We start from the raw sequence: 144179 nt of genomic DNA on the forward strand, positions 1-144179 counted from the left end.
ACCCAATTCTAAGGCCCATTGGGCCCAAATTCAAGAAAACAAACGGACAGAGTCCGGCCATAAAATGGACTTTCCAACGGGGAGTTTTCGACTCACCCGACCTGTAAACACAATAAACAATCCATTGGGGAGCTCAGCTCACCCTCCACATACTCATCAACATAATAATAAATGGGAGCTCAGCTCCCTCATCCAATCCATCAAAACAGACTTAAAATATTAAGTTTACAGGTCCAACATGAATATAATATTACAGACCAAATTCAAATAATTACTGCTAACACATGCGGAAATTCTAGAAGTAATTAAAATTACACAAATATTGATAAACAACCTGCGAAGGAGAAAAGCAGGTTAACCAAAATAAAATCCTCCTGTAACCTGAAAAAATATTGAACAGGAGTGAGCGTTCGACTCAGAGAGTAAAATATCAATTTTAACCATAATCTCTATAACTATCTAAAACTAATGCACCCTGTAGAGTGAAATGCAACATCAGCAATAAATTCATATCATAGCATCAGAAAGGTAATTTGGAGCACTCACACACCCTGTAGCATCAATCATAACATATGGGAGCTGATCCCCTATCTGACTCTCTTAAATCCAACTGGTGCCGTGAAGAACTCAAGCCGGACTTTCGCTTAATAAACCAAATCGAGGGTCCCAGCGAAGAACTCAAGCCGTGACTACCCCTCGAAGGATCGGGTCCCAGCGAAAAACTCAAGCCGTGACTACCCGTCCTATCCATAGTCCACACCACATCACACGCACGCCAACGCACGCACACTGCTCTAAATTACCACAATAACATCATGGCACTTTAACAGTTATCAATGCATCATAAATCGTGCCTAGAGTTTAACTACATAAATATATGCATATAAGTGATGCATGGGCATGCTGAACATATAATAATACCGAAATTACAATTAAAATTAATATTTTACTCACAGACTTGACGACAATCACCGTATGGCGGAGGAAGAAGGCTGTCCCGGCTCACCTGACAATTAGATTACAATTATTTAATACAATCTGACTCAATACAAACAAGGAAAAAGACCAAATACGTCCTAAGTCGTGCCGAAAATCCGGCAGAGTCTCCCCTATACCTAGGACCTACCCAACCTGCAAAAGGGCTAAAAACGCACTTCTATATTCACAATCCATATATCAACAGTTCAATCATATCACACAGCCCCTCCTGGGCCCATCAAATCAATCACCCATCACAATACGCAAAATTTCAATTTAGTCCTTATTATTGATCATTTTTGCAAAAACTGCCCAAACAAGCTCTAAAAATTATAAAACTTTGCCCCGCGGTCCTTAGCAATATTACTAAGCTATTGCAAAAAGAATCGTAATTTTCTAAGCTACCACGAATATTTTATGGATTTTTAATCCTATTTAAGCACTAGAAAATTACGAAAAAGCAAGGTTCGGGTTTACCTTTGCCGATTCCGACTTCGGGAACGCGCTCGGGACGTCTGACAATGGTGGGCTAGCCAAAACCTCGGTCCAATTCGGAGACTTTTCCGGTAACGGGTCTGTCTGGCCGGAATTTCGCAGACCCGATCAACTGTCGAATTTCCGCGAATCGAGGATACCTACACGAAGCCCAATAATAATATATAAAAAAATCAGGGGTGTTACATTCTTCCCCCCTTACAGAAAATTCGTCCTCGAATTTTACACAAGGCAGAATAAAGTACATGATTACACATTGAACAGATAAGGGTACTTGCTACGCATGTCCCGTTCTGACTCCCAGGTGCACTCTTCCACTGACTGACTCCTCCACAAAACCTTAACCATAGGGATCTGTTTTGATCTTAGCTGTCTCACTTGGTAGTCCACTATGGCTACAGGTTGCTCCTCAAAGGTCAAGTTCTCTTTTAGCTCTATTACATCCTGCCGTAGTACATGGGGAGGATCTAGGATGTACTTCCTGAGCAGGGAGATGTGAAATACGGGGTGAACGTGAGAAAGGTTGGGTGGTAGTTCCAACCGGTAGGCAACTGCTCCAACTCTATCAGTAACCTCAAAAGGTCCAATATACCAAGGTGCCAACTTGCCCTTCTTTCCAAATATCATGACTCCCTTCATTGGAGAAACCTTCAGGAATACATAGTCGCCCACTGCAAACTCCACATCCCTCCGTCTGGGGTCTGCATAACTCTTTTGCCTACTGAAAGCTGTTTTTAATCGTTCCCTGATTAAAGGAACTATCTCTGAAGTGTACTACACTAGGTCTACATCATGCACCCTCATTTCTCCCATTTCTGTCCAACACAGAGGAGACCTACACTTTCTTCCATATAGTGCCTCATAGGGTGCTACTCCTATACTGGAATGGTAACTGTTGTTGTAGGCAAACTCCACCAAAGCTAGTTGATCATCCCATCGACCTCCAAAATCCAAAACACTCATGCGAAGCATGTCTTCCAGTGTTTGGATTGTCCTTTCGCATCGTCCGTGCATGCGAGGGTGGAAAGCCGTCTTGAAGTTCAAGCGTGTGCCAAGTGCCTCCTGCAACTTTCTCCAAAACCGAGAAGTGAACTGGGGGCCCTCTGTCAGATATTATGAAAGCTGGAACTCCATGCAATCTGACGATTTCTCAAATGTAGAGTCGGGCGTACTGTGCAACAGAATATGTAGTATTCACAGGCAAGAAGTGAGCTGATTTGGTTAAGCGGTCTACAATTACCCATATCGAATCATACCCTCGCGTGGTACGAGGCAACCCAGTCACAAAATCCATAGTGATCATTTCCCACTTCCATTCTGGGATAGGGAGCTCTTGCAGCTTCCCTGACGGTCTCTGATGTTCAAACTTCACCTTCTGACAAGTCAAGCACTTGGACACAAAGTCTGCTATGTCTCTCTTCATGCCATTCCACCAGTAGCTATCTTTCACATCATGGTACATCTTGGTGGAACCTGGGTGGACATTGTACAGTGTATAGTGTGCCTCTCGCATGATTTCATCTCTGAGATTGTCCACATCGGGCACACATATCCTAGAACCTTGCACTAGGGCACCATCATTGGCAAATCCAAACTCACCACCTTCATCTTGCTGTACTCTTTCTATGATCTTCATTAATTGTTTGTCTCTGTGTTGGGAAACTCTAACTCTATCTCGCAAGTCTGGCCTCACTGAAAAATGAGCCAACAAGACCCCCTCATCTGAAAGATCTAGGATTAAACCTTGATCCATCAACTCATGTACTTCCTGAATCAACAGTCTCTTCTCTGCTGAAATGTGCGCCAAACTGCCAGAAGATTTTCTGCTTAAAGCATCTGCTACTACATTGGCCTTCCCAGGGTGGTACTGGATGGTGCAATCATAGTCTTCCAGAAGCTCCATCCATCTCCTCTGTCTCAAGTTTAAATCCCTCTGTTGGAAGATGTACTTCAAACTCTTATGGTCGGTGTATATCTCGCACACTTCACCATACAGGTAGTGTCTCCTGTTTTTAGTGCAAAGACTACAGTAGCCATTTCCAAATCAAGGCTCGGATAGTTATGCTCAAGCCTCTTCAGCTGCAATGAAGCAAAAGCCACAACTATTCCATTCAGCATCAAAACACACCTAGGCCAACTCTGAGGCGTCACATTACGGTGTATCCTTCACCGCTCATAGGTAGTGTTAACACAGGGGCAGTGGTTAGACACTCCTTATCCTCATCATTATAACTGACTCTATCGAGCTCTCTTCCTGTCCTTTGCATCTTATCCACTTCCCTTTTCCTATTTTTGGTATTGTTGGTATCTTTTCAACCTGCTGTACTTATTCCTTAATTTTAGTCCTATCTCATCCTTACACCTTTTCCTTCAAAGATGTCTATCCCATCATCAACTTTAACTTTCTTTTTATTTCTTAGTCTTATCTTGAATACTAGTTTCATTACTTCAAGAATTCTAACCCTATGATTTACTCCTACTAGCACATTCTTCACCTTATGTAACACTTATAATTACCCATAGAAAAAAAAAAAATTTTTCTTGTATCCCCTTTTTTCCAACTTAACTATCAGAACATTATCATTCCCTATCAGCCTTAGTAGGAAATTGCTTATCCTGGATGAATATGAGCCCCATAAACTATAAGTTACATCTGAACTAACACGGCTGTAGGAAATATGTGTCATGCCTTAATTCCAAACAAGATACTTCACGTGTTCATTCTCCTTAATATAATCATATATACTGCCCATAGCTTTCTAAACTTCAACCTCAAATTACCCATCAGCAACAATTTCATCTATTGAATCTCATCCATAAATAGTACTTCCTCCAGCTCATAGTTTAAAACAGTTGCACTCTGTTCGTCCTTTCATACTTAATACTAGGTATGCACTTACTGTCATTCTCATATCAGGAAATTATGTATGAATTTGTGCCTACTAAACTCTCAATAACTAGGTCTCCTTGACTCAGTTTACTTCCTTATATAAGCTTCTAGAACCAAAAGCACAAGCTAAACTTGAAAAGAAAGAAAATATCCTCTTATATTCAACTACACCCGATTGTCATATTATAACGTTTCACCTAAGTTTCTTGGTCTTTCTCTCCAAATTTCATCATCTCCTAGCACAATTATGCTCTACCTATAAGGTATCATCTGCATGAACCCTTTACCGTACCATTTTCCTTCTTGACATAATATTTTATAATTTATTAACTTTACTTATACTCGACCTATGATTCATATCTATCATCGTTTTTATTGTGCCCTTAACTTTTGTTGATTCCTGAAAGATTTCTCTCACTAATAAATTCTTCCAACACTAATTCCACCCTTATCTAGGGTCATTAATTTGATCCTTGAACTTTCTAGTGATTTATAACCGTCCAGACTTGTCACTTTTCGTTCTACCCCTACTATTGTCTTGTCGTTATTGCTTCACTACAAAGTGATTCTGTTGATCACACTAAAAATGTTTGCCTGACATTCATAACGAACCTCTAACTACCTTCTCACTATCTCAAAAGTCTAACCTAAAACCTATGTGTCATTATCTATCATTCTTTTCCTCTCATCATACCTATTTGATCCCTTAGACTGACTTTTATTCAACTTACTGCTTACTAACTTCTCTTTCTCTACCTATTTAGGTAGTCCGCAATACCATCGCACACCTTCTAACATTTACTCATTATTATTGTATTCCATACCTCCATCACTTTTCTCACTAATGTGGTCCCATTTTGGGTTTTCCATCCTTGTCATTCTCCTTGCCAAAAATAACACTTAGCCTATCCTATATCTTAACTTTGTTCCTTTTATTATGCGCTCTTTAGGTTGTCCTTTCATTTATTTCCTTTGTCTTACCCAAAATAGAACTTGACTATTCTATCCCTGGTTCCATTCTTCTTCCTAACATAATAGCTGTACTTGCTAACTACATCTTTCAGAGTCTCTATCGCGTTATCATATGTCTGTGCTACTCAGATTTGGTCCTTTGACCACTCTAGCTAGTACTTCCACTAGCATTTAGATTATATTGCATCTGCAATCAATTGCCCAAACTTTCATTCTGCACTTTCTTTATCCATTGGCCTTCTGTGATTTATCTTCGTTAATTTATTACTCTTAACACTATTATAATTAGATTATACTATTGTTTTGAATAATTTGAAATTAGAAAGGAACTCAGCAAATTACAGTCATACTTTTATTGTATGATCTCTATTCTTATCATTTAGCTTACATAATACCCTTACTACCTCGAGAACTGATTCTGCAGTAATTTTATTTATTTATTTATTTTATTATTATTATTATTATTATTATTATTATTATTATTATTATTATTATTATTATTATTATTATTATTATTATTTTCCATGTTTACTCAATTCCAAAACTTAAGATTTCGGGCACCCAAACCCGTCATCCAATTCAAAGGATTTACATCCATCGTGATCTGATTATATATGATTCCTATAATGGAACTTGTATCATCTCCAGGATACCCGAGCCAACTACTCTCTACCACACTCTACAGTCCCATCTGGGACACTATTCCATAAGTCATCATTATCAGTAATAACCTTCGATCCATTACAAAAGATAGGACTATATCCTAACTTGTCGCAACAAAGGTACTACATCTACCACCTTGCGTAACCATGTCAAGTTAATGACTCTTTTATCATATCATAGCTCTATAAATCATCAATTCATAGTTTCGACCTTCTCTAGGTAGTAGAGTTGTACTTTATTCCATACTGATACACACAAGGTATACTATTCTCACTCTATAAGTGTCACCTTTACTTTGCAACTAGTCCAAACCTGCAGTCCGATGGCAACTCTTGATGTAACTCTAGCTCATACTGGGGTAACTGAGTCACTGACTCTAGTTATCACCCAACTGTGACCTTTCAATATTCTAACTCTAGACTCTTAGCCAGGAGTTCTCAACTCCTCTACAAATATAGAACTCTGTTCTGGCATAACTGTACCAAAACAGAAGCCATCTCAAACACCCTCATCATGGAGCACCACGGGGATGCACGTAGCTCTACACAATAATCTCATGTCGGTACTGTAATCTGCAGCTTACAGAGCAGACATCGAGAACATTGTATAGTTACTACGATACGTCCCATGCACTAGGTCTCTAATTTCTTATCTCTCCGAATCTTCTATTATCACAAACTTATTACATTGGTCATCTACTGATGACTGCTAGTAGTGGTATCCTCATCCTTATCTAGGGCAACTGTACTTTTAAGACTCACTTTTATGTACTCGTGCCTTACACGAAATGGGCACACCATTTAAACCCATACTTATACATAATTATATGAAGCAGAAACTAGAAGCAAAGATGACAATGCAAGACGAATGTGGACCCTATTTTTCCGCATGTGACTCCTAGTGGACTCTTCCCAACACTTAGACAATTTTTTTTTTCCCTAAGAATCTGATGCCTACGCTCTGATACCACATTTGTCACGACCCAACCTATGGGCCGGACCAAGACTAGGACACAGGCACCTAAAGCCCCCGAGGCCCGTAGTAAGCCTAACTGTTCATTTACCCAATTCTAAGGCCCATTGGGCCCAAATTCAAGAAAACAAACGGACAGAGTCCGGCCATAAAATGGACTTTCCAACGGGGAGTTTTCGACTCACCCGACCTGTAAACACAATAAACAATCCATTGGGGAGCTCAGCTCACCCTCCACATACTCATCAACATAATAATAAATGGGAGCTCAGCTCCCTCATCCAATCCATCAAAACAGACTTAAAATATTAAGTTTACAGGTCCAACATGAATATAATATTACAGACCAAATTCAAATAATTACTGCTAACACATGCGAAAATTCTAGGAGTAATTAAAATTACACAAATATTGATAAACAACCTGCGAAGGAGAAAAGCAGGTTAACCAAAATAAAATCCTCCTGTAACCTGAAAAAATATTGAACATGAGTGAGCGTTCGACTCAGAGAGTAAAATATCAATTTTAACCATAATCTCTATAACTATCTAAAACTAATGCACCCTGTAGAGTGAAATGCAACATCAGCAATAAATTCATATCATAGCATCAGAAAGGTAATTTGGAGCACTCACACACCCTGTAGCATCAATCATAACATATGGGAGCTGATCCCCTATACAGCTCTCTTAAATCCAACCTGGTGCCAGCGAAGAACTCAAGCCGGACTTTCGCTTAATAAACCAAATCGAGGGTCCTAGCGAAGAACTCAAGCCGTGACTACCCCTCGAAGGATCGGGTCCCAGCGAAGAACTCAAGCCGTGACTACCCGTCCTATCCATAGTCCACACCACATCACACGCACGCCAACGCACACCGCTCCAAATTACCACAACAACATCATGGCACTTTATGATTATCAATGCATCATAAATCGTGCCTAGAGTTTAACTACATAAATATATGCATATAAGTGATGCATGGGCATGCTGAACATATAATAATACCGAAATTACAATTAAAATTAATATTTTACTCACAGACTTGACGACAATCACTGTGGCGGCTGGGCGGAGGAAGAAGGCTGTCCCGGCTCACCTGACAATTAGATTACAATTATTTAATACAATCTGACTCAATACAAACAAGGAAAAAGACCAAATACGTCCTAAGTCGTGCCGAAAATCCAGCAGAGTCTCCCCTATACCTAGGACCTACCCAACCTGCAAAAGGGCTAAAAACGCACTTCTATATTCACAATCCATATATCAACAGTTCAATCATATCACACAGCCCCTCCTGGGCCCATCAAATCAATCACCCATCACAATACGCAAAATTTCAATTTAGTCCTTATTGTTGATCATTTTTGCAAAAACTGCCCAAACAAGCTCTAAAAATTATAAAACTTTGCCCCGTGGTCCTTAGCAATATTATTAAGCTATTGCAAAAAGAATCGTAATTTTCTAAGCTACCACGAATATTTTATGGATTTTTAATCCTATTTAAGCACTAGAAAATTACGAAAAAGCAAGGTTCGGGTTTACCTTTGCCGATTCCGACTTCGGGAACGAGCTCGGGACGTCTGACAATGGTGGGCTAGCCAAAACCTCGGTCCAATTCGGAGACTTTTCGTGCAGATGCATTCGGCGAATTTCGCACCGATCAATCGCTCGAATTTTCGCGAATCGAGGATACCTACACGAAGCCCAATAATAATATATAAAAAAATCAGGGGTGTTACAGGGAGTAAGTATTATCTGCTTTTCATTGATGATTATAGCAGAATGTGCTGGATATATTTCTCAGGTTCAAATCAGAAGTGGCTGGTGTGTTCTGGAAATTCAAGAACTGGATTGAAACACAAAGTGGCTGCAAAATTCAGACGTTGAGGTCTGATAATGGGAAGGAGTACATGTCTGAAACTTTCAATGAGTTCTGTGAAGAGGCTGGAATTGAACACCAACTCACTGCTCCATATACTCCTCAACAAAATGGAGTCAGTGAACGTAAAAATCGTACAGTGATGGAGATGGCCAGGTGTTTGCTTCATGAGAAAGAGTTGCCAAAAGAATCTTTGGCGGAGTCGCTAACATACGTGTTTCTGCTAAACAGACTTCCTACAAAGGCAGTTGATGGGAAGACACCTTTTGAGGCTTGGTATGGTTACAAACCTTCTTTAAAAAATTTAAAAGTGTTTGGCTGCTTGTGTTTCACTTATGTGCCTCAGATCAAAAGAGACAAGCTCGACAGAAAACCTGAAGCTGGAATCTTTGTCGGATACAGCTCAGTTTCGAAGGCTTATAGAGTTTTTCAACCTAATACGAGAAAAATTCTGATAAGCAGATATGTGCATTTTATGGAAGATGCTAAGTGGAATTGGAAAGGAGATCAGGCTGGTACAATTCCAAGTCAAGATTCAAAATTGCTAGAGCTGTCCAAATCCGATTTGGTTGATGATGAACCTATCAGAGGTACAAGATCACTTTCGGAAATCTATCAAAAGTGCAACGTTGCAGTTCTGGAACCAGAAAATTTTCAGGAGGCAAAAAGAGATCCAAAATGGGTAGCTGCAATGAAGGAGGAGTTAAGCATGATTGAAAAAAATAAAACGTGGCAGCTGGTAAAAAGACCTGATGATAGAAAGGTGATTGGAGTAAAGTGGGTATTTAGAACAAAGCTCAATGGAGATGGCTCTATAAACAAGCATAAAGCAAGGCTTGTTGTGAATGGTTATGCCCAAATCCCTGGTTTTGATTTTTCTGACACATTTGCTCCTGTTGCCAGAATTGAAACAATCAGATTGCTGTTGGCCATTACAGCTCAAAAGGGTTGGAAAGGGTACCAGTTAGATGTAAAGTCGGCGTTTCTAAATGGTCTTCTTGAGGAGGAGATTTACGTTGAACAACCTAAGGGGTTTGTTGTGAAAGAGCAAGAAAAAGATGTGTATTTGCTCAAAAAAGCAAACAGGCACCAAGGGCCTGGTATAGCAGAATTGATGAGCATTTGATGCAGTTGGGATTCAAAAAAAGTCTCAATGAAGCTACCCTCTACATTAAAGGTGATGAGATCAATTTTATTGTTGTTTTCCTGTATGTGGATGACTTACTTGTTACAGGAAGCAACTTGGAACTTGTAAACAAATTCAAGAAAGATATGCAAAAGACATTTGAGATGACTGACTTGGGAGAAATGGCATATTTTCTTGGAATGGAGGTTCAACAAAAGGAGAAAGAGGTGTTCATTTGCCAAACCAAATATGCCAAAGAAATTCTGAAGAAATTCAGAATGGATGAGTGCAAGATTGCTACAACTCCTATGGGTAAAAATGTAAAGCTCAGCAAGGAAGATGTAGCGGAAAAGGTTGATGAAACTCTTTACAGAAGTCTAGTGGGTTGTTTGATGTACCTAACAGCCACAAGACCTGACATCTTACACTCTGTGAGTCTGCTATCTAGATTTACGAATTGTGCTATTGAAACTCATTTTTCTGCTGCTAAGAGAGTTCTAAGATATGTGAAAGGAACATTGAAACATGGAATCAAGTTTTGTGCTAGTCAGATTCATGTTCTGCAAGGCTATTCTGATAGTGATCATGGTGGTTCTGATGATATGAAGAGTACTTCAGGCTATTGTTTGAATCTGGGGTCAGGAATGTTCTCTTGGTTTTGTAAAAAACAAGAAGTTGTTGCACAATAGATCGCAAGCGAGTTTATTCTTTACAATGCCGCAAATCAAGCTTTATGGCTCAGAAAGCTGCTATTTGATCTGAACCTGAAGCAAAATAAAGGCACAGATGTGTTTGTGGATAATCAAGCAGTGATAGCAATCTCAAACAATCCCGTTTTTCATGGAAAAACGAAGCACTTTAATATCTAATTGTTTTTCCTTAGAGATGTGCAGAAAGAAGGTTCTGTTGTTCTGAAATATTGCAAAACTGATGACAATGTTGCAGACATCTTTACCAAACCTTTGGAAAGAAGCAAATTTGAATTTCTAAGGGAAAAACTTGGAGTTTGCAGCATCAAAGCCAAGGAGGAGTGTTAAGAAGTTGACTTAGCTGCTGCACTTCCTATTTAACTGCTGTAGTTTTCTTTTTTCTATTATGTTTTTTATTAATTGACTTGTTCTACTGCATTTTAGTCATTATTTCCATTTTTCTAGCTAAGTTGTTAAACATGGAGGCATGTTCCATGGTTGAGCAGAAATATATGAATTTCTGTTATATTTTGAGCTGTATTTAAACTCATTTACAGTTAATAAAAAAAATATAATACACTGAAATATTTTTCTCTTTCTCTGTTAATTCTTAGTTTGCTCCAACAGAAGCTCGTTTAAGAACATGAGCTCAATAAAATAGGTTCCTTCGTCTTCTTTAAATTTGGGAAGAAGAACAGCCTCCTCAGCGTTAAAAGTTGAAACCGTGTTAGAATTATTCTTATAAAATCTACATTTTCCATGACACTAACTACTCATCCACAAAATTTGTAATGACTAATTCTTTCTTGAAAAAATTCCGTCATTATATTTAATGCCAGCTCAATATTAGGGATTATCAAGAGTTAACAATACAAAGCAAAAAATCCATTGACAAGGTCACCTATAATTTTATTAAGTCTTAAGATTTTATTGCATTCAATAGAGGCCATTTATCATTTGCACGAGGATCCAATTTTCCACTTGGATTGGACACGGTGACCAATAACTTGGGAAAGCCACCTCCAAAGTTGTTTGCTGTCCCAACAAGTTGTATGTGTACAATAAGTAAAAGGCACAAGGATGCAATTTTCCACTTGGACTGGTCACAATAAATAAGCTGCTGCGATGAGCACATCACTATGCAACCTTCATTTTTACTTACATCTTCAAGCTGTTAGCAATCAAACTATCACAAACATATCTATCAGGTGACATCTCTGTCCTCTGTCAGTTTAACCAAAGCTGGAAAAAAACCGGAGTTGACACAACCAATTGTAAACAAAACACCTAGGCACTATATCACCACCTCATTTCTCATACATCTATTACAATCAGTACCAGAAAGCAAAAACCAAGCATGCTTCATGCTCACACTTCGAGCCAAAAAATATAAATATTTACTCCGTTACCAGATGATTTGCTATGCAGTCACTGTAGGTCTGCTCGGTATTTTCCCTTCCATGGCGTCTTTCTTTTTTCGACAGTTAGGGCAGAGGAAGGGTCCTTCCCATGGCTTTGATCCAGGTGAGAAAAAAGACCGTGAGTTTACTGATAAACTGTCAGTGGGGGTTTGATCGATTTGGCATACGGCACATCTGTATAGCCCAGATTTTGTGTTTGAAGGAAAATCTTTACCCAACCTGCATTTGCATTATAAAAGTAATATTAAGGTCCTCATTTAGGAAAGAGCTAGCCTTCATTTTCTTTTGCGCACACACTTCTCAAATAAGCTATTTACTTTAAAACAAAATGAAGGGCATCTGATATACATCAGATGAACTTGGAAATTAACAAACCTTTCAGCAAGCATAGCAGAACCCTCTTCAAACAACTCCTCCACCACTCCAACAGCAGAAAGCTTATTTGTTGCTTTGTTAACAGAATTTAGAGATTTCTTTCCAAACAGAAGTGAACTAAGCATGTTTTGCTTCTTCCTTGGTATAGAAGGTAAGACAGGAACGTCAGATGGGATAATATCAACAACAAGGCATGTTGTATCATCCTTCAGCCCCCTTGACCTTAAAGCCTCCTATAGAGAAGGACAAACTATAATTAAGACAACTAGTGGCAAACAAAATACAACAGTGAGCCTGTAATAATATATCACCTTAACCACCAACTTGGCAGCAAGCTCAGCAGGTAAACCCCGACAACAATTTGCAGCCACATCAGACGATAATGCATCCCAGATACCATCAGAAGCAATGATGAGCCTTCCCCCAGCACTTGATAGCTGGATAACAAGAAAAAAAACTTTTATAAATTTAACAAATAATGAAAAAAAAAATGACAAATCCATCACCAACAAGAGAAAATGATCCCACCTTCACTTGCTTGACATGCGGTATTGGAACAATAAACTCTCCAGCATCTGTATCTACAATTGACCTAGAAAGACATAATCCACCTGGCCAGCAGCGCAAGGGACCAACCTACACCATTGAGATATTGAACCACTGAAACGAAGGAAATTGAGGAGAAACCAAGAAAGTGGAAGGAGAAACCAAGAAATTGAGTATTACGTTTAAATACTTTTTCAAATCAACGAATATGATTTTTTTCCCCTTATTCTTAATATAAACAACATTCATATTGTTGTATGTGCATGCCATTCTAAGTTAAACTTCGATTTGATTTTTCTCAAAATTAATTTATTTCAGCTAATTTTTATTTTTATTTTTTAAATTATCATCTACATTGGTATTTTAATTGTAATTAATTATTGTTAATTATAACTAAACTTTGAGCAACATTAGAATTTATAATATTATAAATAATATAAAGAATTAAGGGTATTTATGTTAGTTAATATTAATACTTTTATACATATTATAAAGATATAATTATTGATATAAATATTAATTAGTGTATTAAAATTAATTTAAAATTAAAAATTTAGCATTTTTTTAATCATAATAATTATAAAATAACAAAATAATTTTTTTTTAAATTACTTTTTCTTTTTTATTTTCAGAAGATCAAACTAATTTTCAATCACATTTAAAATATTTTTTTTCTAAAAAAATGCTTGTTTACAAGAATATTAATGTCAAATAGGGCTTTAATATTAATAAATATATGATATTAGAAACAGCCAAACAGAAGGGAAAGCAAGAATATACATGAGGGCCGAAATTTAAAGTAATATATATAACTATTATAATTAATAAAAATTTATAAATTGTATTTTTATTAAATAATAATCAATATTTATTTTTTCTTATAAATTTTGTATTTTATTAATTTTATATAATCGAGAAAAATAATATATATATATATATATATATATATATATATATATATATATATATATATATATATATATATTCATCTTAGTATTTTTTTTTCTTTTAAGCTGTAGGTTAAGAAATTAATTTCTAGAGAATTTGAATGAGGTGTAGAGTCAAAATATCATAGAAAAATAAATTTAAAATTTAAGAGTTAAGTGTGTAGATATATTTGTGAATTAATAAATGTTTTAAAATAATAATTTGCAATTATTTTAATAAATAGTAGCTTAAAAATTTTGACACTTAAGCGATAAAAATAAATAGAAATGAATTTTTTTGTAAAAAAAAAAATTTGACTTCAATAATTAATTTATTTTCAAAATTGCTGTAAAACTACTTTTAAATATTAAATTTGATAAAAGAGAATTTTTAGTACAAATTAATAAAATTAGTATCTAAAATTAAGATTTCCAATAATTTAAATAAATGTAAAAATATTAAAGTTTTATGTTTAATTAAAAAAAAAGTCAAAGGCCAACTTAGTATATTTAATTCTTTTAAAAAAATAAAAGAAAAACTTATATTTATATAAATAAAATAAAGTTAGTCTCAAAATAAATTTCACTAAAAAGTGATAAGTGACATTTCATTAGATTTTTTTCATATTTAGCTATTTTGCCCTTACTTTCCTAACAATTTTACAACATCAATTAATGATAGACCTTTAAAATATTTAATAATAATAAAAATTTATGATAATAGCTATAATTTAATTAATATCAGGAAAACTAATAGTTATAGTTATAAATTATATAAAACAAACTTATCTTTTTATTGTCTATCATAATTATAAAATTATGTGCTTAATTTTTTGTAATAAAAAAATTATAACAATAGTTTTAATTTAATTAATACTAAAAAAATTAGGAATCATAATTATAAACTATATAAATAATATCACACATTAAAAATCAAATTAGTTACCTTCTTAGAAAATGCAATATCCAATCAAAATTTTCTCTCAAACTTGTCAAATGATATTTTAATTAGCAAGACATTAGAAAGATGAAAATAATATATAAAAATATCATTAATTATTAACATTTATTTATATACATTTTATTAGCATCTTATTATTTATTCTTTATATTTATTTTTAATTTATTTATATATATATATACATTCACAATTTTTTTACAAGCTATTCTAAGTATAAATATATTGAAAAAGCTATACATTCATATTTTTATTCAATTAAATAATATATCAAAAATTATTAAACCCACGCAAACGTGTGAATAAAAGCGCATATATATATATATAATTTGAAATAAATTAATTAAATAATTATTTTTATTACTTTTTAATTTATATTAATTTAATCGTGGCAATATTTTAAGAAACCAAATCACTTATTTTTATAAAGCATTTTTAGCTTATATTAGATTTCTTTTGAAAAGAAATTGACCCCTCTTTATGAGCTGTGTCGGCCCCTGCCGCCAAAGCCAATGCTCAAGTCTGATTAATGGAGCTGGTTGGTGGTAGATAATTTCATCAACCAATTTAAGTGATGAAAATTAGGTTTGTTTTGCATTACCCATTTATTATCAAAATATTTATAGATTCCCTTCAAAGTTTAAGAATTTTCTCTCTCTAAAGTTTTTTTTTTAAAGGTTTTTAAGTCATCAGAGCAATTACAGGTCTTTGTCAGCTTATTATTCTATTATTTTATTATTAATATTTGTACAATCATTGTATTAAAAGTTTAATTTTGTTAATCAACAATGTTCAGCTAAAACTGTGAAACCTTAAGCTTGAGTGCAGTATTAGTATTAATTGTATAAAAAAAGAAAGAAACTTAATTGCGTTAAATTAAAAATGCTTCGTTCCTTACCTTAAAGAAAACCAAAAGATAATCTCCATTCCATCTTTAGATCTTTTGCCGGTTTGTCCTTGCTTCTTTTGATCAAGCCAAAATCTATTTTATCATTTAATACAGAAGTGGGAGTCCTTCAGCTTTTTAAATAAGGAAAGTGGGATTCATCAACTTTCCATTCCTAGTCTTCCAATCCTTGCCTGTTCAACACCTATTGGCCAAAGAATTCATGGATAAGACGCAACTGAGATCTTGGAGGAATTTCTTTTGTTCTTGTCCTGATTACCAACTTCTACAGGATAATGGGGAAACTTTTCATTCCCAGTTTCTGTCAAAATTGAGCAACAAGTTTCAGTGTTTTTCATGTTTTTAGAATTTTCATCAACAATTTCAAAGTTTTGTCTCTTGATCTATTATTATGATAAAAAGAAAAGGGTTATTTCTAATTGTGTAACCTATAATATTCACTTTCTATTTGAGTTCCAAGTAAAAGAAAGGAAAAAAAATTATTAAATCAATGTGATGGATGAATGATTCTTGACCAAAACAATGAAAATGTGATCCAATTTTATATTCATTGTTTGATACAATTGATTGGTAGACACTGTCAATTTGGCTAATCAGCTTCTTGGTTCATGCAGAGTCGGCATTTTAATTCATTCAGAGTCGCATGCTGCTTAATCAATGATCAACTCCATATCCTATATTACCCTTTACAATTAGCAAAGGCAGTACAAGGTACCTCACACACTGACGTGTCTGATGAGAGTTGGGTGATATATAGTGCACTGAGAAAAACCACACTCAGGAACTTCATTATTCGAAGCATATTATATTAGCAGCGGTTAAATTGGTGATTGGTTCATGCCCCATGTAACTTGGGGGTGAATCTTGTATAAATAGGGCATCTTGCTCTTAGCCTTCTTGCTCCATAGTCTTTCCTTTCCTCTTCTGCCTTTTTAACACCAGATTTAAAATGTTTTTGATATATTTTTTGATGGGTTTAGTAACCCAAGTGTCAGCCCTTGATGCTTGCCCTAAATGTGGTAGCATGGAAGTCCCACATCCACTAAGCACCAGTGATAATTGTGGAGATCCTAGGTACAGAATCTACTGCAACAATGGTGTCCTAGAATTCTTATCATCTGTAGGGTTTTACTACAAGATCCTGAGCATTAACCCTAGTGCTTATAAGCTTGTTATAGGCCCTTCCATGATACAGAAAAACACATGTTACTCTTCTGATCTTGCTTTTGGAGGGTTAAAGCTTGTTGAGAACTTGCCTTTTAATATTTCTACTCATAACACTGCCATGTTATTTAACTGCTCTGAAAATATTCTCTTATCACCATTGAACTGCTCATCAACCACTTTTTGTGGGCAGTTTGAGGAGGCAGAACAAGAGGGAAGTGGCTGCAAATGTACCCTCTGTTGCCATTTCTTGAAAGATGCATCAATGACTCAATATAGGATTCGGGTCAGGGTTGGAGGGTGCACTGCTTATACTTCTGTTGTGGATATGAAGCCTGGAGATCCCATTGGTGCATGGAACAATGGCATTGAGCTCCAATGGGTGCCTCCAAATTGACCGTTTTAGCGTCTTTGTGTTTTGATAACGTGTCTTCATAGTACTTGTTGTGTGCTTTATGTTCATCTTATTTGCAACCTTATAGTTACTTTTATGGGTCTCTTTCTGTTTAATTAGAGAATAAACATCTGGTCCTATCAGTTTCTTACATGGAGTGCATTGATCCAACTCTGCTTTTTATCCTTTCAAAATAGCACCTTCAAGCCTGTCAACTGTCATGTGTCAAGTGAGAAAGGGACCCAAGACTGCCCAAATAAGTAATCTAATCATCATTACATCAATATTTTTATTCAAAATAATAAAATTCCAAATGAACTAAGAAAATACAACTTTGTAACTCATCTACTGCCAAGTTTCTAGTGTGAAAAATCCTAGGTGGTTGCTTTTAGCCTCTTCTTCCTCTACCTCTATTAGCTTCCCTTCCCATGCAAATTTGAAACAGTCGGACACCATTTGTCTTCAACAAACCTGATGGTATAGAAGACGCTTTTTAAAATATTTGATGTCATACTTTGCCGCATCCGCCACTCAATGCCAAAGCCCGAAAAGGAAAAAAAAATTGTGTTTATTACACATGTAAAGGGAGGGAAAGTCGACAGAGTTGAACCTGAATCTCTTAAACTCAATATATTTACCGTGATCAATGAGTTATTTCCACTGCCACACAAAAGAAAAAATTAAGCTAATGAGAATCTTTAAACGCCATACTGTTTCATGTTTGCCTAGGCAATGCCTGGTTCAAGTCACCTGGCCAGAATCTTGATTGCTAATTAGGCCATTTGGCCATGCCAAACCTTGCTGGAATGCCTACAGATACAGTTGCATCAGTTGGAAGCTCGTTTAAGAACATGAGCTCAATAAAATAGGTTCCTTCGTCTTTTTTAGATTTGGGAAGAAGAACAGCCTCCTCGGCGTTAAAAGTTGAAACTGTGTTAGAATTATTCTTATAAAATCTACGTTTTCCATGACACTAACTACTCATCCACTAAATTTGCAATTCTTTCTTGTAAATATTCCGTCATTATATTTAATGCCACCTCAATATTAGGGATTATCAAGAGTTAACAATACAAAGCAAAAAATCCATTGACAAGGTCACCTATAATTTTAACAAGTCTTAAGATCTTATTGCATTCAATAGAGGCCATTTATCATTTGCACGAGGATCCAATTTTCCACTTGGATTGGACACAGTGACCAATAACTTGAGAAAGCCACCTCCAAAGTTGTTTGCTGTCCCAACAAGTTGTATGTGTACAATAAGTAAAAGGCACAAGGATGCAATTTTCCACTTGGACTGGTCACAATAAATTAGCTGCTGCGATGAGCACATCACTATGCAACCTTCATTTTTACTTACATCATCAAGCTGTTAGCAATCAAACTATCACAAACATATCTATCAGGTGACATCTCTGTCCTCTGTCAGGTTAACCAAAGCTGGAAAAAAACCAGAGTTGACACAACCAATTGTAAAACAAAACACCTAGGCACTATATCACCACCTCATTTCTCATACATCTATTACAATCAGTACCAGAAAGCAAAAACCAAGCATGCTTCATGCTCACACTTCCAGCCAAAAAATATAAATATTTACTCTGTTACCAGATGATTTGCTATGCAGTCACTATAGGTCTGCTCGGTATTTTCCCTTCCATGGCGTCTTTCTTTTTTCGACAGTTAGGGCAGAGGAAGGGTCCTTCCCATGGCTTTGATCCAGGTGAGAAAAAAGACCCTGAGTTTACTGATAAACTGTCAGTGGGGGTTTGATCGATTTGGCATACGGCACATCTATATAGCCCAGAGTTTGTGATTGAAGGAAAATCTTTACCCAACCTGCATTTGCATTATCAAAGTAATATTAAGGTCCTCATTTAGGAAAGAGCCAGCCTTCATTTTCTTTTGCGCACACACTTCTCAAATAAGCTATTTACTAAAAAACAAAATGAAAGGCATCTGATATACATCAGATGAACTTGGAAATTAACAAACCTTTCAGCAAGCATAGCAGAACCCTCTTCAAACAACTCCTCTACCACTCCAACAGCAGAAAGCTTATTTGTTGCTTTGTTAACAGAATTTAGAGATTTCTTTCCAAACAGAAGTGAATTAAGCATGTTTTGCTTCTTCCTTGGTATAGAAGGTAAGACAGGAACGTCAGATGGGATAATATCAACAACAAGGCATGTTGTATCATCCTTCAGCCCCCTTGACCTTAAAGCTTCCTATAGAGAAGGACAAACTATAATTAAGACAACCAGTGGCAAACAAAACACAACAGTGAACCTGTAATAATATATCACCTTAACCACCAACTTGGCAGCAAGCTCAGCAGGTAAACCCCGACAACACTTTGCAGCCACATCAGATGATAATGCATCCCAGATACCATCAGAAGCAATAATAAGCCTTCCCCCAGCACTTGATAGCTGGATAACAAGAAAAAAAACTTTTATAAATTTAACAAATAATGAAAAAAAAGTGACAAATCCATCACCAACAAGAGAAAATGATCCCACCTTCACTTGCTTGACATGCGGTATTGGAACAATAAACTCTCCAACATCTGTATCTCCAATTGACCTAGAAAGACATAATCCACCTGGCCAGCAGCGCAAGGGACCAACCTACAGCATTGAGATATTGAACCAATGAAACAAAGGAAATTGAGGAGAAACCAAGAAAGTGGAAGGAGAAGGGATACGATAAAAGTTCCCCACTGCAACAATTTGCAGATGACAGTTAATCATTGTATGTTACCTCATTGCCCCCAAAAACATTTAGCCTTCCTACTTCACCCCCACTTGCAGTTACACGCTCCCTCTCTTCTGCATTCTCTTCTAACCTGTGATCAACTGTCAAGAGGGAAACTACACCCCCCTGGGTATCCAAGATGCATCGTGAATCCCCCACAGAAGCAACAGTTACAGTCCACCCATCTATCACAACAAACGTCACAGTTGTCCCAGAAGTTTCCCCTGCCATTATATCAAATTTTAAATGCAAGTACAGTAACAAAATACCAAAAAGAAGATTGAAGTATTATAGATAAGAATATGGATACATACTTCTCTGCTGAAATTCTATGTCAGTTTTCACAAAACTTGCTACTAGAGCTCTAGGAAGGGCTTGAAGCCACTCTTCCCGACTGATTTCCTGGGGAATTGCACTCAAAACATTATCCAATAAGTTCTCCTTAGCAAAGATGGCAGCTGATATACCGTTATGTCCATCAAAAATCTGTCAAGAATACCAACATAATGAATTCCTATAGAATATGCATCAAACCCATGTAAGAATTGTTATGGGCCTAAGATTACTATAATTTTTAAATAATTCTCCAACTGATTGCTGAGAAAAAGTAGGAAAACAAAATATAAAGTACAAAAAAAAGAGAGTACCGCAAAGACAGAAAAAGACGTTGATGAATCCCCAGGAATCCTCTGGCAGTCAGGTTTTATCAGAAAGTAATCCTCTCCCTTCTTTGCCAAAGCAGCTTGTCCATACTTCACAAAAGGTTTCTCAACCTTCTCGTTCCTAAGCTCACGACCAATCAAGGTCCCAAGTGGAACGAGAGGGGATTTCATCCTTGGTACTTCAGCCTGGCTCATGGCAGTTTAGGTGTCAACATTTCCGCAACCCCAGTACCAAAACCCTATTCATTCTCATTAAGCAAATGAATAATTTTCATCTTCTTGTCTTAAAAACATGTTCCGTTTACATTTCAATCCAGTGCAATTAAAATACATCAACGGATTAATCACCAATGCAAAAATGCAAAGGAATTTTTTTTATATATACAATTAACCTGGAGAAGACTCCAGTATCACCTAGCTTTCGCTAAAGCTCATTGGTTGGAAAGGAAACATTTTTAAATAAGGGAAAAACAAATTTCAGACAATATTTCAAGGAATTTCTCACCACTAGAAGAATTGATGAAAACCTTAATATATGAAGTCATCTATTTACCACACAAAGGAGGAAAACGTGCCAAATGCTGGGTTTGATATTCAAAGCTAGAGCAGAGGTAATTTTACTCATGATCGCTGAACTTAATCACTGAATTCCGATATTGGCACTGAATTTTAATTATTTTCAACAAAATCACTGAACTAAATTTATTTATTTCAATAAGGTCACTTTCTTTTCTTTTTTTTTTTTTTTTTTTTGACATTTAGCCAATTGCTTATGTGATGACCAATTAAGAACGCCCGATAGCCCATAGAACGTTAATAGAAAATTTTTATTTGCTTTGTAATGACCAATTCGTTTGAACAATTTGCTATTACAAATTAAAGTTTAGTGATCATACTGAAATAAATGAAGTCTGTCTATAGATTATAGAAAACCTTAATGCCAATCCAACAAAGCTCCACCCCACAATTACCTATGTCAATTAGACAATCACCAGAAATCCCCCGGCATTTTAATACATAACAAACAAATTTCACGAAAATGCATTTTGAAGAGGGAAAAAAAAAGGAAGAAGAAATCAAAGACTTTAATCCAAAATGTGCAAGGCAGTAACTCAGTTTGAGAAAAAAAAAAAAAAAAGAAAAAAAAAGCCAAATCCATCAGAACAGACCCAGTAAAGTTCCTTCACAGAATTACAGAAATCTCAACAAATGAACTTCAATTTTAGTTTATACTCATTGAAATTGGGTAGGAAAAAATACAAGACGAAGAGACTAAAATAAGCTAAAAAAGGCATTGAAAAATAAAACAAAAATGTATGAAAATGAAAGCAAAGAGAAACACTGAAACTCACAGTTGAAACATGAAGAGGCCTCAACAGATCCAGCATTGACGAAAAGTGATCTAAAACCACTCCATTTGTGGTAATACCACAGGATTTAAGTTGAGAAAGTGAGACAAGAAGAAAAGCCCTAAAGAGAAGAGGAAAGAGAGTGGAGGAAACTCGGGGGGCTAGAGAGAGGAAGTGACTCACAGGTGTACCAGTGATTTGATTGGAGGAGAAATCTAGAGATATGCGGACGCGGGTTTTTCTTTGTTGGTGTTTTTGGAGCTGATTTTCGGACAAACACCTTTTTGATTATGACCTCTATGTCCTAATACAATCCCCCTTCGATGTTATAGAGGTGTACGCTCTTGTTTTGTATTTTCCTTTACTTCAATTTACCCTTATGCCCCCTTTGCGATCATTTAAATTTTGGGCCTTTCAAAATTTACTCTCTAAAATATGAGAAATAAATTCTTCTCTCGAATATATCTCTTAATAAAAAAATCATTCTATTAAAATTCATCTCTAATTAATCATAATTGAAGTAATTAACTCATATTTAAAAAATTAAATTTTTATAAATATTAAAATTATAGAAATTATATAAAATATTTATGTAGTTTATATATAAAATTTATGTTCACAAATAAAACGAGTGAAAAGTTTCAATGTGATGAAAAAAAAAAAATAAGATACAATCACTTATAATTTTAAAATTCTGACTTTAATGTATTTTTGGAATATTTTATAAATCTATTGGTCTAATTATAATTCAAGTTCATAAAAGATACATTTAAAATTCATACTCTATAAAATAAAATTTATATTTTAGAAAATTTAAAGACGACAATACTAATATAATTTAAATTTATATTTTTATACTAAAAAACAAATATTTAAAAATTAAATTATTATCCAATGGCAGTTAAATTATGGTTTTTGACTTGTGTTGTCAAGTTAATATAATTTAATTGGTAATGTCTAAAAAGGTAATTTAAAGGAAGTTGACTTTGGATAAATGTGTAAATGGATGCTAATCCACATAGAATACTTGTGCTCCCTCACAAATATGAAATGAGAGGAAGAGAAATGGTGTGTGTTGGTTGGCAAAAAGTTGGTGGGGTTATGATAATGCTTATTGCAGAAATTAAGCTAAGTTGATTAAGATAAGCAATTGCCTAATCAAAATTATACTACTTAGTAAAGCCAGCTATATTCTTTTGTATTTGAGTGCCTCTAGATGACTGTGACACACAAGCCATTCCATTTATTTTATAAGGTAGGGGAAAGGGTATAATTGTAAATAAAAGAGAAGAAGGGGGGCACATGAGGAAGATGAAAGGAAAACTTGTAGGAATAAAATTTCCAAATCTTCAAATCATGTATAAGTTTTCCACCTTCATATTGCCGTATGAACGAATGCAATCCAACATCAAAAAGAGCAGGCAATTGCTGACGTGGCCATGTGTTAGTGGGGCCCATATTTTACCGGGTTTTAGCTACTCATTTGGATGGGTTCCGGAGCCCAGCTGGAAAGGTTGACATGTATTCCCCACGCAAGTGCATGTATTGTCAGTTGCCCGATGACACTGCCCACTGAATACGCTCTCTCTCTCTCTACTCTTATCCTTGAATTCATGGGTAAATGGATATTATTATTATTTTCTTTTATTAAAAAAATTAATGAAAAAATGTGAATGCAGGAAGTTATAATGTTAATATCTGTATATGTCCAGTAAGAAAAATTCTGGATAATGAGGGACGTAACAGTCTGAATATGGGTTATTCCATTTCTACCTTCGGCATGGATTGTATATAATTGGCTTTGTGTTTTGTCAGCAAATTTGGGTTCCATGATGAGTGAAAAATGGAGAATTTGTGTTGTTTATGATTTTTGTATCTTGTCTTTGGGAGTTTTTCCCAATTGGCTAGTATACTCAAGAGAATCAGTGGTGCCGTTTTGATATGTAGGTCACTGATCCTTGAATTACATGAGAATGAGATGCCTAAACTCTGCCATACTGTTCCCAATTCTCCAACCATGGTTCCTTGCTTTCCTTTGATAGTAACTAGCTCCCCTAACTCGCCCACGTCCAGGGGTTGATGTTATCTTCGTTCGAGAAGTTTAGATTGGCATGGGGTTGAATATTTTAATCTTGTTGGTCCTCTAATTTCCTTGGCTTTGTGCTTTTATAATGTTTGTGGTCTTCCTCTGGCCGTTGGCGATGCTCCGTGCTGGTAGTGGTGGGTTTATTCATATTATGTGCTCTGTTTTCCGACGACAATGGTGAGTGCAGCTTTATTCCCTGGGTCACGTCGGATATGGTACAATTAAAATTGTAATATAATTATAATTATATTATATATTTAATTTTTATATTTGATAACATTCAAAAAAAATTTAACAGAATGAAATGACAATTACATAATTTAATTAATTATATTTAAAATAATTAACGTAATAATCATTATATAATTATGATTACTTATTTTAATTTTTTTTATTTATTATCAATAATATTATCACTATTATTATCTAGCCATCGCTGCTACCACTACTATCACTGTTCTTATTCTATCATCACCACCACTACCATCACTACTACATTATCCTATTGCTATCATCGCTGTTATCACCGCTATTATTATCCTATTACTACAATCGCTGTTATCACTGCTGCTACTATAATCACTTGATCATCATTATCACTATTTAATCACTATCACCTCTGTACCATCTAGCCACTATCATTATTACTACCTCACTTTGCCGCCTCTACCACTACCATCACTATTATCTAACTATCGTTATCGTCAGTACTATCACTTAATTATTAATCATTATAATTATTTTCATTTATTATTAATATTATTAATAAATTAAATATTAAAATAAAAATTATCATTATATTATATTATTTTTATTTTTAATTAAATATAAAAATAAAATAATAATTATATTATATTACATTATAATTTTAATAATATTATATTACATAATTGATTACATTGCGTGTAACCTTATAGGTATATGGGATTTGGCTGCATGTCAAACACCATGTTAAGTCCAGGGATGTCTTTCCTTTAACTGTCTTTGGGCCTTCTTGTTTTGGGTTTTAATATAAGCATTCAGATAAGCTTATTATTGTCGTTAAGCTTGAATCGTGTACATCAGATTTCATCCATAAATCTTATTTATGTTAAAAAAAAAAGTATATAATTGAAAAAATCTCACTATTTATTTTTCTTAATTTTGATTAGTGAACATGTAAATTAAATTAGCTTAAACAAATGTAAATTAAATTGAAAAATAAAATTCTCTGGTAGGACCTGAAAACACTGCTTCTTCAGAAACCATAGGCATCAATCCACATTTAGTAAACGGAAATTAAAGCCTGCCAGGTGTTGGAGCAAAGACCAACATATGTACAGCAACAGAAACTAAAATAAAGATTTGATGATCCATTTTCTTCATCTTTCCTTTTCATTTTGCATTTCTGTTTATAATAAACTGCAAATGAAAATGTAAAAAAGAGAAAGTTCACAAGATGAACACCACCAGTGTGAACAATTCGAAAACAGCGAGGTGAGACTCCATGCATCCTCACCTCAGAAAACCTAGGCAACTGAAGTTATTGCCATTTGAAAATGTGAAAATCTCTCTCTCTCTCTCTCTCTTTCTCTAAAACTAAGTGGTAATGGTAAACACACAAAAAGGGTATTAAAAAAAAGAAAAAAACATAAAGCCACCTCCTTCAGAAACTCATAGTAGAATTCTCACTTTCCATAGCCAGTTTTCCTCTTCACATCAGCAGTAACTGGATGTCTTCCAAGCTTGCTTGTTGCGACTGGACTGACCCCATTTGGTTTCTTTGACGGAGAGGGAATTAGTGTTGGAATTAAACTCCTGCTTCAAAAAACCAAAGATAAAGAAAAAGGTCAGTAATAACAAAGAAAATTCTGTTACAGAAGTTGCCAATGAGAGAAGACAGCAGCATTCTCTGTACTCCACTTCCACGTTAAAATGCTAAGGAAAAGTAATTCCATTACACAATGCTGCTAGAGAAAAAGCAACTTACTTGATTTCTGGTCTCTTTAATGCCTTACTATTAGTCTTCTTTGGCTTAGATCCCAACCCATTGGGAAGGCTGCTCACTCTAGGAAGATTAGATTGCCATAGCAAGTCTGGCTCAGAACAATCACTTGTTCCGGCCTCAAGCTCATCAGAATCAGTGGACATAACATCAAACCGACGACTCCGTGCATCAAATTCTTGGTTGTCCTTGTTATTTGCAGTAGGAGATCTATTATTATGAGGTTGTTCCGGGTAAATTTTCAAAGGGTCTCGAACATAGCCCTGATAAAATGGCTCAGGCAATTGTCTGCTGTCTAGTTCCCATTGTCCCAGAAGGTTTTCCTCTTCACCTATATTGTCATGCCTATTCACCATGACCTTATCTACCCAGTCACCACAGGCAGATTCTTTATCATCCTCCTTTCCATTCTGTGCAGGACTGCCAAAAGGTGGGCAAGAAGGTGACTTCATTTGCAAATCATTGAGATCCAAACTTCGTCTTTCAGAGGTGGATGAAGAATTGCTCCTCACCTGAAGGCCAATACGAGCAAAAATTTCATGCTTGGTCACTATTACTTAACGTACAAAATTTTCAGATAATTAAATTTTTCCAACGTTGCAGATAATTTACCTCTATATTTCTGGCAGCATTATCCAGTGATTGCCTACGACTGTCATCTCCAGCTCCTTGCCAAGTATGATGAGAGCCAGAATGTCCACCTGGCTTCATTCTAAATCTTTCTGGAGTGCTTGATCGAGAGTTTTGTGAGTACTCTGAATCTCCCTCTTTCCTAGCTAAGGCTGCCTTAAGGTTTGCAATCTGAGAACATATTAAAAAAAATGGTCATTGTATTTCTGAATGCAATAATCAAAGCATAATAGATAATAAGCAGGGCTATGATGGTAGCTTAGACGCACATCAGTTTCTTATACAGTGAATAAACACACAGTTGAGTTCAAATAGGAACTTTATCATGCAAAATGAACGGCATGAGGAGTAAGAACCTGCTCTTTTAGCTCCTTCACCTCAACACTATCTTTATTAACTCGGGCAGCACCAAGCTCAACTGTGGCAACCCGTTCAGCAAATTTAAGTGTACTAATTGTTTCTCCAAGAGCTTCATGTTCAGGACTTATGTGGACAAACATGAGAGTCTTAGCCTGCCCTCCTGATGGTTATGGAGACCAGAAACAATCTTAGAAGGATATTACATTTGGAAAGGAAAATTGAATGTATTTGGCTTATCTTACCAAGTGAATCTTGGAGTAGTTGAGTGAGTTTGCTGTTCCTGTAGGGAACATGCGCACTTTTTTGAGCAAGGGAGGATATCACATCTCCTAAAGCAGAAAGAGATTTGTTGATATGTTGTGCTTCCTTCAATCTGTCTCCGGTCACCTCAGATTTGTCAACCCGTTCGCTTCCTGCTAGGTCAACCAGATGCATAGAACCATGAATCACAGTTCCAGATGTGAGGTTTTTTCCTTGAACATGAACTGTCAGGCAGCTGCAAATATTTGTCGACTATAAATTAATATTTATTAAGCATAACATCTGAATATGACCAGTAGAAATATTAGCTGCGCCTATGATTTCAACATAATTAAGCATAACTGACGCATAAATCTTTTACTAGAATATTAGTTGCACCTATGGGAACGACTGCTTCGGTCGTTCATTGCTGTAGCACTCACTGCACGATTCATATGCCCAATGTTCATCAAATTTATGACATCAGCTGTTGATGATACAGGAAGTTGGGTTGCATCAGGTACATTAATTCCATTGTGAGAACTGTTGCGGATATCTAATGTATGTAGGAGTTAAGAACAAAAGTAGGGATACAATGTGGCATTGATCAATACACAATTTTTAACAAACAAAATTAGAGTAATCAAGGATATCTTTTATTTATACCATCACTAGCAAGGAGATCCCTCACTTGCTCATTGTAAATCTCTAGCATCTGGACAGAGATTTCATAGCAAATAATTTCTTTTCTTTGATCTGACAGAAGAAATAGATCACTCAATGCCCTGTAGTTTACACCTTGGCTCTCCTCTGTAAGTTCATTGGGACCACTCTGGATTATTAAATGAGATAAGTAAACAAAAGTTATTTGATCAATCAAAAGGCTGTCAAGGAAAAAAAGGATTTATAATAAATTGTCTTATAGCAATATGATTTCAATTGTGATATGATGTATCCTCTCACCATAGTATAAGTTTTCCCAGATCCTGTTTGCCCATAAGCAAATATACAAACATTGTAACCATCAAGAACTGACCGAATCAAAGGCTGAGTGTCCCTAAATACTTCCTCTGCAGTGAATGGAAAAGCAGAAAAAAAATTAAAAATCAATGCTGATAAGTAGGATACATAGTGAAAAAGGAGAAAAATGAGGCCTGACAAACCTTGAGTTGCCATAGGACCAAAAACTTTATTGAAATTAAATGATTTCCGTCCCTCTTTGCCATATTTTGAGGGAGTGATTACTGTAATGCTTCCTTCCTCCATGTGATCCACAGCACTGAAACGGTTTGGTTGTCCCGGCAAGAAGGGTCTCACTCGGCAGTATACCCTAATATTTCCTAATCAACCGTATTTAATTACTATTAAACCAAGCTGAGAAACTTAGCACATGCATAGTGACAAAACCATTAAATCAAACTTCACACCAATAACAAATGATACCTTTTAGGTCCTGAACTTGATTGTATAACTTGCGGTTTTCTTCAAGGACTCTCTGGTATCCTGAAGCAGCATGAGCTAGGCCATGCAAGTGCTTGCCTGTTACAGAAATGGTAATAATATAATCATTCCTTGTCTAATAATCTTCAAAAAAAATGCATGAAGTAATAATTTTACCCAGATTGCTGAACTCCTCCTGATACTTAATCTGCAAAAACTGCATCCCTGCTTTCGTTGAGTGAAGAGTGCGTTTGAGTTCCTACGGGCACCAAAATATTCACTAGTTAAATCATCCTGGGAAGGTTCAAAGATTTTAGAGTGGTAGACATTACCTGAATATGTATCTGTTGCTGTTCAACCATCATTTGCTGCTTCAAAAGCTGAATTTTCGATTCCTCATCATGATCATCCTTTTGATTGCAGCATTCTTCTGTTGTGATTTCTGTGGAATATTCTTCTGCTTTGATTGGTGTAGAAATTTCTTCCAACTTGATTGGTATAGGAGTTTCTTCTTCCATCTTAACCATTGCATTAATTAAAAGTTAAAAAAAAATCACCCATTGAAGACAGAACTTGCATTCTATATTATATTTCAAATTATGCAAATTCATTGCTCAATTAGAGATCAAAGTCATGCAAGGAAAATCCATACCTTCATATCACCAGAAGTTGTTTTAATAGACATGCCAGGGCTAGAAGCTACCATATCTTTTGCAGTTGTTTTCATCTGTCAGATTAATGAATAGTTCTACATCAAAGACTAGTAGACTTCACATTAATCACAATAAGAGGTGGAAACTGAAGAGAGAGAGAGAGGAAAGGAAGGCAATTTCACATTTTTGAAATAAAGATCCTCACCTGCTCTTGTTGGCTTACTAGCCGACGCTCAAACTCCTCCATGACTTTATTCAACATAGATTCTACAATCTGTTATCCACAAATGATTCCTCGGTTAAAAGAAAAAGAAAAATGGAAAAAAAAAAGAACAAAATAAATATATAGGAAAGGTGGCTCAGATTATATTGGAAAGAGAATTTTCTGTTTGATTCCTTGGGTATATATTGTTCAATACCCATCTAAAAGAATAACCAGTCTAACAGGAACAAGAAGAATTCTTACATTAGGTATTTCTTCTTGCTTCTTATTGGAAAGAACTGCACGAAGTAGCATATGCAAGGAGCTAGAGGCACTCTGCAAATTAGAGTGCAAGTAAATAAGCTTTTAGTTGTATTGTATACCCAAAAAAAAACCATTGAGAAACAGGTAAGCTCACTGACTGCTTCATTGAGGTCATAGCCAAGATCATCACATAAAGAGTGATCACCACTGGGCAAAGATGTGGTCCGCGAAAAAGAATTCATGAAAGGTTCTGTAACTTTTCGCATGAAGGGTTTCCCAGCCCCACTGTGTTGGGGTTTTAAACTTCCACCATATTTCCATGTACCAATTCCACCGCTTTGTTTCCACTCACTATATGATTTAAGTGCTAAAACGCAGTTCACGACCCGAGCAGATTTTCCTCCCTGAAAATTCAAGATATGTACAAATATTATAAGAGAAAGACAACTTTCACAATGTGATAGGAAATTGGCATGGCATTTTCAAGATTTTTCCCTTCCTTTTCACTTCATCTCTCACCTGTCCCAGATCAGAGGCTTCAAAGTTTGGAAGCCCCATTTCCTCCACAGCAACAAGGAAGTTTCTAACATTTTCGAAGTACTGAAATGCAGATAGAGCTGCACCATCAGGAACCGTAACGGAATCACTAGGGCCTTCCACGACCTGCCAAAATTCCAGGCAAAAATTCCACCAAAACTCATCAAAATCACGTAATTAGGCAATTAAAATGAAATCAGGTAAAAACCAGGTTGAATCATACCTTTGGCACTGCTCCAGGTTGAACCTTGTTAATGACATTGCACAAGATTATCCCACTTCGCAATCCAAGCAGGAATTCTTCTTCTGAGGGCTCTGCAGGCAACTCTTTTCCCCCAACAACTCCAATCATTTTTCGAAGCCACCCAGCTGCTTCATACCTTCTAAGGGCTGCAAAACATGGCAGCAACATGAATTTCTATACGTTTTGCTTCTTCTTCTTCTTCTTCTTATAGCAACTAAATATTAATGATTACTTGTAACCAAAAAATTGAAATTCCTCCAAAAGCCTAAACACAAGGAAGCACCATTCGAAAAAGGATCATCTATGGAAAATGCAATTCAGAAACTCAGATTTCAAGGCTAAAGTTGGAATCCTCTCAATATTATAAGATTTAATACTAAATTCCACATGCCATCATATTCGTATAAATCAACCACCTAATTAAACAAATTCAACAGCTTAATTCCAAGATTGGATATTGAAAGAAACCGGCAAAGAATATGGCCATAAATTTTCCTAATTTCCAAACATCCAGGAACAATAGAAAAAGCTCAAAATCAATCAAAATGTGGAATAAGCAAGGAAAAAAAAAAGAAACAAAACGAAAGGTGACAAGTGAAGAGAAAGATTATATCTTGATCATACAAGCTTCATCAGCTTTTCTTGAAGCCACATCAATTTCTCTTGATCTAGTCCAAGTCCCATGTTGTTGAAGAATTTCCTCCACAACAGAAACAACAGAGAAAGGCAATGCTTGCTCTGTTGCCATTTTCTCCAACAAACAAAAACTCACCCTCTAAAATTTGAAAATTCCTCTTTCAGAAATCCCTGTTCACATATATCCCCTTGAACCCTCAAAAACCCAAAGCTCCAAAATTCACAAACCATGAAGATGCGTATGTATATATGTGATGTGTGTGTAGCTATATCTATCTATATATGTACTCTAAGAGACGGAGAAAAGGATATATGGCCTTGTTGAGATCTATCTGAAGGTATAGATGGAAGGTTTGCGTTATAGAGAGAGAAAGAAAGAAAGATAATGGAGCTTTTGGTAAGATTTTCTCTCACTTTCTCTCAGTTTCTCTCATCCCTGTGTCTAATTTTGAAGGGGAAAAGCTCTCTTACCCAACCAGGTTCCGAACCTCCCGGTTTTGTCAGCGAGACGGTTTATGTTTTTGCGGGTAAAGTAACCGAAGCGCTAATTTTACCCTCCTTTTTTCTTTTGCTATCGTTATTTATTTTAAAACTAATAATATTAATTTGAGTGAGATATTAAAATTATTTTTTCAAGAAAAAAAATAATTTTTTAATTATATGTTCGAATTATTATTTAATTAGTTTATTTTGGAGACTAAAATAAACTAATTTAGCTCAAGTGGCTTATATATATAATTACATATTAATTATACACACATTTATATTAATCATAGATACATTATATAAAATTAATAAATTTCATGAACCAATAAATTTTATATTATACTGGGCAAAGTATAATGTATTATGATATAATTAATTATGTAATATAATTAAAATTATAAATAATTATTATAAAAATTTTCTATTTAATTATAAAATAAAAATATTATTGAAATGTAATGATAATTTTTATTTTAATATTTAATTTATTTATAATATTAATAAAATAGTAGTAATCATTGTGAGTGGTAATAAAATGGCAATAATCATAATTACATTAATTTTTATATATAATAATTTTTATATTATTTAAATATAATTAATTACGTTATGTAATTATTATTTTATTATGTCAAATTTTTTTTTAATATCAAAACAATATAATAAAAAAAGCAATGTAATTATGATCATAATATAATTTTAATTATGCTATATTAAATATGATCTTAGTTCAATGATATTAAAATTGTATTTAAAATTATAAATTTTTAAATTTAAATATCATTAAGAACCAATAAAAAAATAAATAAATTTCATGAAAATTTCCAAACATTTGCCGAATATGATAAAAATAGAGAAATGTAGAAGTGGAATTTCGTTTTCTTGAAGAAGTATGATTTCACTGTCATCTCAAAGAGTAGATCAAGGGAATCCATCAGAAGCAAAGGATCTTTAATCACTGGAATTTTATCTGAAAATATAAATAGATGTTCCCTTTCACATCTCACCTTATTGTATATCTAATGATATTGGTGAGATGGACTCCGCATGATTGCCACGTGGCAAAGGATTCTCCTCATAGGTTTGTCGTTTACTGCATATAATTAGTACATGTAATTTCCTAATCATAGTTTTTTTTTTATATTTTTTTCGACATTACCAAAATATTACTTTTTTAAAAAATAATCAAAACGTTACATTTATATCATTATAATAATTCCATTTATTATTTTTTAATAAATTATTATTTAGTTTCATATTTTAATAAAATTAATTATTTAATTTTTATATTTTAAAAAAATATTATTTAATTTTTATATTTTATTTTTATTAAATGAATTAGTTTTTTTATTAATTTTTTTTCATAATACTAGTTAAATTAGTATTTTATCTCTCTATTTTAATAAAAATAATTAATTAATTCTATATTTAAAAAATATATATATATTGATTAGTTTATATAATTTGACTTCATTAACTGTTTAGTCTAATAAGTATTTTTTATACATAAATCACCCTAATTTTTTATTCTTTATTTCTCCCATATCCTCCCTTATTTTTCTCTTTCCATCATCATGTTTTTTCTCTTCTACACTCACACCCTTCTCTCACTCATTCTCTTTTTATTTTTATTTGTTGATGAAAATTATATAAACTGTCTATACAAAAAAGTTAATTAATTTTCTTAAATTTTTAAGTAATAAAAAAAATTATTTTTTAGTAGAGAAAACATAAAAATGATATATAAAAAATTAATTTTTTTAATGTAATTTTAGATTTAGTATCACATAGCAAAAATTATATTTTTATTCAAGAGTATATATTTTTTAAAGTACTATATTTTTCAAAATATATAAATCAATTAATTAGTTTCAATAAAATAGAGATATTAAATAATATTATTTTTTAAAATATATAGATTGATTAATTAGTTTTCTTAAAAAAATAGACTAAATAATATTTTAAAGGACATAAATAATAAAAAATTTGATAAAATGAACTAAATAGTTTAACGAAAGTAAAATATAATGACTAAATAGTGTATTTTTTAAAATAATTAATTAATTAATTTCTTTAAAATACATTAATTAAATAGTATTTTTTTTATATTCATTCATGCAATTTGTTGACTAAATAATTTTATAATTAATAAATATACAAATTAAAAAGTCTAAGATATGAAGATAAATATTTATAGCACCATTAAATTTTTTAATAAAAATGTTTTTTTTTTCTATTGATGAATGATGTAGTTGCCTCTTGCTCATGCATAGGGTAGGCATGTAATCATAATTAGAGATATTGTTATTATATAAGTAATAAATAAAATTAACACTTGGAAAGGACATATGATGATGATTATTGCGCACCTTTGTTTGTATTTTCTTTAACACTTGCACCTTTAATTATATATGCTAATCAACAAAAATGAAATTAACCTTGACAATTTTATTTGAAAATATTGGTTTTCTATAATTAAGATAAATTAATTTTAATGACCTTCTATAATTAGTTAGTGTATTTGTTTAACCCAAATTATTTTAAGCTCCATTTGGTTTATTAGCATCCTTTTTTGCTATTTGGAAAACAAAAGGCAATAACAAAAACTACTCTTAAAAATTAAATTATTACTATTTATTTATTAATTTTTTTCCATATAAAGTGAAATTTTTATATTGTGGAAAAAATATTATGTAGTCTATATATTTTAACGAAATTAATTAATTAATCCTTATATTTTAAAAAATATACTATTTAATTCATGTATTTTACTTTCATTAAACTATTTAGTTCATCCGTCAAAATTTTTTTTTTTTCAAACTACTATTTATTCTCTCTATTTTAAGAAAACTAATTAGTTAATCCATATATTTTGAAAGACACTACTAGTTAACCCCTTTATTTTAGTGAAATTAATTAGTTAATACATTTATTTTGAAAAAATATAATATTTTGAAAAGTATATTATTAGATAAAAATATAAATTTTACTATATGAAGATTATATCTGAATTTATATTTTTTTAAAAATTTTCTAATTTTTTATACATTATTTTTGTGTTTCTCTTGATTACTTAGAAATTTAAAGAAACTGATTAACTTTTTTTGTGCAAACAGCTCGTACCATTTTTATCAATAAATGAAAATAAAAAAGAGGATGAGGGGAAGAAGAGTGCGGACATAGAAGAGAAAAAAAAAATTGAAAAAGAGAAATAAGGGAAGATAAGAGATAAATAAGGGGGAGAAGATTAGGGTAACTTAGGTATAAAAAATAATTATGAGATTAAATAGTTAACAGAGTTAAATTATAGAGACTAACTAATATGTTTTTCTAAAATATAGCGATTAACTAATTAGTTTCACTAAAATAAAGGGATTAAATAGTAATTTGATAATTATTGACTAAAAGAAAAATTAATGAGGAACTAAATAACTTAATAAAAGTAAAATATAAAAACTAAATGATATATTTTTAAAAATATAGAGATTAAATAATTAATTTTATTAAAATATAAAAATTAAATAATAATTTACCCGAATAGGCAGTTGGTCATTTTCACTATTTTAACATAGTTGTTGACGAAAAGATTGATTAGCGCCTTTAATTCAATAGGTGTTATTGATTAATATATAAAGTTTCATTTATTTCAATTTTTTTTTATTTTTTAATGTTTAGATATCTAAAAAAATAAATTTATAAAAAACATTTTTATAATTAAAGAAAAATCAAATTATTTTCTAAATTTTAATAATTTTATTAAAATATGAAAATATTTACATATGAATGAATGATGTAAACACATATTATTAATTCAATTACATTTTATATTGTGTTATATAGGACTTCTTTTGAATTAAATCATTTATATAAAAAAATTAATTAAGTTCTCACACAATAATATTTAATTTTTATTTTTTTAAATATAATTTTTTATTAAAAATTAAATTCTTTCATTTTAAATATAAAAAATAATTAAAAAAATAATTAAATTAAATTCTTATAAAATTTTAATTTTTATATGAGAGATTAAATGAAATTATTTTTTACATGCTACTTTTGGAGTTTTCAATTCCTGATTTACCTTCCGATACATCCTCCACCCGCACAAGGCCAGTTGTAAATATGCCAATAGACCAAGGGCTTCATTGTCAATTCAAGCTCTCCCTTTCCCTCCAACATGCAAAAGTATTTAAACGTGTGGCTCGGATCCGAACCTGATCAATGTTAGATTCGGATGATTAAATTTTAAAAGATGATTAAATAAGCATAATCAAAAGCTATTAAGAAAAGAGAGAGTGGGCCCTTAAAACAGTGGTCCAAAAGTGGGGGCCCAGAGAACCATGCCGGCATGTATTTGTTAAGGGCTGCCGGCCCAATTTCAACCTTTGGTAAAACGCTACAGACCCACCATTACATGTTGATGAAACAAAATCATCATCAAATCACAAGGCTCCCATCATTTTATTTTTCTTTTACAAAAAGTACAACTTGAATATCAATAATTTCGGATAGGGCAGATTATTAGGTTTTCTAATAATTAAAATTTCCAATTTATATTTTAAATTTAAATTTATAATTCTAAATATTTTATTATTAAATTATTTATTCAATGCCAATAAAGGGTAGCTTAATCGATTTTCGTTCACCATTAAAATATATAGATTAAGGAAGTTTCAAGTTTAAATCTCTCAATCTATATATTCTAAGATTATTTATCTTTATATTGAGAAAAGAAGATTAAGTATCATCTGTGTTCACGTGAGTAATTTTATAATCACTCCGCCTAAGTAGTTTGCGCTTAGCCGATCCCAAGCCCAGATAAAGGATGAGGGTTGCGGTAGGTGACAACCAGCGTAAAAATTTGATCACACCTTATGATATGGATTCAAATGATATAAACGTTGGGGCGTCCTCTACTAAAGACGCGCTACATCGGAGCCCGGGTGTAGTGAGAAATATGCAAGGGTGTAGGGCGTTCACCGAAAGCGACGCGCCATGCTAGCGCCCGAGTGTGGTGCTAAGTGAGCAAGGGTTCCCACATCATGGATGGGTGTGGGTAAAGAAGTTAGTCCATAGGACAGATGGTAGAACAGATAGTGAAACAGAACACAAGATAGACATAGAAAACAATAGAAGATATCATAGAAAGAGACCAATTAGGAAGGAGCAGGTTAGGAGGAGGATCAGGGTTGGTACTTGGAATGTTGGATCACTTATAGGAAAATTAATGGAGCTTGTCGATACCTTGGAAAGGAGAAGGGTGAATATTGCTTGCATTCAGGAGACTAAATGGGTAGGAGAGAAAAGTAAGGAAGTGGGTAATTCAGGGTACAAACTGTGATTTATCGGAAAGGAGAGAAATAAGAACGGAGTGGGCATAATCATAGACAAGACATTGAAAGACGCAGTAATAGCTGTGAAAAGAGTAGAAGATAGAATTATACTAGTAAAGCAAGTACTAGAAGGAGAAACAATAAATATAGTTAGTGCTTATGCCCCACAAATTGGACTAGACAGTGAGAGTAAACAAAGGTTTTGGGAAGATATTGATGATTTAATACAAAGCATACTGAATGAAGAGAATGTTTTCATTGGTGGAGATTTGAATGGACATGTAGGAAGTGATAGACAAGGTTATGAGAATGTTCATGGAGGTTTTGGTTTTGGAAGTCGAAATAAGGGGGGAAAAAGCATCCTGGATTTTGCTATGGCATACGACCTAATGCCAGCAAATACCTACTTTATAAAAAGAGAGTCACATTTAGTGACTTTCAAAAGTGGGCAACATAGAAGCCAAATCGACTTCCTCTTAACCAGAAAGACAAATAGAGCTTTATGTAAGGATTGCAAGGTCATTCCAGGGGAGGCTTTAACAAGTCAACATCGGTTGGTGGTCTTGGATGTCAAGTTTAGGGACAATTCAAGTAAGGTCAGAAGAAATAGTATAGCCCGAACAAAGTGGTGGGAGTTCAAAGGAGTAAAGCAAGTGAAGTTCAAAAATGAGCTTCTCGAGTCCGAAGTATGGAAGCTGGATATGGAGATCAATGATATGTGGATACAGATGGCATCAAAGATTAGAGAAGTAGCTAGAAAAGTACTTGAAGAGTCTAAAGGACATCGACCACCCTCAAAAGAGAGATGGTGGTGGAATGAGGAAGTACAAAAGGCAGTAAAGAGAAAAAGGGAATGGTATAAGAAATTACCTAAATGTGATAATAATGAGGCATATGAATAGTACAAGATAGCAAAGAAAGAGGCAAAAAAGGCAGTTAGTCAAGCAAGAGCACAGGCCTTTGAAAAGTTATATGAGAAACTTGGAACTAAAGAAGAGGAGAAAGATATTTATAGATTAGCAAGGAGGAGAGAAAGGAAATGTCAAGATCTCAATCAAGTTAGGTGCATTAAGGATAAAGAAGGAAAAGTGTTGGTGAAAGATGAGGACATTAAAGAAAGATGGAGAAATTATTTTAATGATCTCTTTAATAATAGTCAAAATGGTAATAGCGTGAATATAGATTATAGAATAATAGAAAAGAATGTGAATTATACTAGAAGGATTAGATCTTTAGAAGTAAAGGAAGCACTTAAGAGAATGAAAGTGGGTAAATCCTGTGGACCCGATGAAATACCAATTGAAGTGTGGAAGTGTTTGGGAGATATGGGAGTGGCATGGTTGACTAAATTATTTAATAAAATTATAAACTCAAAGAAAATGCCTGATGAATGGAAGAGGAGTATCTTAGTACCTATTTTTAAAAATAAGGGAGACATGCAGAGTTGCTCAAACTATAGAGGAATTAAACTCATAAGCCATACTATGAAGTTGTGGGAGAGAGTTGTGGAGCATCGACTACGTCATGATACTTCTATCTCTCTCAATCAATTTGGTTTCATGCCCGGTTGTTCAACTATAGAAGCGATTTTTCTCATTAGAAGCTTGATGGAGAAATATAGAGATGTGAAGAAAGATCTGCACATGGTTTTTATTGATTTGGAGAAGGCTTATGATAGTGCTCCAAGAGATATCTTATGGAATATGTTAGAACAAAAGAGGGTATCTATTAGGTACATACAAGTGTTGAAAGATATGTATGAAGGAGCAACTACTATTGTGCGCACGGTGGGAGGAGACACAAGAGATTTTCCGATCTCAATTGGATTACACCAAAGATCAGCCATAAGCCCTTACCTTTTTACATTAGTTTTAGATGAATTGACGAAACATATACAAGAGAGTATTCCTTGGTTCATGATGTTTGCGGATGATATTATTCTGATAGATGAGACACAAGAAGGAGTCAATAGAAAGCTAGAGTTTTGGAGAAGTGCTCTAGAGTCAAAGGGTTTTAAGTTAAGTAGAACGAAGACAGAATACATGCATTGCAAGTTTAGTGAAGGCCAAACTGGTGATAGGGAAGGAGTTAGTTTGAATGGAGTAGTACTGTCCCAAAGTAATCACTTTAAATATCTAGGCTCAGTCCTTCAAGTTGATGGGAGATGTGAGGAAGATGTTAGTCATAGGATTAAAGCCGGATGGTTAAAGTGGAGACGTGCCACTGGAGTTTTATGTGATCGTAAGATTCCCAATAAGTTGAAAGGAAAATTTTACCGTACAGCCATACGACCGGCTATGTTATATGGTAGTGAGTGTTAGGCACTGAAAGAGTCGTGTGCGTCTAAGATAAGAGTTGCAGATATGAGAATGTTAAGGTGGATGAGTGGCCATACTAGACTAGATAAAGTCTGTAATGAGAGTATTAGAGAAAAGGTAGGAGTGGTGCCAATTGAAGATAAGTTGAGAGAAGGGAGATTGAGGTGGTTTGGTCATGTGAAGCGTAGAAATACGGAGGCTCTAGTTAGAAAAGTAGAGCACATTAGGTTAGAGGATAGAAAGAAAAAAAGGGGTAGACCTAAATTGACTTGGATGAGAGTAGTACAACATTACCTAGAAGCATTACACATTTCTAAGGATTTAACCCAAAATCGTTTAGAGTGGAGAAAGCGAATCCATATAGCCGACCCCAAATTTTTGGGATAAAGGCTTAGTTGAGTTGAGTTGAGTTTTATCTTATAATTATATGTATTTTATCTTATAATCATTGCTTCTTTCAAGTATGGGTTTCGTTATGCTTGTAATAGTGGTGCAAGTGCAGAACATATAATTCAATCGAATTTCACAATTTAATATTAATTATTATTCTAGTACTCAATGAAAGCGAACACCTCAAAAGGATCGAATTCTAATTCAATATTGAATCAAACACCATTCCATTCCAACCCTAATAGGAAAGGCTCCATGCGCGAACCTATGACCGGAAAAGAGCAAACTGCAGGCCGTCCGACCAAGAAGAACATGCCTGTAATAGTGGTGCAAGTGCAGAACATGACTGCAGATGTGATTCATATGTGAAAATTAGTTCCACATAAATCATTTATTTATCAAGCTTATTGGTTTATGATTTTGTGACCTACATTGCTTCTTTCAAGTATGGGTTTCGTTATGCACTTTACCAAGTTTTCATTTATTTGCTGCAGTACTCAAATATTCACCTCCACGATCTGATCAAAGAGCTTTAATACTCTTTCCTATTTGATTTTCTACTTCAGATTTAAATTCTTTGAACTTTTCAAAGGATTCATGTTTGTATTTCATCAAATACAAATATCCAAACCTTAATTTATCATCAGTAAAGGTAATAAAATAATGAAAGCCCCCTCTAGCCATTACTTTAAATGGACCACATACATCACTATGTATTAGCTCCAAAATATTTTCAGCTCTTAGCCCTTGTCCAACAAAGGGTGATCTAGTCATTTTGCCCTGAAGGCAAGATTCACAAGTTGAAGTAGGCTCAGAGCCCAATGAGGATAGAATCCCTATTTTCTCCAATTTTGTAATCCTATCTTCTGCAACATGACATAACCTTAAGTGCAAAATATATTTTGAATTTGAGTTGATTTTCACTATGGCATTGCATTCATTTAGATCACTTGCATTCATTTTGTGTTTGTCATTATTATCCAAATAATAAAGACCATCATTCATATAACCCGAACTAACATATCTATTTTCAAAATAAATATTGCAAACATCATCTGTGAACTGAAATTCATAGCCATTTCTAGTCAAACTAGATATAGAAATGATTTTCTTAAAAGCATCAGGTACATATAAAATATTATCCAAACACAAAATATGTCCAAACATGTAAAAAGATTTAGATCCTTTGGCTAAAGCTTCAACAGTTGAGCCATTGCCAATCTGGACTCTAATATCTTGAGAACGCAAGCTGCTACTATTTGCTAGTTCCTGCATATCATTAGAAATGTGAGAACTGGCACCAGTATCTAAAACCCAAGCTGTAGATGAACTATGAGTATCATCAGAATCTAAATAACAAGATATGGACATACATTCCAAAGGTGTATCCTTCTTGTCCTTCAGAGAAGCAAGATACTCTGGGCAGTTCTTTTTCCAGTGCCCATCCTTCTGGCAGTGGAAACACTTTCCTTTGCCTCCATCAGCTTTAGTCTTCCCTTTCTGTTTAGCTATTTTCTTAGAAGGACCAGGAATCTGAGGTTTTTTTTCTTATTGCCCTTCTTCTTGTTGGAATTTCCAATAGAAGAAGATGCAATCAAAGCTACCTCTTTTTCTTTATTACCCGGCATATTCTTTTGGGCAATAACCAGCATGTTGAGTAAACCAGCTAAGGTGCATTCCTATTTAGTCATATGAAAATTTGTCACAAAATTCCCAAAAGACTCAGGAAGGGACTGAAGGATCAAATCCGTCTGTAGTTGAAAATCCATATTGAAGTCAAGATGTTCCAGCTGCTCAATCAGCCGAATCATCTTGTGGACATGATCCCCAACATTCTGTCCCTCAGACATCCTCATGCGAAACAGCTGCCTAGATATCTCATACCTAGCGTTCCTGCTGTGCTCACCATATAACTCTTGTAGGTGAAGGAGGATCTCACTCGCACTCTGCATGTTCTCATGCTATTTCTGTAACTCATTACTCATGAAAGCAAGCATGTAACACTTAGCTCTCATATCATGCTCCTTTCACTTGTCCAAAGTTTCATGTTCCTCTTGTGTGGCCTCTGGACGTAAGGGACCAGGAACATTTGAATCTAGAACATATCCTATATGTTCAAGGTTCAGGACAAGTTTCAAATTTCTTAGCTAATCAGAGAGATTAGGTCCTGTCAACCTATTGCAATCAAGTATTCTTGCAAGGATATTGGATAGTGGTGGTTGTTCTGTGCTCATTATTATCAGAAAATTAACTGCAGAAAATAACCAAATTAATTAGTAAATGTATCATGTAATTAACCAAAATGATTATGGTCTTTTAATTAAATTGGTCCTCTCACTAACTTAGAGAATCCTACACTTTCAAAGTAGAAAACGGAAATCCTAGTTGGATGGATTTCTAGTGGGTGATTGAATTCTTATAATTCTATTGATCATCCTCAGGTACATCCGTTATTGGAATTACAATAAACTATAAGAGAGCAACTCCTTGCCCATCACATCTCATGTGAGGTTAATCCTTTACCTAGCCCCTAATGCTCAAAATCTCAGGTACATCCATTATTGACTTATCTTGCATTAGTTAAATTGATCCCATTGAGCCAGTAATTATGCAAATAATTTTAATGTCCTCAGGTACATCCAATATTGGGCACCAAACCATTTACATATTTACAACATCTCATGCTTAACAATTATTCTTAAGAAAATCTCTTAAATTAATTGCATCTTATGCAACTATTTAAAATTTCTTAAAATAATTGCCCCAATGGAGGGCCTATGTTATAATTACTTTAATTATAGCATTTCCAACTTAATCTTTTGTTTGGAAGATTTTATGGTCATCCTAATTACTAGTTAGGTCTCACTTTACACATTATCCATTTAGCATGCATATATCATATAATTGCATACATTCCTATACATCTCATGCAATCATGGATAAGCAGTAAATATGGTATGATCATGGACTTTTTAAGGGATTCAATTCTGAGCCACCAAGAATTGAATCAGGGCATTCCTAGGTGCATTTCATTCATTCAATTTACAAGAGTTGCTGAAGGAGTACATAATCAACACTTGATTTTGAATTCCTCCCACTGGTCCCACCAATGCTCTTGACCTCCTTGAACTTCTTGCAATCCAATTACATAGTAATCCTTGGCATACCAAGGCGAATTTACAATAACTTAAATAAATGAAATCACAACCCAAAAATTATTACAAACTTAATAATACATGCCCAAAATAAATTAAAATAAATTAATTAATTTACAATCCCAAAGAAACATAAAAGAAATAAATCCAATTATATTGGTCTTTTATAGTCTATGATCATCCATCATGCATATCACTATTTAACAATTAAATAAAACATACATACTTAAATTAAATTGAATATCTCATATTCAACTTAAAAATCCAGATTTGAATATGATTCAAATAAATTTAAAAATTCAGATTTAAATCTCATTCAAACAAATTTAAAAATTCAGATTTGAATCACATTCAAACAACCTTAAAAATTCAGATTTGAATCACATTCAAACATTTTTTAAAAAATCATATTTGAATCACATTCAAACATTTTTTAAAAAATCAGATCTGAATATTATTCAATCAACTTTAAAAATTTAGATTTGAATATGATTCAAACAACTTTAAAAATTCAGATTTGAATCACATTCAAACAACTTTTAAAATTCATATTTGAATCACATCCAAATAATTTTTAAAATTATGATTTGAATCATAATTTAATTATGTGATTAAAACTACAAATTAAACACTTTAATTAGTCAAAGAATAGGCCTTAGATCATACAACAATTGCATAATTAAAAGCCAAACCTTGAACCACCCATGGAAGCCAAACCATGCACACCATTGATGGTGTTTTTCAAGCATGCCGCCACACCTCCATTGCAACCAGCAATGGATAAATCATCTCATGATCAAAAAACACAATTAAATCATATAATCAACAATCTAAATGGCAAATATAGTGGCTCTGATACCAATTGAAGGAACGAAAGCGTGAAAAAAACAAGTTTATACCATTGAATTCAAAAATTTTTACCTAGGGTCATATGCATCATGCAAGATTTATTTTTATCTATTTAATTTCAATGATAAAAAACATATTAAAACTCTTTTAATATGTTTTTTGGATCTATATTTGCTATTTAAGATTTTAAAATTAATCAGATTAATTTTAGAACCCTAGATAAAATCAAGAACAAACATACTAACCTCTTGATGCACTGTAGTGTATTTGCGCCTTTGAGATTCGTCTTCAGGACACCAAATGTTGTCCCTCTAGTTTGTCCACACCAAGAACACCTATGGTAGCCCTTGAACAGCTTTTAAAGCTTTTTCTATTAATTAGAAAATTAAGTTCTGCCTTTTAAAAGTATAGAGAAGTAAACAGGACATTAGAAACAATTTCTGGTGTTCTTAATTCAAGAGATTGTTTTTCTAATCTCTTGGATTGATGAGAGAAGAAGAGAAGAGGAGAGAATGGCACTCCAAAGTGGCGGCACAAAGAGAGAGGCTGCTGCTTGTGTTTTATTTTTTCTCATAACAACACTTATATAGCTAGGTTAACATATTAAACCCTTGCCGCATGTCACAATTTGATTAGTTCTAGGTTTAAGTGACCCAATCACATTGTGCCAGGTGTCAAACCTATATTTAATCTTGATTTTAATCATCTTACATGATTAAAAGACATTTGGCAAGCTTATGTGTAATGCCACGTGTCACCATCTCATGGTGCCACGTGTCACACTGTGAAATAACCAAAATGCCCATTTGTCTTAATTTTGAGTTCTTAACCCAAAATAATTATTTCTCTTCTTCTAATTAATTTATATCAAATATAAATTAATTAATTAATCTCTATTAATTAATTTCTCATTAATTAAATTCATATTTAAACACTTTAAATATAAATTTAACTTATACTATACATCCAATAATCTAGATTTGATTTCAAGTCATGCTAGGGACTTTACAATCTAATTGCAAACCAAACCTATTTAATTAATCAATTAAACTCTTTAATTAATTAATTAAATCATATTTAATTAGGTGATAACTTGTGTATGTGTGTGACTTACTAGGCTTATTACTAATTGACAATGAGATATGATATCAACTCTTAATATCATCAGAACTCTTTCTTACCATAAATGATTTCTCTAAATCATTTTATGCACCTCATAGACCATGGTTAACACCTAGCATAGCATGCCATGGCCACCCAATTAGTAATAAGGTTTACCTTAAATGAACATATAATCATATGTTACCATGCACTAGAATCTCTCTGTTACAAAATCTCAACTCAAGTTAGAGTCATGGTTTATGTCAAACTCAATTTGCTATGAATATTATGTTCTCTTTTAATTCCAGTTCTTGATTAAAAAGATTTTTCTTATCAGAAACTCTTTTCTGATTAAATCTATCTATCTTGGCCAGGAACTTGAAACATCAAGAACAATTAAATGAACATAGGATTTTATCTCTATTTACTTAGAGGAACAGATTCCATCTTGATTAACACCTACCTCCATATATAACTAGTAGGAGCCAACACATGCCCATATACCCATACACAGTACAAGTATGAAAGCAGTATCAAACTCAAACTACCTATATACAAGATAACTGTGCTATCTCAGGTCTAAAGATTATATGCACTGATATAATTTATGACAAAATATTGACAAGAGTAAACTCCATGTGCTTGTCATAAGTGTCACTGGTTCGGCCTACTTATCATGTATAAGTGCCTATCATGTTTGTCATATGGCATGAGACTCACCATTTTATCTTATTTATATCTCATATAAATAACTTGGGAACAAACATGAATACAATCTTTCTGGATAAGTCATGTCCTTATTATGAAGTATCCTTCATTGTGAACCTATTTATGATATTTTGTACTAGAAATACTGTCACTCATATTCTTAACAACTTAAGAATAGAATTTCTAACAAAATATCAATGGACCTTTTCTATTACACATAAATATCTTATGTAAACGAAAAAGTGGAAATGCCTTTTATTAATAAAAACATGTACAAGATACATACTAAATGATATGCTCTAGGGCATATTACTAACACCTTCTTCATCCAAGCCCATCAAAAACTAATGAACTCTATCTTTTTCACGCTTTCTTTCCAATTCAATGGTAAGATTGCATCTGCAGCCTACACAGATACACACTGGTATCTGATCATAGTTGTTTATTTCATCCCATAACGTTTTCAATCTTCCGAAATAGGACACGATCGGTTGACCTTCCTGCCTACAACTCACCAGATCCAATCTCAGTTGCTATATTCGTGGACCATTCCCAATCGAGAACCTCTCTTTAATATCCTTCCATAGATCCTTTACGTTCTCCATGTGAGAGATGGTCGAGCGAAGCGTCAGTTCAATGGTGTTAAACACCCAAGAAACTAGCATAGAGTTAACCGTCCACCAATCTTCGAGTTCCAGTGAGTCATCTGCTGATTGCTTAACAGATCCATTAATAAAATCATATTTCTTTTTGGCCCACAATGCAGTCCGCATAGCTCGCGCCCATTCTTCGTAATTCTCGCCCTTCAACTGAACTTGGGTAATCAAGTTACCTGAGTTGTCATTCGAATTCAGTGTGCAAGAACTAGAAGTTTTCTTCCCTGATCCAGAACTCTCATTTTTCTTTTCATCAGCCATGGCTCTGATACCATGTAAAAGAACTAAGAAATTTTGAATAAGAATTCTGATCTTTATTGCCCCAGAAATCAAAGATATATATATAAAATTACAGCTAACAAATAGGTTCCTAATCAAGCTAAACTACCAAAATTATATCAGAATCATACAATAAAAATGTAAGAACAGATATACACACAAAAATTTCTAAACAAATGCCCTAAATAAATGCAAAATAAGTGGCAGCTAACAGCTGCCTTTGCAATACTATGGAGCAAAAGAAGCACTTGGCAAGGAAGATAGGTGCTGCCACCATTGTCTAGTTCATAAGCCTCTAATTTGGCTAGTGATTTGTTGAATCACATTTCCATCTTCAAGCTTAGATTGGATGACCAAGCAGAGACTAAAAATGGCAATGGCAAGACATAATGGGCCAAAATTAATGGATTCACAACAAACGAAACTACCATAAACATAAGCATAAACACCAATACTAACAAATCACCAATACAAACGCTCATTGGTAAAGAAAGTTGTTGTAGTCTAAGTCTTCAAATGGGCTAGTGAGAACAATTAACCTAAAACTTGAAAAGAGAATATAAAGAAAGAAACCCACAAGCACGAAATCGAAAAAAAAAAAAAAAATTAAATAATGGGGTGGGGAAAGCATTGGTGAACTATGTGTTAGGAATCCTATATTTAAAGAATATAAAATGAAAAGAAACTATATAAATAATTGAGTTATAACATTAAATTGGTTAGTTATTTTAATGTATAAAATAATTCAATCGCTTATATATATCAGTATAAAAATAAATTAGTATGTAATTTGTTCAGCACTTTCTCTAAATTTATTTTGATATTAAAGTTTAAATTATCTTGAGTTTTAACTGTCCATAAAGATGTATAATTGGATCCATATTGAGTTAAGTACTAATTAATTATGAAATGACAATTATGTGATTACATTTAAAAGAAGAATATTGAGAATTTTATATTGAAAGAATATAAATTAAAATAACAATATATAAGTGGTTGAATTATAATATTAAATTAGCTAATAATTTTAATGTATAAAATAACTTAATTATTTATATAATTTTATATTAAAATGAATTAATATATAATTTATTGAGTAGTGGATGAAATTTATTTGACTAAAATAACATAAATAAAGAAAAAAAAATGAAATAATTAGATTCACTGAGCAATTCCAAGTTTCAACATGGACTCAAAATGGTCACATTTTAAAAAGAAAGAAGTAATCATAGACTATAAATTAATTATAATTTGACATTGAATGATGAAGAATCTTAGTTCAATGGATGGGAATAATTCAAGGCTTTATTTGAAGTTAACGCATTATTGATGATTTAGACTTGGGATAAGATGGGCGTCTCTATTGCACCAATTGGCGTTCTACCAAGATCTAACCCAGTCAATTTTATTGCCTAAATACTAAAATCAATAGTTCCAACTTTGACCCATTTTGTTGTAATTAAATTACAGTTAAATTCAAGAACAACCTATTAAAAATGAATGAAGAGAACCCTTAGGTTCAAGGGTAGGCAGAGAAAAGAGGAGTTGAAGTCAAATAGAATGGGTCCAATTTGAACCTTTTTCTTTAGGTCTAATTGGTCCCAATATCAAATGCATTATTATGGTCCATAAAGTTTATTTTCAGTCCTTATTATAGTGATGGATAGGGAGAGTTAGATGATCATTGATGTAACTCATTCCCAAGAAGAAATCATGACACCTTACCTTTCCAATTTCTTTTAGCCACACCCTATATTCTAGGGAAATTTGTGATTTGGTTTTTGATTTTTTTATAAATATTATAATTTGATTCTTGTATTTTAAAAATTAAATTATTTAATCTCTCATTTATATTTTTATTAAAATCATAAGTCATTCCATTTAATATTATAATTAATTTAAGTGAAAAGATAAATATACATTTTATTCAATTAAGAAAAATTTACTATTTGATCCCTAAAATTTAACTGATATCACAATTTAGTCTCCATATTTTTAAAATTAAATGATTTTATCTCTCACTTATGTTTTCCTTCAATTAAAATTAATTGTTATCAAATAAATTAATTCTTTATATTCCATAAAAAGAATTAAGGAAAAAAGTTTAATAATAACAAAGTTAATAAGAAAAATAATAAATTCTAATAATTTCAGTAATTATAAAATTTAAGGACTAAATTATTTAATTTTTAAAAAATAGGGACCAAGTTATAGTGCCAGTCAAAACTCAGACACTAAATAGTAAATTTTTCTTAATTGAATAAACAATATATTTGTCTTTTCACTTCAACTAACAATAATATTGAATGAAATTACTTTTAATTTTGACAAAAACATTATTAAGGAGCTAAATCATTCAATTTTGAAAATATAAAAATCAAATTATAATATCAATCAAAACCCAAAAATTAAATAATAAATTACCCTATATTCTATTAGACCAATTTATATAGGAATCATGAAGAAGGTTAAAGCCTCAAGAAGCCTAAAGAAAGGGTATAATTAATAGCTATTGGCTTCTATCACCTTTGAACTTCTCTTTTGAAACAAAGGGTAACCCATTCACTTAAACAATCCTCACAGTCTCATGGCACTTTTTTCTCCTTGGTCTAACAATTTTTCAAGATTTTTCCCCCAACCATACACAAAGCATATAGACATGTATATAAAAATAAGGTGATGAAATTGAATAATAATGCAATGGATAGTCCATTGTTTATCTCAAACTTTGAACAAAATCATGTTCAATCACAATTTCTTTTATGGTTGCAATTCTTTCTATATCCTTTTTTCAATACAAGCCATGTGTACAAGTCTCTTCCTTTTCAATTAGAACCCAAAGCATATGAGTTACCCAAGATTTGTATGGCATGTGATAAATTAATAGTCAAATTTTCTAACAATATTTTTCTTTTTTGGGGCTAAGATTCTATTATATGAAGTGATAAACTCTTTATCCCTATTCTAAGTTTTGATTTTTAGTTCCCATCCATTATTATAGGATGGGATGGTCCCAGATTTGGATATGATTGAAGAAACTTTGAAATGCTACATGCATATGTTTGTCATTGAATTGGACAACTCTACTCTCCTGAGTCCCTGGGTGGGGAGAGGATAAAGGAAGAAAATCCATAAGTTGCTTCTAGATATGGGGTGAAAGGAGGGAAAAGGAAGATTATTTTTATTACTTTCTTTGTCTACAAATAATAGTCACATTTAATTTTTTATTTTTTCTAAAATTATTTGTCACATTTAAAAATCAAAATGACTTAATTATTTTTTGTTTTAATTTTACCTTTTATCTCTATAAAATATAATAAATATTTATACAATTTTCTAGAACTAATATTATCACTTCATTCTTAATTAAACTAGCTGTTTGTCATGTTGATATTCGTTTTTTCAAATTTCCAAGAAAGGATAATAAAGTAAATTATTAGTATTTTTTTTATGAAAATGAGGTCATTTAATTATTTTCTTAATTACCGTGAAAAATTTTAAATATGACTATTATTTATGGACGATAGAGTTATATAAATTAATTCATTAATAAATTTTAAATTATTTTTTAATTACAATTAGGTGAGTTGGTAAACAATGTTAGGTTTTTGTGCTTGGAAATTATAATATGTTATTACTTATTATTAAGCATTTTATATATAAAAAATAATACTTCTTGTAAAATAATGAACTTTATTAAAAAAAATCTAATTTCGAGCACAAAATTATGTTTATACCATTAGGAGATTTAATAGACTAAAATTTACAATTAAAAAAAATTTAAAAATGATGACCAATTTGAAATCAAATCTCAAAAATCAATAAATTAAAAGAGGTGGAATAAAATTAAAGAAATTTTCAATTTCTCTGAGCTTCAGAATTATAGTATGTGTACATATAGATGAATTTTTAATGGAGAAAAGGCTTTCTCATAATCATGGACTAACCTACACCTAGAAGTTGGATTCAAAGAGCTTTTAGTGTATTATTAATATTAACTATGAAGAATGTAGGTCCTAGCTACCAAATTCACCATTTAGTTCTCTTTTTTAATTTTTGCCTAAAAATTGCTGTTGAATCTTCTGTTTTTGAGCTGGTTTTAGGGCTTGTTCCATTTTATCAGAATCAGAAGGCTACTGAAAGATGGAAGCATTTGACAGGAATAGGAATGTGTTTTAGCCAGAGGTAGGACTGGACAGGAAATGCTCAGTTGTATAAAACAATACAACCCATGTGAACCCAAAGGAAGCAATTGGGTCTAAAAACAGAATCCAGGCCTAAAAGCATCTTAATCTGACAATTTGGCCCATTTCACAACCCACTAATTATTATTACCCACAAGCCCATAGTTCAAATTATTTAAATTATTACCCTTGTATTGCATTAATTTAATTAATCAGATTCTAGCTGTGATCCAGTTTTAATTTCGATTCACTTTAATTTAATTTGATTAAAATTAGATGTAGAAAAAAAAATATAAATTTTATAATTTTACATAAAATTTACTTCCGTAATAAATATTCTAAATTCGTCGCATTTCTTGAATTTGAATATTTGTCTATAATAATTGTATTTCACTTTAAATTCATTTTAGTAATTAAATTTAATAAAATACACGTTGAATATATTAAAGTACTTTAAATTCTCTTGAAAATCTTTGAAGTTTTGATTTTCTTTGTTTAGCCGAGGTTGCTCTTGGGGGCATCCTCTGTCCTTTGGGACAGGGGATGGCATCTCCTCCAACTATGCTAGGTTCCATCCCCTTCTTAGTTAGGATTGTAAAGTTTTGGTTTTATTTTTGATTGTACAGATCTTGGTATGTAGTTGGAGAGGGTGATTTGGTTCAGATTTGCTTGAGGAAGCTCTATTTTATGAAGTATGCGGTAGTCCCGCTTTTCCCCTCTTTCCATGGGGTCGGTGTTGCCTTTAGTTCTTTATAAGGAATAATTGTTCTGCTTGAATGGCTGTTAAATGTTAGGCTATCTTATTCATTTGAGAAAGAAGGATATTCCTAGTTTCTGGTGGGATTCACTTGTATGTTTATTCTCCTGGTATTGACGGCGTTGGAGAAGAAGACTCTCAATTGTGGCTTAGTTTGCTTGAACTAGTGCTTGTTTACTTTAGGGGCTGAACTTGATGTGTTTGGGATTATCTACTGATAAGGGACAAGATTAGGAGAATGAGACTTAGACCTTAATTGTGTAACGAATATATGTAGTTGCTTTCTCAATGGCCATGTAATGCATTTTAATTTGCCCTTCAAAAAAAAAAAAAAAAAGAAAACTAACCGGTCTGATTTCTGCGTGAACCCAATTTCAAAGAGGAACATGGTATTGGACCGCTGATTTGTGGTAGGGCCCGCTGCCCAATGATTCGATAAGGAGAGAACATAGTATTGGACCAATCCATAAAAAGAAAATAAGTTTTTTTTAAAAACAAAAATTAAAAATTATATCACGTAATATTCTGTTAAATATAAATCATTTATTCAACTTCATGGCTATAATGGAAAAGGGTTGACACTTGGGCGTTTTTGAGTGGTGAAATGATTCACTTCCAAACTTGCGTCTCTTTCCAACGATTGTGATTTGTGAATTATTAAACATAAGACTTTCACAATTTGACCCCTATAATATTGAAAAATGACATTAAAAAATTTAAATTTCAATTGATATTATCTTTTTTCTTTTTATAGTAAATAAATATTATTTTTTGCTTTTTAGGTGAATAATATTGAGATTTGATTTTGCAAGATATTAAAATATAACTATAATAGTTTAATATTTTTTATTTTTTGATACAAAATTTTCTTATTTCTTTAAAAGCCATTTCATTTAAATTATTCTTTTTTAAGAAATATCTAGAGCATATTTTCATTTTATTCTAAAAATTGAATCAATCTAATTTAATTTTTTATTTATCCATTTAGTTTTGAATTCAATTTAAAATTTTTTTTATTTGATTTCATTGCTCTTAGTGATATTTAAAAATGATAACGGTTCGATTTTTCAGATATTTGATTCTACTAAATATGAATAAAATGAGTTCTAATCGGTTTAAGTTTTATAGGTTGAATATCTATAATTCGAACTTATTTATATAAATATTTAATTAAATATAAAATATATTTTTATAATAATATTTATAAATATATATATATAATTTATTTATATAAAATAAAATTTAAATATTTAAAAAATTATTAAAATTTTAAAATATAAATTATTAATTAAAATAATTTTATGTAAATTATTAATTAAATAATATAAAATTGATAAATTTAAATTTTTTAATAATATCAAGTAGATTTGAGGTGAATTTAAATAATTAAAAATAAATTTCAACTTCTTTTTTTTGAAATTAATTATATATATATATTTTTTAAATTGTTTAAATCTAATCGGTCAAAATTACGGTTAAAATAAAAAAAAAAGGGAATTACAAAGGACATTTTGAACATTTCACAACGAATCCACGGATGAGGTCGCGCGCGCCATAAGTATCAACCTTCACAATATCATAATCTGATGAATTTTTATTTAATTTGAGAAAAAGAAAAAATTATTAATTATATAAAATTAAAATAAAAAGTAAAAACGACAACGGCATCAAGAAACGCAACCACCGAAACGAAAAGCATAAAGTAGTTTCTAAATCTCGCTAAATGTTTTCTCTGTTTTCAACTCGTTTCGTCCTCCTTTCAGGTACCAAACCCCACCCCTCCCATTCCCTCCCTTTCCTCTCCATAGATTTTCTTTCTCTAGCTCGGTGTATACGTATTTGTATATTTTTTTAGCTTTGTATCGAAACAATTGATTTTGGGATTTCTTCAATTTTCTTTTTTTTTTTTGAATTTCTTTTGGGCGTCGGAGAATTTAAATGATTAATTCTGTCGTCATAGTATATTTATATATATATATTTCTGCTCGTCTTCCTCGAAGCAAATTAAACATAGCTCCTCCTATTAGTGGGTTTATGTTTTTAAAATTTTTTTCTTTGTTAATTTAAAGCATTTATTTTTTTAAAAAGCATTTATAACATGGACAACTTTGAGTATCTTGAATTTTGTGATCTGGGTCTTGCTTGTTTTTTATTTTTTTGGTCCGTTGTTCTTGGTTTTGTGCGTTATTATAGATCGGTTACGAGAAAGAATTGGTAAATAGGGACAATTCTTTATGGGATTACTGTGAATTAATTTTATAACCTCATTTGAGTACAACGTAAGCAAGAAACAAAGTAAAACGAATTCAAGAATAAGGGGATTTGCTTCGATGTGATTTGATTTCGGTATAGCTGTGTGAATTAAGAATTTTTAGAACGTTATTTATTGGGTTAAAACTGGTGGTTTAATATTTGGGTTCCTGGTCTTCTCTTTTTGTATGCGCAAAATAGATGGGAAGAGGAGGGAAGGTAAATTGTAAGAGAAATTTTAAGAATAGGGTTAGGTCTAAAGATAAGGGGTCTGATGATTCAGATGAGGATTATGTGGTTGAAGTTGAGAAAAATGCATCTGATGGTGATTCAGAGGATTTGGGGAATTCTTTAGATGATTATGCTTCAGAAGAGAGTTTTGGTAGGTATATAGAAGAGGAGGAAGAGGAAGAGGAAGAAGAGTTTAGGAATGTTGTTAGATCCAAAAATAACAAGGGTTTTCAACCAAATGGGAAAATTGGGGCTAGAACCTCACAGAAAAGAAAGAGAGTATCTTATGAGGAGGAAGATGAGGATTATGTTCATGATGACGATGGTGATGATGATGATGAGGAATTCACTCCAGATGAAGAAGATGATTTTCTGGATGAGGATGAAGAATTGACAGCAAAAAAGAAGATTAATAACATGAAAGTGGGTAAGAGGAGGATTGAGAAAAGGGGCTCCAGGCGTGGTCCAAAAAAGCAGAGGAAATCCAGGGTTTCAAAGAAGCCTTCAGGAAAGAAAGGAAGAAACAATCGTAGGTTGAGGAAGAAAGAAAGGTGTGAATACGATGATGAATATGATGTTGATTTTATAGATGATAGTGCAATTGTAAGAGAAAAGAGCAGGGAAAATTCAGATGTGAGGAGGAGGAGAGACACTGTATATTCAGATTCAGATTTTATGCCTTCTGGATCATCTGATTATGAGTTTACAATCTCGGAGGAAGAGAGAGAGCAGGTAAGGGAAGCCAGCTACTTGTATGGTGAACTAAAGACGAGTTTGAGGTGCTCTTCGTCTATAAAGAAAATTCAGGAGATTGGGGTTTTATGTGAACAAGGAAAACCCATTGCAAGAAAAGGCAAGGAGAAGGTAAAGGAAGTAAGAACAGATGTTGGAAAGCAGGTGTGCGGAATTTGCCTCTCAGAAGAGGATAAAAGGAAATTGCGGGGGACGCTGGACTGCTGTGGTCACTATTTCTGCTTCACTTGCATCATGGAGTGGTCAAAAATAGAGTCACGTTGCCCTTTGTGCAAGCGGAGGTTTAAGACAATAACTAAGAATGGAAGAACAGCTGTGGGAGTTGATCTGAGAAATGTGGTAATAGAAGTGCCCGAACGTGATCAGGTCTCTCTTATTTCTTTATTCCTATTGCTTAACGGTTATTATGTTCATTTTCTTTATTTGTTTCTTATTTCCTGTTTTGGATTATGTTATTTTGTTATATAGGTCTATCAACCATCAGAGGAAGAAATAAGGAACTTTATTGATCCATATGAGAATGTGATTTGTACAGAATGCCGTGAAGGTGGGGACGATGGCCTCATGTTACTTTGTGATCTCTGTGATTCACCTGCACATACCTATTGTGTTGGTCTTGGGCGGCAAGTACCTGAAGGCAATTGGTATTGTGATGGCTGTCGACCTGTTGCTGTTGGATCCTCAAGCTCCCAAGCTCAGGAATCTTTGCCTGGTCAAAGGACAACAAGCAACATGTTTAATAGGCCATCTCCTGTTGCAAATAATGGAGAAGGTTTAGACCCCACTTTAGAGCCTTCACCTCGTTTTGCATTCTCTCAAGGAGTTGGAAATTTGTCATCTCCCAGATTTTCCTCTGGGGATGTTCAGGCGGCTTCTCCAGTATCTGGAGCAGGGGCGCCAACTCTGTCAGTGAGACGTCAGATACACCGCCATATACAAAATCTCCTTTCTATTAGCAGAATGAATAATATGGCTGTCAGAGCTGATGGCATTTCAGCTGCCAACTTGCATAGTGACCCTTCAAATCCTCAAATTGATCAATGTAGGGAAACCACTATTCAAAATTCAAGGACACAAGAATTAGGGTCGTGGCAAAGTACATTCCTGGATGTGAGATTACAAGACCATCCCTCTTCTTCATTGCAAAATGGAGATCTTTTTTCTATTAGATCAAGCCAATTGAGAACGCAAGCGGTTCAGGATCCTTCTGTTACAACTACTGAGAGGTCTGTCAGTTTAACATTATGGCCTGAACTCACTGGGATCAACTCTATATCTGGCTATGAGCAATTCCATCAGTGCAACAGCAGACTGGGCATTGCATCTGAAATTAATTTGGCACCTCACAAAGCTAGAGAAGAGAGTCAATTCTATGTGGTAAAGGAACAATTGCAATCAATGGTTAAAAGCCACTTGAAAAGCTTGTCTCAGGACATTGAATTAGGTATCTTATCTGAAACTTGAATCTTTTTGTTAACCATGTGATTTCTATTTCCTCTTCATTATACTTGTAGTTCTCTTGATGTGTTAAGCTATGAGAATTCATATCATCAAGATTTGGATTGGTCTTTGCAGACAATCTTGATAAGTTTCATGAATTCTTAGTAGTGAGTGGCCTTCTGTTTGGATGCATTGTGGGTGTGTTTGCCGTTTACCATGTACCAGAAATGCTCAAATTGTGTTATTTCTTCTGCTGCAGGCCCTGATACTTTCAAGGAAATTGCAAGGAGTTCTACGCATACCATCTTAGCTGGTTGTGGTCTTGAGCACAAGAGGAGTGAAGTCCAATTTATGCCCCCACCATCAATTTGCACCCATGGTGAGAGGATGGCTGCTGGACAGACAAGTATGATGAAAGGTTTTTGCTCATCTTGTTTTGATTCTTTTGTAAGGGACGTAGTGAAGAGGATCATGGACACAAGACTGCCACAGTGGTTAAGTTTAGGTCTTTAATCTTTGACGAAGGAGTGTTTTTTTGGCGCTCTCTTTTTCGTTAGGAGTTTAGGCAAACATTTATCGTTAATTAGATATCATATAATTTACTGACCTCGAGCATTGAAGGGCTCTATTCTTATTTGACACGATACTCATTGTTAAGACGAATTCATAATGTTGTTATTACTGATTCCCTTTCTTTCTTGTTTTTTCCCTTCTCTCTCTAGTGCAATGTGTCTTTAGATGAAAGGTCCAAATGGGTTTCAGTTTTGTGCTTGGTGTATGACAGATCCCACCAGCATTAGGTTCGTTGCTCTCTTATCCCACATTCATACTTGTATCCCATTTGATTGTGATTAGAAGAGTGCATTGCATCGGGTAGAATTGGATAGTGAATCCAATATTTGCACATTTCAGTCTATGCAAAGTAGTTGATTAGCACATTATCCTATATTGTGAGGTAGTTCTTGATTTCTGGCGTCGAAGGAACTGCTGTTTCTACATGTAATAGAGACAAAAACATGTACCCTGCATTCTGGCTGGGGATTTTTTGCAATTGATTGAGCTCCCAAATAACTTGATAAGAAAGCGAAAAACTTTCAAATGGCCATGGTCCAGAAAGTTCCTTTATCTTTTCTCCAGAAGGGAAGTACAGTATCTTTCGTGATAAAGGGTAAATGATGGTGGTTTTCAGTTTATGTTACTAACTAACTTTGCCCATTTGACCCACCTGTCTGAAATATCTATATCTAACCATCACCGGTTGCGCCACAGTCAACGTTATGGGTAAAAAGAATAAAGATTAAATAATATAAACGTTTGAATTACAGACGTCAGACCACCTAAATCAATCCCTCAGGACTTAAAAAAATGTGGCTGCTGGGTGAAAAACCATCTCTTTTATTTTAAAATTGATTACTATTGCACATAAAAGCAAAGCCATTTTAGGATTTAGGATTTAGAGAGGAGAGTAGAGGAAAATAAATTATTTTTTTTCTTTTCTATTAATGACGACCTGAAATATAAAATCAGTACAGGTCCAACAACTAAATTTCACATGCAACATAGCTTACACCTTATTCAACACTCTTGCCTTCAATACATTGGCAATTTGGCATATTCACTACAAACCAACCAAAGATTGTAGGGCCCTTAGTTGAAAATTGGACTTCTATAACTGCGGTGGCCAGTATGAGTCCTCTTCATAAGATGTCATCAAGAATGGCAGACAACAATAGCCCTTGAACAAATTCACTCCTCTTGGCTTTCTCTTCCTGATCCTTAACTGACAGGGGAGATGACTTCATATTTCTGCCGCCAAAAACCAAAATATTAGATATTGTTCATTTGGATGAGACCCAACAAATTTTGAAAATGACTAAATCATTCAGATTTCAACTGTAAGTAGGGACCATAATATGCAATATATATAGAAATTGATCCACTTCAGACAAACTTGGAAATCAACCTTTTACAATTCTGGATACAGTAACAGAACAAACTCAGCACAGGGTCCCATGGCATGTTGAGAAGTTTTTGGGAAAAAAGAGAAAGGAAGGAGAGGAAAAAGGAAGGAAAGTTAATGCAGTTACTCTTCCTTGTTTGATTAGAGGGTGAAGGAAAAATGAGAGGGAAACCTTCTCTTGTTTGGTTTTGGGTGAAAAGTAAGAGAAGGAAAGCAACCATGAAAACAAAGATAAAATTAGGGCCGATTATGAAATGTTAAAATAAAAATTAAAGTTATAACAAGGAAAGTCAAAAAGAAATAAAAAATTTACAATCCATTCCTATTTTCTCATTAATCCCCATCCCCTGCGCACATGCAAAAAAAATCATTTTGGAGGTGTCATTTGAGGGGAATGGAAGTTATTGAGTACCCTCCAAATAACAACCTCTTTTTTCCCCTGACTTGCTGCATATTGTCACATCAGCAGCAAAATCATTAGTTATTTGAGAAAGCATCTCAGCTGTGGCATCCCGTTAGGTCATGTTCATCTAATAATTTCACATACTGTAACAAAATGATTGGGAATGTATGTGGGAGAAGGCAAACTGTAATATGGCTATACTCGATCAAATGAATAAATGATCACAATTTTTCATCTAATCTGATGAAGCTTAAGTTCAGAACTTCATGACATGGCAAATGGATTCTTGAGTATAAATGCCCAAAATGCTTAACCAATGAGGCATGGTATAATAATCAGAGGGTATGATTGGCATCTAAAAGAACAGAAGTTTAGGCTAGATGTTGTTGGAAAGGCTCTCTTAATTGTCCATTGTCCACAAAAAGTCGGGTACACCATACCTGGGTCACTTCTAGTCCAGCTCAAACTCTCCCACCAACCCTCTCCCTCAAAGCCAACAAAATGCATCCTTAACAATTTTGTTCTCATATTCATCAATGGACCAAAGAATTTGCCCTCTTATGGATATCTTATAACATCAAATTAAACATTATGCATAGTGCATCATGACACCCTTACTCCATCAATTAACGAAAAAATGGCAAAAAAATAAAAAAAGATGTGATTTGAGTCATTTCCATGTAGGGTCCTGCGGTTTGAGCTTTGATAAACCAGTACCCAGTTGTTAAGTCAGTTAGCAAAGAATGTCCAAACACCCTAACACTGTTAATGGCTGCTGAAGTGACACTATTTTTTTCCTTGCCACACCAGCAACCGTTAACAGCATTTAGAGTGTTTGGACTTTATTTGCTAACACACTTAACCATAGGGTACTTGTTTTGTCAAAACTCAAACCACATTACTTTACTTGAAAATGGCTTAAACCATTTTGTATCTTCCCCAAGTAAAAGTACCATCAGAGAGGCCCTTTTTATTACTTGAAGGCATAAATAGAGATGATTATTATTTTTCTCTATGATATTGCACCTAAATATTATACCAATTGTGGTTTATCATTAGTGTATATGCATTCTAACATATGACCAAGTAAAATGCTATAGGAAAGTATACAGAAGAACAACTAGCTAACATACCGCTCTAAAACATTCTCATCCAAGCTTTTCTTGGCTGAGCTTGTTTCATTTGAAAAAGAAGGTTGAGCACTTGCAAAATCATCAGCCATGGGCAAAATGAATGAAGACAACAAAGGATCAGGCGCTGCATTGGATGAGGAAACTATACAGGAAGAACCCCCAAAAAGAGATTGTAGATTTCCTTCTCGGAGCTCTTTCCTCAATAAAGTAAGAGTAGAATGATGTCCACCTTTCCGTGATTTCCTCTTCCGCTGCATGTATGCAGTTGTTAAGGAAGTCAATGCATTAGGCCACACAATAATTAAATTTTAACATGGCACAATTTGACAAACTAAAATACGTAATCGTGACAACAGTGGCCACTAAGATACTTCCTTGATTAATGAAAACAAGCTATAATTATTGGAAAAAGCAATGGTGCATCTTCGATTGAAACATGAAGTTAAAATGTAAACCAAGGCATCTCGTTGTTGTCAAAAGAAGTTTTGAACTCCCCAAGAAATTTCTGCTGTTTTTAGAGCAAAAGCATCAGAAATAGTCTTAGCAATTTCCACACAGAAAGCAAACAAGAAAACAACCTGGGTTCACATGTTTCAAGATTTGCTACCAGGTTTGCTACAAAATATTAAGTAAAAAGGAAATATGAGAAGTCCAGACAGGGAGAAAAATAGGAGAATTTTAACTAGCTAAATATTCCTGATGCGCACACATCAATACATCATACAAAGAGACTCTACAGAAATTGTTATTTCTAAGACAGCATTAACTCTATGAGAAAGGATATCTTGAATACATGTCCATGATGTAAGGTTATGTGCGCAACCATATCAACCCCCACCCTCATTGCACAAACTGGACAAATCTGTAATAAAGAGCACATATCATGAGCAAAAATAACTCTTCTCATCTTTATAGAGAAACATGCATTCATCCATTATTAAGTAACAAACATTAATCACTTTCCTAAAAATAAAAAAAACCCGTTAATATGAAACTCATATGCGATAGGAACTTAGTTCTAATATTTCAGAGAACTAGAAAAGGAAGGCTAGTCCTATTGTCTATAACATAATCCACCCTATTCTACAACAATATTTGCCACGCCAAAGGCTGGAATCACAACATCATTTATAGCAACGTTCTTAGCTGGGTAGTCAAACCCCATTCCTGTCAATCAATATTTGCATTCATACCCATCAGGAGACTCACACAACTGCATATAACACAAAAAGAATGATTTCCCCAATCATCAAACAGAGGAAATTAACGCTAGTAGAATACTATTGAGCATGGCAAGAATGCATGATTAGTCCAGCTCAACTTCAGACAACTTGAAGGCCAGTTATGTAAGGGAGTCCCTTTGCTGCTCAACTTAACCCAACTTGTCAAAATTCAAGGCTACCAAAATCAAGTTGGGCTAAGCTTGTAAAAACTTTGTATGAGGTTGAAAACGTTTATTTTAGGGCAAATTACTATTTAGTCCCTGGATTATAGTGTAATTGACAACTTAGTCCTCATCATTGTTGTTAGAATCGTATGATTCTCGATTTGATTCATACAATTTGATTTAATTCTCCATCTCAGTGAATTGAATCTATGGGGGGAGACGGTTTAAATGAGTACTGAAACACTTCAAATTGTGTGTTTTAGTTAGCAAAGACTCAGGGAAGGGGAAGGAAACACTAAGTCAGAGCCAAGAGAGTCATTTATCAGAGGTTTGTGCACAACTAGTTTTTAACTGATTTTGTTCTAAAAATTTCATATGATTAAATGACATATTTTTCTTATGTATTATGTTTAACAAGCATTGAATTTAATTCAATGATTATTGAAATTGTTATAGTATGTATGAATTTAGCTTTGTGAAATGGTATTTCCACAAGTATTAAGCATTGTTGTGGATTGAATAAATTATGTTTTGGAAAATTGTGATAGAACATGTTTTGAATTGTGATGGGCAATTTGCATGGAAAAATACAAATTTATGATTTGAATTGTGATGAGCATAAAAATTATTGGATATTGAAATTGATTTTGAATCGAATTGTATTGTGATTTATGCTCACTAAATTGCAACCGAATCTTACAATTCAATAGTGAATTGGGTGAATCTATATGAATCGACCAATTCAGTCGATTCTTTTTCATCGGTCGGTTCTTTTTCTAAAGGGTTGTTACACCCTATAGCTTTAAAATTTAAAATTTCATTTTATTTTTATTACGAGAAGTGCACATAAAACCTTCTACTAGCCATTTTTCTTCCATCGGCCATTATTTTCCCTCTCAAATTTCTTTCTTTTTCATTTTTTTTTTAATTTACTCCTCTAATTATAGTTGTCAAATTATGACATTTTATATTAATATATCCTGACCTTTTAATTTAACCCACAATCCTTTTTTATTATTTAATTATTTGATTAAATTTAAGTGAGAGTTTCAACATATGCACAATAACAATTATTGTCTACAAGTTTATGATTTATAACATAAAACTATACAACATAATAAGAATGTATTATTCTATTATAAAGCATACTTCTATAATTAGCTAAATGAGTTATTGTGATTTTTTTTTAACTTATACTTTAAAACATATATCATTTTTAATTAATTTAGAAAATTTTTATCAAATCTTACAATTCAATTCAATTCTCAATTCTTGATTCACAAAATGAAGATTTCAATTCTTGATTCAAATCTTAATTTGACAACTATGGTCCTCATATTTTCAAAAAAAACCCTTTTTAGTTCCTCACTTTTGATAAAGTCAACTACTTAGACCCTCCGTCCATATTTTGAATTTATCACAGATAATTAAAAGTGAAAATACTTTAATGACCTTCTACTTCTCCAATTGTGCCTGTCACTGAACTCTGAACAGAGACTAAACCTACCCTTTCTCCTTTTGCTTCCCTAATAATAATAATAATAATACCAAAGCCTTCAACAACTCATAGACAGTAGCACCAAGAGTTTCACTTCCTTAGCTACTCTTGTTGGGAAGAAATTAACCAAGGCCAAAGAACCTTTTGTAGAATTAAAGGTCCTAGTAAGTGATGATCTAATGGAGCTAAGCTTCCACAAGTATGTGACAATGAGGGTCAGCAGATGGCACGTTGTGTGGAGAAGATATGGATCAGCAAGAATACTCGGGCACCAACAGCTTCATGGATGGTAGCCAACAGCACGGGGGATATTCTACCTCTTCATGGGAACCCAACTCAGCCGATTAAGGCGATCGCTGGACTTTAAGATCCAACACCAAAGAGGAGGATGAGAAGAACCCATCAGGATTTCAAAGGCATGCAGTATTTGAATCAGGCCATGACATGTAAGAGGCTATTAGTAGAGGACTGGAATTGGGCAAGGCCACAAACATATTCTGCTTATCCTTCAATGGTCTCCTGAATTTTCTTAACACCCTCGTTGATACCGCCAGTGAAATCAACAACATTCTTGATTTGGACCTTGCCATATTTGTACTGAATAGAATCTGAAATATCTTTGAGCTTTTTTGGGATTATCACCAACCAAAATATCATATTGAGTCCCTTTTGATCCAATTGAAAAGCGAAACCCTTGCTAATACCATCAGCAGGTCTGATTAAGAGAGCCCATTATCGATATTCAATACCATGAAAAAGACGAAGAGAGAAATGTTTTGCAATGATTCTATTCAGTGCTTTAATAGCATCGAATTGCTTGGAGAGAAACAAGAGAGAGAGAGAGAGAGAGAGAGAGAGAGAGAGAGAGAGAGTGAGATTTAGAGGAAGGCAGGGAGAGGAGGGTATTTTTGATATGAAGAAATATTATCTCCTTTGACTTGTCCATATACTCATTCACTGACAGAAAATCTCACTTAAAAGAACCAAATAGTTGGCTTTATCAAAAGTGAGGAACTAAAAAGATTTGATTAAGCTATATTCTAAGGACTAAACAGTAATTTACCTTTATTTTATAGAAACTCAATTTCAAAATCATAACTGTGAAGTAGCATTCTAAACCATGCATAAGTCCTGAACAAATCCTTTGTATGCAAAAAAGAAGAAGAAATTTTCTACTCTACAATTAAGAATAATCGCAATTGCTATTGAAAGGACATACCCCATTATTTGCCTCCATGGGATGCTCATCATCAATATGACAGCACAACCCAACAATATCAAAATATTCTGAACAGAATGGACAAGGAAATTCCTCCCTTATATCATCATCTCCATCAGTTTCTTCAAAACCCACAAACACGTCTGCAATTGCAAGAATAATTACAATTAGTTATAGTTAAAGAGAAAGCTTACATAATCACCCCCAAAAAATGCTCAGCTCAGTAAGCAGGGAAAATAGACCAAACAAAATTATAGAACCATATATTTGATACTCAAGAGCTCGCTACCCAACCCCATTCTTTTTTCTTTTTTTTTTTTTTTTTACCTTCTGTAAAAGCACCTTTTTCTCTTCAACCTTTTCATAAATAGGTCATAGGAAGATTTTCAAGTTCGATAGATTTATTAAGGCTCAGATGAGCAGAAGGATATTTATAACATCTAAAAACATATCATCCAAAGCTTTAAGTAAATTCTTTATTCATACCTCAAAATAAAAATAGAAAAGAAGCCACAAGCCAAAATCCATCTTATATTCCGTTGAAACAAAACTAAATCTTTCAGATTAAGATTACAAATCTTAGTTCTTCACTCATACAGTATGTACTGATCTTAGTTAAGAGTTATTAGCTTATTAAGTGTCAAGCCCCCATCAATAAATGCCTATCAACTTTAATATCTGAAATGATAATTTATATATTCATTTTGCTATAATGAATACTTATTAGCTTCATTTCCCAGAAACCGGAAGCAAAATTTTGCTTAGAAGCTCTTTTCTTCCCCTAGTAAAAAAACCTACCTTTAAGTTTCAACTTTCGCTTCAATAATTGCAATCAAGTTGAGTGAAGCACAAGGCCTTTCTGGCGTAGTAATAATTATAATTAAGCCGGGGAAAAAAAATAGCACCACCCAGAATCCCTATTTTCTTTCCTCATATTCTCATCAACCCATCAAAATTCAAAAAAAAAAAAGTAATAAAGCATAGAAAAGCAGAAGAATTGAGTTCTGGGGTTGATATTTCCGAGCTCAAATTAACAAAAAACAAAAAAAAAATTTAACACTTCTATTCATTTTATTACCCTTTACATTTTCTAAGTACCCAAACAGACTACAAGAAAGAAACTACCCTCTAAAAAGCTCACCAGATCGCGATTGAAGGACTGATTGGTATCGCTTAGAGCCCGAAGAGATACGAACGCTCCACGAATCAGCATCCATAGCTCCCTTTTTAAGGAAATAAAATTAGAGCTCAAAAATCCCAAGAGAAATGTGGGTAGTGGGGAATTTGATGGATTGTTGAGCTGTGATCTTGAATTATTCTAGGGCATTAAAAAAATGAGAAATTGAAAAGGGAAATCATGATACTTATAAGGTAGGTTTAGGGGAGGGGCTGAGGAGCAATACTATTTCGCGTCCCTCTTCTTTCTTTTCTTCTCCTGAGTAAATTTCTCGCAGAAAAGGAAAGGGGGTGTCATCTATATTTTGCTCTTCATTTTATATTTTCTGCTTTTTTTATTTTATTTTTATTAATTTGATGTAATTACAGTAATTTTTACAAAAGAAAAAACAACAACATACCGTTTGGCTTTATTTTATTACAAAATTTAAAATTTATATAAAATAAAATTCATTTAATATCACAACTTAAAAAATAAAATTTAATTAAATTTTATATAATTTTTCTTTGATATAATTTTTGAATTAAAATTTATTTATCCTTATTCCTTAAATTATCATCAAGAGTAAAATTAAAAATTATAATTTTTATCACTTTATTACTTTTCAATGATTAATGTTAGTTCATGTTTGCTACTCATTGTACTTTATTACTTTTCTGAGTTTTTTTCTCTAATCCAACATGAAATTTATCCTTTATTTATTATATTAATGATATTAACGTGTCATTTATCATACATGGCATATATTTTGTATCTTATTGTGACATATATTAGCATATTAATTAATATTAAGTAGAATTAATATGTGACTAAAAAAAAGGAAGAAGAGTTGACATTTTAGTTCATAAAATATTGCTATATAAGTTTTATAAAATTTATTTTTAATTTCATAGAAATTAATTTTAATTATAATTATTTTCTAAATTTAAATTCATAAAATTTGAATTTTATTTTTGGTATTCAAATCAAACGCATAAAGTATGAAGTTCAATTGAATCCCATAAAATTTTGTGATTTAGAATTTAATTAAATAAGGTGTAAACTGTTGCTTTTTGTTCTGATTTCTTATGTGAAGCCTACTTTAAGTAGATAAAATAATAAAATAATTATTATTGTTAATAGAAAATTTTATAAATTATTTTTTTTTTTGATATATAAATATATTTTTTATTTTTTATTATATTAAAAAAAAATATTTTAACAAAGTGAAATACATTAAATAAAATTATTAGATTATAAATAAAAAAATATTAATAATAATAATATAATTTTTTTTTTAAAAAAAAAAAAAAAATAATAATAAAAAAAAAAAAAAAAAAAAAAAATATTTTTAAAAAAAAAAAAAATAAAAAAAAAATGAAATGAAAAATGTGTCGATCATATATATCCATCGTCATTCATATTTTTTTTTTTTTTTTTTTTTTTTAATTTTATATTTTATTATCTTTATTCCTCTATTTATCATCATCCAAACAAAACCAACAAACCAAGAATGGCAACAAGCGAGTTGGGAGCAGCCGACTTCTGTTCCTACCTTATGCGAGTTCGGAGTCAATGCTAAGAACTTTCTTATTGAATAGCGGGGTGGAACGGATTTTTCGTGGGGACTTTTCTTTTTCTTTTTATTTTTATTTTAATTTATTATTATATAATATAAATTTATTTATTAAAAATTAAAATATAAGTTAAAAATATAAATTTTAAACATAATTTTAATAATAAATTTATATTTTTGATAAAATTATAATTTTAAATACATAAATATATATAAAAATAAATTAGTTTTTAATAAAAATAATAATATGTTATTATTGAAAAATACCTTCCATTTACAAAATTTTGAATTATTTATAAAAAAAAATTACTTTTATTTGCCTTAAATACAAAAAAAAAATAACCTAAAATTTTGGTTGTATAGTTTGCCAACCAGCATAGCAAAGGCATTGGGTTAAGAAGTTGAACCCTGCCCAACCCAAAATTCAAGCTAATTTTTATCCACTATCATTAAATTTTAGGAATTATTCAATAAAATCTCTCTGAACTTTAATTTGTATTAAAAAAAATTATTTAACTTTAATTTTATATCAACTAAAGTCTTTCTGATTGGATTCCGTTTGGAATTCCGATCAAGTGCTGATTTGTGCATGTCATATTGGCTTTAACATAATAAAATATTTTCTCTCTCTTACACGTGATATTTTAATAATAAAAAATAATTGATTTCTTTATCCTCTCTCTTCATTCCATGTAATAAACCAAAATTAATAACAAATCAAAACCACTTGTGTTTCAATCAAAATCAATATATACAAAAAAGAAAATCAACATTTAGAATAAAAAAATTAAAATCATAAGAAATATAAATAATCATGCATCACAATACCCAAATACAACATCAATAATTTCTATAATATTTCAATCAAATATAGATTTATCACAATAAACAGATGATTGTATGAAAGAGAACACAAATTTAATCAACGCATTCATTACAATACCTAAATGATTGTATGAGAGATAACCCAGATTCATTCACAACACCAAGATACATATATATATATATAAATTAAAGATTAAAAGAACCCACTTGCACAATATTGGAAAAGTTCACAAAACCCACATCTAAAAGGTATTTTGAATCAACAATTTACTTGAAGAGAACAATAAGAAGGAGCAACTTCAATTAACAATGGGATATTTCTAAATAATCAATTAAAAAACAAAGAAACTCTTTGGAGGAATATTCCATGGTAGCTAAAATTAAAGAAATGTCTAAAACCCATTCAACTACAAAATTTTAAACATCTATTTGCCAAGATTAAAAGTAATAAACTCATTTTTAATTCACAATGAGAACAAATGACTATTTAAAAAAAAAGAAAAAACTTTTTTAAGCAGAGCATAAAAAAAAAAAAAAGAATCAATTGCCCTATACATCTAACATTGCCCATATCATAAATAAGATAAAATAAACAAAAAATGAGATAACTGACAATGAATTGAAAGCTAAAACTTCGAATAAATTTATGATGTTGGGTTTACAGATTTGTAAATCAAACATTTCTTTGAAAGGGAGGCTTTAAAACTTCAAGCAGATGTTATTTTTATAACATCAATTTTGAAACGGCATAGGATTATAATGAACAAACAAATTTTAATGGAGACTTGTTTACCCATATTCATCACAATACTCAAAACTAATTATCAATTAGACTTGGGATGAGTTGATAAGGCAATGTGCAACTGCAAGTGCGACAAGGTAGAAGTCCTATGTTTAGGGGCAATATTAGAAAGAGAGAGAATAAAGAGAGAGAGAGAGAGCACAAATAGATAATGGAGAGAGAGAAAGCACAAAGAGATAAGGGAGAGATAGAAAATATTATTTTATTATTAAAATGCCATCTAGCATGAGAAATATTTTTTAAATAGTTTTTTATACACTTAAACATGTCCACATCAATAATCGGTGGAAGTACCCATCAGAAAATGATTTGAGGGACTTTCTGTTATATTAAATTAAAGTTTAAGTATTTTTATAATATAAATAAAAATTAAGAGATTTTATTAAAAAAATTCCTAAATTCAAGGGCCCTTATGAAATGGAGCATGGATCCGCACAGACTCACACAGGGAGTCCTTCCGCTCTAGCAGTTGAACAGTTGTACAAACAAACAAACAAACAAGCCAGTGTCCTTTTTGAATTTTAATTTCATTGTTTCTTTAACTTACCTCCCAGACGACTCAACCTCAGCATTTCAATCTTCGCTGTCCCAAATGCATCATCTCCGACGACGCCACCTCCAGTCCTCTTTCTCCATTAATTATGAGTGAAGATATCTCAATAATTTCGGATCTATTTTCCAAAATTTTGACAGATTTTGGTTATGGCGACGAGGAATAGGACCATTTTACTTAGGAAATATAGAGATGCATTGAAGAGCATTAGGGTTCCGACAAGCTCATCGACTGATTTGACGACGTCGATAAGTTCTGGAGGAGGGCCGGTGATCGAGTTAGCGGGCACTTCGCTTCTCCAAAATCGCTCTTATGCTCCATTCAGTACTGAGGATCCTGGAAACTCGAGGTACTAATGTATATTCTTATTCTTATATTGCCACTACAATTGAGTGAGGGACTTAAACTGTTGCAAAAGGTGTGTTTCTCATCCTTATTAGTGGTTTTGCTTTTAGGATCCAGCGCCTCTCTCTGTCTCTCTCTCTCTCTCTCTCATATGTTCTATAGCAATGTTTCATCAAATTAATTGGGCCCCGCAGGCTGAGAGAACACAAAAACGAGGGATGGTGATGTGTGCAATTGTGCTTGTTATCATGTGCTTTATCACGTTGGTCCTACTAATTCTCAAGGAGATATTCTTGTGATTTGTTAGCATATACGTAATTTCCAAAATTCACTCGTTCTTATCCTTCTGCCCTTCCCTGCAACTTTTACACGCACATAGATGGAGACATGTTTTGTGTGGCAGAGAAATGGTATAGCTTTAAATTGTCCCATCTCATACCAGATTAATCAAGATCCCTTTCTTTTTAATCAAAATTTTGTGAGGGGGGGAAGGGTCTTTACTAGGGAACGAATGCCCTGGAAAATGTGTATAGCTGTTACTGGGTCTGGGTATTGTTCTCTTGACTCAGACCCTTCATCAATTCTTCTGATTTCCTGGGGAACTTGGTGGCTTGGTTTCACCAACGCTCCTGTTTACAAGGAGATGAGGCTTTGCTGATTGTTTGTATCGGTTAATGCATCCAACTATATTTTCTCTAGATTTTATTTGCACTTGTGTCTCCCAACTTGAAAAAGGATGAATATATGAAAAATGTTAATTCATGACTCCTTGCTGTCAAATACCTGCAAACATTGCTCAAAATAATGTGAGCTAGCTAACCCAGATCGTCTTCAATAGTTGCTTTCTTGTGTTCAGATTCGTGAAAGTCCTAATATTGTTGCTTCGTGGTTAATCCAGGTGAACAGAAAACATAGCCTCTCCGGCTGGGGGCCATGAATGATGTGGCTCAAACGAGGAATTTACATTCTGACAAAATAATGAGCGTTGAACCTATGATTACATTAATATTTCCATTTTTAAGAGTTGATTATTGGGTTAGTAAATGGATCAAAAGTAATGTAGTTTTGCTGCTAATTATACCACACATTGCAAATTTTAAGATCGTTCTTCATCAACCAAACACAATATTTGGAGAATTGATTGTTTGAAATTATTGTCATAACTGTTATTAAGAAAAATGCTTCTTTAAAAATGTTAATTAGAGAATATTGTAAATGAACTTAAAATTAATTAAGTTCGATACGTTTTATCAAAAAAAAAAACTCAAAAAAAACTAAATAATATTTTTTAAATTAATGTTTCAACTGTAAAATGATTGATCAATTGATTAGTTAGAGCACCTGCTTAATTAGGTGGAGGTCTTGAGTTAGACTCTCAATAAAAGTATATTCTTCTTTAATATTTTTTCATGGTCAATCTTCATATATTTTATTTGGTGTGTTTTTCCAGCCAAAATATGAGAGAAACAAAACAAGAATTACTGAAAATAATGGCTTGAATTTACTTTGATAAGAACCAAGTTAAAACTTCTTTACATTTTTTTTTTCCTGTGTTCCATGACCGAAAATAATGGCTTGAGGTTGAATTGACAAGAATGAGTTAAATAAGTTACAATGAACACATTATGACTTTAGCTTGAATCGTTCTTTTTCTTCTTCACACTGGTCAAATCTGAGGATTTGAAGGACTTCTCGACTAAGCTGCGAAGTGTCAGTTTCAGGTCGAATGCAAGCCTCTGAAAAACTAATGATAATGTTTTCACATCCGACATTGCTCTGTGAGCTGATCCACTTAACTTAATTCCAAATGTCTCACGAAGAACTTCCAGTGATACTCTTGAAGAAAGTTTTAATCCTATTAACAAACCCAAATATGAAGCTCTCACCATCAGATAAATGAACAACAACAACAAAAATAAAAGCAAAAATCCATTAGTCGTGTACTGGGATGCAGAAATTGCTTAGCAGCCTCCATTTCCCATACATAATAACAAAAATAAATGAAATAAACGGTAATTTATAATTTAACCCTTAAGATATGACAAAAATTATAATTTAGTTTATTTATTTTTTATGAGAAACAAATTAATCCTTGAATGTTTCTGTTAACAAGGTAGTCATTCTGTCAAAATTCACCAACTGTTAGTGAGTACAAAACTGTAAGAGTTTAGTTTATCACATTTCACTTTTTGTAATAGTTTAGCTCTGTAATTTAAATATTTGTAACATTTTAGTCCCTTGTACTTGGGTTGACCACTTCAATTATAATAGACTAAGGATAAATTCTAACAGAATGATTATTTTGTTAATACAAACATAACTCAAGGACTTGCTTCTCATAAAAAATAGAACTAAATTGTGGTTTTTGTTATACATAAGGAACTAAATTGTAGAGTACCTTAAAGTAAAATACAATAAAGTACTGAAGTATGTAGAGAAAGTGAGAAATACCTTCGGATTTCATCCATTGCCGTGCTAAAGGAACAGTGTCCACAAATAGCCAGTTAGAAGGAATATCTGCACCACATCGACTAAATTCATTAGTCAAAAACGGTACATCAAAAATACGAGCATTGTGAGCCACCAACAGTACATAGCCGCCTGGTTTTTGACGGCTTTCGATATACTGCAGTAATATGGGTATCAGCTCTTCCATCCTACAGAAATACCACAAACGATATTTGTACATTATTAATTTAATCAAATATATGCATCTAGTAGAAACAGTGAGAAAGATTAACCAACGGCACACTTGATTCTCAATCACTACTCACTTGATGCAATCAATAAGATAGTTTCCTTGATCCACATCCAAGACTGATATGAACCACACATGCCCCTCCATGAATTAGGAATGAAATAACTCTACCCATGTAAATGGCACAAATTGAAAACAACCATTATAAAAGTAAAGGCATTATAGATCAAAGAAGGCTTAATGGCTGAGTAATAACTGAGAGACAACACGGTAAGGGTAGCTCTTTTCTTTCAACAACTCTTACCACAAAGGTTATAAATCTTATAAAAGATAAATGAGAAGAATCGAACTCGATACCTCCCCACTCACTGCATGATAACAATCAAGCTACCGCATGATTGGCAAATTAATGATATTTAAATAAATGTGATTTTATACAACATGACCCAAGTTTTATATAAGCAATCAGAATATTAAATCATAATCAGCCACCCAAGATAGTTCCCCAAAGTCTAATGTGCCAATAGCTAATTAGAAAAGGCATCTTGTTCATTCATGACTCCAGCAAGACAAAGGCAATTTAAAACAAGAAGCAGCTTGTTATAACAAGCACGAAAATTTAAGGCATACACACAAATCGCACAATCATACAATATTGAAGAGAAGAAGAATAACACAGGATTTAACGTGGTTCAATCGTAAGATCTACGTCCACGGGGTAAGACAAGAGAAAAAGTTTCACTGTCATGAAAAGAGTAAAATACAATCAATCAGAACTCTCAAATCCTAACCCTCCAGTGTGTTTCCTGAATATCTTACATCTCTATCGCAAAAAGGTAGAATATTACAATATTATTGGCCCGTGCCCTCCGCTATCACCACAGATCTCATTTTTTATCCCAATCGATCACAACCCGAAACTTTCGGGTCGAGTCACAATTCGGTTTCACGAAAAACATATCCAAAATTCAAACCATAAAAAATAACACATCTGCTGATGCCCTTACCTAGTTACCTTAACTAGCATCCCCCCCAAATATAAGGGGGAAAAAGAAGAAATAAATTTAACCTAATAAATAAAATGCAATCTTTCAATTCATAAACCGGTATCTTAATTGTGGAAGGCAACCCAAGAAAACTATCAATTATCAAAAATTAAACAAAAGTACCTTGGAATACCAGGTCTGCAGACCATATGGGTTGTAATGCCATGAATATTTGAATTAGGAACAAAGCGTTCAGGATTTACTAGCGTCTGAAAAGTGCTGTTTTCACCTCCCTCAAGATCTTGTAGTGCAATCTCAATAATTCGCTCGTTCTCTCTGCTAAAGCCAGTAGTCTCAAGATCAAAGACAATAACTGTCAAAAGATTGGCCAAATCAACATTCTCAGGAAACTTTTGTTGGCTATCAGAGCACTGAGTTTTTGGAAGTTCACTTATTTCATTTTTCTTTACATTCACTGCAACACTAGTTGAAACTGTTTCATCCAAAACTTCATGCCCAATACTTGTTGATTTACTGCTATTTTGAGTGATTTTATTTGTTCCTTCTGTTTTTGTACTTACAGGTCTTCTAATCCATCTTCTGTTGTATCCTCCTTCAGGCCCATTGGCTTTGGAACAAAGCAACCTAAAGCTTGAATTGTTTCTACATGACCTATGTAAGCTGTGAAAGCTTTCCTGCCAAAATTTAGCTAAGGTGTGGATTCTGCATCTGGGAACTTGCCAAATTGAAAGGCACATAGGAACTGTCCTCATCTAACTCGAGAAAATTAACAAAGCAAGATTTCTAGACGTGTACTTTGCATCAGGTGAGCAATTCAGTTAAACCTGAGAATGAATAAAGAACAGATTAAGGGAATCAGACAGAAAATAGTCATTCTGAACTCACAACTGCTATGGAATCCAGTACTAGAGCAAAAATTTGTATCAGTAGAATGTGCAACATAAAAGCACAGGCACTTAAGATACCTACATTATTAATCTTAAACTCATGGATTTCGTATGCCAGACTTTTTTAGTAAAAAATTCAACCCAGCACCTTTCCCATTTTATCCTGTAATGAAATGCCTGGTCCTTCTAATATTACAATACCCAACATCACAAAAACTATCAGCATCTTCTGAGACCAAGTGAATAAGCAGTTGAAAATGCCAATCTACCTAAAAACACAGACTTTTCAAGCAAAAATATCCAAAAAGAGAAACACGCTTAAACACATTCCCAATTGTAACAAATGTAAAGTTACACAATTCTCTCCATGATCATCAATTAATTCTAGGTTCTACCCTTAACAAAGCATATTTCAACAACTTTATTTCAATATTTTACAAAAATAACTGGGAATAATAACATGATAAATTTTATATTCCATAAATTTTTAGAAGCTAGAATGAAACTCTCATATTAAATATCTAAGTATCTTATACAATGTTTGAATCATGGTTTGTAATGGTTTCATCTCTACATGTTCATATTTGGAAGATTGTTCCTAAAAAAAAAAATTGATGATTTTGGGTCGTAAAATCATAGTTTCCTAAAAGCCTTTCAAACCACCAATTTGATGATTTGGGATGGTATAGAATTTTTTTTATTCCATCTTATGCTTATCCTTGCATGATTTATTCCTTCATAAAAATATTTTTTAAATATTTATAAAGTATATTTAGTAATTAATTAAAATAAAATATTTTTTTTTACAATAAAAAAAAAATAAAATGTGTTTAATTATTACTATCATTATTATAATAACATTATTTATAAATTAATATTTTATTTAAATAAACATCTTTAAATCATTTACATATTTAAAACAACATATGGCAAAGGCAGATCATGATCTTCATTGATCACGCATCAAGAGCAAAATTACCAAATATACACATATGAAACTAGTTTAATTGGTAAAAAAAAAACCCCATTTACGCAAATAACTCAAGCATCGACTCATCATTTATTGAGATAATTTAAAGAACTAAAACCACCTAATTCAAATCAATGGCACTAATTATATTTAAAAATCATGTTGAAGATAGTAAAGGTAACTAACGATTTCAGCTTTATCCTATTTGGTGTAATTTTCTCAGGCACCAAACAAGGAGAAGAATAAATAGGAGAGAGAGACAGACATGCCTGGTACTGGTAGGGGAAGTAACTGGGAATGCAAAGGAAAGGAGAACAGAAATGAAGCATATAAAGATGAAGATGGGGTTTGGGAGGGAAATGAGGAGAGGAGTTTGAATAATGTTTCAGAGTTTGGAGAAGAGAGAAGGAAACGCTCAGCTCTGAAGTTTCAGCCCCATTGCTTCCGCATTCACAGCCACTGCCCGATGCCCCGATCGGATCCATTCCCCTCGCTCGTCTCTATTTTTTCATTTATCCTTTTCCAATTTAAATATGGTTTTTCTTTTATTTTTAGGATTTTTTTTAATTTTTTATTTAAATTAATTTTAATTCTTTAAGTTTTATTATGTTAATAAATTGTTTGTTTCGTTTAAATTTTATCAATTTATTATATTATAGTAAAAAATTAAAATTTAATTAATTTTTTTAAATAATTAAATCTCTAAAATATTATTTTATTTATAAAATATTTCGTCAACTAAATTTTATGTTTAAATAATTAATATATTTTATATTTAAATAATTACAGGTATTATGTTTAAAATTCATATCATATTGCAAATGCATTTCATGTCTATATTATAATTTATAAACTTATTAATTGTTTTAGTCTGATAAAAAAATTTAAAATAATTTTTTATAGATATATTATATTAATTTAATATTTAAATATTTAATTTAAATCAAACTTTTGTCAAGCCCAGGCCGGACTCAATACTAATAAAAGGAATTCTCGTTAAACAAAAAGAGACATGGTCCAAAAACTAAGGCCCAAAGCCATATGATATGTACTGGCAACTGGGAAGATCCGACCCAATAGGAACACAACTAATCACTTACAAGTGTAAAAGGCAAAACACAAATTAAAATATTGGAAGGACAATATAAATTCTTTAAAAAATATATACCAAATTTTATAGGTAAATTTTTAAATATAAAAATTTTAGGGGCAAACAATAATTTTTTTAAAAAAATCATTAGAATCTAAGAGTAATATTATAATTTTCAAAACTTTTATGGACGGAGTTGAGCAATTTTCAATCTAAACTAAAAAATCTAATTAAATTGAGTATTTTGATTCAATTTTTTAATCCAATCAGTTATTCTTTTTTAATGTTTTTGGTTTGATTTGATTCTTCTAAACCCATACCCACCTAACCTCTCGTCCTACCTCCTCACAGCACAACACCTCTCTAAACTATGAGTACTCCCACATTCCCCTTATCTCTTTCTCTTGGATTATATAATATCGCCATCTTTCTCTTCCGGAGTTACAGACTCATAAGCTAATCCATCCATCGTCAATAAATGCCAAGTTCATGCAAAAATCTTAAATGATTGATGAAGTTATTGCCTTTTCTTTCTTTGAACACTGTGATAAACCAAAGGTAATCAATTCAACAAGTTAGGTGTGAGGGCACTAGATCTTATCCAACAAATTGTTATCTCCTGTCCAAGTTGCTTAGCAAATTGTTACCTCAATTTTATACTTTGCTCTATCCTCTAGTGTTTTCTATGCTAAGCTATGCTATGCTATGTTATGCTTTACTTGGGACAGTCTTTAATTTTTTATGTAAAATGGAAAAAACATACATTTCTCATCCATTATCTCTTTGTCATCTTTCGTTCATCTCACCTCTTATCTCTCTTAAATCTCGATCAATCTTATGGTGGTTATACTTCTTTTCTTTTGTGGATGTGATTTTGAAATTATTAGTATGTGATTATGAAATTTTGAAATTGGTTAATGAATATTGATACATGTATTTTGTGATTTACGAAGTGTGAATGCTAAAAATTAAAAGATTGTTGAATGTTGATTAGTTCTTTATAAACTATGAATGCTTGTAATATGAAATTTTAGTCTATTCATAAATTTGGTTATCCATAAACCGAACCAACATTAATCGACTTGATTTAGTTCGGTTATTTCTTAAATGTTAATTTGATTTGATCTAAATTTTAAGGCCATTTAGTTTTTCAATCGGAATAGAACCAATTGAATACTCTTCTCTATCTGCGACCTAAGTACAGGATTTGGAAGACTATCCCCTCCAAAAGAGAAATCCTAGCCACCTACGTCTCCAAGCTTAGATCATTCTTCGTTAACATCAACAACCAAAGAAGCCATTATAGAAAATCCTAACACTATTAATATTCAGTTGCCTAAAGCTCAAATGAGATCATAATAGAAATCTATCTAGCATTGACATCATATAGATCCGGCTATTAAATTTATTTTTATATAAGATCAAACTTATATTAAATGTATTCAAAATATTTTTTATTAATCGGCAGTTCTGTAAATATTAACTACTTATAACACTATTTTTTTTCTTTATTTTTTTTTCAAATTATATATGAATATATTTTACGTGATAAAAAATAAAAATAATTAAATAAATTATAAATAATAATTTTGTTTAAAGTCTATACATACAAAAAAATTTTATTTAAAGCCTCACACTATTAGTACTTAGCTGACTGAAACTCAAATGAGGTCTATTCCGTAAATATCAATAACTTAAATTTTGATCATAACACTATTTTTTTTTTTCCTCTTTCCTTATTATTTTTTTCTTTCAAATTATATATGAATATTTTGCGTGATAAAAAGATAATTAAATAAATTTATTTAAAATATATGAATATAAAAAATTTTATTTATTAATAATATTGTAGCTTGTAACTTTTAGAATAATCTTTCAAAAAACAAATTTGTACCCATCTCAAAAAGATCTAAATTTTGCATTTGAAATTTGCGCACTCATCACTCAACTTTAAAGATGAAAGGGATGCTAAGAATTATAAAATGGAGATAGAAAAAAAAAATTATATATATATAATCCCATATCTGAGAAACATATATTCCTTCATTATTCAGAAAATTCTGTGTACACACGATATCACCATTCTTCACCATCTTCCTCTGAAAATGGAGAAGAAGAAGAAGAAGAAGAAAGGTCATGGATGATAATCTAAAAAGGACAAAGAAAAGGTATGCGGGGCAGGGTTGGTTTGCAGTTTAACATCAAATCCACTCTGTATTTTATCTTTTCCTATTACATGCAAAAAAAGAATCACAAGACAATGCCATTAAAGAAAAAGCAGCCTGTTCTTCTTCTTCCAGCTCCCTTCTCCGCTGGCAGGTCTGTTTCTTTACAACTGATGATATTTCAAATTTCCTTTTCCCACCCTCTACGATTAGTCTTATCTTCAATGACTCCCCCAATTCATTACCATTAACGCCATTGACCGAGGTCGCACTGGTGCTGCTATTTACAGCGGTACTTGTGAGGGTGGTGCAATGGCTTCTCTTTTTCTTCTCTGAATCCTCGTCTAACCTCAAAATTGATCTTCGTCTCTTTCTGTATCTGATCCCACAAGCGTTGCACAGTGACTGAAAATACCAAATTCCAAAACCCACCCAGACCATGAAATCAAAAGTACAAGTCACAAGTCTAGCAGTTAAAATCATAGATCCAAATGAAAAATCAATTGGGTATCCACAAAAATATAATGGGCAGTGGTAAACAAGGGATTCAAGTGAAATACAGAGACCAAAAACCCAAAGAACAGAATGAAACACAGAAAAATGAGCAGATTGAATGAATATTGCACCTTGGGCCCAGCAGGTCCACTTCTCCACAAGGGTGTCTTGGTAGTTTTGCAGACGGTACAAGCATTCTTGATCATACTCTTGTCCTGTTCATCATCGTGCAATGATTTCTGTACCATAATCAAACAACACAGCTAATGTATAAATAATTAATAAAAAACAAAACCCATTAAAATAAAATAAAAAAAGCAACACAATCATTTAAAGTTGACGCACCTTTTCACCAAGATCATCCATCACGCCAATTACCATCCTCGCTTTTTCCTTCGTAGAAAAGTGTGAGTGAGGGAGAGGTGGCTAAGGGGCTGTTCTAATGGAGAGAGAGATATAGACAAGGCAGTGACTCAGTCTAGTTATAATCATTTCTTGAATAGGAAGACTGATTTAGATAGAAAATAAGCAGAGCAAATATGGAGGAAACAGAGAGTACGAAGCCGACAGAGCGTGCTTTCCCTCTCGGCGGTGGTGGATATGCACCAAAAACCCTATCCTATGGGTTTTGGGTCTTATAGAATGACGAAAATGCCCCTCCTCATTTCATTTTTTCCCACTTATACCCGCCAAACTTTTGCGATGGAGGTAGTCACGTGGCTTCATGCACGAACAGCTGCCATTTTCTCTTCCTTTTTATTTTTGTACTCTCACGGTTTTACTCGCTGTGCTTCTTTTCATTAGCTGGCATTTTATTTTCAATTTTTTTTAATAAATGAAAAGGAATAAGACTTTTGACTTTTCATTTAAGGAGATTAAATTTTTTTAATAAAATAATCAAAATATGGCAAATAATAAAAATTACTATAAAATATATCATACAATTTTATATTATATTAATGAATTTTATTATCACTTAAAATACTGATATGATATACGCATTCTTCCAGTTTTATTTGTATTTTAAGATTTTTTATAATAATTAAAAAATTAATTAAATTATTTAAATTATAATAAAATATTTTTTTAACTTAATTAAATTATTTTTTTATTTAATTAAAGCGAGAGATGAGATATTAAGATAAATTTTAAAAAAATCATATAAATAATTATAATATTTAATAAAAATAAAGATAAAGATATAATTAAAAATATATTTAATATTTTTTAATTTTTTAAAAATAATAAATAATTATAAATAAGAAAAACTTTAAAAAGCGAAAAAATAAAAATAAACAGAGGGATCATAAAAGATCATTAACTCGTTACTACTTCCACAATAAATCATATTATATGGAATAAGATATTCTCCATGAACTTCATTGATTTTATAATTTATTATAGAAAACCCTTTGCATTAATTTTTAACATTTAAGGTTATGTTAGTTTCACGAAAAATATATATTACATCATTGAATATATTCAGTAATTTAAAAAATTATATGAAAAATTATATATTACATTGGACATTTTATATAAAATAATCTCTATAAAATGATAAATTAATAATAAATAAACATATATATAGATATAGCGAGTTTCAAAAAAATTATGAAATTATAACCATCATGTTTCTTTTTTTTTAATTTTAATAATTATATTTACATATTTATCGATCTCTTATTATTTGCATATATTATTACTGTATCACCATATAATTTTTCTACAAAGACATGCATGTACGGCGAATTTGGGATTGGATAAAAATAGACCAATCTTCTAAAATCACACAATAGCAATAATGGAGATGGATGCGTTTAGGGTTTTCTTTGCCACCTTTTATAAGAGATTATTTTGGAGAAAATCGATACTGAATTGAAGAAAGGGTGGATTGCTTTTATATATATATATATATATATATATATATTAGTTTTTCTATAGTGTACATTTTACTCGTTATTTATACACTTAATTTAATTTTAATATTTATATTTTTTAATTTTTTATATAATATGCATTATAAATATAATATTTAATTAATTAAATTAAAATATTAATTAATTTTAAAATTATTTTAGTTTTATTAGATCTTCATTTTTATGAAAGTTACTTGTTATGTTATTAACATATAATATTAATTTAATTATAAGTTAAAAAATAATATAATAATAAAATATGATAATGACAAGTTTTAAAAATATAAATAAGTGAAAATGTTTAAAAATTAAAATAAGTTAATAATAAATATAATTTAGCTTATTGAATTAAATTTTTCGAATTGTTATTTTACTTTTTTAAAAAATAAATTTAATTTGCTTATTTTTTTTTTCATAATTTAAAGTAATGTTAACTTGTACAATGAGGTTTTATATTCATAATAATTTATATAATTAATACTTTGAAATAGTCTAGATTTTTTTTCTCCCTTTTCTTTTCATATGTTCCTCTTGTGTTTATTATTTTAAAAATTTAAAACATAACTATTTAAAATTAATATTGAAAGGAGTATGACTTTTCACATAAATATATGTAAAAATATTATTGGATTTTCTTATAATTTTATGGACAAAATCAAGAATCAAGCTAGCTAAGATTGATTAATAAATTAATATATTAAAAAATTAAAATATTTTCATGCATTAATTAAGGATGTTAACAAAATACTATAATCTCAATTAAGTAGACTAAAAAAAATTAAAATCTCATACAATCATATGTAAAATGTATAATTTTTTGTAAAAATATTAATAATTATCTCAAAATTCTAGTGATTATATTCCCGTGTTGAAACGAATATGTAAAAGTATTCATGTCTCAATTATACTATCATGAAGACTTTTTTATTTTCTGGTTGTAGCTTTACATTGGGAAATTGCCCGTGCTAACACGTGTGGCTATTTATATATATGTGTGTAATTAAATAATGCCTTAAAATTTTTATTAATTATTTTATATTTTATTTTTTATATATTTTATTTTTATTAATTAAATATTACTTATTTTTTATTTTTTATCTTTTAAAATTTTAATAAAAATTTCATAAAAAAATATTGTAATATAATAGAAATATTACTTAAAAAATATACAACTATTTAAAGTTAGTTTAATCATGTCATTATTTTCATTATTTTAATTATTAAAATTTTATTATATACTTAAAAAAGAATATAAAAGAATTAAATAAAAAATATCATGTGATAATACTAATGAATAAAGTCACGTATCAATATCATGATGAACAACATATATGTGGATTTGCATGTGATTATTTGCATTGTTAGATAAAGATAAAACTAATTTATATTGGTAATAGTCAATATAAAAATAAGATTAGGGCTGCTTGTGTATATGATTATACAAAACTTTTAAATAACACTGTATTATTTATTTATTTTTATTTCATTGTCTATCAAAGTTATTATATTTTATCTATTTTAAAATTATTATTTCTATTTAAGTTTTAAGGTCAACAAAACATTGAACACCCATTAGAAACGCAGAATTAGGGCCGAGCAGAACGGTTCAAATTGAAAAATCGAATCGAACGGAGTTAATTCGATTCAATCGGTTCGGTTTTAAAATTTAATCGGTTCGGTTCGGTTTTAATTTATAAAAATTTCGGTTATTTCGGTTCGATTCAGTTTTGAAGAGAAAAAAATCGATTAAACCGAACCGAATAGTGATTTATATTATCAAATCGAACCGAATCGATTTTTGAATTAATTTATTTTTATGAAAAATTTATGAATTATATTTAATTTTATATATTATAATTGTTTAATTTCATTGATTAATGGTTATTAGGTTCAAACTAAAGTTAAAATTAGACCAAATAACTTGAAAATCAAGTCTAAATTAAAAAATCAATCAAAAATCAAATCGATCAGTTTAAATCGGACCGAACCGAAATAAAATGATTCGGTTCGATTCGGTTTTTCACCAATTTCGGTTCGATTCGATTTCTAAAATTGACGGTTTGATTTTTATAATTTAATTCGATTCGATTCGGTTCGGTTCGGTTTGAACCGATTGCTCACCCCCTACGCAGAATATTGCATCTTGGAAAAGAAGATTTGTCTATCAGAGATATAACATAATTTCAATTTCGATACATTATTGTAAATAATATAAATTAAAATTTTAAAATTATTTTAATAATAATTCTACCTATACCAAAAAAATACCATTACAATTTCTAATTTAGTAACTCTATAATTTTAATTCTATAAATATTATAAAAAAAATCTGTAATTTAATTGGCCTACTATTTAAATTTAATTTTCTATTTCAATTCAAAATTTAAATATAATTTCACTAAGAATATTTTAATTTTAAAATAAACTAAAAAATGTTGATTGTAAACAAGGCACCCAAATGTAATTTTTTTTTTTTTTTTTTTAGAATCAGATGTAACCTTCATAAGCTTGAGAATAAACTTGAAATCCGACCTAGGATTAGATTCATGTGTGATTATCATAATTTCGATTTTACTTATATATAAATTACGTATTTATTAAATTATGTTAATAGATTTTCATATAATTTAAATTAATTTCGTTTAGATTAAAATTTGTATATCACTATAAAAAAACAATTAGTTTTACAATAGATTATTGTAACTGTCTAAAATCAGTTGCTATTAGCAATAAATTTTATAATTGATTTTTTTATTTCAATTAAAAAAATTAATTAAAAAAAAATTTAACAACCGATTAAAGAATCTATCGCTAAATCGGTTATTATTAGTAACTGATTTATAATTAGTTGCTAAAATCGATTGCTAATCGATATAAGAAAAATATTAAATATACAGTTAGTAATTAATTTTTAAATCGGTTGTCATTAGCAAATAATTAATAAAATCAGTTGCTAAAATTTGCTACTAATAATAACTGATTTTAAAATTTGTTGCTAACAGTAACCGATTTAGGAAATCAGTTGCTAACTTAAAGAGTTATTTTAATTGACTCCAGAGTTAGCAATCAATTTACGATCAATTGTTAAAATTGGTTGTTATTTGCAATTAATTTCTTGTCAGTTGCTAATAGCAACTGATTTTTATAACCAATTGTAAATCGTTTGCTAAATTTTTTTTCCCAAAAACTCTTACTCAATTTTTTTTTTCTTTTTTTTGATTTGTAATCAATTTACGAATTGGTTGTTAGCAGCAACTAATTTTGTAACTGATTTTCCCTAAAAAAATTTCGCTCAATTTTTTTGTTTTCCTTTTTCGATTTGCAACCGATTTGTGAATTGGTTGCTAACAGCAACCCATTAAAATTGGTTGTTATTGACAACCGAGTTTGCAACAAATTTTGTCTCAAAAATTTCTATCTAATTTTTTGTTTTCTTTTTTATATTTGCAACTGATTTTGCAATCATTTTTTTTCCTTATAAAATTTCCACTCATTTATTTATTTATTTTTAAATTTTGATTAGCGTACAATTTTGCAAATCGATTACTGTTAGCAACCGATTGAAATCGGTTGCTATTAGTAATTGATTTTGTAACCAATTATTTATCGGTTACAAAATTTTTCCCAAAAAATTCTTGCCTAATTTTTAAGAGAAATTAGCAACTGATAATCGTTTGCTAATTTTTTCTCATTTATTTTTTTCTTCATCTTTTTTTTTCCTCATATATTTTCTTATTTATCATATTTTTTTTCTCATCTATTTTTTTATCATCTTTTTCTTTCTCATTTTTTTTATTTAATTTATTTTTCTTTTGCATATAACAAAAATTTTTATACAAATATATTTTTTGTTAATAAATTATTTGTGATATTAATTTTAGTAATTTCTTTGCTTTATATATATATGGTCATTTTCATTAATAATTTATTGTTTTAGTCAGTTTTGAAAATTTTATTTATTTGAATTTTTATTTTTTATTTGAAATTTTAATTTTTTTTATAATTTTATAAAATTAACAACCAACTTTTTGATTGCTAAATTAGTTACAAATAGTAATAGATTTACAAAATGGTTGCAAAATTATAAATTTAAAGACACTAAATTTTTTGTAACTGATTATGTTTTTGTTACTATTAACAACCGATTCCGGTTGCTACTAGAAACAATAATTTTTTTATTAAAGTTTTATTTTTTTTAAGTTTAATTAATTTAGCAACTGATTTTGTTGTTGGTTGCTATTTGCAACCAATTAGATTATTGGTTGTTGTTTGCAATCAGGCTCATTGCAATCAACTGATTCGGTTGCTAAATTGATTGCTAAATCGATTGGCAACTGATTTTAATGAATTAGCAACCAATTCGATTAATTGCTAATATTATTCTTTTTATAGTGTATATAATACTTATTCCATAGGAAATTCACTTTGAAATTCTATAATTTTCCTTTAGAGGTTAATATAATACTTATATTAAATTATCATGCCTAAATTCTTTTACCATACTGTCCAAGGCAAGTAAGATGGCAAAAGTTTCTGAACACGCCCCGCCTTGACCCAGATTTATTTGGCGTAGGGACAGGAAGACCCCGTAACCTGCCTTGCATAATAATATATTATTATTTTTTACTAAAAAATTTTATTTTTATATATTTATATATTTAAATATTATAATTTAAATAAAATATATTTAAATATATAAATATATAGTTAAAATAATATATAAAACTTACATTTCTAATTATATTTTATTTTTTAATAAATGTATTTATATTATATATTAATAAATTAAAATAAAAAAAAATTCCGAGGGAAACTTGCCCCGCCCTACACCCCAGCGATGAAAGCCCCGCACCAACCCCAAATTCCTATGGAGTGAGGATGGAAGAACCGATCCCCATCTCCGACCTGCTCCATTGCCATTCCTCAAGCAAGGAGTTTTCCACATTTCAATTATTTATTAATTGAAAATTTAATATATGAAATTATAAATTAGAATTCATTACAAGAGTATTATTTATATTAGAGTGTATTATAACAAAATTATTAAAAATTGAAGGCTTCTTTTTCCTTTTTACTTTTATGTTATTTTTTATATAATATAATTTTATGATGTTATAATTAAAAATTTAATTCTTCTCTTGAGTTATAATTTAAATAATAAAAAATATTTTAAATATTATAATCATGAAGGGTATTTTTATTTATTCCAATGTTCCTATATATAGTAATGATGACAATGAATAGGGTACTGGTTCGTACTTTGCAAGTATACAAATCGTTCAAGTAGTAAATAAAAGATATCGACCCACAAAGATTGTTGTTTGAGTACCAAACTATAAAAGTTACGATTATCTGGATTATTGATAAAGTGTATCAAAATTAAACGAAGTAAACAGAGCAACTATATAGAAATATAAAGAAATATGAAATGAACAAATAATTAAATAAACTCCTAATTAAGATGCAATTTCACAAAATTAACAATAAGATTGTAAAGCTAGAATTAATTGATAGTAAAGGTAATTCCAGAGTTGGGGTTAATGAGGTGAATTTTATTGGGATTTGGATTAGTAAAACTAATTTTTAGGGAAATACAAGTTTGAAGGAAGTTGATTCAAATTTTCTTTAATTTCTCTTTCAAGTAAACTAAATAGTGTTTTAAAGGAAACTAAACCTCATTCTCATGCGATGTTTAATTAGCAAAAACCCTTTAAGCACTTTAATCAACTTGAAATTTCTCTTAATCCACTAGTTTATTTCTAACACTACGTGATTAAATTCAATATCTTGATTATCTATCATAGATTTTCACCTTTCGATCCTTCAATTTAAGATTAAGAATAAAAATCAAAAGGTACCAACAATGGGCATGTAAGTGTAGCATACAAGATATGAATCAAAACTTATATATATCAAAATATAGTTAAAATCATTCTAAATCCACAAAATAGAACTCAAATCATTACACCTAACTTTGAAATCAAAGTATCTGCTCACTCATTGTTGTCTTTACAAGAAAAAAATATGAAATAACGTAAATAGACATGAAAATAGACTAAAAATAAAGAAAACCCAAAAGAAGAATAATTAAATCTCTGAGGAATAGCAGCTGGAGACATCACTTGCAGAGTTATTTTTCTCCAAAAATGGCATTATGCTCTTTTCTCCCCAAAAAGAAGATTTTCTCTTTCTTGCTTCTTATGGAAATGAGGAGAAAATGATGAATTTATATGTGTCAGGTATTTGCTCTAAAAAGCTAATAGTGAGAAAAGACAAAAAGAGATAATAAGTGGTGAGGTGTAAAAAGTGATCCAAACAGTCTTAAAAGTGCTCTAGGAACAAATTCCAGTATTGATCTTCAACATACCCCGTGTTCGTTGAGAGATGAAGAAAACTTAGGCAACTTGAGAAGTTATATGGGGCATGGAAGTTCATAAGAAAATTGTTGTATGAATTAACATTTCTGCTTCTAGTGCCAGACAAAGTAACACGCCCCATAGGACTTATCAAGAAAAATACTGTCTGCTTAGATTTTTGCCTTTTACTGAACTTGAGAAGCAATATGCAGCATGGGACTCCTTCTAAAATCTTGGCCACACTTCAATTAATTTTTCTTCAATTTTTTCACCGCTTTAAGTTCTCAAATAATATTGAATCATTTCCAATTGTTCCTTTTCGTCTTCAAATCACCTTAGAACTTATCAAAAGCATAAAAATTCCAAACATCAAATATAAAATACTAAAATTAGAAATTTAACTAAATTAAATACTCAAATGCTATAAAATACTAAATGTAAAGGCACAATGGATGCAAAACATTCTAAAATGCCTATATAAAATATATGCATCAGGTACTTGTAAAAAACACCATACTTGAACATGAACTCATTTATTTTTTTTTTAATACCCAAATCCATCCCAAATCATATTGTTATATAAATAGGTGGGCAATGAATATCTAATATACAAAATTCGAACTTGTAATGTTTATTATTTTTCAAATATGAATCTATTTCAAACTCGATTATATACTACTTAAATCTGTATTAATAGGATTTGGTATAATCAAGTACCCGCAAATAATTGACCCTTTACCATCTTTGGAGTTGAAGGAGAAGGGGAAGTATTTATTTATTTTAATTTTTATTGAGACCTACAGTATGACATAGAACAAAATTATATGTTATGTCAATATTTTAAATGGTATTAAAACATTTTCCATTTGGCATTAAGGTTGAAGAGTTAAAACTTGTTAAATGTAATTTATTTGTTTTAATATTTTATAACTAATATATTTAAAAAATATTTTTTTCAATAACAATTTCAAGAGTAATATTAAATCGTTCTATAGTAAATCCATATACATATACTATATTTCACAGTCATATGAAATTTACCATCCATATAAGAATGATTCATATCTTTTTGAGAAATAGATCACTAAATTTATGTGCTCTAAGAGTATAATAGAATTTTCTTACCGCATAAGTACTAAAGCGTTCTCACACACAATAAAACATTATTACAAAATAACTTTAGATCTCATCACCTAATTAAAATACAAAACCACAAATTTTTTTTTGTTTAATTTGTGGCAATGAAAATAACAAAAGAGACTCGGTCCAAAAACTAAGGCTCAAAGCCATACAATATATATACCCTAACATTTAGGAAGACTATCTTTTCCAAAAAAAAAAACCCTAGCCGCCTTCATCTCCAAGCTTAGACCATTGCTAGAAATCCTCACACTATTGACATTCAGCCGATTGAAACTCAAATAAGGCATTTGACTATATTTGGCAACATTAGTTATTTTAATAGTTGTTATTTATTTTAATAATTATTAACTGTTTTATTGTTAATAGATAACTGTCTATATAGTTATTAAAGTAAAAATATTCAGTAAAAATAGCTGTTAGATTACTTGTTAAATGTAAAAATAGTAATATAATTTTATTAACTTTAGTCAAAACACGCCCTTAACCTCTAAAAATTAGGAGGAGTAGCTTTTCATAAATTATTCTCTCAATTTTTAAATACTGAAATAAATACTATGCCACCGATTAGTATAAATAAAAAAGTAATGTTTTGATTACTAAATGTTTCCTTAAAAACTATTGTCGAATAAAATCATTATAATAGAAATTCATCTAGCATCAACGTCACATACGTCTAGTTATTAAATTTATTTTTACATAAGATTGAACTTATATTAAATACATTTAAAATATTTTTCTTAATTAACTGTTCTGTAAATATTGAACTTATATTAAATACATTTAAAATATTTTTCTTAATTAACTGTTCTGTAAATATCAATAATTTAAAATTTCATCATAATACTATTTTTTTCCATTATTTTTTGTCCTTTTAATATATATATATATATATATATATATATATATATGAATGCATTTTATGTGTTGAAAAATTAAATAATAATTTTATTTAAAATATATGTAAATAAAAAGTTTTACTTATTAATAATATTGTAGCTCGTAACTTTTAAAATGATAATAAAAAAAAAAAATTGTACTCGTCTCAATTTTAATTATACATATATAGTCATTAACAGCAATACGCATCGAATTAATAAAAAAATAATTTTAATGGTAAATTATTAAGTGCACTCAATATAATTATTTTTATTTATAAAATTATAAATTTCATTTTTTAGAATTTAAGTTTCATTTTTTAGAATTTAAGTTTAATTATTCTTTTCATGAGTTTAAAGTATATTATTTTTTAGGTATCAATTATTAGGATCATTACTAGCCTCTAAAATCAATAGTTTTATTTTATAAAATATTAAAATCATTCTAAAAAGATAAAATATAAATAATTTTGATAATTACTTCTACTTCTGATGATTATAATTTCAAAGAATAAAACCTTTTTCAATTTTTATCAATATGATCTTATAATTAGATGCCATGAACCTAAGTTTTAAATGGAAGGCAGATATTGTTACCATGATTAGGGATGGCAACAAATTAGATTTTTGCGAGTTTTTGATCCGATCGAATTCTAATAAAATGGGTTTGAGTATTATATAATAGGATTTGGGACAGGTTTGGATTTGAAAAATAATACATTTGATGGGTTCGGGTCAAATTCATGTTTTACGTATTGGGTATTTGTTACTCACACCTATTTATATAAATACTTAATCAAATATAAAATATATATATTTTTTTATAATAATATTTATAAATATTTATATATTTTATTTTATATAAAATTGAATTTAAATATTTTATAAAATTATTAAATTTTAAAATATGAATTACTAATCAAAATAATTTTTCCTGCAAAATATTAATTAAAATATATAAAATTAAATAAGTTCAAAATTTTTTTTAGATAATAAAAATCGAGTTTATGATAGATTTAGGTAGTTGAGAATAAATTTTAATTAGATTTGAGAAGGATTTGAGTTTTAATAATATTAATCGAATTCGAGTTTTGATAAAATATGCTAAGGAATGTACAATAAGGTTGGCTTTTCTTCTCCACGTCAAAATCGAATGCTTGCAAGAGGTTGGACTTAGTGATGTGCTTATGTACCAAACTTTGGAACTTCTTAGCCATTGCTCTAGTTATTGGCCATTGGTGTGGAATTGGTGCAATCAGTTCCTCGTCATTCTCTCCCTCTTCGAAAGAATTTGTCATCGAATTGTCATCATCTACATAGAAAGGAGCAAGATCAGTCACATTAAATATATCACTTACACCATACTCACCTGAAAGGTTTATCATGTATGCATTGTCATTAATTTTTTTTTTTGTGAGTACCCTTAGGGGTGAGCATTCTGTTCAAACTGAACCAAATCGAATCGAATTAAATTACCAAAACCGAATTACTATATTTTAGAACCGAACCAAAATAAATGAAAAATCGAATCGAACTGAACCGCTCTATTTTGATTCGATTGGGTTCAAGCCGTTCGATTCCGAATTTTGTTTATTTTTTAATTTAGACTTGATTTTCAAGTTATTTAGTTTGATTTTAATCTTAGTTTGAATCTAATAACCATTAATCAATGAATTAAATAATTTATATATATATATATAATTAAATATAATTCATAAATTCTCTATAAAAATAAATTAATTCAAAAATAAAAAATATTATTCGGTTCAATTCAATTCAAACTGATTTTTTTTCTCCAAAGTATAACTGAAATTTTTAAAATATAAAATTAGATCAAATTATATTAAATATTAAATTAAATTATTAAAATAATTTAATTTAATTTTTTTATTTAAACTAAATAGTGACCACCCTTGTTATCTCATCTAACCATGATGATAGAATGAAAATGTGTAACAAACAAAGGCCCTAGAAAGGGGATTAAGTTGTTTAATCGATAAGTTTTTTTTTTTTTTTTTGTCGAGAGATAAATATATATAATTAAATAATTAAATAATAAAAATAAATATTTATTAAAATTAATAATTTTAGTAAATATTTATTTTTATATAATTTACATGTATATTCTACCCATAATTAATATAAAATTTTAAAAAATCAGTCATTAAACACGTTGGATCCACTCGTAGATCTGTCTCTGACGATGTTAGGGTTTTCAGTTCCCCATGCTTAGACCATGTAGGTTGTGCCTGACCATGAAAAGATGAGCCTTGACAGCTGTCTCTGTCCACTTGGGAGAAGGCAACGATGTGCTTAGAGCAGAAAAAGCTGTAGCTTTGTCCTTGGTAACATGTCAAAAAACGCTTCTTTTGTTGTCTTCTCACTCCGCCACCAAAGATGCATTCTGTTTTCCCATCACAAAAATAAATTATAATTAATATAATAATAATTATTTAATTATAATATTAAATTATTAATATATATAATATAAATATATATTCATAATTTAATGAAATTATTAAATTCGATAAATAATTTTGTTTAAAGAGAAAGTTATTCGTTAGTCTTATTTAATTTAAATTGAAATGTGAGATTAAATTATTTTAATTTAGTAATTTGATTTATTTTTTAATATAATTAAATTGAATTAAATTTAATTTTATATTTTAAAATTTTAATTATTTTAATTTAATTTAATTTAATTTTAGAAAAAAAATTAATTTGAATCGAATTAAATAATATTTTTTATTTTTTGAATTAATTTATTTTTATGAGAATTTATAAATTATATGTAATTATATATATATAAATTACTTAATTTCATTGATTAATAGTTATTAAGTTTAAATTAAGATTAAAATTAAATTAAATAACTTGAAAATTTAGTCTAAATTAAAAAATAAATAAAATTCAAAATCAATCGGTTTGAAATAAATTGAATCAAAATAGAATGATTCAGTTCGATTCAATTTTTCATTTTCAGTTCGGTTCTAAAATATGGTAATTTGATTTTAATAATTTAATTCGGTTCAATTCAATTCAATTCGATTTGAACCAAATGCTTACTCTTAATTATTCATTTATATTAAAAGTGATTTAATCTCTTTTTTAATTAAAAATATTTTTTATTAATTTTTTTATATTTTAAATATTACAAAATGTAAAAAATATTTTTTAAGAAAATATTTAAATTTTCTACCATGACAGTAGATGCCTTAAAAAAGCCCTGAAAAGTCGATTTTATTATAGTCTTGTTAGCTTCTGTCCAAACTCCAAGCGAATAATAACATTGGTAGATGGACTTTCGACTCCATACCAATTCTAGACCAAGCCCATATTGTTCTATGGCTTGCCTAAATTTTTTTTTTCCCCTCTTTTTTCCTTTTAAATTTCATTGTATGTAAGTCTGGCCAAGGGCCGATTCCTGTTCGGAGCCATTGATTCAATAGCCTATTATGCCCTGGTCACAACTAAGCAAAAAGAACAGAGAAAAGGAGAGAAAAATATAAGAAAAAGGAAGATGAGGAAAAGAAAGAGAGGCATTGAGAGAGAGAATTTAGAGAGAAATTATATTGATTAATCTTGAATAATAAAAAAACACCACCCTTATCTCTTATTTATCACATGTTTCAGTTATCCAATAACAGTAACTGAACTAATCTCTAACTAACTCTAACATTACCCTCTCCATGAAGATCATTCTTGTCCCCAAGGATGAAAAGAAACATCTCCTTAATCCTTTTTGCACTACTCTGAATCTCTGTATAGTAATTTCCAGAAAGGCAACTAAGTCATTTTAATAAACACTTTCATGGTAGAGATCCTCTAGTGATAACGATTCATCTTCTTCCTTTGGTTGCTCCACAGTCAAACCTTTCTTCTGTAAGGATTACATTCACAAGATTATTCATTTGTAATTCCAAATTACAACTAACACAAGATTGATACCATTTGTCATACTTTCTTGCTTCTGTTATTAAGAACAGCTTCAACAAGAAGAAAAATTTCTGATGAAAAGCTTTTTGGAACATAATCAAATTTATCTAACAGCACTCCATGACCATTCTCAAGAATTTCAATAGATTGAAGGGCAACAAATATAGTATTACCATCTTGAATTGAAGATTCTATATCTATTGTAGTTTTTATTTTTATTAAATTTCTTGATATCGAAATGCTTGAGAGGCATTCAAATTTGCTTTTCAAACTTACACATATTACCTCCAGCAAACCACTACAGAGAAGAATTTAATTGGAAAGCAGGAACTTGATCATCGTTGCAATCACAATTTTGATCATCTTCTTCAAGATTGGAACAACGAAAATTGGCGAAACCTTTTTTATGGACAGCAAGACTATCATTGCCACGAGAACTGTTATCTTCTTTTTCAAGGTTGGAACAATCTAAATTTGTGCAACCTTTTTTGTCGATTGCAATAACCATTTCTTGAGCTAGAAATTCTAAATCCACTTTTCATACTAATCTCTGTTGAGTCGATTCCATTTTTTGTTGAATCTATTCCATTCTAATCTAAAAGTTTTGTTATGCTTCTTGATTTTAATAAAATGCTTCATTAGCTTTATGAGAATTAACTCCAAAGGTTTAATTGCCTTGAAATTCCTTGTTCTCAACCATTGGAGCAAATAAAGAAAAAAAGGAGCAAGCAAATAGAAGGAAGCAGAAAGCAACCCTAGGATTTTACGAATAGAGGAAAGGAGAAGGAAATAAAAAAAAGGGAGAAAGAGTAGAGGAAGAGAGACAATTTAGAGAAAGAAATTGTATTGATTAATCTTAAATAAAAAAAAAATACAGCCCTTTTTTTTTTGTTTATTTCCTATTTCAGCTATCCAAAATCAGTAACTAATAAATCTCATCGATTAATCTCTAACTAACTAGACCACAGAACATTTTAGGAAGAAAGGAGAGAATGGAGATGGCAAAATCCGTAACCAATTTTTCCATTTGTTTAGACCTCAGAATAGAAGTCGATCATAATGGTAGGCCTCAATTAACAGAGGCACCAACTAGGATTATTTAGTAGCCATTTTCCACGGCCAAGCCAATTCATCGTATAACACTACAACAAAAATCGTAGCGATTCGACTGTCCTTTCAATAAAAATTCATTTCAGATTGTGATGGAGACCAAAAACTGATTTAAAATTACTTTATAAAATTTTTTTTAAAAACCAGTAAAGTACATACACCAGGCAAACCAGACCCATAATTTGCATCTGTCAATCTTTAAAAAAAAAAAATTCACTGCAACCGACTCAAAATATGTAAATTATATAATTTTATAATTTTCCAATATTCCAGATAAATACAAGCACGCCCCTACATAGATTCTGGGAGTGCCAAAATCGACATACCGTGGAAACGGCAGAGACACAACTAAAACAAACTATGACAAGAGACATTCAAAAAGACTCCATTTTTGTTCTGAGAGCCCAACCTCCAAGAACAACCCACCCCATCAAAAATGAGCACCGTTTTTTCAGATTATAGTAGTGAAAACCCATGTTCATCATGTGACCCAATTCACTGTCTTCCCACACCAAAATATAATCTCGCCATGCTGAAAACCCCAAACCGTCCAGTAGCCTTTCAACCACACCAAAGACGAAACCAGTAGACCCAAACATGACACCAAGACACCCGACCTGAAGCTGACAGCTGTCTCACCACATTTCACGACTTCAATATTGAACCAGTGACAACTCCTGCAGGCAATAAACTACAAGAATGTAAACCATCTACTTTTTGCTAAAATAAGATATATACACAAGATTGTTGCATTACTAATAATATGGAGGAAAACATGATCGAAAGTAATACTTGTGTCTAGCTGAAATTAAATCCACCAGATGGAACAGAAGGCATCTCACTCCCTCCAAATTGGAACCCAGATTGGGAAGCATCTCCTGGTGGCATTGTTTCATCATCCTCCTCCAGCCAATATGTCTCAAGGATCTTCACAGCCTTCTCATAAATCTCGGTGTTGTCATGAGACTGTAGATTTTCAATTTTCTCCAACCCCTCAGCATCATCAATCATTTGTGCATATTGATTTACACCTCCAGTGTTGCCCATATTCCTGTCTGCTTCTCCTACCTTCAAGATGTTCTCAAGACCTTCTAAACAGACTGTCACGATCCTTGGATCAGGGCATATGAGAAGGTCACATAAGGGCTTAATACAACCTTGGCTAACAAGGTACCTGTAAGCCAAACAAAAAATTAGTAGCTTAATATCATATCGATACACCTTAAACTGCAAAACATAATTTTCAAATACAGATGAAAAAAGAATTCCTTTTCTTACTTGATTTGCTCATGAGAACCACCAGATGTAGCATTTGAGATTGCCCATGCAGCCTCTTTCTTAATGTCAAACTCAGCATTTTGAAGTAGATGAACTAATGGCCCAATGATATTAGCCTCAATAACAGCCTGCAAGTAAACAAGATATTATGATGAACCATTCAATAGTCATAATCAATGCAATGCCATAAAATAAATACAACAAATATGCATACATAGTTACCTGAATCTGCTCTTTGTTTCCAGCAGTTATATTAGATATGGTCCAACAAGCTTCCTTCTTGATACTCTTTTTATAGTTATTCGTCAACAAATTCAGAAGGCAAGGCAGTGCTTGATGATTGATGATACACTAGAAGACAGCATACCAAAAAAGTAAGAAAACAAACAAATGGCATGCATCCACACAAAGCACATTCACGTTGAATAGGATAACTAGAGTGGGGGAAAGAACTACAAAATGAACAATACTTCCAGGGTCCACTTTCAGTTTCTTGAAAAGTTAGATAACATAATTATTCCCTCTTTTCTTAAATGTTTCTCAACTACAAATTAGGTATAGGATTGATACATTCTCCACCAAAGGTGGTAACCTACTACAGACTCCATAGAGGCTTGTGAACATCAACACTATCCTCCCACATGGATTCATCATCATGCAACTTAAACAGGACATCCAAGAAATCATAATGATAAATAAAATATCATTTCTAGGGATAGAACAGTGATGTAGGAGAGTTATGCATATACAAGACAAAGAATAATGTGTTTATGTATCTAGTACCTGGGTCTGCATATCATCACCAGTGACAATATTGCCAACAGTGCGAAGTGCAGGAATGAGAACCGAGGGAGATGGGTGCCTGACAAATGTTGCAAACATTTAGACTTCAGGTGCACAACAAATAATGTGAATCACAAACCCAACCACCAAGACAAGAAAGCATAGAATAAGAGAATCTAACACTCACAGTAAAAGCTCAACTAGCCGAGGGCATACTCCGGCTTCAATAACAGCTTGAATTTTGTCGTTGGTACCATCAGAAAGATAAGAGAGTGCCCAACATGCATCAGTCAAGACTTCCTCATCATTAGAATGAATTAAACGTGCAAGAGCAGGAAGAGCAGGCTTAACCTGTTCAGTAAGATGCAACAAGAACAGAATGGTCTCAGGCAAGTAACAGAAAGTCAGAGAAGAAAAGATGATAAGAAAGCTATATAACCATAACCCCATTCAAAAAACTGAAACGCCAAGCATTAACAACCAATAGCAAATGAAAATATGTTGGCAAATGAGCAAACCTGGTCAAAAGGTGGCTGTGGCTTGCCTCTGCAAAAGTTCGAGAGCGTCCATGTGGCATTCCTTAGCATAGACAGTTTAGCATGCTCATTCAACTGTGCCAGCAAAGGAATCAAAGCTCCATGGCCAAGAACAAGATCACGACATTTAGGAGAATCACCAGCAACATTACCCAATGCCCACACAGCCTGAGTATTCAAGACAGACAAAAAGAAATTTGATAAAAATTATCATGCAGCAATTCCACTCAGCTGCTAATTCAATAAGAACTCAATTAATTAACATCTCACTACATTACAAAGAACAACCCACACAGAAATAACGATACAAGGAAAAGTAGGATAGCATTAGTCATCTTCTATGTATGCCATACCTGTTCACGAACATCATCACTTGGAGAACCAAGAAGCTTCACAAAAATGGGGACAGCTCCATGATCAATTACCACCCTAGTATTCTCAGATGTCCCAGAAGCAATATTTGTGAGAGCCCAAGCTGCTTCAAACTACATGAATTTTCAGTCAATTAGATTCTCTAGTAATGATCACAAAAGATTAGACATAAAAAAGGATAATTTAGTGCATCTGGCAGACCTGAAGCTGAGGAAAGTCCTCCCTCATAAGAAAGTCGACAAAGCGGGGAACAACACCAGCCTGTATGACTTCCTCAATTGGAGGGCTACGCTCTGTTAATGGACAAATTGGAAGAGTAAATATGGTATACAAGCAAAACAAATTACATCAATACATGATATACATTACAGGGACCAGTTCCTCACCAATGGAGAGCAATTTCCTGAATTGTGTGGTTGCCTCAAGCTGTAAATTACCATCATCAGACCAAACACCAGCAACCATTGATGGCAGATGCTCCAACTGCACTTAAGCAATAAAGAAACGTAAACAAGAAGCCAAATCATCCCTTTAAAAGTACCACAACTATTCCAAATTGTCAGAGTCTAAAGTAAAAATCCCACAAAATGGACAGAAATCGGGTGAATATAACTAATTATAATACAAATGTAAAAGATAAGCATAAAAAGAATCCCTACTGAGCTCAAAGCCACTATTTCAACAAAATAAATAACACACACATTCCAAGTTTCTCAAAAGCTAAAAAAATTAGCTTACAACATACACTGATAATCTGCATAAACAATTATACAAGGATAAACATCAACCATTAATAGATTGATTCACCCCGACTCCATTACCTCAAAACCCACAGCTAAAAAGCCATGACCAACCTCACTCCCACTAGAAGACGCAAAAAGAGAATATAATTGCATTTGATTCTCAGAAGCAGATTCAACGCAATATCCCCAACTCTAAAGCTCCAGAAGGAAGAAAAGACTATGCTCCAGTCAAAATATGAACCATAAAATTCACAACACCACAACCACATTCCAAAAGATTAACCAATTTTACAGTGAAGCATAATACAGAAAAACAATCACACATCAATTCAAGCGTCACATGTCAGCCAAAACTAATTCATTTCAAATTCACAAAATTAACAAATGACAACTCATTATGGGAAACTGTTGTGCACAAAGATACAACAACAAACCAAATCACTAATTATGCACCATATCAAAACAAATTTCAACCAAAATAATGCAGAACTTAGATGTCCCATACTCGGGAAATTAAAAACTGCGTCTAATTCAACAACAAATAATTAGACAATCCAATATCAATTAAAACTGGCTGTAAAATAAAATCAACTTCAGAAAGAGCTGAACATTGAACCAGATACAAGCAACCACCAGGCTAAACTGAAAACAAACTCTAAAGAGTAGTTTTTGAACCTCAAAAATCATAGCAAAACAAAATATGAGAGAATACACATAAAAAGACTTCAAGAACAACTGATGCTCTACATCATTTCAGAAAAAACTCATAAACAGACTTCGCCCAGGCAATAAAGCCCTAACATCTTAATTGATAATTCAAATGGGCAGCAAAACTCATACTTCTAAAACCAAAATAACAGGCAAAGTCTACAGAACCAATTCAATCATACCATAATCTCCTCTGATATTTACTGACTCTAGAGCAAGATAATTCAAAATGCTCCAGATACAAAAAATCAATGCTCAATAAATATATTAAGTTGATAAAACCATAGTTCCAATATAAATTATGCGCAAAAAAAAAAAAAAACCATATCCAACAAAACCAAGGTTTGAACTGAAATCTCAAGAACTTGAGTGACATAACAATCAAAGCCCCTAACAACCAATTTTGATAGCTTCATTCAGAGGCAAACGAAAACACAAATGAATTTACGCGATCAATTACTTCGTACGCTGAAATTACAAAACTAACCTTCTTCTCGACAGCAGAGGAGTGAATCGAAGCTGGCATAGGCTGGGCTTGTAGTCCCTCACGGCGCTTCTTCTGCAGGCTCTCCTCCCGACGATTCTTCCGGATCTCCACCATGTTGTCTTCTCGCCTCCGGCGACCTTCCTCAGCATCAACGGCGACCTTGTATCTATTCCTGCGGACCTCGGTCCTCGCGCTTGGCCTCAAAGACATGATTACTAAATTTGAATAAGTATTGATTGATCGAGGGATCGAAGAAACGGAGTTGATTGAAGCAGAAAGAGAAATTGAGAGTAGGGGTTTTGGCAGAGGAAAACGGTTTGCGGGTTTTGATTACAAGCCAGGGAGGAACTTTGATTATTGAGGGGGCATATATATGGGATGCTTTAAAGAGGGTAGGGTTTGTTAGAATAGTGGGCACCGATCGAGCGTTTATTACAGGATGTGCCATTGAGTTTGAATTTGAACATGAGGGAAAAAAGCGACTTTTGGGAATGGTGGGACCTTCCCCTGCGGTTTAACCATTGCCTAAACCACGTCGTTTAAGACGCGCAACTCTGAATCCAAACCGTGTGGCTAAGGCCAGGGCCTTGGGCCCATTATAAATATGGTGGGGATAAGGCCTCTTTGGGCTTTTTAAGTTTTTGTTAGCAGTTATGTTAATCCTGAATTAAATTTAAAGTGAAATAGACTTGTATAATTTTTAAATTAGATTAAATTAGTTCAAATTTAACACCGTTAACTTAGCAAAACGATTTCATATTCTTAAAAGGAAAAAAAAAAAAAATCCTGCATTGAAGTTGGCTTCAATGGAACCTTTTATTTGTAAAACTAAAAATCATAAATTTGAACCGAATTGACCGGTTAAATTAGTAAATTGGCCCTCAAATCAGTTTGGATTGGTAATTGAATCAGATAAGAAAGTAACTTCGCGTGATCCGATTGACCCGACAGTTGAATCAGTGAATCGATGTGACCCGACCGATTCAATTATTTAATAAAATCTCTCTTTTTTATTATTTTTTAATTTTTAATATATAAAATTAAACTCAAAATATTATAAAAAAATATTTAAAATCAAAATCAATTGAATTAACTTAGTAGCTATGTGTTTTATACTTTAATATATTTATTTTTTAATATACTTTATATTTCATAAATATTAAAAAAAATTATACATTTATAGAAATTTTTATATATTATATTACTTGAGTACTTTTATATAAAATTTAAAAACACTATAAGAATTTATTAAATATAACTTAATAAATATTAAAGTTTTATTTTAAATAATTAAATTTTAATTAATTATATTATTTATATTAATATATATTATATTTAATTAATTTTATTTAATTTATATATTTAATTAATTTTTAATGACTTACTTATTGAACCACTGGCCCATTCACCCCTCCACTTCGTTGGTTCAACCTGGTTTAATAAAACTGCTAGAAATGTCAATGGGTGGATCAGGAGTGTGGATCACTCACTCTGTTCCTACCCACAGGAGTTTGGGATTAAGACAAGGGAAAATCGCTCGCAATGTGTTTTCTTTTTTTATTATTTTTTATTTTAATTTATTAATATATAATATAAATTTATTTATTATAAAAAAAATATAATTAGAAATACAAGTCTTAGATATTATTTTGGCAATATATTTATGTTTTTTTTTTCTAAAATCATAATATTTTTATATATAAATATATAGAAAAATTTATTTTTTAATAAAAAAATAATAATTTGTTATTATGTAGTGGGTTACAGTAGATTCAGGGTGGCAAAAGATATTCTCATCCCGCCCCACATAAATCGAGGTTAAAACTGGATAAAAATATATAATTAAATTCGAGGCAAATTGAATTAGGTTGAAAAATTTTTGTCATCCTTTATGGTTAGAAGCAAACAAGATGCCAAATAATGTAACATCATTTTGCTCAACATCACTCTCCCTTTCCCTACACTCTCTTCTTGTTCTCTGTCTCTCTCTACCTTATTTTCTATTTGTTTTCTCCACTCATCTAATCTCAAAACTAACAAAATTTTGGTAGGATTTGACCCACTAGACTATTTTGAACAAAGAGTTGCAAGGAATGTGTAACCAAGACGACGCCATTCTTGAAATTGACTATTTGTGAAAATTCTCCATTGGAGAAACATAAGAAGGGAAATCTCATACAAAGGTAATCGGTGTGAAGGACGGACAATAACGGAGGGAGGCAGTGCTGTGGATGGTGAAGTAAGGGTGTGCAATCGGTCGGTTCACTTTTGAACCGAACCGAATCAAAATAACTGAAGTATCGAAAAACACCTTTTCAAAGACCAAATCAAACTGAAGTTATTAGAAAATCAAATCAAATCGAACAAAAAATTTTTGGTTTGGTTCAGTTCAATCAGTTTTGGGCATCTGGGCTTGCTCTTTTTTGAGCTTTCAAAAATTCAAGGCAAATAACGTGCAACTAATGAGTAAGCTGAGCTAGACTACGAAGCATTTGAGCTATAGAGATTAAAACACTAAAACCCATTATTTTTTAGCCAGTTCTATTTTTCAGTATTTTTTCCGTTAAAAAACCAAACCAAACTTTTAGAAAATCTCAAATCAAAACCAAACTGAAAAAATTAAAAAACCAAACCAAAATGGTTTGCTTAGTTTTTCAATTTTAATTGTTGTGTGCTCACCCCTATAGTGAAGGAATAAAAGTTTGAGTGATTTTAAGGACTAAAATTGAGAAAGAGGAAATTAAGGATCAACGAATAAGCGGTGATTTCAACGAATATATATATATATATATATTAAGTGCTAATGGCTAAATAAATTGAAAATAGCCATAAAAATTTTAGTTTGCAAAATTGAATTTGTAACACCCCCACATTGGACTGTTCTATACATTCTACTATTTTGGTGACTAGTGTTTGTTCGAACAGTCAGGATATCTAGAACCATACCTAGGACACCCAGAAAAGCCATAAATAAAAATTAATAGAAGTCACATAAAGATGAAATAGAAATAAGAAAAACAAAGTATAAAATGTTAAATGAACTAAAGGTCCCGGCGATAGGTGACCGTACCAGGAAGTGATTGCGAGCTCAGTTGCTACCCTAATTTTGTCACACTCTACTCCTCGTAAGATGTAACATGTTCCCATAGTACACCTAATGAATTACCGTACTTCGCCTATCGGTAACCCATTAAATATATTACAATGGATTTTAAACCAATTTCTGATTATTTTTATATTGGTGGGTAATTTTTTTTCAGATAATAAAAACATTTATTTGAAGTTCAAACATAAATCAAATTTTTAGATATTTAAAATCTCCGCAATTTTTACAAAAATTTCGACAGAGTACCGTCTGTATTTTGAGAAAACAGTTATTCAAAACCTGAAAAGAAAGACACTCCCAATATATTTCTCAACCACAACTCCATTATTCAATTTCATTTCACAAATCAGCACAAGCAACTCAATACACCGTTTAAATTAAATCAAACATTGAAACAACTTATTAAGGTAACACAATTAATATTTACATTCATGGGAGCATTAAAAATTTAATAGTACAAAACTTTATAAGTACATAAAATCTCAAGATAATATTACAATAATTTGTATTTGATTACGTTCCAAAAGTGTATTACAAAAGAGTTGATACAACTGTTCAAATGAAATTACATACATATAATTACAGAATTACATTAAAATCTAATGTACAATGGTATACCCAAAGATAGTCTCACTGTGTCTTTCAGTAACCTCGCTCAGCTGCTCTATATATTCTTTCACCTGCTACAACATACAAAGTTATCGCTAAGTGGTGAACTCAGTGGTGCACAAACTAATAATTTAAAACTTAATACAAGTTTTGCTTGATAATTCATAACAAATAAAAATTTAAAAATTTTAAATTCTTCAAAATTCATGACATTCAGAAATCAATATTTTCATTCATGCAAATTATTCATTTGAATAACATTTTGATCAAATAGTAACTATTTATCTACATTTCTTTTAAATCTTGAAACAATACAAAAATTTTAAATCACTGATAAATTATTTATTTCAACCACAATTTATCAAACTATGCATAATTTAAAGGGCATTTTGCCAACAATTCACACAGTTGGACCTGTGACAAAAAATTCATAATAGATGTCGTGTTGTACACTACGACATTTTAAACTCTCCCAATAACCGAGGCTAAAAAGGAGGAACAAAGACTAGCTAATATATATGAGTACTCATCCAAAACTCTTCTCCAACTGACAAGCCAGAGAGGAAGGAACTCACCCCATCTAGTGGAAGAGATATCTCACTAGACAAGCTAATGAGAATTCAAAATATATTGCCATGTCAACTGTGGTTTCAAATCAGATTCAAAATAATTTTTATTTACAAAAGTGTTTACAAACCATTAACATATTTAATCATTATAAATTCATGCTCAAGGTTGGCAACACATCAAACTTAAAATTTACAATTCTCAAAACCATGCAATAAATCTTTAATGCATAAGAAAATTTATACTTAATTTATACATTTTCATTCAACAAGTTAAAATTCTCAACACAACAAAAATTATAAATCATACAATAAATTTATTTAAATCAATTTGGAAGCGAAAAATAACAAAAGAGTTAGTTGTGCACAAACCTCTTATCTAGACTTGTCATGGTTCAATTCCTCTTCATTCCTTGGAGGGCTCATTTCCCACTAAAACATATAACTAGAGTGTTTTAATATCTATTCAATTTATTTCCAATAAATAAATTCAATAATTAAATTTTGTACACTTAATTTATCCCATAAAATTGAGTCATTTGTACTTAGTGTAATGGTGGTCAAAATATTGACTTTTTCATACTAATTAGATATGCTAATTCTAATTACACCTACATACCACATTTTGAGTCATATTTTGCTGGCATTGATTGCCAAATTCAATTCAAAGCCTATTAGGGTTAAATATCAAAATTTTAGTTCTGAGTTACTTATTTGTACTGTTCCATTGATCTATCTATAGTGGAAATTTGGCTAAATGTCCTTCATCAAAGTTGTTCCTTATTGTCATATATTTAATTTCCTTTTTGAATCACTCCATTTGGAGTTTTTTAGCTCAAGATATGGCCATTTGAACATGGCTGGCTGGATTAGTTTAACCTAGATTTCTGGGCACCTACTTTGGTTCTGGCAGTTTTGGATCACTAATTTTAGGTGGCAAAATGACTAGGTTATGGGTAGAATTTGGGTTGGTGTTCCTCATAAAAGTTATAGTGCTATGTCATACCTTTCCAATGCCACAAAAATCAGGTCATTTGGACCTGTATAGCCCAAGATATGGCCAAATAAACAAACACTGTTTATTTAGTCATTTTGGTACAATGACAGTGCACTACACCCAGGTTTGACCTAATTATTCACTATCCTAATATCATTTTCTAGGCATGGTTCCTAAATGAAAAATGTGCCAATATGTGTCTATTTTCATTCTCAATTAGCCTCACACCAATTGGGTTGGTAAATTTTCAGTTTTAGTCCCTGAAAGAGACCTAGGTCAAGCTACCAGAATAGTGACCCTAACCAATCCGAATTGCAATTTCATTCTACCAATTCAAACACACCACAAATGGTCCCAATTAACCATTTTCAACCTCCATTAAGGTCATTTGCATCATTTGACTATTTCCTCAAATTTTCCCAAATTTTCAAGAGGGTTAAGAACCCTAATTTCATAATTATGAGATCTAATGCAATTAAAGTTTATAATCAACCTTTATACACCTAATTTAACTTAACTACAGCTTAAATTCTATCAAATTCATGAAATATCAATGCCCCTTAATGCTGGCCTAATTTACCTTTAGTCCCCCATAATAGTTTTTGTTTTAAATTTTAGTTAAGTTCTAAGTTAATTGAACTAAAAAACATAGAATTTAAACAAAAGAATTCAAGTTTAATTACTAACCTCAACTTTGATGTCCAATTCTTCAATTCTCTTCTTTTTTTTTCCTTTTCTTTGTTTCTTCAATCTTCTTTTCTAGTTGAGATAACAAGGTTTTATGGAAAATTTTGGGGGAAATTAGGGTTTTGTGTATGAAAATCAAGCTAGCATCAAGCTTTTATGGAAGTTTGTTAATAGATGTGGAAGTGGGTGTCTTGGCCGAAACTTGAAGAAGGAGAAGAAGTGATTTTTCATTTTTAATTTTTTTTATGAATTTTATGTCTTATTATGTGTATTTTAACTAATTTTACTTGGTCAAATAAAGTGGATCAATTAAAATGAATTTTGACACCATTCATGATGTCATATGTGTGATGCAATAAAATTTTTTCTTTTCTTTTTTCATTTTCCTTAATTTTTCAATAGTTTTTTAATTTAATTCTCGATTCCAAAATTTTTATTTCTCTGATTTTATTGGACAGTTAGGTCATGAGTCACTTTTAGGGGTGAATTGACCAAATTGCCCCTCGCCGGTTCGATCTGGTTTGCAAGTAATTCAATATTTCTTTCGGATCCCTGACCTAATTATTTAACGAGCTTAACAATTTTTTTCTATGATTTTCTCTTATCCACTATGTTTGCAGTAGTCCTAAGGATCGCGGCATCATAATTTCTGGTTCGAAATTAAGGTTTAGATTGACCTCGCAGTCACTTCCCGGTAAGGTCACCTATCGCTGTAACCTTCGGCTTATTTAACTTTTTATACATTGTTTTTCTTATTTATACTTAACCTTCTAGTCAACACTATTTATTTTCGTTCAGGGCTTTCCTAGGTATCTTAAATGTGGTTTTAATCTCCTTAATTGTTCCGACCGATATTGGTCACCGAAACAGTAAAATATATCAGATTATGCATATAGGGGTGTTACAAATTTTTGTGTGGGACCCTATAACACCCCAGGCCTAGGGATAATAGTGAAGCTAATGGTATTGTGAAAACCATAGAAAAGAATAGAGAACCAGCTCAAATAATTAAATCATAGTTTAGGAAGTAACCTAGTGCTATTAGAAAATTTATTCAGACTGATAAGGGGCAATATGGTCAATTCACCCTTAGAGGTGACTCTTGGCCTAAATATCCACTAAAATGTAGGAAATTAAAATTATGAAAGATTGATTAAAAGTGAAGAGATGTGTGAAAGAAAAGGAAAAGGAAAAAAGAAAAGGAGAATTCAAATTAAAGTGAATTATGACATCACGCACAAGTAAATATGACATAATAAAAAAATTTATTATTTAATTAATTATTTTGGATAAGTTAAGAAGGGGATAAATACAAATTAAAAGAAAAAAAAAAGAAATTCATTTCATCTTCTTCTTCTAGTTGTGCCGCCCCACTTCCTCTCTCTCATTCTCTCCCATTTCTTCCATTTTCACCCAAAATTTAAGCTTGAAATCTTACTTTCTCTCCATAAAACTTCCACCAAATTAGTAGAAAACCCCAAGGTAAGTCTTGAATTGAAGGTTTGAAGAAAGAAAGACAAGAAAGAAAGGAGGAAATTCAATATTTAAAAGCTCCACTTAAGGTAAGTTCTCTCTAGAGCTAAATTGATGATGTGTGCTTAGGATTGAATTTGAATATGGGATGATTGACCTAAGAAAGATGAAATCATGTATGATTTGGGGAAGGGTAGAATTCAGTAAACATGAAGATTTGAAGAATTGATTGGTTTTGATGAAATTAAATATGAAATTGTGCTTAGATGATGATGTGTATATGATATGTATATTGTAATTTGTATGGGTGGCATGAATTAGGAAGATGGAAATTAGGGTTTTCATGAATAAATTAGGGTTTTGAGCACTTTTTGACTAATTGATGTTTAAATACTCAATTTTGGTCAATTGGTGTGCATATGATTGTGAATTGATAGTTGGAATTGAGATAGGTTATGAATGTGGAACGGTTAGATTTTGGACAACCTGACCTCTGTCCATTTAAAGGCTATAAATTGAATTTTGTTTCTCTAATTGGTGTGAGGCCAATTAGAGATGAAAATAGAGTCATAATGATACAATTTTGATGAAGAAATCTTGCCCAAAAACTAATCCCAAGTAGACCTAAAATCTGTTTGAATCCGGATTTGGTACCCTGTTACTGGACAGAATTGACCAAATGAACAATACATGTTCAAATGATCATAACTTTGTGTAGAGAGGTCCAAATGACCTGATTTTTAAATTATTGGAAAGTTTAGACATAGTAAAACAACTTTCATGAAGAATATAAACCTAAATTCTAACCATAACCTATTCAAATTACTAACAAAAATTAGCTCACTCAATATGCTAGAATCACAATTTGCCCAAAAAATCTGGAAATGACAAATCCGGCCAGTTATGGTAAAAATGTCATAACTTGAGTTACAAAATTTCAAATGGAGTGATTCAAAAAGGGAATTAAACTATACACATTAAGGAACAACTTTGATGAAGAAAGTTTAGCCAAATTTCTTTTGTAGATTGGTCCAATGAAATAGTAAACATTGGAGATAAAAACTAAAATTTTGGAATTAATACTAATAAGCCTTTAATTGCAATTAGTAACCAATGCCAACAAAATTGTGATCCAAAATGTGGTAGGATCATGTGTTTAGAAATTTTATACTTACTGATTATAAAAAAGTCAACATTTTAAATGAATAGTAATGTAAATAGTAACCATAAACATACCAAATACAAAGAACTTAACTCATAGGAGAATTTATAAGTAAAATTAAGTATGCAAAAATTCAATTGTTGGATTTATTATTAAAAATTATTGGAAAGGCTATTGAAACACTTTAATTATGTCTTTCAGTTGGAAAGGAGCCTCTCAAAAAAGGGAAGAATTAAGTAAATAATAGGGAAATCAAATAAAGTTTGTATACAACTATTCTCTTTTCTACATTTTAAAAATTGGATTTGATTTGAATAAAATTTAGATAAATAAATTTTGTTTTTCTTTGCAATTATGGACTTTAAAAATGTGGAATTGACTTTGTATGATTTAAATACAAATACCTTTGTGTCCTTAAGAATTTATTATATTATTTGAAAATTGTGAATTGTACATTTGATGTGTTGCTAACCTTGTGCATGAATTTACTATAATTGAGTGTGCTTATTTATTTTATAAATGTATTTTGCCAGTGAAATTTCTTTAAATATATTTTGAAACCACAGTTGACATGACAATATGCTTTGTGTTCTCATTTGCTTGTCTAGTGAGATATCTCCTCCACTTGTTGAGGTTGAGTTCCTTTCTCTCTAGCTTGCCAGTTGAGAAAAAAGTTTAGATGAGTACTCATATATACCAGCTAATCTTTGTTCCTCCCTTTAGCCTCGGTTATTGGGAGAGTTTGTTTTGTCGTGGTGTACAACGTGACATTGATCGTGAAATTTTGTGTCATGGGTCTAACTATGAGAATTGTTGGCAACACCCTTAAACTATGATTATATGATAAATGTTTTGCCAATGATTGTAATTTATTATGATGATTTCCTGGAAATAGAAGGATTTAAATAATATGTGATTAAAAATAAAGGATTTGTTTTGATTAATAAATATTGGATTATTTTTATGGATCAATAAAATATGATTTGATATGTTTTGATAAATTATGCTTTATATTGAGTTTTAATTTATTTGTTGTGTACCACTGAGTTCACTGCTCAGTTATAGTTTTGTATGCCATCACAGGTGAAAGAGAATATATAGCAAATGAGTGAAGACACTTGAAGCTGTGAATTGAAGTTGTCTACGGGTATAGCATAGGTATACCCTTGTATATTAAGTTTTGATGTACTCATGTAGTTTTATGTATGAAATTTCATTCGAGCAGTTATACAGAATCACTTGTAATATTATTTTGGGATTGTAATCAAATGTAAGTTTTTGTAATATTAATTTTGTTATCTCAATGAATGCAAATATTTAACTTTCTTCACGAGTATTGTAAATAATAAATTATTTTCTATATGATGAGATTTATTGAAAATGAGTTGATTGAGTTCCAATTGGACATGATATATTTTTGTAAATTATTTTTTTTTCAATAGGTTATGAAGAACTGATTTCATATAATTTTAGCAATAACCACGTGGATTTTCCGTAAAATTTTAAAAATACTTAATTATTAATAAATAAGATTTATGACATATAATTGATTTGGAAACACTTAGTTTAAGTTTTTATCACCACGCTATATTGTTAAATGAAATTGTTCTGTCAAAATCTCTTGTAGTATATTTAATAGATTATCGATAGGTGAAGTACGGTAATTTGTTAGGTATACTATATGATCATATTATATCTTACGGAGAGGTAAATTGTGACAGAATTTTAAAAATATTTTAATATATTTATCAAGATAAAAGGGTTGATAGTCTGCGCAAGATCAAAGTGGCCTGTGTCAACAACAATTTGCACGAATTAGAAGCCTTATCACTTTCTGAATCCATTATATGCATGCTACAACTGTAACTGTAATTTCACGTAAGCGATTTTATCTGATAAATAGCAGTCCTTTATGACTATTTGAAAATAATATTTTTTTTAAAAGATTAAATTTAAAAAAATTTTAAAATTTATACAATTTCAAAATTTTCAACTAAAAGATTATAATACCTCCTTTCTTATTAGATTACCTTACACTTTATTTTTAAAAAAATTTATTATAAGATCTCTTTATATATAGTAGGGTTATGTATATTTTGAGAACTGAATCGAATTTATTTTAATGCTTTGATTGATTTTATTATTTATTAAAAATCGAACCAAAATTATACAAAAATTAATTTAAATCAATTCAAAATCGTACCCAAATATCAATTCGATTTCAATCTCTAATACATAGGAGAAATAACCCTCAAAAAAATCCGAAATTCTACCTTTTTTTTTTAATTTTACTCTAAATTAATACGGAACTGTCACCCCACTCTTAAAATCATTTAATAACTAAATCCATACAATTTGACGCAATCAACTAGGTTGCTTATGTGGGTTGGGTTAGCTAAATTAGGTTTTATTTCTGTAAGCTATGGCTATCCGGCTTATGTTTTAAACCTTGTTGTATCGTGCTAGTTAAGGCCATTTTTATCGAGTTTCATTATCTTAAAACAAAAAAAATAAAAAAAGGGGCCAGGCTTTAATCACACCGAGTACCCCTGACCCACCAATACTAACCATCACCGTCTCCCCAAGAGGCATTTTACACACCATCCCAATTCCCTAGTACTGGAACCATGTAAGATGGACCTCAACACAACTTACTTGGTTTCGATCCAACAGTTACTGGCAGGCCCAAGGTAACAGCTTCCAAAAAAAAAAAAATATTAAAAATTTGTAAACTCTATGGCCTCATTTTCTTAACTCGACAAGACAATGGCCATCATCTTACAAGCGTGAGATGGGTCCTCGAAACTGATAACACGTTTCGTAAATTCATCGTTATGTTTTGGCATGCATTTGCACGTGTCAATTGTGTTTCAGCACACACCTTCATATCTTTCGCCATCTCATTGGCAACCCAAGTGAAACTATATTCGCAGGCCACCGCATGCTCTGCCTCTTTAATTTTCAATCCTATTAACCCAAAAGCACACATAAATAAAAGGGGCATTTTTTTATTCCATCAAACCATCCTCCTATCAATAGCTTCCAAGCTTTTCATAAGGTGCTGCCAGAATGACAAAGTTAATAAGCCCACGCTACCTAAACTAACCAATAAAGCACCCAATTCCCCCCAAATTACACCTTACAATGGCACGCAGCAAGGCGAACGAAAGATTCACTAGTGCATCAACAGCGAGAGGTGTTGCGCTTCGCCGCATTACCTTTCGATGCATTGACGCGTGCCCTCTTCCTATCCGTTGGATCCTCATTGAGGTCGAAGCCCACGCTATCTCCACCCACCATTTCCACGAACATCCTCTGGAGATCTTCAAAGCTATCTTCCTAATAAAAAAATGGAAACATAATTATTATTATGCCCTTTAATATATATAATGTAAATAAGCAAAAATAATCTTCTGGCACATACCTCGTCTTTCACATTGTTCATCATGGATATCATTTCTTGCATGAAACCACAGAAGTCCTGTTTGAAAAAAATATTACAAAGGTCAGGGTTACAAAGGCAATTAACCCAACAAAAAAAAAAAAAGGGAAATTACAAATTGACCCCAAATAGCACAAAAAGGTTGGAGTGAAATTAGCCGAAAGAACAATTGTCATTCGCCAAGGCAATCATTTATGCAAGAACCGTGCCTTGGAATAATAAAAAACGCAATTGCAAAGACAAAAAGCGTATTGATTTTTGCCCAGGCAGGCAATTAACACCGCAACAAAAGCTTAAACGATGTCGTTCCATTCCCTTTTCAGGGCGCTCAACAAAACAACACCGTTTTCCCAGGTTAGCTTGTAAAAGTTGGATCAGCCAGCCTAGGCAAAATCCAAAGAAAGATATTTGTACGAACTTCATCTTCTTCTTCCAGAGGATCATAAAGCCCAGCATCGTACATTGATCTCTTAGCTTCGTCAGAGAGAACTATAAAAACCAAACGGATAGTTAACGACAGTTAGCGTGCATGTGATAAACTCTGTAACGGCGAGTTTCAACGTTAAGATATTTTTGAAGGGTAAAGTTAAAAGTTACCGGAGTAAGCTTCTTGTATTTGCTGAAACCGCCGTTTCGCCTCTCCAGCCACACCTGAATTCCAGGCCCACTTGTCTGGGTGCCATTTCTTCAATTAAAGTACCAGAAGAATACAAATTTAACATTAATTATTAAAAGGAAAATCATAAATTAGTGAGATACTTTGGCAATTGCAAAAGGGGGAGAAACGACGGCATTTGAAGCATTTACCATGGCTAGTTTGCGATAAGCAGTGCGAATATCAGAGAACGAGGCGTCCCTGCGAATACCGAGAACAGAGTAGTAGCAAGATCCGCCGTTGGATCCTCCTTCCCAATCCATCTCTAACAAACCACCAAAACAACAATCTTTAACACCCCCACCGGAAAAACCAACTCGACACTACACAAAACTGATCTCTAAATGCCCAGACACACATAAACAATGGCGAAGCAGCAAAAACGACTTTCCCAGGAGAAAAGAAACGCACGCCTTTAGCTTGTGCTTGTGCTTGTGCTGCTGGGAGCTGGCGGTTTTTGGCTTTGTGCTTGGAGAGAGAGAACTTATCTTGTGCGGCTTTTTGATAGAGGCGATGTATATAGGCAAAGCAGGCTGCAGGCGGAAACTTCGAGAATTTCGGCCTGGTGAACTTTTCAGGGAAGAAGAGAAGATATTTTCTTTCGTGTTTAATTAATTGGCGCTCGAGTTTTCAATAATTACCGGTTTTGCCATTAATATTTGTGACTTTGGCACAGCGATGCATAACAGATAACAAGATGTGTAACAGATATAGATAAACATTTGAAAATGACCGCTGGTTTGATCATTTGGACAATTTGTACAGGTAAATAAAAAGATTGCAAGCAAAAACACCAACTACAGAACAGGACCCTTTGCAGGTAACCTGGTTACAAGAAAACAAGAAAGCTAAGAACTACCTTGACTACCTCTCATGTATCTAGGAGAGCTTTCAGCTATCCTCCTAAACTTTGAGATGCTTTGATTCCTATAAGTGTCTAATGTCTTACTAATCTAGATACAGAAGCTTTGCAACATCCTTTTTGTAGCAACTTCTCGCCTAACCGAGCCCCAGATGATAGCAGCTCGTAGCTTGCACCACCCTGCTTTGGATTTTTCAAGACAAAAACTTGGGTGAGAAGAGATGATACCTAGTTCTCCTTCATTATCTGAACTGAAATAAAAAGTATTTGCAGGAGACCAGGTTGATGTTTGTGCCTGGGAAATGTCCTCAGGAGTTGGTTGACTACTTGTCATTAGTGGCCATTGTGATAAACTTGTAGACCAATTGTTTTCTCCAGGGTAGGGAACGGAAAAGATGTCCCTGAATTTGAAACTGTTCCTTAGTGTTGAAGGAAACACTTGCAGTGGATTAGGATTCTGTGCTCCAGAACATTCTAACTGATTGCCCATGGGGTTGAAATCTAGCAGCATCTCTGCTTGATCTGCACAAAACACGAGGCTCGGTGAAAAGAGAAGTACCAACTCAAGAACATCAATTACACAAAAATTTGATCACTATCAGTGAAAATCAAGGGTTGACAAGATATAGCTTGTTTCCGCGCTTCTGGAATATTGCATAATGAAACTGAATAGAAAATTGGTTTACCCTTGAATTGCCCTCGGATTCGAGGGGAAACCAACTGGCAGTTCAGTTTCATACATCAACCTTAAACAGAATAGAAAAGATAACAAAGATATATGTGGCTAATTAGCATGGAATTGACAATTAGCTGATTTGTGATCAACATAACATTTACAAGCTCATATACCTTGGCGTGCAACTGGGAATTCAATTTGCTGCAGACTGGGATTTGGACCATTGAATGACTGAGATTGTGGGCATGCCAAGGACCTTGAAGGGCCAAAAATGTCACGAGCATCAATCAGGATAAAGCAAGCCACATTCTTATAAGCTTGTTGCTTTAAACTTTCCACCAGGGCCTGCCAATTCAACAGAGAGGTTGATCAATCAGATGGAAACTATCCATGTACTGTAACTTCAGATCCATCACGGGGAATAAATCGTGGGATCAATATAAACTTTCTTGATATTGAGTGCTTACCCTTTGAGAAGGAGCGAGTTCGTCCAGAGGCTTATACATAGGGCCATCAAATGCTGCTCCTATGAGCTTGTACACAGAATTGAAAAGAAGCCCAACACTTTGTCCAGCTTCAAAGTAAGTGTAAAACTTATCATCCAGAACACATTCATTTGCATGATCTATAATTATATCCCATATCTTGTTTGAAATTCCACATCCAAGCACCTGCCATCCCACAGATTCCTCAGTTTTGATAGATTCATTAAGAGAAATATTCATTTAACTGACAAAAACTGTTGACAAGTGACCTAAAAGATTTTTTGGAAGGGGAAAGAAAGAGGAAGAGATTCTCTTACCTTCCTTAGTTCAGATGGATTAATTTCATATATCTGCAGAAAGTCCCTCACAGTATGAATTCCATATTCAGCCAACTTTTTGTGGGATGCACCGCCCTTTGCTATTCTTTCCAAACGCCAGATTTCATCATCCAAACTTGGAGGGTGATGTTTCTTGTACACTGAATCAACAAATTTGCAGTCAATCTTTCAGTTATAGATTTTGCTGATAATTCATTCATAATAGAGAACATAAGAAAAGTATCATCCAGGCAACAAGCATGACCAGTAATTACCCCAGCAGAGAAAAGAACAAACAGAGCTGAAGTTAAGTTTTGAACTTACACTCTCCGCGATGATCCTTTACCACAAAAGCTTCACTCCTAGCTTCTCTAATCCTTGCTTCACCACAAGTTTTAGGCACAGGTCTAGCTCCAAGCCGAAATTTTCGACTCCTTTGCCAACTAGAATTGTCAGTGAAAATTATATCACTAATCATGCCAATTCCAGCTCTTAGTGTAACATTTAAATCTCCTCCAGTCACCAGAGGCCTTCTACCCTCTCTTTCTCGGATAACATTGGCATTGAATTCATTTTCACTCCAATCTTCTCGGTCATCCAAACCGAAATCACCATCAAGGACAAGAATCTCAATCTTCATAGAAGACAGAGGACCAGAAGTGACGAGGGTCTTGCTATTAGCATCCAACAATTCAATCCTAATGGGGTTACCATCCTCAGTTTCTATATTGCTACCAGTAAATATGGTAGCGGGTGGTCGGTTAACGAATTGCAGCAGAAGGCCTCTTGCTCCTGATGTCTCAGTCTGATGGAACGAGGGTCTACAGCAAAGTGACACAAAATGAATATCAGATACTGTTGGATAAACTGCATGCCAGGCTATGGAATTCATTCAAATGAAACTCTTAATTGACTTCTAAAACTTTTCATATCACGCTCAAATCATTAGGAAACAGAATCCCTTGTAACTGATATCCAGAATTAAGAAACAATTTAATACAAGAACTAACCTGAAGGACGGTTGAAATTGAAGGACTCGTTGAACAGTCCGTTCCACCTCATCTCGCACCTAACCAGCAAAAAAAGAAGAACTAACTTTACATGTTGAAAAGGAACAGTGCTAGCTAGCTAGTAAAAGTGATCAAGAATTTGAGCAAATTCAATCAGACTGAAATTTTGACGTATTCAAAGAAAAAGAAATCCAATTAAACTATCATTGAAGAAGAGTCTAATTAAAGAGAAGAAGAAGGCAATGAGAAATACTGTTCAAAATACTATGCATGATCTAAGTTGCCATTTTAAATTATCGAGTTGCTGTTGGGCATTAAAAGAAAAAGAAAACAACTCAAGCCTAGCTGTTGCTCAATAAGTAACTATAAATCCAAGCATCAGTATTCATTCTTTAAAGAAGAAAATAGTCATACCACTAGTCTGAGGAAAGGTTCAATCCTAGTAACCATATCCTGCATTGAAAGCAATCCCAAAACATCTCTGATGGCACTGCTAAAAAAAAAAAAAAAAAATTAGAAACACAAAACCTCAATGAACAGTGCTCTAAAAAAGCCTTATAAATTAGTAGGCACATACTTCTTTAAACGCTTTGGGTCTTGAGCTGGAGAATCAGTCCCATCCCCAGAATCACCGTGAAAAGGCCTCTTTGGCACCATTTACAAGACTCAAACAAGAAATGTACAGTTTGAAGTTGCAAATTCTGGTACAAAGAGCAAGAGCAACCAACCCAGACAATCTTATAGGGTATAAATAAGCCAATTTTAAAGATTTACTTGCGAGAAAAGGGATGAAGAAGCTACATAGAAGTTTCAGTACACAAAACTCTACGCGCTAATCCATGCACACAAAAGTCAAGAACCGAAGTGATATTCAAAAAGTTGAAAAAGAACTAACAAGAAGAATATATTTTCTTGTAAACCATAAACAACTCAAAGAACTCTCTATTTGGATACTCCGAAGTATCAAAAAATACAACATAGTACTTATCGGCTGGCATTAACTAAACTGACAAGGAACTTCCATACCAACCTCTGGCTTTTTATACTGAAAAAAAAAACAAATTTTTTATTATTTTTTTTGAGTTCTTGAAATTCAAGAACGAACTAACCGCGTAATGCTTGAAAAGTACGTGAGCAGTATAATTCAAATGTTAAAAACAAAAAATTTAAGAGAGATTGGGAGAATAGTAAACAAAAACACGGTGAGTCGACGCGTTTGAGAGTAGATGGAGATTGGAAGGTTGATGGAAAGTGCAGACAGAATTTCTGGGTAACCGCGTTTTGGGTTGGTGAAGTGACCGCATTGAAGTCGACGCAAATTAACCATTATATATATATGCTAAGAAAGATGAATTTCAGATAAATCTGAATTTCAATTGAATCTTGAATTGAATTCAACTTATATTCAAATTATTCTTTTAATTTCTATTATTGTTCTTAAAGGGTATATTTATTTTTGAGTTTTAATTTGTTCAATTCTTTCTTCACAGATCGAGTATTACATGGTGTGCATTAATGTTGAGAGTTTTAAGTGGGAGAAATTTTGCCTTTGGTTCCATTAAAAAGAATGACTGCAACTCAGTTTTCAAGAAATGTATCATGTGTTCAATTGTTATTCCCAGATCCGCTGGAAAGGAGATCATTTTTTATGGTCAATTTCAAGGTAGGGCTATTATGGGTCAGTTTAAATGGTTTCAATTTTGAGAAAAATTATACAACATTTACATATGTATTTTGATTTTATTATAATAATTAATTGTGATAGACCTCACATAAATTTTATTATGATAAATGAATATAATTAAATCGTTATATGTATAATAATTGTATACTAAATAAAATTTTTAATTTTGATAGTATTCAATTAAAATTAACAAATCAAATTTCAAAATCATATATTTTCGGATTTCAAGTTGAGTTTAATTTGAATAATTTCTAATTTTTTTAATACTTTTTAAGATTTTTATAATTCAACTCTTATTAAATCTTTTTCGTATAAATATTATCATACACACACTAATTTGATTTGTAATTATTTTCAAATCGTAAGTAATATTTAAATATATAAAATTACTAAATTTGATTTGAATTTATTCGGATTAATCAGTTTAACAATTTCTTTGTACACTATTAAAAGATATATCAATAATTTCTTCAATATTTAACTTATTTCAGTGATTGAAAATATATAATTTATATGTGAACTTAGATTTGAGTACATGCTCTTTTAATTTTTCTAAAACCTTTTTTTTATTAATACTGTTATTTCTTGAACTCTGTTTGATAAACTGCACTTTTTTGCCATTGATGACATGCCATAATCCATGCTAAGCCACATAATTCATCCTATGAAATGCTAGGAACATAAGAATCATGAATTTCAATTCAAAAAATAAATATATTTTTTCTCCATTTGATTTTAGGACTGAAATTTAAAATTCCATGATTTTAAAAAGCACTTTAATAAATATTGCATTTATTATAATGAAAGCAATTATGCTTTTAATTGGGAATATTCTCATCACCTGAATGAATTTATTACTCAAGAAAGAACATATCCCTTGAATTTCAGTCATTGGAAGTATATAAACCTAAGAAAGTTTTGGAAATTATAATTTTGTAGGAACTTAATTTAATTGATTTTTTTTTATTAATTCTCATATTTAGGATGAGAAATTTTAATTTTTTAATTTTAAAAAATAATTCATTCCAAAAAAAATAAAATTTATGTATAATTGTGTGAAAATTTTTTTATTTTTTTATAAATAATTTATTCTAAAAAAACTCTTAGGAAAATTAAATATGATTTGAATGTATTTAGCAAAAATATATTAATGAAAAGTTATGATGGGAATGATATAAATGTCCTACACCAAATATAAGTAACATTGGAAATGTTTAATTCAATAGAGCATATTCTATACTACTCATATATTTAATTCACATAATAATAAACAAAATATAATAAAAATTCTTGAATTTAATTTAATTATATTTTTTTTTTCATGTGAGTGCATATATGAAAAAATAATATCATTTTATTTTTTTAATCAATCTAAACACGCATTATAAGAGAGAAAAGTAAGAAGGGTAAAGTTGAAAGAAAATTTTTTTACCTTGGAACTTGGGTAATTTTTATAGTTTGTCCCTCAATTTTGTCATATGTTTTATTTTGTTGTTAACTTTAATTTGTTACTAAAAATTTCTTAAATTTTAATTTAATTTTACGAAAAATTTCTCTAGTCTAACCTATAATGATAAGTTTTCTATTAAAAAATTTCTCTAAATTATAGTCTGACATATAAAAATTCAGCACTTTTTTCAAAGAAGGGTAAATCCTCCTTTTCATAAATTGATATTTTTTGTGATAAATTTAGATGATGGTTTAAACAGTACTTTTTAATACGAGAGAAAATGAGAAAAAATGATAATTTCACTATTTTTTTATTATAGAAACCTACTATAATATAACATGTTATAAAGATTTTTATAAAATAAAATTAAAATTAATGAATTTTTTAATAATAAATTAAAATAAAATATATGACAAAATTTAGAGATGGGCTATAAAAATAACCCAATAACTTCAACAATTTCCTTGATTAGGCTCAATAACTTATTTTCTTTAGGAAAGGAAGTTGTCTCCTCAACTTCCTTTAAAGTTAGAAAATGATGGTAACCAAATAAATAAGATTTTCGCACTTCTGGGAACTTAAAACTCCCTGACTATGTTATCATAACTAAACAAGACCTTAATTTACATGCATAAATACACTGCGCTTGTAGTTAAATTTCCAAAATTGATAATAGAAAATATATGGAAATAGGTCAGGCGAAAATACTTCCAAAAGTCATAACTCTAATAATGTTTAGTTTGACTTTTAAAAAATTATTTAAAATAAGTAAAAAATTATAAGTAAAAATATTTTATTTATGATTTTTAATTTATTTTAAAATTAATTTTTAGCATAATAAAGGACTATATTATCCTAATAATTTAAAAAATATATATTAGTATTTTTCTTGTTTTAACAAACTCTCAACTACTTAGTGCTGTTTGACACCGCGTTTGGAGGGTCGAAACTGCTTTTTTGAATAAAAGTATAATTTTAATGCTATTGAAAAAAGTAATTTGAAAAAAGCTATTTTGTTATTTTAATATTTTTATGACTAAAACTTATCAAATTTAATTTTAAATTATTTTTTAATACTCTTTAATTAGTATATTTAAAAAAAAGAATTTTCTTAATAACAGTTTTAACAACAATGACAAACAGGCCCTTAAACTACTACATATTCTTTCTAATCAACTTGGCAAATTAATTACTTCTAAGTATATATTATACCAACCACTTAAATTATTTAAACTTTTAAATAATTTTATTAAACACTCAACTACTTATTTTTAAATTTATTTATAAGTTTAAAATTATATTTTAAGTCAAAAGTTAAAAGTGGATAAATCAAACACCTTCATAAAAAAATAACAAATTTATTTTTTATTTATTTTACGGAAAATAATCTATATATGAAAAATATTTTCTATAGAAATTGTTTTTTAAAAAATATTTTTCATTATTTAATTGCAACGTGTATTAATTATATGTGTTTATGTCATATATTTATAAGTATTTTTATATTTTAATAAAATTATTAAAATTTGAAAAATGACTATTTTTATAAAAATAAAAGTAATTTTTCTTAAAAATATATATATTTTTTTACTTTAAAAAATAAAGGGGAAAAAAATTCTATGAGCACTTTATTTGGTTTGATTGGTTAGTTTGTGCATAGGAAGTGCTTGTACTGCTAATGTTTCAGTGGTTGCAGTCAAGTCTCTCATTGTTTAAGTCAAGCAGTCCGACAATAATTACAAATACTGGGCAAGCAGTCTGTAACATCCCTATTTGCATAGCCTGGTATATTTCACTGTTCCAGTGATCGGTGTCGGTCCGAACAATTAAGGAGATTAGAATCACATCTAAGATACCTAGATAAGCCCTGAATACAAATAATTAGTAATTGTCAAATAGTTAAGTATAAAGAAGAAAAACATAACATAAAAGGTTAAATGAACCGGGAGTCACAGCGATGGGTGACTTTCCCGGGAAGTGACTGTGAAGGCCATCGTAACCCTAATTCTGAACCAGAAAATGTGATGCCGCGGTCCTCACGACTATGGCAAACCTAGTAGAAAAGAGAAAATCACATAAAAGAATTGTTAAGCAGGTCAAAAATTAGGTCAGATATTCGGAAGAAATATCAAATAACTTGCAAATCGAATTGAGCCGATAAGGGGTAAAATGGTCAATTCACCCCTAGAGCTGACTCCTGACCTAACTGTTCAATAAAATCGGAAAAAGAAAAATTTCAGAATCGAGAATTAAATTGAAGAACTAATGAAAAAATAAATGCAAAAGAAAAATAAAATTTAAAATGTTATTACATCATGCTTATCTCACCTTTATGATATCATAATTGATTTTTTTTATTTCCCACCAATATTGACCAAGTCAAAAATTGTTTAAAGAAGACAAATACATGAAAATTAAAAGAAAAAAAAGTCACTTTTCTTCCTTCATGAAATCGGCAGCCCCTCTCTCTCTTGAAGATCTCCATAGCCAACCTCCATTAACAAGCTTTTAAAGCTTGAATTTCTTGATTGTGTCCCATAAATTCCAACTCTAAACCTTAAAGAGCTTTTAATCTACACTAGAGAAGATGATTGAGCAAGAAAGAAAGAAGAAACGAGGAGTAGAATTGAATATTGAACTTCAAAGTTTAAGGTTAGTGAGTTAAATTGTAACTTTTAGTTTAATTCTTGTGTTCTTAGTTCAATGAACCTAGAAATTAACTTACAAACAAAAGAAAATTATTATGGGGGATCAAAGAGGATTTTCGGCCAGCTTATGGTAGGGTTTAGATTGAATGATTTTGATGTATTTGAATAGTTTTTTAGGTTGAGTTATGTATGTAGACCATGGAAATATACTTTGATCGTATTGGATTTTAAATTTGTGTAATTAGGGTTCTTAAGCATGGGAAAAATAGGGGAAAGATTTGGGAAATAGTCAATTGGTACAAATGACCCTAATTGAAGTGAGAAATGGTCAATTGGGACCATTTGTGATATGTTTGAATTGGTAGAAACCAAGTGTAATTCGGATTGGTTAGGGTCACTATTCTGGCAGCTTGACCTAGGTCTCTTTTAGGGACTAAAACTGAAAATTTATCAACCCAATTGGTGTGAGGCTAATTAGGAATGAAAATATACACATAATGGCCCATTTTTTATTTAGAAACCATGCCCAGAAAATGACATTATGATAGTAAACAATTAGTTCAAACACGGGTGTAGTGCACTGCCACTATACCAAAATGACTAAATGAATAGTGTTTGTTCATTTGGCCATAACTTGGGTTATACAGGTCCAAATGATCTGATTTTAGTGTCATTGGAAAGGTATGACATAGCACTACAACTTTCATGAAGAACACCAACCCATATTCTGTCCATAACCCAATTATTTTGCCACCCAAAATTAGTGGTCTAAAACTGCCAGAACCAAATTAGGTGCCCAGAAATTCTGGGTAGACCAATCTGGCTAGGTCTGTTCAAATGGTCATAACTTGGGCTACAAAACTCCAAATAGAGCGATTTAAAAAGGGAATTAAAGTTAACACAATAAGGAATAAGTTTTATGAAGAACACTTTACCAAATTCTAACGGCAACATAACGAATGGAATAGTACAAAATAGGACACCAAATCTAGAAAATTTGAAATTGTGCCTAGGAAACCTAAAAATCTAAGGAGCAACTAAAACTAACAAAATTGGTAACCAAAATATGGTATGTGGGTAAAATTGAAATCCCTATACTTATTAAGCATAAGAAAGTTAACAAATTAATTTGAATAGTATCGTGAATAGTAACCCCGAAATGCAAATTTTAAAGAACGTCAATTTAAGCATATTAGAGCTAGAAATAAATATATTTGAATTTGTTTTTGGATTTATTATAAGTTGTGAAACTGAAACACTGTAAAATTTTGTGTTTTAGTTGAAAGAAATACCGGAAAAAAACCTAAGACGTCGAGTCAAGGCCTAGCGACTCGCACGAGGTTTGTGCACAACATAAAATATTATTTAAATTTCCTTTGCAAAGTGCATAAAATAAATTGTGATTTATTTATTTTGCAAAATGGTAATTGAAATATATATTATGCTATTGATCTAAATTGTTGAAAATTTAATTGCATGTGTGGTAATTGTCATTAAATGTTTAGAAAATTATTGAGCTAGTTTTTAAACCACAGTGTTATGACCATATATTTGAATGTCTCACTAACATGACTAGTGAGAGGAATTAGTTTTGAATTTTGATTCCCTCTCTGGCTGAAGTGTTGAGGTATGTGCCAGTAGAGGAAGAAATTGAATGGGTACCCATAGATTGCGCTAGCTAGCCTTGTGATTCCTCATAAGCCTCTGGCTATTGAGATGAATACTGTACCGATGGCATGATATAACTGTGTGTTTTTCTGAAATTTGTTTTGTGATTTCCGAAATGAGAATATTTGATTAAAAGTATAAATTGTGTTTTGTATCTGCTTTTTATTTTTAGCACCTTAATTAAATAAATGTGATTTGATTTATGCATAAAATTATATTTTAGTATGTTGTGCACTACTGAGTCATAGTACTCAGCGATAGCTTTTTATTGCTATCGCAGGTAAAGAGACTGGTAGAGCAGCTGAGTGAGCTGCTAAGGACTGCTGTGCTACTTTTGGATATTTTGTCGAGTATAATTTTTATACCCTAATTGTACATTGTTATTTTAATGTAATTAGCTATATGTGCATTTTATAGACTGGTCATGAGCAGTTGTACAGATTTTGTAATATTATTATTTTGGATTTTCATATGTAAATTTATACTGATGTATGTAAATTTATACTGATGTATGTAAATTAATTTTTCTTTAATGCAATGTGTATGAAACTAATTATCTCTATTTTTGGAAATATTTGAATTGAAATTCTTGAGTTGTGAAATTTTGATTTGAATTATGGGAGTTGAGCTAATTTGTGTTAATTTGAGTTGAAATGGTGGTTGTGATTTGATGAAGTGTTATATTAAAAGTGTTTTCTACAAGTAAAATTTTCGTTTTTCTCAAATACAGCCGGCACTCTGCCGAAATTTTTTCAAAATTTGCGGAAAAATAAAAATGGATAAAAATTTTATCAAATCTTTAAACTTCAAGTAAATGTTTTTAATACCTACTAGAAAAGCTCACCACTTTTAAAAAGTAAGAAAATTATTTTAAAATCCCTTGTAGTGTATTTAATGGGTTATCGGTAGACGGAGTCGATAATTCATTAGGTATACTACAAGATCATGTTATGCCTTATAGAGGGGTAAGGTGTGACATGTTTTAGTGGCATCAGAGCAAATTTTTAATGTATGTTTTGACTTGTGAATTTGTATATTTTCTTTGATAAGTACAACTTCTCAATGTCCTTATTTGTTACATACAGTGCATTATATTATAAAAATGAACTAACGGAGAGAAATCTCCTTGTGTTATTTGTCCAAGAGATATACTACCCCCAATTTGAAATTGAAGAAGGAGACCGCTCAATTGAGCAATCTGTAGAGGCTGAGGCACAAGAGGAAGCCCCAGCTTTTCAAAATGTCAGTGGTTCAGTGGCACCCACCCCACAAATGTCGCAGTTTCCTGCACAATTCGCACAGCGGATGATTGCAATGTTCCAACAAATGGTTGGAAGTATGCCTGCTCAAGCTCCACTCCAGACACCGGTGGTGCAACCTCAGGTTCCAACCAGGCAATATGACAAGCTATTGAAATATGGGGCTACAAAATTTAAGGGTACAGTAAACCCTCTAGAGGCAAAGCAGTGGTTGGAGAGAATAAACAGAGTATTCAAGAAACTGCACTGCTTGGATGAATTGAAGTTTGAGTATTCAGTGTCTTTGCTGCAAGGGGATGCCTATGATTGGTAGAATACCATCCCCCACAGCTTGCTAGAACCTCCAGTATTGACTTGTGACGACTTCATCAGAGAGTTCAGACAGAAATATGTCCCAGATGTATATGTGGATCAGAAATTGCCAGAATTTTTAAGTCTGAAGCAAGGAAATCGGTCTGTGGCAGAGTATGAAAGGGAGTTCTCCCGCTTAAGCCACTATGTATGGAGTCTCCTATCTACCAACAGAGAAAGCTATAAGAGATTTGAAACCGGCCTGAAGCCCAGTCAGAGGATGTGAGTAGTTGGATTCAGACATAATAACTTCTCTGAGCTCATCTCTCAAGCACTTGAGCTAGAAAAAATTGAGTCAGAAGGGGCACCAGTGAAAGAGAAAACAGAGAAGATAGAGAAATCAAAAAAAGAAAAAGGTAAAAAATCAGTTGAGTAAAGTTCCAATGGCAATACTGGAAAAAGAAAGAAATTTAGGGGACCAGGCAGAGGTGGAAGGTCTGGTAGAGGTAGATTTTCTGGGCAGAGATCCCCTTGGTCTGGTCAGCAAACATCTAGGAGTTCTCACCCTCCTCACCCTTTTGAGACATGTGGCAAGACCCATAGTGGGATATGTTATTGGGCTTCAGGAGCCTGTTTTAACTATGGGGGTACGGGGCATCTAGCTAAGGATTGTACCAGTGCCCATAGATTTGGGCCACCTCCTACTACTGTAGAAGGATCCATCCAGAGTTCTGTTACAAGAGGTTCACAATCGGTTATAGAGGAAAAGGCAGAGGTAGAGGCAACACTTCAGGCATTCAGGGTACTGTTAACCAATCAGAACAAGGTAGTGCTCTGGCCAGAGTCTACACTATGAGACAGCGGGAAGAAGCTGAAACTTCTAACATTATAGTCGGTACATTCTCTATCTCTGATCAATATGTATTTGTATTGTTTGATCTGTTCTACCCACTCCTATTTTAGTGCTAGCATCGTTAGTTCCTTTGCTGTTCCGTGTGTCAAAATGGATTTTGAAGTGCTAGTAATAAATCCGTTAGGACAAGAGGTCAGAGTCAACAAAATGCATAGAGATTGTCCTTTGGTGATCAAAGGACACACTTTTCTATCAGATTTGATTGAAATGCCCTTCAGAGATTATGATATCATCTTGGGCATGGATTGGTTAGCCAGGCATCATGCAATGATTGACTGTAGACTAAAGACAGTAACTTTTGGTCTCCCTCTGTACGGTAATGTGGTAATACATGGGGAGAGGCAGTTATTGCCATCCAACATTATTTCGGCTGCACTAGCTAGGAAGATGATCAGAAAAGGGTGTGAAGCATACTTGGCACATGTTATAGACACCCAAGTGGGGAGTCCAGCATTGAGGGACATCCCTACAGTATGTGACTTTCCGGATTGTTTCCTGATGAGTTGCTAGGATTACCTCCGGAAAGAGAGGTGCAGTTTGAGATTGATGTCATGCCTGGTGTGGACCCAATCTCCATAACACCATACAGAATGGCATCAGCAAAATTGAAAGAATTGAAAGTGCAGTTGCAAGAGCTGCTTGATAAGGGCTTTATTCTCCCTAGTGTGTCACCTTGGGGAGCACCAGTGCTGTTTGTTAAGAAGAAAGATGGCACTCTCCGTTTATATATTGACTATCGGTAGTTGAATAAGGTGACAATAAAGAACAGATATCCATTGCCCCGCATTGATGACTTGTTTGATTAGTTGAGAGGTGCAGCTGTGTTCTCCAAAATTGACTTGAGATCGGGTTATTATTAGCTAAAGTTGCAAGAGCAGAGTATCCCTAAAATTGCCTTCAGAACCCGATATGGCCATTATGAGTTTCTGGTCATGCCATTCGGGTTAACTAATGCTCTAGCTGCATTTATGGATCTAATGAACACTATCTTCAGACCATACCTCGATCAGTTTATGGTAGTATTCATTGATGATATATTGGTCTATTCGAGGAGTGCAGAGGAGCATGATAGACATCTGTGGATTGTACTGCAGACCTTAAGGGAGAAATAGCTGTATGTAAAATTGTCGAAGTATGAATTTTGGCTGAATGAAATATCTTTCTTGGGGCATATAGTATTAACTGAGGGCATCAAGGTAGATCCTAGCAAGATAGAAGCTGTCCTTAATTGGAAGCCACCTAGGAATGTCACAGAAATTCATAGTTTTCTGGGTTTAGCTGGATACTACCACCGATTTGTGAAGGGTTTCTCTATGTTAGCTTCTCTACTGACCAAGCTGCTTAGGAAAGATGTGAAATTTCAGTGGATGGACAGATGTCAACAGAGCTTTGATGAGTTAAAGAGGTGTTTGACTGCAGCTCTAGTCTTTACTTTACCTACACCGGGTAAAGAATACACAGTTTACAGTGATGCTTCTCACAATGGGTTAGGCTGTGTATTGATGCAAGATAGAATGTCACTGCATATGCATCACGCCAGCTGAAACCGCATGAGAGGAATTATCCGACACATGACTTGGAGCTTGCAGCTATTGTATTTACTCTTAAAATCTGGAGACATTATTTATGTGGGGAGAAGTGCTACATCTACACAGATCATAAGAGTTTGAAGTATTTGGATACTCAGAAAGAGTTGAATTTGAGACAGAGGAGATGGTTAGAGTTGATAAAAGACTATGATTGTCTGATAGACTATCAGCTAGGGAAAGCTAATATTGTAGCTGACGCCTTAAGTCGCAAGACTATGGCAAGTCTATGGGTTTCTCCTTTGTCTATGGTACATGAGTTGAGAGTATTGCATGCTAGTTTAGAGATTAATGATGAGGGGCAGACAGCAGTTGTATGGCATGTACAGCCAGTGTCGATTGATCAGATTAGAATGGATGCTCACAATGATCAGAAGTATCAGAAGCTGTTAGGAGAAGTCAGACAGGGCAAGAAACCTGAGTTCTCAGTGAGAGATGACGACCTATTGCTACACTAGGGCAGAATGTGCGTTTCTAATGCCGTTGACTTGAGACAGATCATTTTGAAGGAAGCACATGAGTCTCCTTTTGCTATGCACCCTGGTGGCACAAAAATGTAGAGGGCTGAAAGAGCACTACTGGTGGATGGGTATGAAAAGAGATGTAGCTGAATTTGTTTTCAAATGCCTAACTTGTCAGCAAGTGAAGGCAGAACATCAATTATTAGTTGGTTTGTTACATCCACTACCAGTGCCATAATGAAAATGGGAGAGGATAACTATGGATTTTATGATGGGACTTTAGAGGACATGGAAGAGCCATGATGCAGTATGGATCATTGTTGACAGACTGACCAAGTCTACTCATTTCTGCCAGTCCGGATGGACTATAGCCTGGAAAGACTGGCCAATTGAATATAGATGAGAATGTGAGACTGCATGGAGTGCCAGTATCCATCGTATCAAACAGAGATCCTAGGTTCACTTCTAGATTCTGGGATAGTCTTCAGAGAGCCCTAGGAACTAGATTGAACTTTAGCACAGCATTCCACCCACAGACAGATGGCCAGTCTAAGAGGGTAATTCAGATCTTGGAGGACATGCTGCGGGCTTGTGCGATTGAGTTTGAGGGCAGTTGAGACCCACACTTGCCTTTGATTGAGTTTGCTTATAACAACAGCTACCAATCAAGCATTGGGATGCCTCCATATGAAGCTTTGTATGGCAAGAAGTGCAGAACTCCCTTGTGTTGGGATGAAGTGGGTGAAAGAAAGATGATTGGGCTAGAAATTATTCAGCAAACAGAAGAGAAAATCATATTGATTAGAGATCGACTCAAGGGTGCATTAGATCGTCAAAAGTCTTATATTGATCTGAAAAGAAGAGACATTGAGTACGCAGTAGGTAAAAAAGTATTTCTCAAGGTTTCCCCTTGGAAGAAAATTATGAGATTTGGCAGAAAGGAGAAAATGAGTCCTCGTTTCATCGGGCCATATGAGGTTCTGGAAAGAGTGGGTCCCTTGGCATACCGTTTGACACTACCTCCAGAGTTAGAGAAAATACATAACGTCTTCCATGTGTCCATGTTGAGGAGGTATAGATTAGACCCATCTCTTGTACTATCAGTAGAAGAGATTGAAATAAATTCAGACCTCAAATATGAAGAAGAACCCATAGGCATTCTAGCTTATGAGGTTAAGCAACTACGAAACAAGCAAATACCATTGGTAAAAGTGCTGTGAACCATCATTCGGGCCAATAAGCTACTTGGGAATGAGAAGAGGACATGAAGAGACAGCACCCACAGCTGTTTAGAGAATGATACCAGGTAAAATTTTGAGACGAAATTTATTTTAAGGGGAGGAGAATTGTAACACCCCTATTTGCATAGCCTGGTATATTTCACTGTTCCGGTGACCAGTGTCGGTCTGAACAATTAAGGAGATTAGAATCACATCTAAGATACCTAGATAAGCCCTGAATACAAATAATTAGTAATTGCCAAATAATTAAGTGTAAAGAAGAAAAATAGAACGTAAAAGGTTAAATGAGCCGGGAGTCACAGCGATGGGTGACTTTCCCGAAAAGTGACTGCGAAGGCCATCGTAACCCTAATCTGAACCAGCAAATGTGACGCCGCGGTCCTTAGAACTATGGCAAACCTAGTGGAAAAGAGAAAATCACAGAAAAAAATTGTTAAGCAGGTCAAATAATTAGGTCAGGGATTTGGAAGAAATATCAAATAACTTGCAAACCGGATTGAGCCGGTGATGGGTAAATTGGTCAATTCACCCCTAGAGCTAACTCCTAACCTAACTGTTCAATGAAATCGAAAAAACGAAAATTTCGAAATCGAGAATTAAATTAAAGAACTAATGGAAAAATAAATGCAAAAGAAAAAGAAATTTTAAAAAGTTATTACATCATGCTTATCTCACCTTTATGACATCATAATTAATTTTTTTTTATTTCCCACCAATATTAACCAAGTCAAAAATTGTTTAAAGAAGACAAATACATAAAAAAAGTCACTCTTCTTCTTTCATGAAATCGGCAGCCCCTCTCTCTCTTGAAGATCTCCACAGCCAACCTCCATTAACAAGCTTTTAAAGCTTGAATTTCTTGATTGTGTCTTATAAATTCCAACCCTAAATCTTAAAAAGCTTTTAATCTACACTAGAGAAGGTGATTGAGTAAGAAAGAAAGAAGAAAAGAGGAGTAGAATTGAAGATTGAACTTCAAAGTTTAAGGTTAGTGAGTTAAACTGAAACTTTTAGTTTAATTCTTGTGTTCTTAGCTCAATGAACCTAGAAATTAACTTAAAAACAAAAGAAAATTATTATGGGGGATCAAAGAGGATTTTTGGCCAGCTTATGGTAGGGTTTAGATTGAATGATTTTGATGTATTTGAATGGTTGTTTAGGTTAAGTTATGTATGTAGACCATGGAAATATACTTTGATTGCATTGGATTTTAAATTTGTGTAATTAGGGTTCTTGAGCATGAGAAAAATTGGGGAAAAATTTGGGAAATGGTCAATTAGTGCAAATGACCCTAATTGAAGTGAGAAATGGTCAATTGGGACCATTTGTGATATGTTTGAATTGGTAGAAACCAAGTGCAATTCGGATTGGTTAGGGTCACTATTTTGGCAGCTTGACCTAGGTCTCTTTTAGGGACTAAAATCGAAAATTTATCAACCCAATTGGTGTGAGGCCAATTGGGAATGAAACTATACACATAATGGCCTATTTTTCATTCAGGAACCATGCCCAGAAAATGACATTAGGATAGTGAATAATTTGGTCAAACCTGGGTGTAATGCACTACCACTGTACCAAAATGACTAAATGAACAATGTTTGTTCATTTGGCCATAACTTGGGCTATACAGGTCCAAATGATCTGATTTTTGTGGCATTGGAAATGTATGACATAGCACTACAACTTTCATGAAGAACACCAACCCATATTCTGTCCATAACCCAGTCATTTTGCCACCCAAAGTTAGTGGTCTAAAACTGCCAGAACCAAATTAGGTGCCCAGAAATTCTGGGTAGATCAATCCGGCCCGCCCTATTCAAATGGCCGTAACTTGGGCTACAAAACTCCAAATGGAGTGATTTAAAAAGAAAATTAAAGTTAAGACAATAAGGAACAAGTTATATGGAGAGCACTTTGTCAAATTCTAACAGCAACATAACCAATGGAATAGTACAAAATAGGACATCAAATCTGAAAAATTTGAAATTGTGCCTAGGAAACCTAAAAATCTAAGGAGCAACTAAAACCAACAAAATTGGTAACCAAAATATGGTATGTGGGTGAAATTGAAATCCTTATACCTATTAAGCATAGGAAACTCAACAAATTGACTTGAATAGTATCGTGAATTGTAATCCCGAAATGTAAATTTTAAAGAACATCAATTTAAGCATATTAGAGCTAGAAATAAATAGATTTAAATTTGTTTTTGGATTTATTATAAGTTGTGAAACTAAAACACTATGAAATTTTGTATTTCAGTTGAAAGGAATACCAGGAAAGAACCCGAGACGTCGAGTCAAGGCCTAGAGGCGACTCGCATGAGGTTTATACACAACATAAAATATTCTTTAAATTTCCTTTGCAAAGTGCATAAAATGAATTGTGATTTATTTATATTGCAAAATGGTGATTGAAATGTATATTATGATATTGATATAAATTGTTGAGAATTTAATTGCATTTGTGTTAATTATCATTAAATATTTAGAAAATTATTAAGATAGTTTTGAAACTACAGTATTATGACCATATATTTGAATGCCTCACTAGCATGACTAGTGGGAGGAATTAGTTTTGAATTTTGATTCCCTCTCTAGCTGAAGTGTTAAGGTGTGTGCCATTAGAGGAATAAATTGAATGGGTACCCATAGATTGCACTAGCTAGCCTTGTGATTCCTCATAAGACTCTGACTATTAAGATGAACATTGTACTGATGGCATGATATAACTGTGTGTTTTTCTGAAATTTGTTTTGTGATTTCCGAAATGAGAATGTTTGATTAAAAGTATAAATTGTGTTTTGTATCTGCTTTTCATTTTTAGCACCTTCATTAAATAAATGTGATTTGATTTATGCATAAAATTGTATTTTAGTATGTTATGCACTACTGAGTCATAGTACTTAGCGATAGCTTTTTATTGCTGTCGCAGGTAAAGAGACTGGTAGAGTAGCTGAGAGAGCTACTAAGGACTGCTGTGCTACTTTTAGATATTTTATCGGGTATAATTTTTATGCCCTGATTGTACATGGTTATTTTAATGTAATTAACTTTATGTGCATTTTATAGACTGGTCATGAGCAGTTGTACAGATTTTGTAATATTATTATTTTGGATTTTCAGATGTAAATTTATATTGATGTATGTAAATTAATTTTTCTTTAATGCAATGTGTATGAAACTAATTATCTCTATTTTTAGAAATATTTGAATTGAAATTCTTGAGTTGTGAAATTTTAATTTGAATTATGGGAGTTGAGCTAATTTGTGTTGATTTGAGTTGAAATGGTGGTTGTGATTTGATGAAGTGTTATATTGGAAGTGTTTTCTACAGGTAAAATTTTTGATTTTCTCAAATACAGTCGGCACTCTGCCGAAATTTTTTCAAAATTTGTAAAAAAATAAAAATTGACAAAAATTTTATCAAATCTTTAAACTTCAAGTAAATATTTTTAATACCTGCTAGAAAAGCTCACCACTTTCAAAAAGTAAGAAAATTGTTTTAAAATTCTTTGTAGTATATTTAATGGGTTATAGGTAGACGGAGTCGGTAATTCATTAGGTATACTACGAGATCATGTTAAGCCTTACAGAGGAATAAGGTGTGACACATTCAATTTCTTTCTCTACTGGCACACGCCTCAACACTTCAGCTAAAGAGGGAATTCAAAATTCAAAACTAATTCCTCCCGCTAGTCAAGCTAGTGAGGCATTCAGATATGTGGTCATGACACTATGATTTCAAAACTATCTTAACAATTTATTAAACATTTATTGATAATTCAAATACATACAATTAAATTTCTAACAATTTAGGTCAAAAGCATATTGTACATTTCAATCACCTTTTTGCAATACAATTAGATCACAATTCATTTTATACACTTTGCAAAAGAAATTTAAAGAAACTTTTATGTTGTGCACAAACCTCGTGCGAGTCACCTCTAGGCCTTGACTCGATATATTGAATTCTTTTTCGGTATTTTTTTCAACTGAAACACACAATTTTATAGTGTTTCAGTATCAGAACATATAATAAATTCAATCATAAATTCACAATTACTTATGTCTAGCTCTAATATGCTCAATTTAATATTCTTTGAATTTTGCATTTTGGGGTTACTATTTACGACACTATTTAAGTCAAATTGTTGACTTGTTTATGCTTAATAGGTATGAGAATTTCAATTTTACCCACATACCACATTTTGGTTGCTTAATTTGTTGATTTTGGTTGCCCCTTCAATTTTTACGTCTCCTAGGCACAATTTCAAATTTTCAGTTTTGATGTCCTGTTTTGCACTATTCCATTGGTCATGTTACTGTGGTAATTTGGCTGTTCTTCATAGAAGTTATTTTTTATTGTCTTATCTTTAATTCCCTTTTTGAATTACTCTATTTAGAGTTTTGTAGCCCAGGAGATGACCATTTGAACATGGTTGGCCGAATTGTTTTAATCCAGATTTCTGGGCACCTACTTTGATTCTGGCAGTTTTAGACCACTAATTTTAGGTTGTAAAATGACTGAGTTATGGGCAGAATTTGGGTTGGTGCTTCATGAAAGTTGTAGTGCTATGTCATACATTTCCAAAGCCACAAAAATCAGGTCATTTGGACCTGTATAGCCCAAGTTATGGCCAAATAAACAAATATTCATTTGGTCATTTTGGTATAGTGGCAGTGCACTACACCCGGGTTTGACCTAATTGTTCTCTATCCTAATGTCATTTTCTAGGCATGATTCCTAAATGAAAAATGTGTCATTATGTATCTATTTTCATTTCCAATTGGCCTCACACCAATTGGGTTGGTAAATTTTCAGTTTTAGTCCCTGAAAGAGACATAGGTCAAGTTGCCAGAATAGTGACCCTAACCAATCCGAATTACACCTTGGTTTCTACTACTTCAAACATACCACAAATGGTCCCAATTGACAGTTTTCAACCTCAATTAAGGTTATTTGCATTATTTGACCATTTCCTCAAATTTTCCCAAATTTTCAAGATGCTTAGAACCCTAATTACACAATTTCTTTCAATTTGTTTAATTCAAATGTCTAGACCTTACTTACACACTCACTTAAGCTCAATTGCATCTTTAATTGGACCTACACCACTCAAACCCTACTCTACTCATGTTGGTCGAAATTCACCATAAGTGTCCCCACAATTGATTTGTCTCAATTATTTATTAATTTCAAGTGTAACTTAACTACTTAACATGAATTTCAAGAGAAATTGAAGAAAGAACACTAACCTCAACTTTGATTTTCAATCTCCCAATTTTCTCCTCTTTTTCTTCTTTTTTTCTTCTTCAAATGCCTTCTCAAGTGAAGATAGCAAGCTTTTATAGGAAATTTTGAGGGAAATTAGGATTTAGTAGGGTGGAAATCAAGCTTTGCTCAAGCTTTAATGGAGTGTGACAATGGAGGTGGGATGGTGAGAGAGTTGGCCAAAAATAGTGAGGGAAGAAGAGTGAAATTTTTTTTTTAATTTTTTTGTATTTTATGTGTTTAATAATTGTATTTGATTATTGAGGGAAAGTTAAACTGAATTTTGACATCATCCATGATGTCATATGTGTGATGTAATAATTCAACTTTTAATTCTTTTTCTTTTTCGTTTATTTTTTCTTGTTTCTTTAATTTAATTCTCGATCCCGAAAATTTCGTTTCTCTAATTTTTTTGGACAGTTAGGTCAGAAGTCAGCTCTAGGAGTGAATTGATCAAATTGCCCCTCGCCAGTCTGATCCGATTTGCTAGTTATTCAATATTTCTTCCTGATCCATGACCTAACTATTTGACCTGCTTAACAATTCTTTTTTGTGATTTTTCCTTTTTCACTGTGTCCGCAATAGTCCTAGGAACAGCGGTGTCACATTTTTTGATTCAAAATTCGAGTTACGATGGCCTTCGCAGTCACTTCCCGGGAAAGTCACCCATCGCTGTAACTCCCGGCTCATTTAACCTTTTATGTTCTGTTTTTCTTATTTATACTTAACTATCTGGCAATCACTAATTATTTGTGTTCAGGGCTTATCTAGGTGTCTTAACTGTGGTTCTAATTCCCTTAATTGTCCAGACTGACACCAATCATCGGAATAGTAAAATATACCAGGTTATGCAAATAGGGGTGTTACACGATACGACACGATTAATATTAAATTGTATTAGGTGTACTCAATACGACACGACCCATTTAACACGAAATAACCCATTTAACACGGTTTGACACGACTTAACTCATTTAACATGCTACATAAGTGGGTTCATGCGTCATAGTGAGTCAAATAGGTTAATGGGTCATGGATCAACACGTAACACGAATATTAAATCGTGTTATAAACGTGTTAAATCGGGTTAGCGGGTTAACCCGTGACATGACACGATTATAACCGTATCATAAATGGGTTGACACGAATACGAATAAGCTTAACCCAAACTCTATATTTTTGTATCGTGTTCGTGTCGTGTTCGCGGATCGTGTCCAAAATTATCACCCCTAGTCTAACCTATAATGATAAGTTTTCTATCAAAAAATCTCTCTAAACTATAGTGTGACATATACAAATTCAGCACTTTTCGACGAAGGGTAAATCCTCCTTTTCATAAATTGATATTTTTTGTGATAAATTTAGATGATGGTTTAAATAGTACTTTTTAACATGAGAGAAAATGAGGTAAAAATATAATTTCATTATTTTTTTATTATAGAAACATGCTATAACATGTTATAGAGATTTTTAGAAAATAAAATTAAAGTTAATGAATTTTTTAATAATAAATTAAAGTGAAATGATAAAAGTGAAATATAGGACAAAATTTAGTAAAGGTTATGAAAATGACCCAATAACTTCAACAATTTCCTTGATTAGGCTCAAGAAATTACTTTCTTTAGGAAAGGAAGCTGTCTCCTCAACTTCCTTTAAAGTTAGAAAATGATGGTAACCAAATAAATAAGATTTTCACACTTCTGGGAACTTAAAACTCCCTGACTATGTTATCATAACTAAACAAGACCTTAATTTACATGCATAGATACACTGCGGTTGTAGTTAAAATTTCATAATAGAAAATATATGGAAATAGGTCAGGCGAAAATACTTATAAAAGTCATAACTCTAATATTGTTTAGTTTGACTTTTAAAAAATTATTTAAAATAAATAAAAAATTATAAGTAAAAATATTTTATTTATGACTTTTAATTTATTTTAAAATTAAATTTTAGTACAATAAATGATTATATTATCCTAATAATTTTTAAAAAATATTAGTGTTTCTCTCGTTTTAACAAATTTTCAACTACTTAGTACTGTTTGACACTGCGTTTAGAGGGTCGAAATTATTTTTTTGAATAAAAGTATAATTTTAATGCTATTAAAAAAAACAATTTAAAAAAAGTTATTTTGTTATTTTAGCGTTTTTATGACTAAAATTTATTAAATTTAATTTTAAATTATTTTTTAATATACTTTAATTAATATATTTTAAAAAGTAATTTTCTTAATAACAGTAATAACAAATAGGCCCTTAAACTACTGCACATCCTTTCTAATCAACTTGGCAAATTAATTACTTCTAAGCATATATTATACCAAACACTTAAATTATTTAAACTTTTAAATAATTTTATTAAACACTCAATTACTTATTTTTAAATTTATTTATAAGTTTAAAATTATATTTTAAGTCAAAAGTTAAAAGAGGATAAATCAAACACCTTCATAAAAAAATAAAAAAATTATTTTTTATTTATTTTACAGAAAATAATCTATATATGAAAAATATTTTTTATATAAATTATTTTTTAAAAAATATTTTTCATTATTTGGTTGTAACGTGTGTTAATTATATGTGTTTATATCATATATTTATAAATATTTTTAGATTTTAATAAAATTATTAAAATTTGAAAAATGACTATTTTTATAAAAATGGAAGTAATTTTTCTTTAAAATATATATTTTTTTACTTTAAAAAATAAAGGGGAAAAAAAATTCTAAGAGCACTTTATTTGGTTTGATTGGTTGGTTTGTGTATAGGAAGTGCTTGTGCTGCTAATGTTTCAGTGGCTACAGTCATGTCTCTCATTGTTTAAGTCAAGTAGTCGGACAATAATCACAAATACTGGGCAATTTCTCGCTCTCTTTAATTTTCCATGGATGCTTTTTTCTGGGAAAATTCCCTCATCTCACATGCATTTTCCAGGAAACCAATATGCATTTCATAATCAAGAAAATTCTTCGAACTACCATTTCTTCTTTGGTTTATTGGGTTGGGTTTCTCGGCCTCTTCTTTATTAGAGATCATTCCCATCCCACGCTAACAGCTTTCACTGGATCCTCTAATCTCATCGTAAGCATAGAAATAATGAAATTTTTTGGAATAAATTTGTAAAGCTTAGCAAAGCAATGGGCTCATATATGGATTCATGGTGTTTTGGTGTTTGCTTTTGTTTAACTTTGACACACTTTCTCCACTCCTATAAAAGAAAAAAAAAATCTCATATTAAAAAGATGATTTTAAGTGCTTATTCCCTTGTTTGATAATAATTTATCATGGTTTCATGGTATGTTTATACTTCTTATTTATTTTGATATTCTTGAAAAATGCCAAACGTGGGTTGTAAAACGATAATTTCATAATTATTATTTTATTTTAATTTTTTGAATCATCAAATAGATATTTTGAGATGATTTTAAATTTTTATATTTGCATTTTATACCATAACTATTTATATATTTTAAATAATAATAAGAATATTTTAATAATTTTTATATTTATTTTATTATATCATGTTATCTAATTAAATAAAAAAAATATTATATGTATTAAAATTATCAGAAATTTATTAAAAAATTTTCAGAATTTAAATTTTGAGTTTTAAAAATTTATTTTATTTTGTTTCAATAATTTATTTTTAAATTGTTTAATGACCATACAACACATTTTAAAAGGTTTTTATGTTTTAAATAGTTTTATAAAATGTTTTAAATATATTTTAAATGATTTTGGTATTTTAAAAATTATTATAGCCATCCAATTTTTTTAAAAAAATAAATTTCAAGATTTATTTAATGTCCTGAACAGATTGAAAAAGCCAAAAATAAATGAAAATAACTGAGAACATAGGAATTAGACAATGAGTTGTAAAACCCAAAGGCTACACATGCTCCCATTTTAACTCTCTCTTTCCTCTCTTCTATTACCCTGCGATCACTGTTGTCCTCCCTCCTCTGCATTTCATTGTCGGCTAAATCCCTACTTTAGTTCAGTTTGGTAAATATTATTAATTATTTTAATTCAGTTTAATTCAAAATCAAATCGATTGGTATAAGGATGGTAACAGATCGAATTTTTACAGATATCCGATCTGATCGAACCCTAATAGAACAGGTTTGAAACAGATTTGAGTTTAAAAAATAATACTCATGACGGATTCAGATTTTTTTATTTTGGGTATCTGTTTTCTGAATCCGTTTATATAAATATTTAATTAAATATAATATATATATATTTATAATAATTATAAATTTTTATATTTTTTATTTTATATAAAATGATATTTAAATATTTTATGAAATTATTAAATTTTTGAAATATAAATTATTAATCATAATAAATTTTTATACAAAATATTAATTAAAATATATAAAATTAAATAAAATCAGGTGGTTGATAATAAATTTTAATATTTTATTTTTTATAAAAAATAAACAAAATATAGAAAATACATTAACATCTCAATAATAAAATTGATTTTCTAATTAAAAAAATCATATATTTTATAATTAAAAATAAATAAATCATTACAAAATATATTTAAACTCATATTATTATTAAAATTATTTTAGTATGTGTTATTCATTTATTTTATAATAATATGATTACTTTATTAACATTATAAATAAATATTTTTTCTAAATAATTGTTTAATTTTAATTATGAAAAGTTATAGTACAATTGTGATAATAGAAAAGTCATTGTTTTCTATTTGGAATGTAACTTTGGTTATAAGACTTCAGTGGAAAACAACTTAAAGTTGTTTAATTAAAATTTGAAAAATTAAATAATTAGTTTCCAATTCTTAAATTGAAATATTGGTATATTTGAATACGGAATTTTATTTTCCAATTCTGTTAGAAAACTACTTATATTTTCTAAAAATGAATAGACCTTATGTCCATTTTGTCGTTAATATTTAAGATAAATTACTATTTAATCTATATATATATTACAAATATTATTTTCATCTCTCCATTTTTTCTTTCTTCCATCTTTGTCTCTGTTCCCCCTCTCTTCCTTCTCTCTTTATATATTCCCTATCATCTCCCTTATTTCTCCCTCTATCCCATTGGAGAGAGATATATATAGATTAGGAGAGAGAAGAGAGAGTAGAAAATAGTAGGGGTGAGCAGTCGGTTCAAACTGAACCGAACCGAATTAAATTATAAAAGCTGAATTTTAAATTTTAGAAATCGAACCGAACCAAAATGGTGTGAAAAATTGAATCGAACTGCTCTATTTTCATTCGATTCGATTTAAATTGATCGATTTTTTTAATTTAGATTTGATTTTCAAGTTATTTGATTTAATTTTGACTTTAGTTTGAACCTAATAACCATTAATAAATGAAATTAAACAATTAATATATATAAAATTAAATATAATTCATAAATTTTTCATAAAAATAAATTAATTCAAAAATCGATTCGGTTCAATTTGAATATATAAATTACTATTCGGTTCGGTTCGGTTTAATCGATTTTTTTTTTCTCTTCAAAACCAAACCGAACCAAAATAATTAAAATTTTTATAATGTAAAATCGAATCGAACTAATTGAACCGAATTCGATTTTTCTGTTTGAACTGAATTCTGCTCAGCCCTAGAAAAGAGGAAAACAAGAGAGCGACAAAAACTAGGAGGGAGAGAGAGAAATGAGCGAGAATGGACTAGAGAGGGAATCAATAAAGAGAGACATGAATGTAAGAGAGATTGAGAAAGAGATACAAATGGCAGAGAGATAGCGAAAGACATAAATGGTAAAGAGTTGAAGAGAAACAAAGATATACACAATGAGACAAATACAAAATGGCGGGAAAAGAGGAAGAGACAAAATTGAGAAATGAAGTTATAAATAATTAATATCTAACATTATATTGTAATTTATTTTAAAAATTAACAGTGAAAATAAAAAAATAACGTAAGTGTGAAATAAAAATAAAATAGAAAAAATTAAATAATATATATATTTTTTAAATATATGAGATGCTATGAGAAAAAGGTATCTTTAGGATATTTTTGCTTGCTTTTTTAATGGTTGTTGACCCTAAGGTTATAAGAGATTAGATACCATTGAGCTCTACTTTCGTTCTCTCTCCACCTTTCGCCTATTAGGTATTGATTTTGGTGCTTCTTATGGGCTTAGTTGTTGTTTTGGAAGTAGGGATGACAATAGGTTGAATTTTTATGGGTATCTGATCTGATTGAATTTTAATAGGAAGGGTTTGAATTTAAAATTTAATATCTGTGATAGATTCGAATTGAGTTTAAATTTTAAATGTTGAGTATCTATTATCTAAATTTGTTTACATAAATATTTAATTAAATATAATATATACTTTTATAATAATATATATAAATTTTGTTATATTTTATTTTACATAAAATAAAATTAAAATATTTTATGAAATTATTAAATCTTAAAATTATAAATTATTAATAAAATAATTTATTATAAATTTGTAATTAAAATATATAAATTAAATAAATTTAAATATTTTTCAAATAGTAATAATCCAAAGTTTATGACGAATTCATATAATTAAAAAAAAGTTTAATCAAATTTAAAATGACTTAGAATTTTAAAAATATATTTTAAAATATAATAACTTTAACAAGTACCTATCCTTTGTCATCCCTGTCTTGAAATTGAGTTTCAATGTATGGTATGTAGAGCTCTCTTGTGCTTCGGATGATTTTTACTTCATCGGTAAAAGCCCTACTCTCTCATCTTCCAAATGTTGGTGCACGGCGGCGCTGCTTTGTTGCAAAGGAGGCCTCTCCAACTTCTGACTGTTTAGCTAGGGTTGTTTTGTTAGTGAACCTTGGGCCTTAGTTTTGATTAGCATTACATTGTTTGTTTTCTTAGCGATCCTTGGGCCTAAGTTTTGATTACTATTACATTGTTTAGTCCCAAGCTTTATTCCTTTGTTTTTGATGACTTCGACTTCTGCTTGTTTGGTTTGCCTTGTTATTAGGTCCTACACCTTGGACTATTTTATACCACATCAATCTTTACGATAAATTATTATTTAATTTTTTATATTTTAAAGAAAATAATTATTTATTTTATATAATTTCAAAATATATTATTTAATATTTATATTTTATTTTTTAAAATTATTTAGACATTTAATTTTTTATTAGTAAATATTAATTAAATTACTATTTAGTAAAATTAATTAATCAATATTTATATTTTGAAAAAATATATTACTTAGTATTTATAATTTAGTTTTATTAATTATTTAATCTTATAATTATTTTTTATATCAAAATTATCTTAAATTTTTTTTTCTCTTTTTATATTTTTTCTTTTGCTCACATTCTTCTCCTTTCTATTTTCTTTTTATTTTCATTCACTTATACAAATAGTATAAATTATTTATATAAAAAATTAATCATTTTATTTTTAAGTAATAAAAAATTATTTGTTAATTAAAAAAATGCATAAATAATGTTTAAAAATTTAAAAATTAAAAAATATAAATTTATATTTAATTTACATATAGAAAAATTTTTATTTTTATTAAGAATATTTTTTTTAAAATATTGTGTGCCCTGGGTTATTTTATCCTAGATCAATATTTGAATTCTTCTCTCTCTTAAGAAAAAAAAAAAAACCCCTTATTTTATAGGGCAATTCCAAGGTAACTTTGACTTCCACCGAGGGAAACCACACATCCTCGTTTATTACTGTTCCATCCTCGAAGGAGAAACGACTCGCTATTTACTTTGCACCAATGATTGTATATCCATGGTTGCCCCATCAGACAACTTGTCGTTTTTCTTCATTTGTGATCACCGGTTACTGGTTAGTAACGGAAATCCGTTTAGGACTCGATTCCTAGTTGTCATCTTCGTTCCCTCTGATCAAGAAACTCCTTTCTTCTCCATTAACATCACCAAAGTCCAAAGCCCATAGTTCCATCAAGTCGTAATCTCTTTGCCTCAGTAGACATGGGCACCAACTCCTTCAAAATGCTAATATTCAAGCAGACCCATCAGGCAAATTCCTCACCACTAATCGCCACAAGAACCCTGTATGCCTCGGCCGTGACTCTTCCACTTCCATCTCCGCGGAATACCATCTTTGCGCGCTCCAGTGCCTCCGAGAATTCAACCAAATTCTCAAATTCCCCCCCCATAGGACCCGCTGCGTCACCACTGCAGCAGTGCGAAGCAGATAATGGAATTGAGCTTAGCACGGGAATACATGAAACTATTGTATTAGATGTTGTTGCTTTGTCTGGTGAAGAGGAGGCAAGGTTTGTATACAATGGTGTACTCCAGTTTTTACCGCTTCTTGAGAAAAGAGTGTTGGTTGTGGATATTGCAAGTGGGTCTACTGAATTAGTCATAGAGAAGATGAGAAGTGTTATTTTGGGGGTCTCTTTGAAGTAGGGGCATGTGGGTTCGACTCAGAAGTTCGTTAATAGTGGTAATGTTTCGGACATGAGACAGTTCGTCACGTTAATTGTAAGGGAATCTGGGTTGGTTGATAAAGTTAAGGAGTGTGGTTTTGGGGTGATTGTTAGGACTTCAGGGGCTATAAAAGCAATTGAAAAGGCTTTCTACTATATTTATGGACAATATTTGGTTGACGGTAACAAGGTTTTGTTCAGGAATTATAACTGCGATTGAAAGTTCAGCAATGGAGAATTGAGGTGTTGTGGACAGGTTGTGTAAGGAAGGGAAGGGAGAGAGGATTCGGAGGTATGAACTTTTCAAGAGAAGATCAGAGTTTATTGTTGCTGGTGCAGTGTTATTGGAAGAGATATTTGAGGTGCTTGGAATTGAAGAAATGGAGGTCTGCGTATGCCTTGGGAGAGGGTGTTATTGCTGAAACTTTGGCTGAAGTGTTTGATGGTTATAATTTGAATGCTAATGTGAGGTGGCATTCTGTTGCAAGGCTTGAGCAAGGTTTGGCTACAAGAAGACAATTAAATCTGTAGCACAATGTGCTATCATTGCCAATGTAATTCAAAACTTCCTAGCTTTCTTTATTTTCTAGAATATACTTTTTGGCTTTCACTATGAAAGTTCATGTTTTGATTGCATGATACATTCTTGTATCTAGAGTAGATTGCAGATCTTTTGGCATTTTATTTTATTTTTTATTTGAAAAAGCTGCTTGATGAAGTAAGGCATATTTTTCCTCCTGCAAAAGATAAGCACACGTACTTAGAGTAATTGGTGCAATGCCATTTTTATTGCACATTAGAAATAAATGCGCATTGTACCTAAATGGGTTGAAGTTGCTGACAATCAAGTTAAAATTAATCTCCACCTAGCTGAAAAGGATCTTCAATGTCTTGAAGCTTCCTATTTACTTCACAGTATAGGCGCCTCCACTGGTAAAAAAGGTTACAATAAGCAGACTTATCGAACTATTAAGGTATGTACTGTGTTCTTTCAGGACTATCCCCTGACCCTGAGCAAATACTAATAAAATGTTCACACAATGATTGAGCAAATACTACTCATTATATTTATCTACTTGTGGCCTTTAAAGAACTAGGATATTGTTTGAAATTTGTGAATATGAGAAATTTCTGTGACTTCTAGTGTTCTATGCATGGGGAATTGGGGATGCCTAAGAAATTGTGTGATGAAATTAGAGGTTTTGGAGATAGTTTTCTAGTATATTTCTCAATGTAAAAATACTTTGTACATTCTGCTATTTGTACACAAGAATCCTAACTATGAAAACCTAAACCAATAGGAAACTAATAGAAATAGGAAACAAGATGTACAAAAGAGGAAAAAAAAAAAATAATCCCAATAATGCGGGAATTTAATTTTGGGTTTCCAACATTGTGGAACTTCTAATTGGCTTGCATTGTATGATGAGTTGCTATGTCTCCATTCTTTGATATTTATTCCTGCCAGACTTATTATTCTTTTTGTGCAGAATGGTGATTACCTTCATGGATATAGTGCTGAAGAGGTCAAGGTATATTACATACAATCTGGTTATCATGCTTGGTACTCAATATGCACATATTCTGAGAGTGCTTTCTGTGCTGATAGAGATTTGGAATTTTGCAGTTAATAGCACTACTTACAAGGCATCACGGTAAGAAATTCCCAGAGTCTGATCATTCCACTTTGAAATAGATTTTTGAAGAGGTGTCTTATATTTTATGTTCTTGCAAACTTCTTTTGTTTGTCTGAGTGGTCAAATGAAAAGAAAGCTTTCATTTTTGTAATGCATGTTTCTATATTGATTTCAGTTGAAGTTGAAATTCAGAATTCTTTGCATCATCATACGGATATCTGTCAAATTACAACAAAATGATTGTTTGAGCTTCCGAGATATGGAATTTTTACATTCTTATGGAGGATTCAAACTGGCATGCCACGTTTTAGCATATTGTGCAGATGCTTGTATGTCAAGAATTTATAAAACTCATAATTGAAATTTCATTTAGGCTAATTTCTTCCATTATTCACTGTCGTAATCAGTTTTTTTGGCAAATCCAAACTTATTGTCTTACAATATGTGCACAAGGACAGTACTTAGTGCGACTGAAATTGATGCAAGTACTGCATGAAAATTTTCAGGAATGTGGATAAGTTGTAGCATTCATACAGGGTAACATGTGATCAATTTGTGAAAAGAACCAAATCAATTGTAACAAAATTTGTGAAAAGAACCAAAATTATTCCCTGCAATATGTGTGCATGGAAATGTCTATGTTTGTGTTGTTGAGGTTGATATAATTAGTGCAAAAGACTTTCGTATACATGTAAATAGTTTCATTTAGTTAAATTACCTTTTAGTGTTTTCAAATTTGGTTGCAAAAATACTATTAGCAATGGATTTTCATAGGAACTATTAATAGATCATTACTTTTATAGTTTTTATATCATGAAGTATTGCATAGAAGCTTGTCCACTGAAAGGGGTGGGGGTGGTGTTGGTTGGGGGGTGG

General features: G+C 31.7%; 11 protein-coding genes and 1 pseudogene across 18 annotated transcripts; 3 read left to right on the top strand and 9 right to left on the bottom strand.

The window, feature by feature from the left end:
- Positions 1–11769: 11769 nt before the first annotated feature.
- LOC131180065 (probable protein phosphatase 2C 5) lies at positions 11770–13281 on the bottom strand. Its single transcript, XM_058147668.1, has 5 exons — positions 13192–13281; positions 12994–13101; positions 12777–12902; positions 12466–12698; positions 11770–12309 (listed from the first exon to the last, which is right to left on the bottom strand). The coding sequence occupies exons 1-5, from the start codon at positions 13279–13281 to the stop codon at positions 12090–12092; spliced, it is 777 nt and encodes a 258-aa protein (XP_058003651.1). The 3' UTR covers positions 11770–12089.
- A 3545-nt stretch (positions 13282–16826) lies between these two features.
- Positions 16827–17363, top strand: LOC110666132 (wall-associated receptor kinase-like 20). The gene has a single exon (XM_021826520.2). The coding sequence runs from the start codon at positions 16827–16829 to the stop codon at positions 17361–17363; it is 537 nt and encodes a 178-aa protein (XP_021682212.2).
- Positions 17364–18661: 1298 nt separating this feature from the next.
- LOC110666131 (probable protein phosphatase 2C 5) lies at positions 18662–22424 on the bottom strand. 2 transcript variants are annotated; one of them, XM_058146885.1, is made up of 8 exons: positions 22135–22421; positions 20768–20968; positions 20435–20606; positions 20127–20344; positions 19886–19993; positions 19670–19795; positions 19359–19591; positions 18662–19202 (listed from the first exon to the last, which is right to left on the bottom strand). In XM_058146885.1, the coding sequence occupies exons 1-8, from the start codon at positions 22168–22170 to the stop codon at positions 18983–18985; spliced, it is 1314 nt and encodes a 437-aa protein (XP_058002868.1). In that variant the 5' UTR covers positions 22171–22421; the 3' UTR covers positions 18662–18982. The 2 variants fall into 2 exon arrangements, with proteins under 2 accessions (XP_058002868.1, XP_058002867.1); XM_058146884.1 differs by having other exon boundaries at positions 19670–19993; positions 22135–22424.
- Positions 22425–25534: 3110 nt separating this feature from the next.
- LOC110666130 (kinesin-like protein KIN-14G) lies at positions 25535–31829 on the bottom strand. The gene is made up of 19 exons (XM_058146886.1): positions 31396–31829; positions 30751–30917; positions 30510–30653; positions 30149–30394; positions 29991–30062; positions 29730–29798; positions 29524–29598; positions 29204–29389; positions 29049–29130; positions 28875–28970; positions 28595–28771; positions 28395–28501; positions 28085–28263; positions 27831–27992; positions 27434–27687; positions 27188–27351; positions 26814–27002; positions 26187–26713; positions 25535–26014 (listed from the first exon to the last, which is right to left on the bottom strand). The coding sequence occupies exons 1-19, from the start codon at positions 31517–31519 to the stop codon at positions 25885–25887; spliced, it is 3150 nt and encodes a 1049-aa protein (XP_058002869.1). The 5' UTR covers positions 31520–31829; the 3' UTR covers positions 25535–25884.
- A 21465-nt stretch (positions 31830–53294) lies between these two features.
- LOC110657016 (uncharacterized) lies at positions 53295–57000 on the top strand. The gene is made up of 3 exons (XM_021814059.2): positions 53295–55223; positions 55326–56301; positions 56557–57000. The coding sequence occupies exons 1-3, from the start codon at positions 54075–54077 to the stop codon at positions 56808–56810; spliced, it is 2379 nt and encodes a 792-aa protein (XP_021669751.2). The 5' UTR covers positions 53295–54074; the 3' UTR covers positions 56811–57000.
- Positions 57001–57763: 763 nt separating this feature from the next.
- On the bottom strand, positions 57764–65390 carry LOC110657014 (protein DEHYDRATION-INDUCED 19 homolog 3). 3 transcript variants are annotated; one of them, XM_021814057.2, is made up of 5 exons: positions 65039–65390; positions 63898–64040; positions 60587–60655; positions 59794–60044; positions 57764–58103 (listed from the first exon to the last, which is right to left on the bottom strand). In XM_021814057.2, the coding sequence occupies exons 1-5, from the start codon at positions 65112–65114 to the stop codon at positions 57995–57997; spliced, it is 648 nt and encodes a 215-aa protein (XP_021669749.2). In that variant the 5' UTR covers positions 65115–65390; the 3' UTR covers positions 57764–57994. The 3 variants fall into 3 exon arrangements, with proteins under 3 accessions (XP_021669749.2, XP_058002870.1, XP_021669750.2); XM_058146887.1 differs by having other exon boundaries at positions 59794–60048; positions 60576–60655; XM_021814058.2 differs by lacking the exon at positions 60587–60655 and having other exon boundaries at positions 65039–65386.
- A 5242-nt stretch (positions 65391–70632) lies between these two features.
- LOC110659409 (exonuclease DPD1, chloroplastic/mitochondrial) lies at positions 70633–75226 on the bottom strand. 2 transcript variants are annotated; one of them, XM_021817328.2, is made up of 4 exons: positions 74986–75226; positions 73022–73683; positions 71606–71811; positions 70633–71009 (listed from the first exon to the last, which is right to left on the bottom strand). In XM_021817328.2, exons 2-4 carry the CDS (start codon positions 73609–73611, stop codon positions 70786–70788), a joined length of 1020 nt encoding a protein of 339 aa, XP_021673020.2. In that variant the 5' UTR covers positions 73612–73683; positions 74986–75226; the 3' UTR covers positions 70633–70785. The 2 variants fall into 2 exon arrangements, with proteins under 2 accessions (XP_021673020.2, XP_058002871.1); XM_058146888.1 differs by having other exon boundaries at positions 74982–75226.
- A 2603-nt stretch (positions 75227–77829) lies between these two features.
- LOC110659408 (GATA transcription factor 15) lies at positions 77830–79109 on the bottom strand. Of its 2 annotated transcripts, none has more exons than XM_021817327.2 (3): positions 78812–79081; positions 78598–78705; positions 77830–78376 (listed from the first exon to the last, which is right to left on the bottom strand). In XM_021817327.2, the coding sequence occupies exons 1-3, from the start codon at positions 78845–78847 to the stop codon at positions 78026–78028; spliced, it is 495 nt and encodes a 164-aa protein (XP_021673019.2). In that variant the 5' UTR covers positions 78848–79081; the 3' UTR covers positions 77830–78025. The 2 variants fall into 2 exon arrangements, with proteins under 2 accessions (XP_021673019.2, XP_058002873.1); XM_058146890.1 differs by having other exon boundaries at positions 78212–78350; positions 78812–79109.
- Positions 79110–94014: 14905 nt separating this feature from the next.
- On the bottom strand, positions 94015–99070 carry LOC110651527 (importin subunit alpha-2). Of its 2 annotated transcripts, none has more exons than XM_021806888.2 (11): positions 98710–99070; positions 97158–97254; positions 96973–97064; positions 96753–96884; positions 96382–96567; positions 96051–96214; positions 95864–95942; positions 95303–95431; positions 95081–95208; positions 94595–94976; positions 94015–94479 (listed from the first exon to the last, which is right to left on the bottom strand). In XM_021806888.2, exons 1-10 carry the CDS (start codon positions 98917–98919, stop codon positions 94601–94603), a joined length of 1593 nt encoding a protein of 530 aa, XP_021662580.2. In that variant the 5' UTR covers positions 98920–99070; the 3' UTR covers positions 94015–94479; positions 94595–94600. The 2 variants fall into 2 exon arrangements, with proteins under 2 accessions (XP_021662580.2, XP_021662582.2); XM_021806890.2 differs by having other exon boundaries at positions 94015–94493.
- An 11227-nt stretch (positions 99071–110297) lies between these two features.
- LOC110651528 (uncharacterized) lies at positions 110298–112001 on the bottom strand. The gene is made up of 5 exons (XM_021806891.2): positions 111559–112001; positions 111349–111436; positions 111170–111240; positions 110734–110790; positions 110298–110648 (listed from the first exon to the last, which is right to left on the bottom strand). Exons 1-5 carry the CDS (start codon positions 111667–111669, stop codon positions 110493–110495), a joined length of 483 nt encoding a protein of 160 aa, XP_021662583.2. The 5' UTR covers positions 111670–112001; the 3' UTR covers positions 110298–110492.
- Positions 112002–112104: 103 nt separating this feature from the next.
- On the bottom strand, positions 112105–115775 carry LOC110641821 (calmodulin-binding protein 60 B). 2 transcript variants are annotated; one of them, XM_021793661.2, is made up of 8 exons: positions 115334–115775; positions 115171–115246; positions 114757–114815; positions 114071–114567; positions 113747–113907; positions 113412–113615; positions 113118–113289; positions 112105–112790 (listed from the first exon to the last, which is right to left on the bottom strand). In XM_021793661.2, the coding sequence occupies exons 1-8, from the start codon at positions 115411–115413 to the stop codon at positions 112360–112362; spliced, it is 1680 nt and encodes a 559-aa protein (XP_021649353.2). In that variant the 5' UTR covers positions 115414–115775; the 3' UTR covers positions 112105–112359. The 2 variants fall into 2 exon arrangements, with proteins under 2 accessions (XP_021649353.2, XP_021649351.2); XM_021793659.2 differs by having other exon boundaries at positions 115171–115249.
- A 25224-nt stretch (positions 115776–140999) lies between these two features.
- The window catches only part of LOC131180066 (uncharacterized), a 6259-nt pseudogene continuing 3079 nt past the window's right edge, over positions 141000–144179 (top strand).

Source organism: Hevea brasiliensis, chromosome 5, assembly GCF_030052815.1.
Source record: "Hevea brasiliensis isolate MT/VB/25A 57/8 chromosome 5, ASM3005281v1, whole genome shotgun sequence".
In the NCBI taxonomy this organism is placed as follows: domain Eukaryota; kingdom Viridiplantae; phylum Streptophyta; class Magnoliopsida; order Malpighiales; family Euphorbiaceae; genus Hevea; species Hevea brasiliensis.

Coding starts and splice junctions, on each gene's coding strand:
- LOC131180065 (XM_058147668.1), bottom strand. CDS start 13,281: ATGGCATGCACATACAACAATATGAATGTTGTTTATATTAAGAATAAG. Junction 13,102..13,191: donor ATTTGAAAAAGTATTTAAAC/GTAATACTCAAT, acceptor TCAATGGTGTAG/GTTGGTCCCTTGCGCTGCTG. Junction 12,903..12,993: donor CGCATGTCAAGCAAGTGAAG/GTGGGATCATTT, acceptor CTTGTTATCCAG/CTATCAAGTGCTGGGGGAAG.
- LOC110666132 (XM_021826520.2), top strand. CDS start 16,827: ATGGAAGTCCCACATCCACTAAGCACCAGTGATAATTGTGGAGATCCT.
- LOC110666131 (XM_058146884.1), bottom strand. CDS start 22,170: ATGCTGGATCTGTTGAGGCCTCTTCATGTTTCAACT. Junction 20,969..22,134: donor GGCCTCTTCATGTTTCAACT/GTGAGTTTCAGT, acceptor GCCATGAGCCAG/GCTGAAGTACCAAGGATGAA. Junction 19,592..19,669: donor CTGCCAAGTTGGTGGTTAAG/GTGATATATTAT, acceptor CCTTCTCTATAG/GAAGCTTTAAGGTCAAGGGG.
- LOC110666130 (XM_058146886.1), bottom strand. CDS start 31,519: ATGGCAACAGAGCAAGCATTGCCTTTCTCTGTTGTTTCTGTTGTGGAG. Junction 29,390..29,523: donor CAACTTCTGGTGATATGAAG/GTATGGATTTTC, acceptor GCAATGGTTAAG/ATGGAAGAAGAAACTCCTAT. Junction 27,003..27,187: donor TGAAGGAGCTAAAAGAGCAG/GTTCTTACTCCT, acceptor ATATGTTCTCAG/ATTGCAAACCTTAAGGCAGC.
- LOC110657016 (XM_021814059.2), top strand. CDS start 54,075: ATGGGAAGAGGAGGGAAGGTAAATTGTAAGAGAAATTTTAAGAATAGG. Junction 55,224..55,325: donor AAGTGCCCGAACGTGATCAG/GTCTCTCTTATT, acceptor TTTGTTATATAG/GTCTATCAACCATCAGAGGA. Junction 56,302..56,556: donor GTCTCAGGACATTGAATTAG/GTATCTTATCTG, acceptor CTTCTGCTGCAG/GCCCTGATACTTTCAAGGAA.
- LOC110657014 (XM_058146887.1), bottom strand. CDS start 65,114: ATGGATGCTGATTCGTGGAGCGTTCGTATCTCTTCGGGCTCTAAGCGA. Junction 64,041..65,038: donor AGTCCTTCAATCGCGATCTG/GTGAGCTTTTTA, acceptor TTGCAATTGCAG/ACGTGTTTGTGGGTTTTGAA. Junction 58,104..59,793: donor GATGAGAATGTTTTAGAGCG/GTATGTTAGCTA, acceptor TTTTGGCGGCAG/AAATATGAAGTCATCTCCCC.
- LOC110659409 (XM_021817328.2), bottom strand. CDS start 73,611: ATGAGGACAGTTCCTATGTGCCTTTCAATTTGGCAAGTTCCCAGATGC. Junction 71,812..73,021: donor TGCAGACCTGGTATTCCAAG/GTACTTTTGTTT, acceptor GTATTTCTGTAG/GATGGAAGAGCTGATACCCA. Junction 71,010..71,605: donor GCAATGGATGAAATCCGAAG/GTATTTCTCACT, acceptor GTTTGTTAATAG/GATTAAAACTTTCTTCAAGA.
- LOC110659408 (XM_021817327.2), bottom strand. CDS start 78,847: ATGGTAATTGGCGTGATGGATGATCTTGGTGAAAAG. Junction 78,706..78,811: donor TGGATGATCTTGGTGAAAAG/GTGCGTCAACTT, acceptor ATTATGGTACAG/AAATCATTGCACGATGATGA. Junction 78,377..78,597: donor GTGGACCTGCTGGGCCCAAG/GTGCAATATTCA, acceptor TGGTATTTTCAG/TCACTGTGCAACGCTTGTGG.
- LOC110651527 (XM_021806888.2), bottom strand. CDS start 98,919: ATGTCTTTGAGGCCAAGCGCGAGGACCGAGGTCCGCAGGAATAGATAC. Junction 97,065..97,157: donor CAGGAAATTGCTCTCCATTG/GTGAGGAACTGG, acceptor GTCCATTAACAG/AGCGTAGCCCTCCAATTGAG. Junction 95,209..95,302: donor GAAACAAAGAGCAGATTCAG/GTAACTATGTAT, acceptor GTTTACTTGCAG/GCTGTTATTGAGGCTAATAT.
- LOC110651528 (XM_021806891.2), bottom strand. CDS start 111,669: ATGGATTGGGAAGGAGGATCCAACGGCGGATCTTGCTACTACTCTGTT. Junction 111,437..111,558: donor CTTATCGCAAACTAGCCATG/GTAAATGCTTCA, acceptor CTTTAATTGAAG/AAATGGCACCCAGACAAGTG. Junction 110,649..110,733: donor TGAACAATGTGAAAGACGAG/GTATGTGCCAGA, acceptor TTTTTTTATTAG/GAAGATAGCTTTGAAGATCT.
- LOC110641821 (XM_021793659.2), bottom strand. CDS start 115,413: ATGGTGCCAAAGAGGCCTTTTCACGGTGATTCTGGGGATGGGACTGAT. Junction 115,250..115,333: donor GACCCAAAGCGTTTAAAGAA/GTATGTGCCTAC, acceptor TTTTTTTTTTAG/CAGTGCCATCAGAGATGTTT. Junction 113,290..113,411: donor AACTCGCTCCTTCTCAAAGG/GTAAGCACTCAA, acceptor TTGAATTGGCAG/GCCCTGGTGGAAAGTTTAAA.